At 45.6% G+C, this 144179-nt stretch overlaps 2 protein-coding genes and 1 long non-coding RNA gene across 9 annotated transcripts; 1 reads left to right on the forward strand and 2 right to left on the reverse strand.

Annotated features, from left to right (window-relative positions):
• Positions 1–346: 346 nt before the first annotated feature.
• GOLGA3 (golgin A3) lies at positions 347–47050 on the reverse strand. 6 transcript variants are annotated; one of them, XM_025267902.3, is made up of 25 exons: positions 46936–47050; positions 40506–40825; positions 37722–37961; positions 35439–35551; positions 30092–30750; positions 29953–29994; positions 29368–29479; positions 24379–24685; positions 21831–22033; positions 19644–19781; positions 17858–18019; positions 17250–17618; positions 16422–16499; positions 15392–15655; positions 14166–14260; positions 13180–13396; positions 11475–11618; positions 10646–10843; positions 9731–9847; positions 7264–7403; positions 6541–6673; positions 6205–6327; positions 5296–5460; positions 4269–4432; positions 347–3688 (listed from the first exon to the last, which is right to left on the reverse strand). In XM_025267902.3, the coding sequence occupies exons 2-25, from the start codon at positions 40636–40638 to the stop codon at positions 3472–3474; spliced, it is 4533 nt and encodes a 1510-aa protein (XP_025123687.3). In that variant the 5' UTR covers positions 40639–40825; positions 46936–47050; the 3' UTR covers positions 347–3471. The 6 variants fall into 6 exon arrangements, with proteins under 6 accessions (XP_025123687.3, XP_025123685.3, XP_025123686.3 ...); XM_025267900.3 differs by lacking the exon at positions 46936–47050 and adding an exon at positions 46712–46881; XM_025267901.3 differs by lacking the exon at positions 46936–47050 and adding an exon at positions 46631–46881.
• Positions 47051–47072: 22 nt separating this feature from the next.
• On the forward strand, positions 47073–47413 carry LOC123329954. The gene is made up of 2 exons (XR_006545595.2): positions 47073–47163; positions 47264–47413. It is a non-coding gene; the product is annotated as an uncharacterized LOC123329954 (long non-coding RNA).
• Positions 47414–59655: 12242 nt separating this feature from the next.
• Positions 59656–84511, reverse strand: CHFR (checkpoint with forkhead and ring finger domains). 2 transcript variants are annotated; one of them, XM_006078246.4, is made up of 17 exons: positions 84371–84511; positions 84073–84216; positions 79599–79698; positions 76632–76741; positions 75702–75761; positions 75337–75555; positions 74781–74948; positions 72288–72444; positions 71132–71449; positions 69187–69329; positions 68034–68150; positions 67440–67523; positions 66591–66661; positions 65197–65284; positions 62642–62749; positions 62134–62206; positions 59656–60720 (listed from the first exon to the last, which is right to left on the reverse strand). In XM_006078246.4, the coding sequence occupies exons 2-17, from the start codon at positions 84203–84205 to the stop codon at positions 60678–60680; spliced, it is 1992 nt and encodes a 663-aa protein (XP_006078308.1). In that variant the 5' UTR covers positions 84206–84216; positions 84371–84511; the 3' UTR covers positions 59656–60677. The 2 variants fall into 2 exon arrangements, with proteins under 2 accessions (XP_006078308.1, XP_025123690.1); XM_025267905.3 differs by lacking the exon at positions 84371–84511 and having other exon boundaries at positions 84073–84357.
• Between the last annotated feature and the right edge of the window lie 59668 nt (positions 84512–144179).

A 144179-nucleotide genomic window follows, 5' to 3' on the forward strand; every position in this document is an offset into this window, starting at 1 on the left:
AAGCACGTGTGTGGCGCATCCGCAGCCTCAGGAGCGGTTTACTCAGAAGTGTCTCCCCTGTGAAGGAGCGTTCCTCTGTGAACGCTTCCCACCTCTATCATCACTAGCACATGGCGATGAGTGAAGCTACAAAAAGAAGGAAGAGATATGGGCCAGGTGCTGCTCTTCTGCTTGGTCAAAAGCAGTCACAAGAAGCTAGATTTCACAGTCATCTGAAACTTTGGCAGAATAAAATTCTTTTAAGTGTTTGAACAGAGTTGGTTAACAACATGAGGTAAAAGTTACTCCCAGATATGACAAAATATATAGCTGAAAATGAAGCCACCCCCAATGAAATATAAAAATCTTTAACAAAAAATAGTTTATTGCACAAAATTCAAGGAATTCCCAAGCACACTTAAATTTATAAAAAAATCAACATGCTTTTTAAAGTTACAATTTCTTGTGCATGGTGACACCTTTCCCCTGAACAGCCCCAACCTGAGGACTCCCTTTTAATGAGGAAATTTTTAATAGACATGAATAACTTAACACCACCGAGTTTTCTAGATCCTCTAAAACATGACCCTCAAGGATCCTATCGTAACCTGAGACCACCATACGCTGAGAATCGCCTGGCATGGGAGTGAGTGACTTGTTTGAGTAAGGCTCAGAGCATCTCACACGCCCCCGCACTATGCATGTCATGGGCTCTTAGGGAGGCTCCGGGACATTTCTCTTTCAGATCTGCTGGTCCCTTTCACTACTAGCAGTCTTTACATGACATTTAATTTTTGTTAAAAAAATACTCATAGGAAATATATGTCCTGATGACTCTGCAGGCCCATGGCTTTAGCAGTATCCTTAAGACCAAGAAAGTCTTTAAACTGAGGAAGAGTTTAATGAGAATCTTCCTAACACAGCCTTCCACAAGCTGTCTTCTTCAAGGCCCATCTTGGTACCTGGACCCCAGGCCAGAGAATGAACCAGTTTCACATCCTATCAAAAACAATGCCTGTTACACCTCCTGAATAGTAGAACGAAGGCATGTAAATCCGTGGCATCTATGTGATGGGTACCGTGGAAAAATCAATGATAACCACCTCGCAGTACGTTATTTTTGGAACATAAGAAAATCAAGTCATAACATCGTGAAGTGTCCAAGCTGACACGCCCTCCAATGAGGACACGAGGTACAGGATTAATAACATACACAAATGCAACGTGACGACGGGCTTGTTTCTACAAGTACTCCAGAGTTGACTGTTGTTTTCCATGAGGAAATTCCTAATTCCCACTTCTGCCCACGGAAGAAGAATATTTCAAATGCTGGGAGGCAGGAGTGCCAATTAAGTCCCTCAGAGGAAAAAGAAAGCCTTAACAAACCAAGAGCAGATGACTTCAGTCCAACTTCCCCCTTCAGGATGATTTGTTAAGGAAGCCTGGACACGAGGGCCCCAGATTAGGAACTGCAGGCCAGACATGACGGCACAAGGGGCACACACAGGAAAGGGCAGGGGGCGGGGGGCAGCCAGAGCACTTGGGCCAGAGGCAGGCCAGGCTGGCACAGAACTACGGACAAGGCTGGCACAAGAGGTTGGCAGGAGCCCCAGGGAGGCGCTGCTGCTGAAACAGAGGGTGACTCCACAAAGGAAAAGGGGTGAAAAACAGAGATTGGCTTTCTCTTGATGGACACACTCAAGATTCGCTCATCATTTCCTAAGGAAGAAGATGCACGGTGATTTCCCAGAAGACCTTAGCAAGGAGCGAGAAAGCAGCTACAAAGTGAGGCTAAGTGACTTCTTGGCTCTAAAATTAAAGGATAATGCAGCCAAAATAAATAAGAATGTAAATTACCATTTTTCTTTTCCAATAGTACAAAAACAGTTTTGTCAAAAATGATTTCAAACTTAGAAGGAAAAGTGGAATATATTTATAATGAAGGTTCAAGTATAGTTTTCAAGAATAACCCTGTACAAATGATATACGTATTTTAGAAGTTCCAATATTTGCTGGAGAACTTTTAAAAACGCTAAACATCTTTCTGGTTAGTGCTATTTTAACCTTACTGGTTAACCTTCTAACAGCATATTGTGAGAGAATGCAAGCAGCTTAAAAACACCACGCTGTTTTCTCCGCAAGAGACCCAGGTGATGAGGTGACATGAGCGTGTCTGGCCTGATCAGTAACACCGCAGACTTCATCTTCAGACCAGCCGCCCTGCACGGGGGCACACAGACCCATTCTCTCTCTGTCTCAACTTGGAACAATAAACATTATTTGACATCATCTTAGCAAACTAGTGACAGACTTTCAAACCTCAAGTCTCAGTCATTCTAGGTGGGACCTCACACACTTGGGGTGTCTCGTTTCCAATAAGGCGTCCCACATGGGAGGCTCCAGAGACCGTCTTGTGCTGACCTGCCCCTTTCAGAAACCTTGCTGCTCTCCAGATGAGAGGGGAAGGCCCTTCTGAAGGCTGTCACACACAGAGGCCGGCAAATCTCGTGATGACCACACAAGTGCTGATGGACACTTCCACACAAAGGCAAAGTGGGAGGCCTGGGGAAGCCTTGCTCCCAGGTTGGGAGCCTGCAGGCAGCCCTCCTTATTCTCCTCACCGCCCCTCCTCTCTTCTCCTGAAGCCCCTCCCCACACCTCACGCGTCAGGTCAGCGCCTGCTGACCGTAGTGTCTGTGTGGCATCCTGGTGGTCATCAGGCCTGCCCAGGGGTTAGCTGGGGTGAGTGAGGCCATGCAGGACCAGGGCTTGAACAGGTGGGCGTTGTGCACTCATGACAAGGAAAGACCCTCAAAATAGAGTGAAACTAAAATAACAAAGAACTTCTGTCTAAGAATATTTGGCTTTGGGAGGTAAATAAATTTCTTAAAATATAATTTTTTGACATTCCTAAATTCTACATGTACATTATTTCCTAACAGCAGATTTTCAAAAGGCAATCAATAAAAAGACAATTCGGGTCATTCTTAAATAATATAAGGATATACTTTTTAAAGTTTAGATTATGATTTTCAGTATTTATATACATATCCTATGGAGAGATGGCTATTGAAATCAAAATAAAATAAAATAAAAACCAAAGGTGCAAATGAAGCCTCACTCCTGCAGGGTAGTAAAACTCTTACTGAATCAGGCAGGAAAGTGAGAAACCGGACTCAGCTGTGCAACATCTCTACCAGCAACCGTCCGAGAGCAGCGTCTATGGTCATGCCTAAGATACCTCCTCTACACATATGCTTCAGACACATCCAAAAATGTCTCACTGAGACCTAAATTAGGTTTTTAAGATTTGGTCACTTCATGGGAAAAGCTGGTTGTGATCTGCAAATGATTATTTCTCAATCCTTGGCTCCTGTTTTGTTATTTTACTCCTTGTAAAGGCAAACGCAAAACTTAAATTTCACCTCTTAGAAAAACATAGAGCACACAGTCAAATAAATAACATTGATGAGAGAACATTCCTCGGGGTAGTTACAAACACTCGGGGTGGGGATGCTCAGTGGTCACTGTTCCAAGCCCTTCTTGCGAGGCCCTGCCCTGACCATGCCGCTCTGTGTCTCCTCTAGGGTTGGCGTGATCTCCTGGTGGTGAGGGGCTGGCGGGGTCCCCCTGAGTCCATGAGGACAGCGACTCATGCACAGTGACTGCGTGTGCCTCCATCTGGCGCTGCAGGCTGTCCATCTCCTGCCTGCGGAGACAGGGGAGGGAGAGGAAGGGACGCAGTCAAAGGAGAGCCAGGGAGGGCGCTGCTGCTCCCCTAGAGACAGCCCATCACCTGGGACTTGGCCCTGACGAGCCTCAACTGGACGGCAGGTGCTCACACTCACAGGGCCCACTGAACTTCTCTACTGGGACCAGCAAACTAATTGGGTCACAGAACAAAAGGGACTCTGGGCATTTTCCTCCACCCACAGAGGCCCACAAGCCAGGCAGCTCTGCACACGCTGACCGCTGCTTGGGGAGAATGTGGGGAAGACAGAGCTGAATCTGTCCTGCCTGGCTTCTTCAGGGTCAAAAATGATACCTGCCCACACCCTCCAGACACAGGCCTCCTGTTGCTTGGCCACTGAGGGTCATTTAGCTCAGGACAGCTCCCACCTTAGAGACAGAGGGAGAGGCATGGGACCCCATGTTCCCCTCCCACCCCCCACCCCCAGAGCTGCTCAGCCTCTGCTGGACGTGGGGTGCTGTAACAGGAAAGATTCTTCCAAGTTAAACAAACAATTTATCTGTAAAGACTAAGCCGTGGAGCCCAGTGTGGTTCGTACTTGAGCTGCTGGAGGCAGCTGTTGAGGTTCTTGAGGGGTTCCTTGCTCACGGCGGGAGGGGGCCGCAGCAGCTCCTCCAGCAGCGAGGCCGGGACGGGGCAGTCAGGGATCTTCACTGGTGTCACGGGGCTGGAAGAGCTGGCTTCTCCTTTTGGCTCCTTTCTCTGTTTTTCAAAGCACACAGCTAGTTTCCCACTTGGAGGCCTACCCCTGACCCCTTCCCCAAGGGTCCCTGCCATCACACGTGCTTCTGGAGGTGCCTCCCCATCTCCCCAAGGGTTTCTGGGGAGGCAACTCCCACTCCGCAGAGCTGGAAGCCTCGGGGGTTCAGGAAATGTCTGCTAAATAGAAAATCTTCTTCCTAACCACGTAACAAATACTCTAGTCCTGGCTCTTCAGGGGCATGGACCTGACTGGAGGCCCCAAATGACAGCTCACAGGTGGGGCTTTCCAGAGAGACCAAGGCCTTGACTCTGAGTTTCCCTGAGAAATTAAGTCAATCTTCCAACTCGTAAGACTCCCCTTCCTTGGACTTCCAACTTTTTCCATAGATAACCAAACCATGCTAAATAAACCTCTGAATCTGAGTGAGTTATTTGCACCAGCAAAGTATTCACATAGGCCGAGGAGAGAAACAAACTGTGGGTAAACAGCTAATCTGAAAGAGCTCATGACAGCAGTTTCAGGGGTTCCTGGGCCCCCAAGCCTATTCTGGCAGCTGTGTGTCCCAGCTGGGCTCACCTAGAAGGCCAGGGACTCTTGTTAACACAAGTAAACCATGCCCTCACTTGGTTTGTAAAGCATATTCCAATAAAATGGCATCTGAATGCATAGAAAGAGGCCAACGTTCTGTTAGAAAAAGCACTAAATTAAAAAGATTTGGCCGGTGGTCCAAAAAGAATATGCCATCATCATCTCACATGGTTGTTGCCCAACATTGGTTAAATGTAACTTTATGGCTGAATGCCTGCCGACCATCCGCCAACACATCTACAATGGCCTGCTGATGGCCCGGGCGGCCTCATACCGTCTTGGCTGCTCCCCGCCGCAGGTCCAGCTTGAGCTGCTGGTTTTGCTGGAGCAGTGTCTTCATGTTGTTCTTCAGTTCTGACACTTTAGCTTGAAGCATAAATTTATCTTTCTGGGTCATGGACAGGTCTTCCCGCACCATCTCCAGCTCAGATTTAATATTCTAAAGAAAGTGGAGTCATAGATTTTCAAAAACTGAAAGATCTTAAGCACACTGCACAAATCTTAGTTTGTACGTCACAATTCTAAGGGGCTGGGGCTACTAGCCTGGCTTTGTACACTAAAGCTTTCATGTGACGCTCCCCTCTCACCAACATTCCTCTCTAGGAGTCTACACTGCAGAGAATCCAGTTACAATTCTGTCCTCAATGTTCCCATCCAAACTTCAGAGCTTCTGCTGAGGAACCAGTAACATTCCCATATCCACAGTTGACAATGAACCCAATCCTTGTTTAAAGTCCAAGGTCAGCTACTAGAATAAGCTTAACTGTTCCAGAGACAGAAGACAAAGCAGTTCTGATGATTACTCAAGCTGTCCATCCACATGTAGGAATCTCAGTCAGAGTCACCCCCGCCCCCCTACCCCGATCCCGTCCTCGAGCAGTCAAGACTATATGTACATAGACTTCTTTTCAGAAAAGCTCATCACACACTGGTGAATTGCACTCTCATATATTGGACTTAATGAGATCTCGTTCCTGGGACAATTGCACAGCTCGGCCCAGGGGCTCTGGTCTCTCTGCTCAGTGTCCCTCAGCTGCCTGACCTGGGCTGCTTTCTGAAACATGAACGATCTGGTGTGAGCACTCAATCCATCAAAAACTCTTGCTGTGCATGTAGTATACTGCTTGGCATGACACTGGAAAGAGCTGGGGGAGTGCTGCTGGGGCCCTGACATGACCTGTACCTGTAACGACTGCTGTATTCCATCCAACTCCTGTTTACTCTGGTGCTCGGTCAAGTCCAGCTGCTGTTTCAAGGACTGGATTTCTCTCTCTTTCTGATCCACCTCCCATTTGAGATTTTCCATCTAGAGATGGAAAAACATCACATGACTCAAAGAATTTTAAAATTGCTTTCTTGCATTATAAAATTGCTGTAACTCTATCTCTTCATATCATTTAATACACTTAGAAAAAAAAAATCCCTTTCCAAGAAGACAGGGAATGAAGTGAATGTGTCAAGCAGAGTCTTGTTCTATAAGCCCTGTTAACTGGGGAGGGAAAGCTGCCCAGTGAGTCACCTCTTGGTTTCCTATGGGTTCTTTGCTCAGCTGCTCATCCAGCTGCTTCTGCAGCAGCTGGAGCTGGGTCCGGGCCTCTGCCAGCTCCGCCTGGAATTCTGCTATTTCCTGCGAGTGCTTCCCCTCCTGGATCCTAGCACAAAAAACAAGAAGGAGTAAAATTACAGCATTCTTCCAATGACCTTCCCACTCAAAAACACTTTCAGTTGACTGTTAGATGTCCCGGGTAACATTCATAAGGACAAAACTCGCGTACCGCACCCCCTGGATGGGGACTGTTCTAGGAGTTGTGAATGCATTCGCTCAACTAACGCTCACAACCCCTGGGAGGGCTTCTCCATGAGTGCCCAATCATAGATTACAATGGGAGGGAAAGTGTCACGGAGTTCAGTGCATGTGCACTGCCCAACACATGTGCGCTTACACACGTTCGAGCCGAGACCCCCCAGTGGGAGTCCACAGTGAGCATCGGTGGTGGGTACAGCCCCCAGGGCTCTCTGTCCTCACAGAAGGACCAGCAAGGCATAAAGTGGGAGCATACAGCATCAAGGGCAAAGTTTCAGTGTTAAGCTGCAGGCATTCTGAGATAGCAATTGGATGCATTTCTCTTCCTTAGATCTGCCTCCAGAGATCTGGCCAGCAATTTGCTAGAACACAGGGGACCCTGGTGTGTCAAAGGTGCTAACTGGAGATGAGATGGTGGCAACACCCACTCCCACTTACTGGAGCCTGTCGGCCTCTGCCTGTAGCCTCTGCACCTCCTGCTCCTTGGCCTGCAGCTCCTTCTTCACCTCGCTCAGCTCTAAGGTGGCAGCCTTAAAGTGGCGGCGGTTGTGGCCTGCTTCTGCCTTGGCTGCAGCAACCTAAAACAAAAAACATTAGCATTGTCAAGGACAGAGGCAGAACCTCGCAGCACGTGTGGAGGCAGCTGCCCCAACCCCCGCCTCCTAGCTGCTCTTGCAGGCCTTCCTTCCACAGCTTTTCAAGGTGCCGGTCAAGGATGAAAGTACTGAACACACACTTGGCCTGAAAGCATGCGACACAGCAGCAGCACCTGCTGAGCGAACCATTATGTTCAACTTTCTTGGCCTCAGTGGTTCTTATAGTCTTTTTCAAGTTTATCTACATATTTCTTGTTACTTTTGTTCATAATTCATGTATTGAGGAAGAATCTACCTTTCCATCAGACCATCTAAGTATAATAACGCTACTGCTCATTTTCCTTTAAGGATGTAACTAGCTTTTTCATGGTTAACAACATTTTACCTCAAGGTTTCTGAGAAGATAAGCAAATTCTCAGAATATAACAACATTTTTCAATTGCCTTTCCAATATTTTAGTTTTCTTGTCTAACTACACTAGCAAGTACTTCATATAAAAGAAGTTTAATAAAAATACTTATAGTTATGACAAATGAATATAGAAAGAACTCATATATACTTGGAAAAAACTGCAATAGAGGGTATTAGCAGTGGTTGTCATTAGGTAGAGATTCCAGATACTTTAATCTCCACATGCACTAAAAATTTTTGCTGCTGCTGCTGCTGCTAAGCCGCTTCAGTCGTGTCCGACTCTGTGCGACCCCAGAGACGGCAGCCCACCAGGCTCCCCCATCCCTGGGATTCTCCAGGCAAGAACACTGGAGTGGGTTGCCATTTCCTTCTCCAATGCATGAAAGTGAAAAGTGAAAGTGAAGTCATGTCTGACTCTTAGCTACCCCATGGATTGCAGCCCACAAGTCTCCTCCGTCCACGGAATTTTCCAGGCAAGAGTACTGGTGTGGGGTGCCATTGGCTTCTCTGAAAATTTTTGCTAGTATGTACTCTTTTTACAATTAGGACTATCAGACCAAATGTACTTGGAAAAATAAATAGGCATCATTTACAATTACTGCCCTTAAAAAAAGAAATCAATTATACATCATCCCCCCAGCACTTCCAGTTAAAAATTGCCTAGTTACAACTTCTTTAAGGTGAGAATAAAACTATTAAGTGATACCTGAGTAGAAATCAAAAGACAGGAAGGTGGGGGACAGAAAGGCAGGGAGTGTTGCTGACTTAGTTTAGAACCATCAGATGTGCAGCAACTGCAAGCAAGGATTAAATATGGCAAACGAGGCACATGTGGGTCAAGAAGAAGCTAATAACTGATCACATAACAATATTCCTAATATATCTTAAAACTAGTACTACTTTAAAAGAATGTCTGGGGACTTCCTTGGCAGTCCAATGGTTAAGACCCTGTGCTTCCAATGCAGGGGGCACGGGTTCCGATTCCTAGTTGGGGAACTAGATTCCATATGCTGTGCAGTGCAGCCAAAAAACATTTTAAAAAATAATAAAAAATAAATAAAAGAATGTCCTACTGTCTCACTCACGAAATAAAAAAAACTGTTTCCTTCTATCTCTAGTACATTATCATGGAGAAATGTAAAAGTAAGTGGCAAAACCCAGGTGACATGCACCAACACACACAGGAGTGTGCCCACGACAAACGTATTCTGCCATCTGCTCTGAGAAGGCACTGGGGACACGAGGACAAACAAGCCACAGACCTTGTCCCAGGATGCTGATGTTCTCATGAGGAAAGAGCTACACAGAAACCACAGCTGATGCATCATGATGGTTAAAACTTTAAGTCTACAGCCTGACGTCCACTCCGTTTGTGGGGTGGCTGAGGCAGGCCTCTCTGTGGGATGAGCCACCTGATGCACTGGTGAACATCTGAGCGTGGAAGGCAGCAGCCAGGAAAACTGCTCTAGATGTCAAGAATGGCACGGGTCTCCAGAACCCAGAACCACTGCTCTTGGGTGCTTCTTTAACACAAATGGGGTCACCATATACTGTTCTTCAGTTTGCTTTTCAGCTCCACACTACATGCAGGGCATCTCTCTCCAGCAAAGACACAGCTATGGAGCTCTGTGCACATTATCTTAGATCTGCACGACTGTTCCTTAGTTTAATCTAAGCCCTTTCTTCCACTGATGAGTATGGAGACTCCCTCCAGGCTCTGTCACCAACCCCATGATGACACCCTATCCTTGGACCCATTAGCAAAGGTATTCACAGAGAAGTTCCTGGAAGGGAACTGAAGTGTCAAGGGTACTAACACTGAGTTTGTAGACATTTACAAGTTACATTCCAGAAGGCTCTGTGAGGTTGCAGTCTGATAACAGCTGGAAGCCACACACCTGCTCCTCGAGGCCGTGCACCATCACCTTTTCCTTCTGTAGTGCGGCCTGCAAGGCTTGGACAAGCTGCTTCATCTGGCGGTCCTCTTCTTCCTTGCGCTGCAAAACTGCCTGCACCTACAGCACGTTCCAAGAGGGGTAAGGAAGGAAGGACATCAAATTTCCAAGCCTGAAGAGCCCTTGGAGAAAGCACAGGCCACTCTGATCGGGGTCATGTGAGGGAATCAAGCATCACATGGGAACAAGACATCACGACATGTTATCAACAAAGGTACAAGCCAGGAAAGGAGTGAGATTTCTACTTCTGAAGAACATTGTTCTCAAAACTGAAATCTCAGATCACATGAGCACAATCATATGATCATATTCAAACATAGGGTTAGGAGCCCAAAGGATGCATATAAATCAGGGGTTATCAATGCAGTTGTCTTCATGGCGAGGCAGGTCACTCAGATGGTGGGAACTAGCACATAGGAAAATCTGGAAGCTCTTTAAAGTCTGGATTATTCAAGGCAGGAGCTGGGCTGGTAAAAAAAAACCCAAAGGGGCTGCAGAGCTGAGGAACTGACAGCAGGGTCTGTAGGGTGACATCCACCAGAGTTCGAACCCCAGTGCTGAATCACAGGAGGCCCTCAGGTCGGAGCTAGGAAAGGATCTCCTCTGCATCCCCAGAGTTGCCCACCCCCAGGGAAACTTAGGGACTGAGTCTAGTTCCTTTACAGCTCAGCTCCCCTGCTCCACCCCCACCTCAGGACAGGCAGAGGGGCTGAGGCTCCAGCAGATCCTCTGGGCCTCCGTCTCCATGCCTCTACTCTGCAGGCGTCTGTGATGAAGCAGACGATGCAGCCGAAGCCCTCAGAGTCTGCCTGGCCTGCAGCAGGTCTCCTCCTGCTCCTGGCAAATGAGTTCCAATACCTGAAGGTTCAGCTGAACTAGGTCTGCTTCCCTCTTGGCTAATGCTGTCTCTAAGATGCTGTTGTGTTCCCTCAAGGCCGCATTAGACTGCCCAAGGCCCGTGAGCTTCCCTCTCTCGTGCTCCAGTTCCAAAGCTAGCTTCTTATTTGACTCCTCAAGGCGCTTTATCTTCCTTCTGAAGCCTCTGGACTCTTGAAGCTGAAACAAATCCAAGTCGCCGGTTTGTGGAGCCACTGCACTCCAGGCACCGAATGATTAATACCACACGCAACAACACACAGCTGAGCACCAGATGCAGCAGACCCTCGCTCCACTGCTGGCAAGGCTGCCGTGGCCATGCCTGCTTCTCTCCTAGACCCACAGCTGACAGCCAGTCCTCTCCTTTGGGCTGTGGGCTTCTGGAGAAGCACATCCAGGTTGGAGCCCAGGTGGGCCCACAGCTGAGTGTGACAGAGATGACCATGAACTGTGCATGCAGCCTGCAGCTCCCGACAGCCACCTTGGGGCCCTGTGCAGAACCCAGGGGACATCACCATGCTGCAGCGTGTGGCACCGCCTGAAGCCACAGCTGACTCTGAGCCTGAGGGTTACGTGGAGATCTTCCGGGCTGCGTTTCTTATTTGCCACACTGGAGCAAGAGCAGGCACAGCAGGCCTAACTGAAGTGCATGTAGGGTGTCCAGCAGTGCAGGTGGTCAGACCCAGGGGAGTGGCTGGACAACCCCCAGAAGCACAGAGTGGAGGCCAAGCACTCAGGCTGGGCTGTGCCCTGACCCTGCACATGGGGCGGCACTCATCCCTGGGCAGTGCGACGGCAGGGCTTGGCCTACCTCGTCCTCCAGCTCCAGCACCTTCTCCCGCTGCTCCTCCAGCTCCTGGCCAGTCAGCGAGATGACCTCCTGCAGCTCCCTCTCCAGCATCATCTTGCTATGGCCGACAGCCTGCAGCTCCGCCTCCAGCACCTGGACCCGCTCCTGACGGCCGGGACAGAAGGTGCGTTTGGTCGGGGTCTCACCAAAGCCCCCCACATAGCCCATCTTCCCACTGACGGCGTGAGGCTGCCAACCACACGCGACAGCCTTCCCTCTCCTTCAAGAGATGCAATCAAGTACCAGGTGTCACACAGTAATGACTAACTTTTTCAGTTAATGCTTTGGAAATACAGAAAGGTAGGAGCTATAAATTATTGTCTTTGGCAAAAATGTGAGTAGATTAATTAAACAGACAGATACTTTAAAACAAAATGGAAACTGCAAGTAAGTTCTCCTCCTGATACTGTATAAAGTAAGTGTGTGAGAGGGAATACTGAATTTATGTATTTTGGCAAGAGAACACCACACTATGCTATAGTGTCCTCCAACTCATGAATTCTCAAATTGATAAAAGAGAAAAACAAATATGAGAAAAAATACAATCACTAAGCTTAAGTGAAATGACTCAAATCTGTGGGTAATAAATGAAATGCAAATTAACTGAGGCAGAGTTTCATGCCTACTAGCAGGTGTGAAGGGAGGTGGTAGGCTCTACACTGCCGGGATCTGGGGAACCAGGGCACTTGTGACTAACACAGAGTGACAGTGCAGCCCCAAGGGAAACCTGAGGGCCTTTACGTACGAACACACTCCCTACACACACACACACACACATAGAGGACAAGCACGCCTGCCTGCTGCCCTGCCCTCCTTCCCACAGGCTCTCCCTCAGGACGCCAGAGTAGGATGAGAGGCTCCAGAGGACGCAGCGCTCGACCCTTGCCATGTGCACATTCCCTCTTCCTTCTGACCCCAAGCGTTTCATAGCCACTTCCATCCACTATGCTGCACGTGTTGTCTGTCCCATGGGCTTGTCTCCAGCACCACCCCGACCCCCGTTCCCCTGGTGCTGGCCTCCATGGGGCACTGGGCTCCGCGAGGCCTCCCCATCAGCTCCTCCTGTTGCCATCCTGCCACCTCCACTCAGCTGCCAGCACCTCAGGTACCGTAACTACCCCTGGGGCTCCCCACCGCCTCCACCTGGGGCTTTCCAACATGACAGTGGTCAGGTCTCAGTCTGCTTTGTCTCACATAAGAGCCAGCCCAAACTTCCCCTACAGCCAGACACCCACCCAGCCCCGTGCCATCCAGACCCAGCGCATAGCACAGCCGGCACAGGAGCACCCCTCTGCTGAGATGCCCCCCTTTCACTGAAGATAAGTTCAGATGTCACCTTTCCCAAAAGCTTTTCTGGACTCTCCAATCCTCACCCTGAACCCTCACATGCCACACTCATGAGCTCACAGAACTTCACCTACTTACAGAGCCTCTTCCCCACAATGAGGCAGAGGAGGACTGGAGCGAGCAGGGGACACTCCACACACTTCATCAGGGTCCCTGGTCATTTCACGACCATGAGGTATTTGAGAAAAACAATCCCCACACGCTTACCCCACACCATTTTTCTAGACCCTCTTAAGAAGGTTTCGGAGAGGAGTTGCCTATAAATGTCATGCCCCTACACCAAGTCTCTGCAAGTGGCCGAAGCAAATGAGTTACCCACATGCAAGGTGAGGTCGCTGCCACCGGCGGCCACCTGGGCTCTCAGCTGGCTCAGCTCGGCCTCGGCCGCCTCCTTGGCTGCAAGGGCCTCCTGCAGGCGGCGGCTGAGGATGCCCACTGCATTCTCATAGGCTTTGTGCTTGGTCTTCATCTCCTTCTGTGCACTGGTCAGGTCCGAACCCAGACGCTTCATCTTCTGCTTCTGTTCGGTGATGGCCCTGGGCGTGGCAGAGACAGAAGGAAGTCTCAGCTCACCTCTGAATTCACGTGCCACACCAAGCACACGCAAAGTACATGTCCATCCGAGCCCCATTCCTCCAGGGCTCTAGACGGAGGCTATCCCGGCTCCACCCTGTCCAGCTCTGCCACTGCCCAGATCTGCCTCCTCAGGATGTGGTTGGTGGGTGCCCCTGAGGAGCCCAGCACTGCATTTCAACTGCCCCGCTCCCCTTTTGGAGCTGTTTAAATGATTTGGTGGAGGCAGAAAGAGTCCTTTCCTACCAAAAAGAAAGGCTTCCAGCGATCCTCCTGATCAGCAGCAAGAAACTCAACATTCAGGCTCACCGTAAAGCAGCGGCTGACCAGAGCAGAGGACTGTGGGACACGCCTTAGGAGTGGAAGGGCCTGGCATGGGTTGAGGGGGACCAACACAAGCGTCCACCCTGGGCAGGGAGCTGGGGCAGGAAGGGCATTGCAACAAGTTCTTGACATGAAAAAGCAACAAAAACAAAAACAGACAGGGGAGTGTTTGTGAAAGGACATGTTAGCACATCCACATGTAACCGTCAAGTCTGGACGGAATCACTTTTGCAGCTTTAAATCTGGACTCTGACATCTAAGCCTCCTGGGGTAGACCAGTGAGGGCTGGACATACTGTGCTGGGGTCCCCTGGTGTGAACCAGTGAGGGCTGGACAGACAGTACTGGGGTTCCCTGCCTGGTTCATAACCCCGCCTGACCTCCCCCAGCACACGCCCCACCCACATACTTTGTGGCTTCTTGCTGCAGCTCTTCTATCTGTTTCTTGAGTACCTCGTTGGCCTCCGTCAGAGCGACCATCTGCTCCTTATCAAACTGCAAAGACTTCAAAGAAAGACAGGAAAAGACAAAATGAAGAGCGTCAGGCCCTCCACCTGAAGCCCCAATGTTGGGATCGGCTTCCTCGAGGGTAAACGGCGCCCTCTCAGGGCTGCCTTACAGGACATGGGTTTTGAGGAAGATCCAGACAGAGGGGCCTGAGGTAAGTGACCACTTTAACAAAGGTTAGGAGCATCCTGAGTTGCTGGTGCCAAGGAATGTGGTAAGGAAACAAGTGAGAAGAACTGGCCAGTGGGGAAACCTCTGGCCTCCGGATCCCACCCGGGGGCCCCACTGTCCTCGTTGACAGAGTCCCCAGGCCCCTCCTTGGTTTCTCCCAGCCCCTCAGAGCAGCCTTGTGCCCCCTCCTGGCCTCACCCGCTGCCCTGTCTCCTCCTGTGCAGTGAGCACCAGCCCTCAGTCCCAGCTCGGCCCTCACAGACCGAGCCCCTCAGTGAGCCCTGTGCTCCCACAGCTCCCAGCCCTCTTGTCCCGCCTGTACCCTCACAGCCTCAGCTGTGGCCTCCAGCCCACCTGCCCTGCTTGTGGGATTTCTGACACATCACATGTAAGACAAGCCCTTGGTCTGACTCCCTGCCCACTGCTCTCCCCAGGTCTACCGTCTTCCTCAGTTTCTCACACTTGACATGCTCCTCAGCTGCAGGAATCTGGCCTGAGGTCTCCCTCTCCCCGTCCCATTCCAGAGACCCTCTCTGATACTGCCACCTCCATCTCTCACGGGCTCCTGCCTCCATGCTTGCCTCCCCTCGACCACAGGGGCCTTCGGGCATGCACAGCAAATCCAGCTGCACCACACTTAAAACCCAGAGCACAAACCAGCGTATTCCTCACGCACCCTGGAACCCGCACAGAACTCTGTGCCATCCCACACCCAGCAGCCCCCTGGCTTTCTGCTGACTTTCCAGCCCTCAGACGCTGGTTCCAGGCCTGTCTCAGTAGCTCCCTCACAGCTGTATCTCTGCCTGGACCACCCCTCCCAACCCCCCAGCATCCGAGCTCCAGGAGGGCCTTTTCCAGGCTACTTTTCTAAAAACCTCTCCACATGTCCCTGCCCACCCACCATACAGACCCAGGCACATTCAGCTGAACCCTCACACATCAAAGACACCCCCAAACCTGTAACTGCGTCTCCATTTCATCACGCTCCCTCTGTGCGGACTGCAGGTGCCCTTCGAGATCCACCACCTGCTGCTGGACCTGCGACATCTCCTTCTGCAGGCGTGAGTGCTCCACCTCCACAGACCTCTTCTCCCCTTGAAGTTTCATCAACTCCTGCCGCAACTCCTTCACCTCCGAGTCCAGCCTCTTCTTCGTGGCCTTCAGCTCACTGATGAGCTGGTCTTTGGAGGTGGCGTCGCGGCGGTAGGCCTCCACCATCACCTGCCCAACAAAGACAGAAGCTGCAGCCAGTGGGGTGGGGCTTCCAAGGGGTTGAATGTAAACAAAAACACTCACCGCTTACACCTACAACACTTTTGGGGAGCGAAAGATAATGTATTTCACCAAATGCAAGATACCGCCCACTGAGGTGTCACAATTTTACACTCCTCAACAGGTCTGGGTGAGACACACAGCAACTATGCCAGCTGCTGGGCTTCCTGACCACATCACCTTCTTGGGGGAATGTGGCCATTCCTTCTCCCTCTACTTGCCCTGTCTGACTTCTGAAGGCACCCCTGCTTGCATCTCAGTGATAAAATCCCCCACCACTTTTAACATTCTCAGTCACCCTTACTCAGACCTTTGGTGACACTCTGTGTTCATTCCTCCAGAGCAGAATTGGCTTCACTAACATGAAACACCTTATTTCAATGCTAGACTGTAGTGTGACCTAAGTTATCAAAGACACGTTGAACAGGACGCTTGGGGCTCTGTGGAAGCAACATGTGCTCATGCTACATGATGGCAGGGCACACGATCCATGAGATATAGATGCTAAGCCCACCCTGAAAATGCACCTGACTTCAGAGATGTAAAAATGGGAGGGGTGAGATGCGTGTTTTAGAATCAGTGAAGTGCCTTAAAAAACCTGGAACCAAGCTGTTACCTTCCTCTTGAACGATTTCTTTCCAGTGAAAAGATTAAACATATAGGATTTTCTTCATGCACTTGTTTCGTGGGAAGAAAACTAACCATACGTTCTTACCTTTTGTTGAAGAAACTGTTCCTTTATTTTCTGTGTCTGCTTTTTCAGAGCGCCAGCTTCCTGCTGCAGGTGTTCCACCTATGAGGGACATGAGTGCAGATGTTACACTGATGGCTCCAGGAGGGCCTGTGTCTCCGGGGGACACATGTGCACAGAGGCATCAACGACCTGCCCCTGAGCATCCTGTCCTAGAAGGTAACAGTCAGTCAGTGTCTGCAGAAAAAGTGCACCTACTCCCTGGAGAGAAAACATGTCACTGACTTCCTTTTGATGCTCATGGAACAGGATTTGAAGACAACATTGTTCCCGACACTAATTCTGCTTCCTCCACACCCTGCAGCTTTCTTGTTCTGTATTTGTTTACTGGTTGCTTGCATCACAGCATGGCAGCTCCCAGGTGTGGGAAAGTCAGGCCATCTCCCCACCCTCACCCACTCTGTCGATATGTCCTGGAGGTCACACTAAAGTCAGGCAGGAAAAAAAATCGAAGTTCTAAGTGGATTTTCCCAAGTCTGAGCTCCTCATCGTAGGCAGATTGAAACCAGCATTTCTTGGCAGATTACTTTCAAAGCCTCAAACAATTCAGTTTTCTAGTTCTCAGCCATCTCCACACCCAGCCGCTGACCCAGGACTGGAAGTACCACACTAGAGGCTATGGACCGTTTCCCCACTGAGCCCTGGGCCCTGCCCTGCAAGTGTTCCTCCATGTTTACAAAGCAAGGTGTTCCAAAATAGGACCAAACAAATAAAACGAATGGCCGGACAATGAGGATTACTTCTCGTATGCATGATTTCCATTCATAACAAAGTGACAGCAAATTGCGTTACCTGGCTGGACTTGATGGCTAATTCTTGTCTCAACTGCTCTAAAGTGTCCGACGTGTCCTGGGCCCCTTCTTCCAGGCGTTTCGCCCCTCTATCGAATTCCTCCCTGCTGCTCTGGGCTGCCTGCAGAGCCACCTCCAAGACGATCTTCTCATTCTGCAGGGCCTGGATGGCGTCTTCTCTGGAGGCAGCTTCCCCCTGCAGCTCATCCAGCCTGGCCTGCAGCTCATCGTAGCGCACCTGCAGGTCCCCGAGGGACTGCTCCCTAGTCTGTAGAGTCTCCTGCGTTGAGGTGAACTGCTTCAACAGGTCCAGGTGCTCCTGCTGCAAAGCCTCCAGCTGCTGGTCTCGCTGATGCAAAGTCAACTTCACCTGGAAAAGAAGGAACCAAAGTCAATGTGACTGCTCTTGAACAAAAACACCGTGTGCTCCAAGAGTTTACTTTTTCCGTGCTCAGGTTTTAAACAATCTGGATGGATGCTCTGGAGGCAGCCTTCGGTGTAAAGCTGTGGCACAGAACATGAGTAGAGGATGGACAGACCAGTACAAATGAGCACCGTCAGGCCGGCCGTGGCACCGGGGCAGTGACGAGAGCCCCAGCAGGTGCTTGCCTGCTCCAGTTGCTGCTCCAGCACCGCCGCTGAGGCCACCATCTTTTGCAGCTGCTCCTTCTCATCTTCAAACTCCTCCAGCCTCCTCTGCAGGTCCTCCTCCACCATCGTCTTCGCCTCTTGAATCTGCACAAAGGCAGCTTCCTGGTCCAACATGTCAGCCTGGGCCCAGAAGAAAGAGCATTTCTTAAAAAGCAGGACTTGGACTTCCCTGGTGGCCCAGTGGTAAAGAATCCGCCTGCGAGTGTAGGGGACATAGGTTTGATCTCTAGGCCGGGAAGATTCCAGGAAGATCTTCCGGGCCCAGAGAAGGTTCCAGGAAGACGCCTCAGAGCAGCTGAGCCCGTGTGCCACAACTACTGAGGCTGTGCTCCAAAGCCCAGGAATTGCAACCACTGAAGCCAGTGCACCCTAGGGCCCGTGCCTCACAACACGAGAGGCCACGGCAACGAGAAGCCAGTGCACTGCAACAGAGAGCAGCCCCCACTGCCCGCAACCAGAGAAAGCCTACGTGCACCAAGGAAAACCCAGCACAGTCAAAATAAAGAAATAGTTTTTAAAAAGCAGGATAACCTGATGGCTACAGATTCAGCAGACAAACCAACCACCCTGGAGAGAAGCCCTGGTCTCCATCACCAACCTGTCCACGACCCACAGAGAGCCCAAAAGTGACAAGAGGGCAGAAAGCTGGTGCCCTCCCGCTGCCCATGAGACAGGCTAGCTGCTTAGTCCTCTACCCACAACTCCCCTGCTGATTCCTGGACCCGGTTGAAGAGAGAAGCAAGCAGTCCACTCAGTTTTAAGAACTGGGATAAAGTGATGAATGAAACCGCCATGACGACCACTTGTGTGAAGACAGGCTGTACAGCACATCCCCACTTTGGGGTGTGATACACGGCACACTCTCTTCCACAAGATTATTTCCTGAAGCCACTTGGTAAAACTAGAGATCAGGGCCAATGGGGCAAATACGGCATTCATCATGACTATGTAGATAAGACTGAACACACCTGGGTGTTTTCTTAGGGAAAAAAACATGAGCTTATAACTTAAAATCTTCTCAGTTCTTTGACACTGAGCCCTTGAAACATATATTTGACAAAAACATGACTGTCTTTTAACATCCACATCATCTGTGAGGACAAAGGTGCATGTGGGGAGACAGGGACCACCCTTGTAACAGGATGCCAACCTTCCAAGTGCTTCTAAAAGACCACTGATGTTCTCGGCATAAAACTGCCCTGAATACACTGCCAGGATGCCGCAGACCCTTATTACTTTTCCAACAAGCCTGTCAAGCAGGTATTATTACCCACATTTAATACAAAGAGAACAAAACCCAGAGAGGTTAAGCTATGAAGTCCAGGACCTCAGAGCTGACAAAGAGCACAGTTCAAAGCCTCTGCATCTCCTTCCCCGGGGATAATCCACGGAGATGGCTGAACACGGTTCTAACTACTCCTCGTGGCTGCTGGAGGGTGAAATGTTAATGTAGGCTGAGGGCTGAACTAGGCTGGCCCACATGGCAGCTCAGAGAAGGGCCACAGGTTACCACTAACAACTCAAGAGACAAGAGACGGGATGGGCATAGAGTGAACATGAGGGACAGAATCCTGAAACCTTAGATCACTGCAGATGGTTCAAAAAGGACATTTTAAAAGATATACGGACATATGTACATATGTAGTACCAATGTTCACATGTATGTGTGTGTATTGTTTTATTTTCTTGATCAACGTAAAGGAAAAATACCCAAACCCCAAGACCCAGAAGCAGATTGGCCCACCTCAATGCCCTGGAGCTGGGCGGCGATGCGCTCCTTCTCCTTGATGGACCTCTGCTGGGTTTCCGTCAGCTGGTGGGACAGGGACACGTTCTCAAGCTTCAGGTGCTCCAGAAGACCCGCCTGGCTCATCTGTCCAACCTTCAAAGAAAAACAACATAAAGTTTCAGGTTGCTAGACTTCAAACACAAGCCCAGCCCAGTCCAGTCCCTCACTCTGGTGGCCTCAGGGTCTCTGCACAGTGCTGGCACCCAGGAGGGCTGTTCCCCAGGACCCCTCCATGCGGGGCCTCGCTGCTGGCAGCCACTGTGACACTTGGGCCATCCAGCTTCTGTGTGCTTAAGAGGGGTTAGCCGGCAGCCCAGAACTCAGTGCTCATCACCCCATGACGGTGCGAGACGGGCACAATAGTTTCCACTGAAGCTGCATCTCTGAGCCCCTGAGGTGAGGGGCCTCATCTGGGCGGCAGGGACAGCCAGGAATCTAACCATCAAATGAACGGACCTATGGGGAGACATATCTTGGGCCCTGCCCTCTCAATGTCCGACTATCCTGGACATATCAGGCTGACCCTGGCCATTCCCAGGAAGAGGCACTGGCTATCCACTCAGTGTCTGACCCAGACCTTCAAGGACATCCCTTCCAGAGCCAATGTGAATGTTCCAAGACTTGTAAGGTGCCAGGTGCGGCCAGACGTTGTGAGCTTCAGGGTTTAAAATAGAAGGTGCCCAGAGCAAGGGAAAGCATAATTTGCCCGGATTTTATTTAAAGGTAACAAAAGAATAAAGACCACCCTGCATTCTCCTCTCGCCTGAGAATTCCTGGGACATATCTATGCTACTGGAAAAAGAGGGCAAAAACTTATTACACACTCTAATTAAGGAATACTGAACTTGGGTGCCAAAGGTATTTGAATAAAGCAGTTATGGTTCTCAAACTGCCATTCCCTTGGAATCTTCCATTTTTGTCTTCCAAATGCCATTTCTGACTTATGTCAGGACACATAAATCTGGCTTCTTTAAATGTTTTTATGCATCAAAAAATCCACAATAGCTTCAAAATTGCATTGACTTGCAATGATTTATTTCCACCTACACTTTATGTAAGCAAATGCTTATCCATACGGTCCTCTTTTTAAACAGCACATGTTGAATCACATTCTGTGCTACTGTTTTATAATTGTTTTCATTTAGCAATATATTGTGATAACTTTTTCTGATTAAGAATTAATTTTTGTGTTAGAAACTTATGAATGAAAATAAAAATTACCAGAAATGGTACTGCCAAAAAAACACATAAATTTTTGTATGTTTGTAGATTACAGATTTTTTTAAAAAGGAGTTTTTGGTGAAGTAAGTACTTCATATTCTCCACTTGAGAAATAAAGTTTCAATGTTTTGAACATTTTAACAAGTTAAATTACAATATTTAATCTGGACCAAAAAAAAAAGGGAGGTGATAAAACCCACAGCAAAATTCAAAGAGAAGACAGGCTGACCAAGGCACCTTCACAATTGGTCCAATTAGTCCAAACCCTGAGATTTGGGGCAAAGTGTATTATAGCAATTTGCCTACCACTCCCGAGTGCCTCCAGAGCACCCTGCAGACCTGGACCCATACCTGCTCCCACTGACGCAGAATCAAGTGCCAACACGCTTGCACCCTAACAACATGGAAAGACAGAGTGGGAAGTGTTTCCTTCGGGGTCTGGGAAATGAGTGTTTTCTGGAAGGATCAGGTGATCACGCAGCTGGAGGAAGGGGCAGCTCCGCTGGGAAGCAGCGTGTACCGTGCTCTCTGCATGTCAGAAACATGAGACAGGAGGTGGTGAAAGGTGAGAGAGCCAGGGTATAAGAGGTTCAGGACCCCAGCAGGCATGCATTTGATAGCTGGGTTCAGACACCAGGCGCCCCTCAGTGAGGGGATGGGATGGATTAGTCAGAGCCAGGAACACAAGATGTCCCAGAGAGGGGGACTTTAGAATTTAAAATGCTCTAGCAGAAGCTGTGTCAGAAGATCACAGAAGGCAGTGACTACACGTCATGGGGTGTGAGCTAGGCGGGTGGTCAGCAGATTTTAACAAAACCTCTCTGTGAAATATAAACTCAGAAGTCTTTTCAATATGGAGGAAAAGCAAGTGTTCCACGCGAGTCACGCAGTGTGGCCCTCTGGCCATGGTGGGGGCCGTACCTGGATGTGGGCCATCTCGCCTTGCAGCCTGACCCGGGCCTCCTGGGCCAGGGCGAGCTGCTGCTGGTACCACTGCCGGACACTCTGCAGGGACGCGATCTCGGCCTGGGATGCCTTCAGCTTGCTGGTGAGTGTGGCGCGCTCCAGCTGCACCTGCTGTAGCTGGCTCTGCAAGGCTGTCATCTGCTGCCGCAGGTCGTGCACTGAAACAGGCAAGCACAGCGCTCAGGCTGCTGCATGGCCTGGGAAGCCCGGCCTCCACAGAGAGCGGGGACCCGCTGGTTCTCCTTCTCTGCAGCAGCGACGTCTGAAGTGCAAGCGAGGGCACTTAACCCTGGAGCAGGGCCATCTAAGTTGGGGTCTGGTCACTTCTCATCAACTAATTAACACAAAACCTTGTTTTATATGTGCTTCTGTTGAAAGACACCTGACTTCACTTTCTGTGAATTCATTAACACTGAACTGACAGCCAACAGCACCCAACCTCTGCCTGGATGAAGCTTGTCTAGCGTAAGGATTTTCTCTGAAAAGCGCACCAAAACCATCCTGCACTTAGCAACACCAGACAGTGTTGGGGTTTACTGTAAATAGCAAAACCATCCCCAAAAGCACAAAAATAAACAAACAAAAAAATGGCACTAAATCGACCATAAAAGGGCACTTGGGGAACAAGAAGTGAGCTGGGAAAACTGAGCCTCGTACATCAGGCAACCCCCATGGTTCTCTGCTCTGCACCTGTCTGTAAACAACCGGAAAGAGCTCTGAGTAGATTCAATTCAGTGAGTCAGTGAATTCATAACTAGGGAATCTGCAAACAGGGAGAGCGACTGTGTGTCTGGGAGCTTTCTGGCTTGAGACTTTGGCCTGATGAAGTCTGTGAGTCATCAACAAACTCAGGAATGGTATCCACAAGAAACTCCACTGGTTTGCTGATATGGTCAACTCTTAACATGGACGATGGCAGGGGGAGCAGACAAGAAATCACAGCACAAACCCAAGTCGTAGTCCAAACAAAACCAGTCAAATATTTAAAAAATAAATTTCACCAAACACTTAAGAAAACACGTACAATTTTAAATTCTAAAAATTTAAAATGAAACAAAAAAAAATAACAGGATTCATGACCCCTAATCTTGGGAAATCCAACCTCTGCTCTTAAAATCCTTGAGAACAGATGTGCCTCAAAGTTCAGCATGGTAGGGCTTTAGGAAGGCAACTGGAGCATCCCCTACACCCCGAATCCCCCACCCAGCTGGCGCTGTACTGGGTGTGGGTCACTGTTGACCTGCTCTGGTCAGGTCAGACCTTGCAACCCGAGCACTACAGAACTTTTTGAACATTATATTAATAATTTTCTTAAGGGACTGGGTATCATAAAATGCCCAGAGACTAAAAACAGTCAGCTGTTATATTTCTCAGCTGGTGCTCCCCACCACTCCCCCCCGTCTCCAGTATCAGGATAAAGCTCTTGTGATAGCAGCTTGTCACTCTTTCTTTTCTGTCATAAGATCTGAAACCTAGTCTCACAAGTCTTACGACCAAGACTCCATGTGGGCAGACCTGGTCCCTCACAGCCACCCCGCCGAACCACTCCCCATCTCTCAGGATCCCAGACTTCAAGGATGAGGGTGTCATCTATCCAGGCTTCTGGAGGACCAGGATCTGGGCTGACACTCCCCTGGGCTCTGAGTGCCCTTCTCCCCATCCCCAACCCCCCACCCTTCTCCTGCCCGCAGTGCACAGGGAGATGCTGAGCCCACAGACCAGGTTCTTGGTGCCTGGACGTGTGTGGCTCATGGATTCTGGGAATGGAGTGTGCATCCCCAGGATGAGCAGAGAGCACGAGGGAAGGACCCCTTCACTTACCACTAAGGCTCCCAGGCTCCACTGTTTCATTTGTCTATCATTCCGAAGGGGGCTCCCCTAGGGACCCAGCTAGACCCAAAATCTGAACTTATGGAGGAAAAAGAAATATTTACTAGTCACTGGTCTCAGTGTTGCTTTTAAATATTCCAAACAGCGTCTGCAATGCTGGAATAACCAGGCCGGTCTAGCCCCCCAAGCAACAAACGACTAGGGAGGCAGAATGAGTGGAAACAATTACATCTAACCATTAAGGGTCCAAAGTCCATTTCTAAGACCTAAGCCACCCTTTGACGCGCATGCAAAAACATGCAGAATTCCACAAGTTCAACCAAAGATAACACTCCATTAGGCAAGTGGACACTTCATGTACAAATTAGAAGGGACAATAACCCCTCAGCACATTGATGGGACAGTAGGTCAGTCCCCAGAGAAGACAGGGAGAAGGGGATGACAGAGGATGAGACAGTTGGATGGTATCACCAACTCAATGGACATGAGTGTGAGCAAGCTCTGGGAGATGGTGAAGGACAGGGCAGCCTGGCGTGCTGCAGTCCATGCGGTCACAAAGAGTCAGACACAACTGAGCAACTGAACAACAACTGGAGCAGATGAGACGAAACCTCCAGGGGCACAGCCCCTGGGCACCTGCATACAACTAAGGGGCAGACGCAGGACTGCTCACCTGTGTTGTCCTTACTGAGGATGCTTCTCTGCATCTCCTCCACTTTGGCCATTAGTCTCTGATATTGCTCCTCTGCCACCTGCAGGTCACTGTTGGAGGATGCCAGGCTGGCATTCTTGGCTTCCAGCATGTTCTGCAGGTCAGTCATTGCCTGCTCGAGGTCCCAGCAGGACTGCTTCAAGGTGTCCACCTCTGAACTGAGTGAGTCTTGCCTCTGCTGGCTGCTGTGGCTGTGCTCCAGCTGCGCCTGCAGCCTCGTGTGCAGAGCGGCCAGCTGCGCCTGCAGCTCGGCCTTTTCTTTAAGTGCCTGGAGAGACCCACAGACAGCCATGCTGACTCTTGGAAAAGTAAGTCACTTCCGCCCTGCCTAATAAGAGGGCTGCCAAAACTCAGCCAGTGAGACAAAGAAAGGTGTCCAACAGGTGGCCTTTACAGGAAAGCACCACATTGTACAAAATATTCAGGAACTCCAGCATTACAGCTATCCCCAAAGAAGGGGTTTCTCCAACCAGGCCCTGCAGGCAGGTAGGTGGGGTGAAGACAGAATGTGCTTGTTTTCTGCATGGCGGCACCTGAGCGGGCCAGCATGGGGGGAAGGCTCTGCGATCACCTTCTCACCCACAAGGATGTTGGAAAACATGTTTGTTCAAAAAAGAAAAAAGCTCACAAGCGTGTACACACACACACACACACACACACACACACACACACACACAGAATACCTGAGAGCTCAGGGATCTCTAATAGATGAAGAGAGCAGCCAGATACAAGTTTGGGAAAAACCAAACCCACAGAACACATCAGCTGGGAAAGGGCACCATTCCATGAGGCCTTGAGGGCTGCAGCCAGGGGCACAGAGCAGCCTGAGGCACCATCTGTGCTAGGTGGCAGGACCACAGGGACCCCTGTCTGATGGACACAGCAGGAAGTGACAGGAAAGGTGGTGCCAGCAGAAGGCCCAGGCACCTGGAGCACCAGAGAAGAGACAGGGAGCAAAGGGCACAGTTCCAGCCCTTCAGCATCTCTCACACACCCTAAAGTCAGCCTATTAGGACGTGGATGTACAGCAATTTCAAAATGCAAAAAGGAGCAGACAGCTGTACATCAACATACAATAGGAGAAAAACAACCTTGCGAAGACAAACAGATACAACAAACAGAAGAACAAATACCCAAAGAAAAGAAGCTAACTGAGCAGATGCAATAAAATTTTATAGGAAGTATAATCAGTGTCTTCACAGAAATGCCAGCAAGTTTTGCACCTGTAACAATCCACAAAGATCTTGGCTTGGACACAGCTGAAGAGCAAATCAAATTCCAGGAGGATCAGTTCAGTTCAATCACTCAGTTGTGTCCAACTCTTTGTGATCTGATGGACTATGGCACATCAGGCTTCCCTGTCCATCACCAACCTCCAGAGATTGCTCAAACTCATGTCTATTGAGTCAATGATGCCATCCAACCATCTCATCCATCCTCTGTCGTCCCCTTCTCCTCCTGCCATCAATCTTTCCTAGCATCAGGGTCTTTTCCAGTGAGTCAGTTATTCACATCAGGTGGCCAAAATACTGGGGCTTCAGCTTCTGCATCAGTCCTTCCAATGAATACTCAGGACTGATTTCCTTTAGGATGGACTGATTTGATCTCCTTACAGTCCAAGGGCCTCTCAAGAGTCTTCAACACAACAGTTCAAAAGCATCAGTTCTTCGGCACTCAGCTTTCTTTATAGTCTAACTCTCACCTCCATACATGACTACTAGAAAAACCATAGCTTTGACTAGATGGACCTTTGTTGGTAAAGTAATGTCTCTGCTTTTTAATATGCTGTCTAGGTGGGGTCATAGCTTTTCTTCCAAGGAGCAAGTGTCTTTTAATTTCAAGGCTGCAGTCACCATCTGCAGTGATTTGGGAGTCCAAGAAAACAAAGTCTATCACTGTTACCATTGTTTTCCCATCTATTTGCTGTGAAGCGATGGGACCAGATGCCATGATCTTAGTTTTCTGAATGTTGAGGTTTAAGGCAGCTTTTCCACTCTCCTCTTTCACTTTCATCAAGAGGCTCTTTAGTTCCTCTTTGCTTTCTGCCATAAGGGTGGTGTCATTTGCATATTTGAGGTTATTGATATTTCTCCTGGCAATCTTGATTCCAGCTTGTGCTTCATCCAGCCCGGCATTTTGCACGATGTACTCTGCATATAAGTTAAATAAGCAGGGTGACAATATACAGCCTTGATGTACTCCTTTCTCAATTTGGAACCAGTCAATTGTTCCATGTCTGATTCTAACTGCTGCTTCTTAACCTGAGTACAGATTTCTCAGGAGGCAGGTAAGGTGGTCTGGTATTCATTCCCATCTCCTGAAGAATTTTCCACAGTTTGTTGTGATCCACAGTTAAAGGTTTTGGTGTAGTCAATAAAGCAGAAGTAGATGTTTTTCTGGAACTCTCTTGCTTTTTCGATGATCCAACAGATGTTGGCAATTTGATCTCTGGCTCCTCTGCCTTTTCTAAATCCAGCTTGAACATATGGAAGATCTCAATTCATGTACTGGCGAAGACTTGCTTGGAGTATTTTGAGCATTACTTTGCTAGCGGGGGAGATAAGTGCCATGAAATTAAAAGACGCTTACTCCTTGGAAGGAAAGTTATGACCAACTTAGACAGCATATTCAAAAGCAGAGACATTACCTTGCCAGCAAAGGTATGTCTAGTCAAGGCTATGGTTTTCCCAGTAGTCATGTATAGATGTGAGAGCTGGACTGTGAAGAAAGCTGAGTGCTGAAGAATTGATGCTTTTGAACTATGGTGTTGGAGAAGACTCTTGAGAGTCCCTTGGACTGCAAGGAGATCCAACCAGTCCATTCTGAAGGAGATCAGCCCTGGGACTTCTTTGGAGGGAATGATGCTGAAAGCTAAAACTCCAGTACTTTGGCCACCTCGTGCAAAGAGTTGACTCATTGGAAAAGACTCTGATGCTGGGAAGGATTGGGGGCAGGAGGAGAAGGGGACGACAGAGGATGAGGTGGCTGGATGGCATCACTGACTCGATGGATGTGAGTCTGAGTGAACTCCGGGAGTTGGTGATGGACAGGGAGGCCTGGCGTGCTGCAATTCATGGGGTCGCAAAGAGTCAGACATGACTGAACAACTGAACCGAACTGAGATGAGTGCAATTGTGTGGTCATTTGAACATTCTTTGGCATTGCTTTTCTTTGGGATTGGAATGAAAATTGATCTTTTCCAGTCCTGTGGCCACTGCTGAGTTCCCCATATTTGCTGGCATATCGAGTGCAGCACTTTCACACCATCATCTTTTAGGATTTGAAATAGCTCAGCTGGAATTCCATAACCTCCACTAGCTTTGTTTGTAGTGATGCTTCCGAAGGCCCACTTGACGTCACATTCCAGGATGTCTGGCTCTAGGTGAGTGATCATACCATCATGGTTATCTGGGTCATAAAGATCTTTTTTGTATAGTTCTTCTGTGTAATCTTGCCACCTCTTCTTAGTATCTTCTGCTTCTGTTAGGTCCATACTGTTTCTGTCCTTTATTGTGCCCATCTTTACATGAAATGTTCCCTTGGTATCTCTAATTTTCTTGAAGAGATCTCTAGTCTTTCCCATTCTATTGTTTTCCTCTATTTCTTTGCACTGATCACTTAGGAAGGCTTTCTTTTCTCTCCTTGCTATTCTTTGGAACTCTGCATTCAAATGGGTGTATCTTTCCTTTTCTCCTTTGCCTTTAGCTTCTCTTTTCTCAGCTTTGTGTAAGGCCTCCTCAGACAACCATTTTGCCTTCTTGCATTTCTTTTTCTTGGCGATGGCCTTGATCACTGCTTCCTGTACAATGTCTCGAATCTCCATCCCTAGTTCTTCAGGCACTCTGTCTACTTGTCACTTGAATCTATTTGTCACTTCCACTGTATAATTGTGAGGGATTTGATTTAGGTCATACCTGAATGGTCTAGTGGTTTTCCCTACTTTCTTCAATTTAAGACTAAATTTTGCAATAAGGAGTTCATGATCTGAGCCACAGTCAGCTCCTAGTCTTCTTTTTGCTGACTGTATAGAGTTTCTCCATCCTTGGCTGCAAAGAACATAGTCAATCTGATTTTGGTATTGACCATGTGGTGATGTCCATGTGTAGAGTCTTCTCTTACGTTGTTGGAAGACGGTGTTTGCTATGACCAGTGCATTGTCTTGGCAAAACTCTGTTAGCCTTTGCCCTGCTTAATTTTGTACTCCAAGGCCAAACTTGCCTGTTACTCCAGGTATCTCTCATGTTCCATAGGAGGACAAAGTGAAAACAGTGTACAACCAAAAGGAACCTTGAAACCTCAGTAATCAGCTCTTCAGTCTGGAGTTTATACAGCAGAGCAAGCGTTCTAGCGTGGGTGCCCTCCCCACATCCCCACAGCACAGGTTACTGAGGGGACAGCCCCCACCCCCTACCCCACTGCCTTGACCAGACACCTCCCCAGGGTCTTGCCGTCTTCCTGCCAAGTGCAGAGGGTCAAAGGCAGCTGAACTGATTTACTCTGATAATTGATAGGAATGCTAAGAATTAAGGGATGGAAAATGATTTTTCAGGCATATGCTAACCAGATAAAGCAAAATTCGTATCAGAAAAACCAAAAACTACTAAAGGGACAAAGATGACAATTTCACTGAGCCAGAAAGAGGTGAAATCCACTCCAAAGATTGAACTGTTATGGACTGTTGGGTCTCTAATAGCAGAGCTAGGAGGTATCCAAGGCAGATCCTGACAGAGATACAGGGAGAAGCCCCACAGTCAGTGGGAAACGAGCATACCTGTTTCCAAGGCTGACAAATAGAACAGAGAAAAATAAATGGTTACAGAGGAAAAGGCTGCTAATGATGATAAAGCTTCTTCTTAAAGACATGTGTAAAACTTGGTGTGTAGTGAATAGGAAATTGCACATTCTTTCCAAAGACATGGCACATTAACACATCCATCAAATTTCAATTACCTGACTAGCTTCTAATGATAAAGCTTCCAGCTGTCCTTCGAGTCTCATTTTTTCTTTAAGAACCTGTAACATTTCATCATGAGTTTCAGCAACAGAGCTTTCCAGGGACACACTAGAGGATAAAGACAAAAGGATCAGGTGGTGGGCAAATAATTGATCGTTATCTTCCTTTATGCTGTCCATACTCTCCAGATTTCACACCCCTCTGGCTACTCTCCCCTAATTAAAAAAAATTTTTTTTCATTGTGGTATAGGCTTCTCTCTAGTTGTAGCACTTGGGCTTAGTTGGCCTGAGGCACATGTGACCTTAGTTCCCTGCCAGGGATCAAACCTGTATCCCCTGCTTTGGAAGATGAATTCTTAACCATCTTTTCTAATTTTTAAAATTAGGTCAAGTCCTTAGGTTTAAGCCCTTTCCCTAATTTTTTTTAAAAAAAACAGGTAAGTAAAAAGATTTAAGTAGACAGTTAAAGCTCAAACTCTCGCCCACAGTAGGGCCTTTACAGCCAGCACAGGGCCAGAACACCTTTATGGAGACGTGAGTCCATGTCACATCAATGCAACAAATCCTGGAAAGCAGAATACCTTAACGTTGCAGGTGAGCACTCATCAGACACAGTTTCTTTTCTAACAAAGGAACAGAGAGTGTATAAATCAAATGTTAAGGAGTGAGTGTGGAACTCTGAGGGGAAGGTGGTGTCTCGTGGGCTCCAGCGTCACCCACCTGCTGCAGATGCTATTGGTCCGGCTTCGTGTCTCCCCGTTGACCTCCTGCCTCTGCTCTTGGTGCTCGGCTGCTGCAGCCTGCAGGACATCTGAGATGGAGGGGAACTGGCCCAGGGCTCCAACTGCGATCTCCCTGCCACTGACCACATAGGGGGCCTCACGCGTGCCCCCCATGTTCGCTGGGATGCCTGGTGTCCCGCGAGCGGAGACGCTGCTGTAGGAGGAGCTATCGCTCTCCGTCCCGTCAGCCTCGGACACGTTGTCTCCAGTCAGGGATGCATTCTCCAGGCGGTCGTCGGCCTCGGGGCACAGGCTGACCTCAGACACCACTGATGTCCCGCTGCCTCGGTTCTGCTTCAGGGAGCCCCTGGTAGAGTCCGGAGCTGGAACATTTCCACCAGAATTCCGAGCGTCTGAATCTTCAGTTCTGTAATCAGCCAGAGACCGAATTTTGCTTGATTTGGAACTTTTTTTCTCCTTAGGATGTGCCAGGAGCCCTAAGCTGCCCACCTTCGGCCCCCGAGGGACACTGGTGCGCAGGAAGGAATATTCTTTTGTCATAGCCACGGCACTGGCCCTCGGTAAGGTTTCTGGGTTCAACATGAGTTCAGGATCAAGTGTGCTAAAAAGTCTCGTTTTAGTTACAGGTTGACTGGACTGAGGAGGAAAAAAAAGTACAAAAATTATGTTTAAAATTGACAAGCAGCATTCAAAAATCGCCACCCAGAAAGGCCATACCGATTACATAAACAGAGCACCCTCCCGCCATGCTCCCACGTCACGGGCCTTCCATTCTTAACCTCACTCCTCCATGTCCATCCCAGGGAAAGTCCAAGCACAGGCCTGTCATGACTGTGACTTGATGACATTTTAAAACACCTACTAGAACAAGTCCTTCCTCATCACACCTCCTTCACAAAATTTCCCTGCCTATTCTCTCATGTTTATCTTTTAGATAAACCTTTAAATTTTTCAAGTTAAAGTATTAGTCCTGTTGAATTAGAATTACCATACATTTATAATTACTTACGGGATAATGAGCATTTTCCCTCTATTTATTCACATCTATTTGCATGATCCTCGACAGAGAAACTTATGTAGTGTTTTATCTAGATTCTAAACCATTTTTGTTGCCATTTGATACTTAGAAGTTATTTTGTTGATACTGTAAATATTACTTTTTTCCCTCTAATTTTATAACTGGTCATACGAGGATAACTACTTTTCGTATCTGTATTTCAAACTGACAATTTCTGAACCCCAGTTATTTTATAATATTTTTATAAATTTATAATAATAGCAATTCTCAGTTAATTCATCAGCATTTTTCTAAGGTGTTACCAACACCTGCGAATAACAATGTCATTTCTCTTTTTCTTTTTAAAATAATTTTGTTTCTATTTTTTGCTGCACTGGGTCTTTGTTGCTGCACAGGCTTTTCTCTAGTTGAGGCAAGCAGAGACTACTCACTGGTTGCGGTACATGGGTTTCTCATTGTGATGGCTTCCCTTGCTGCTGAACACAGGCTCTAGGGCACGTGGGCTTCAGCAGGTGCAGCATGTGGGCTCAGGAGTTGCAGCTCCTGGGCTCTAGGGCATGAGCTCAATAGTTGTGGCACATGGGCTTAGTTGCTCCACGGCACGTAGGATCTTCCTAGACCAGGGATCGAACCCATGTCTCCCACACTGGCAGGCAGATTCTTCACCACTGAGCACCAGGGAAGCCCTTTCCTATTTTTTAATACTTATATGTCTAATTTCTTTTTCTTATATCATTGTGTTAGCTAGAACTTCCCAACTTGCCTTGAATGAAGCTGAGGATGTGAGAAGATGACATTCCTTGATGCTAAATCAACATGACTTTCTTTTACAAATTAATGTTCAGTTCATGTTATTCTATAAAGTCAGTGCAGTCCCAAAGTGGTGAGGGACAAGGTGGGTGAGGAGCATCTCAGAACGATGCTACGACACAGCAGCAAGGATAAGTGAGTCGGAGCAGTGAGGAAGAGTAAGGGATGTGGGGCGACAGACTGACCGGGCCTCCCAGACAGATACACACACTATAAAGCTGCCATAATTAGAGCCACAGAGACCAAGAAAAGCAGCAGACGGACTGATGACACAGAACACAGCCCAAGAACTGGCCCAAGTATTGGTGGCGTCTATAGATATTAAGGGAGAACGCCAGAAAGGGAACAGACAGACTACAAAATAAGCAGCCTTGAGATAATTGACCAGCAGTCCACAAAGAGGCTCATTCCTACCTCTCGCCTCCATCCAAGCAAGTGGATTATATCTACATAATAAAATAAAAAACACAACTTATGAAAAATTTTTACATTATCTCTTACTTTTAGTATAAAAAGAAAAGAGATGAATTTATATCCTTCAAATGGGAAGATCTTAAATATGATATAAACCCTAAAAGAAGTAACAGTGAAGACTGAAAGTTCTGAATGTAAACATTCAAATCCAACATGCAGGGTCTTCCCTGGTGGTCCAGAGGTTAGGACTCTGAGCTTCCACTGAAGGGGGCTCAGGTTCAATCCCTTAAGATCCTGTCAGCCGAGTAGCAAAGCCAAAATGAACAAAAACAAAAAGCTGATGTGCAGCAAAAAATATACCAGAAAAGTAGTCACGGAAAATTAAGAAAAAATCATTTGCAAAAATACTAAAAGGGAATAATTTCCTCATATATAGTACCAACACAGCAAAAAGACAAACTGAAAAACAGACAAAAGCTGACAAAGACACTCAGACACTCAATATGTAAAAAGGTGCTTATTGTTCAGTTCAGTTGCTCAGTTGTGTCTGACTCTTTGTGACCCTATGAACTGCAGCACGCCAGGCCTCCCTGTCCATCACCAACTCCCGGAGTTCACTCAGACTCACGTCCATCGAGTCAGTGATGCCATCCAGACACCTCATCCTCTGTCGTCCCCTTCTCCTACTGCCCCCAATCCCTCCCAGCATCAGAGTCTTTTCCAATGAGTCAGCTCTTCGCATGAGGTGGCCAAAGTACTGGAGTTTCAGCTTTAGCATCATTCCTTCCAAAGAAATCCCAGGGCTGATCTCCTTATTGTTAGGAAGTACTTTTTTTCTCAGCTATCTGAGAACAAAGATTCAATTTTTATTATTTCTAATGCTCCCAAATATGAGAAGTCTAGCAGTCTTACAGACTGCTAAATGGAATGTAAACCAGTCCTTATCAACTAACAAATACATAAAACCTTTTACCCAATACTTTAAGTTAAGGATTTACCCACAAAAGTATACCAAGACACAAAACATTCACTGCAGCATTGTTTTCAATTTCAAAAAATTAGAAACAACCTAAAATGTTGATCACTTCGGGCTGGTTAATGCAATGCTGGTATGTGCGCACAGTTACAAAGGGTGAGGAGGGTCTCTACTGCGCCGAGGCAGGACAGGTGCGTGAGAAAGGTCGCGTGAAGAGCAAAGAGCAGCACAGAGAAGGTGCTCCCCCTGTGCACAATCTTCGCCTCTACATGAAAGACCTGTGCGGTGATGCTCTCAAAGTTTTTACCGGACTACAAAACAGGGGGACTTTCACTCATCCTCTCTAGCCTTTAGACATAAGTATGAACTACATTCCTAAAGAAGTATCTTTTTATTCTTAGTTTGGGCTTCCCTGGTGGCTCAGATGGTAAAGAATCCTCCTGCAATGCGGGAGACCTGGATTTGATCCCTGGGTTGGGAAGATCCCCTGGAGGAGGACATGGCAACCCACACCAGTATTCTTGCCTGGGGAATCCCCATGAACATGGGGTAGGAAGAGTCAGAAATGACTGATCGACTAAGCACTAAGCACATTCTTGGTTTAACTGTTTTTGCTTGCTTGTTTTGTTTTTTAATTTGCTGCATTGGGTCTTTCTTAGTGGCACGAGATCTTTGGTCACATCCTGTGGGAGTTTTGTTGCAGTCCACAGACTCTCTAGCTGTGATACGTGGGCTCCAGAGCATGTGGGCTCTGTAGTTGCAGCTTGCGGGCTTAGTTGCCTGAAAGAACGTGGGATCTTAGTTGCCTGAACAGGGATCAAACCTACGTCCTCTGCATTGCAAGGTGGATTCTTAACCATTGGACCACCAGGGAAGTCCCATGTACATATAATTTTTAAAGATGAGAACTGATGTTAAATTTCACCCTGAACTCCTGACACATTAATTGCCTAATGCTGGATGACCCAGACAGAGCTTGGACTTGCGGTGCAAACCTGAGAGGCAGGCTGTGGACAGGACGGGGCATATGTACACTGGCTGGTCTGTATCTTGGTTCCACCACTTTACTGCTTAGTGACCTTTGGCAAGTTCTCTACCTGACTGAGTCTCATCTGTGGGGAAATTAACATTGCCTGGTGCACATAACTCCTGACTACTGACTGTCACTGTAAGGTTTTCTGACAGGCCATCTGGATAGATGCCTGAATGCCCCTGACCGGGTGGGAGCCTCAGTCAGTTCAGAGCCTGGTGCTGGCTCTTCCAGTCTGTTTACATTGGCTTCGGAGCAGTGACACTCGAAAAGCCAAGATCCTTTCTTGGGAAAACAAACGGCCAACCCTGATAAGGACTCGTCACAACTAAATCATTCACTGAAAGTGTTTTATTTTTTTAAAGCATGTTTTTTTTAGTTCATTTAGTTTCAAATTCCTTTAATTTGAAATTTCTCAAGTTCACGATAAACTTGGATTAAGACTGAAGTGAACCTTCACACACTCCTTTCCTAGAGTCACTTGACTGATTAAAAATACTATTTTCATTAGTATTCTAATGAGGGTTTCATACCTGAATAAAACTGATTTTAGCAAAGCTTATGCACATACTTTGGAGAAGGAAATGGTAATCCACTCCAGTATTTTTGCCTTGAGAATCCTATGGACAGAGGAGTCCATGTGATCGTGAAGAGTTGGACATGACTGAGTGACTAACATACGTGCACACACTTATCACGTGTGTGACATGCCACACAGTCTAATACTGTACAGCAAAGTTCAGTAGAAACTCTATCACTTACATAATAAACAAGTCAAACCCAGGACTGGCTGCTCAAGTACAGAGAGCAGTTACACCCACATGTTCGCTGCCTCTGCTTTTCTAATGGCAGATTTAGACATAAAACATGCCTGTTTGGAGGGAAGAAGGACCAGAGGGGTAGGAACCAGAGCCCCGTGGAATCTCCTCAAAGGGTGGGAGCTACATGAGAAAGATGATCTTCGTAGAGACACACACAAGCCCATCCCAGCAAAGAGAAATAAACAGCAGATCCTAGAACTATGACTGACTGACTGCTGTTTTTTCTATTAGCTGGTTCGAGAGAGGGAGACTCACTCTTTCCTGCTGGCGTTTCACCCTGTACTGTTTGAGCTGTTCTTCCAGCCGCTTCCGAGCCTGCAGTCGGACCTGCTCCTCCTTCTCCAGGGGCAGCGAAGCCTCTGTTGAGCCTGAGGTGGGGAAACGGCCATTTAGAAACTAACAACACAACAGGACACAGAAGATAAATCAGAAGAGCAGCTTGGCTGTCTTGCGTTTTATTACCAGTATGATTTAGCTTTAAATAACACAGGGCTGTCTAGTTTGAAAGAACTGTTTGCAAATGGAGAGAGAACTGTAAGCCTTGGACACTGACCACAGAGAGGACCCACCTGGTGGCAGACACAGTGGCCCAGCACAGCCGTGGTGCCTCCGTCAGCAGCGCACTGCCCCTGTGGGCATCCCGCCAATAAAACAGGACGCGGGCAACTTGCGCCTTTTAGTAATTAAAGAACTGAACTTGAGGTTGGTGCCAGTGTGAGTGTTCTGAGGCTCCCACCAAGCTCTAACTCTGCTTCCTTACATTACAGAGGAACATGAACAGCAATCCTGATGGAATGACAGACAGCAGCGGCAAACAGGAACATGCTACCAAACTCGCCTTCTTTACCCAGGAACATCCCAGATTACCTCAGTTTCCTACCCGAGGAGACTGCAGTCCAAGGGCCATGCTCAGGGACAAGAGGGGAACTACGCTGACAACTTTCGGGCAGCTAACAAAATTTAAAATATCTAAAACCCGAACTTTCACTTTGGGTAAAAAAAAGAGCTGAACAGTGAGTGAAAGGTAGGCAAGACCCAGGCCTCCCAGCTCAGGGCCAAGGGGCTGGTGAGAGCAGAGGAATGCCGTAACTGAGCCCCTTCCTGGGTGGCACCATCCTCAAATATGAATTCTGGGAGGGAAGCTGCTGTTGTTTTAAATAATCCCTAAAACCTGAGCAGTCGCCAAGATTTCACTAGGAATTCACCAGTGTTGTTACTGATTGTGCACTCATACTCTTCAAGTAAGTTTCATATGAAAGAGCTTACATACTTTTCACATCACTAAGTGGTCCAGATGGCAGAGACCACCAGAGGCATGGCCTCAGGGCTGGGCACATTCCTGGGAGGGGCAGCCAGGGGAAAAGCAGGAGAACCTGGGGCCAGAGCTCACAAACCCCTCAGGTCAGGACCCAGGATTTCACACAGCATCCTGGCTGACATGCTAACAGTTTGTTTACAGAAATGTTTAACGTATGCTGTGACCCTAACAGCATGATGAAATAATTCCTGTGAACACTCTCTAGTAAGCATGGGAGTGCAAGTTGCAAATGAAACATCAAGGCGGCATTGCTGCACACCCAGCAGACTGGTGAAGACCGAAAGCAAACAGCATCTTTGTCCTCTCACAGGGCATCAGCACCCTTGCAATGTGACCACCCATTATGGAGATAAACACAACCACTGCTTCTGACCAAGAGCTCTGCTCCTGGGATGGAGTGCATAGAAATGAAAGCAGCAGTGCTGCAACATGTACAGGGAGATGCTCACTGCAGCACTGGTCCCCTGGCCCTGACCCGGCCACACCCGGGGCTCCTCCAGCCTTAAAAGAGTGGATGTGGAGCTGCATCAACTGACGTGGGGCAATCTCCAGGTGACAGCGCTAGGTAAGAAGAGCATGCAATGATGAGAAGGACACAGGCCCATTTTAAGAACAATGATCCTCCAAACCTGGCTGTTTTCAGAGGCCTGTAAGGCACTATGTGAGAAGGTGGCTGACCTGGAGGGGAGGGAAGGAAGTACTGAAGCAGGGATGAGGTGTAACAACTGCAGCCGTGAAATGACCCCATTAGGTAAGATTATACAAGTCTGTGTGAAAACTTGCATGTTAGAAAAGCCTCGAGGCTTCAGGGCTCTCAGGCTGACAGTTAGCAACTTGTTCGCCCCTGAATCCCCAGGGATTAGGACAAAATAAAGGCTGATTAAAGTAACTCATAAAAGAAAGCCTTCAAGCTGTAACTGGCAAGATCAAATCCCCACTGCTGCTTGCTCACCACCCCGGGTGATGGAAGACATGCACGCAAAGGCCCTTCAAACTGGGGCCTCCAGTGCCGTTGTCACCTTCAGGCTGTGACAAAGCCTATCTTCCCTCTGGAATGGAGCTATTTGTTAAACGCACAACCCACCACGGTGATAAAACAGCAACGGCGGAGGGGCGAGCCCTTTGGGGCCTGTGCCTGTCAAGGATGGTGAGTGACAGGGGCCCAGGGGGTGGGATGGGGGATGAGGGGGTGGGGGAGAGCCCGGCAGGAAGATGCTTACACAGTTGCGTTTCTTGCATAGGAAGACTGAGTCTGAGGGACTGCAAAGCTTCTTTTCTAACAATGCCCTCAGCACTAGTCCCCTGAGACTTCCTTAGGTTGTCATGGAAACCAGCCACACCTGGAGACGCATCAGGACCCGCTGGCGAGGGAGGCTCTGGGAACTGTGGTGTCGGCCCATTCAGACAGGTGTCCCCCTGGCGTCCTTCATCTGAAGTTCTGTTTACCTTGGCACTGGCACCTGGAAAAGAGGGTGTGCTGGGCCATCATGTTTTAACAACTAAAATAGGACAAGAGGGAATCTAGACACGGGAGTACTCTCCACATCCCAGGAACCTGTTCACTCTGCGAGGACAGCAAGCCTGTCCTTCCGAAGGGCAGGTGATGTGGGACAAGTGACTCAACCTCGCAGAGTAATACCCTCACCTGCAGGACGCCCTCCTCACCTTCCTCACTACAGCTGTAGAATTTCAGTAGTCATGTTTCCTTTTCATTTAAACAAGACCAGTAAGAAATCTTATGAAAGTCTGTTTTTAAAAAAAATAGCAAAAAAACCCTCCACAAATCCTTAAAACGTGGCCAACAATGTTTCTAATGAGCACTGTTAACAGCAGGACTAACCAGTGTCACAGCCTCACATTTACAAAGGGCTGATTCCCAAGTTATTTCAAGGCATAAGTTTATCATCCAAAATGAGACCTCAAAGGTGAAGAGTTAGAACAGCTGATGAAAATGATTACCCCAAAGCTGAGGACAGAACCCAGAGTCTATGCTTCTGACTGACAAACACCTAATGGGTAAAAACCCGTTAACCAGTGATGACTATTTACCTGCATACCAAGCTCAGTCTCCTCTACTAACATTACTACAAGTTGCTGCTGCTGCTGCTAAGTCGCTTCAGTCGTGTCTGACTCTGTGCGACCCCATAGACGGCATCTCACCAGGCTCCCCCGTCCCTGGGATTCTCCAGGCAAGAACACTGGAGTGGGTTGCCATTTCCTTCTCCAATGCAGGAAAGTGAAAAGCGAGAGTGAAGTCGCTCGGTCATGTCAGACTCTTAGTGACCCCATGGACTGCAGCCCACCAGGCTCCTCCATCCATGGGATTTTCCAGGCAAGAGTACTGGAGTGGGGTGCCATTGCCTTCTCTGACAAGTTACTTACACACTAACTGAAACCTACTTTTGTATCAAAAGGAAAGTGCTCTCCCCATGATGGGCAGCCAGTTGGCAGCCAATGAGTCGAGGAGATATTTGGAGGGGCTTCTAGACACGTTCCGGGGGGCCCCCAAGCACTGCAGTGCCCCAGGTCCCCATAAGGTTAGCACCACTTGGATCTCATGATGTACCCAGTATGCAACTAGGAAATTCCCTCTGAATTTCAATTTCCCCAAGCAAATTGAAAATGGGTTTCTGTCACTTGAAATGTGAGTCCCAACTAACATAGCCGCTTATTGTCACGCCTCCCTGAAAGGAAAACTAGAATATAAAGTTGGGGGGAGGGGTAAGACACAAAACAGAGTGGGAGGACCCCACCACAGCTCTGACACAACCGTCTGTTCTTTTACACAAACAGCTGAGGTGAGGGGTGGGGTGGGAGTGGGGAGGAAATCATGCATTTCAGATGCAAGTTAATCAGGTCAATACCACTTCCTAATGGGCTTATCAAATCTGGGAGAGTCTCTAAAGCATCCTGCTTACATATGAGGGTAATTATTTGAGTGTCACACTGCACTTTAAAAAAATCTAAAAGAAGGCCTAATAAATAAGATTTGATTGTTTCCAAACAGAAGTCTAATTATGGATAAACAAATAATGATGATACAAAAACTGGCCAGCCCCACCTCCTGGGTGCTTCCCAAGTGCTCACATTTCACTTCGGCGTTCACCACCACCCTAAGATGCAGGGTGGAGAAGGAAATGGCAACCTACTCCAATACTCTTGCCTGGAGAATCCCTTGGACAGAGGAGCCTGGAGGGCTACAGTCTATGGGGTCGCAGAGTTGGACATGACTGAGTGACTGACACACACACACACACACACACACACACACACACACACAAGATGCAGGGGCCATTCATCTTTCCATTTTCTCAGTAAAAGAGTGAGGTGGAAATAAATTAAGGATCTTGGTTGAGGGCTCATTCCTATTAGCGGCAGACCTAGGAGTTGTTCCAATTGCAGAACCCTTGATCCTGGGCCAAGATGCATTGACCTCACCTGGCACTTAAGAAGCAGGAAGCAGCAAAGCCATTTCAGGTGCCTGAGCACTGTTTTACCAGAAGAGAAACGCAGTTTCTGCTAGTAAATCAGTGCATACACGTTATGATGTTCAAGCACACACTGCCCAGGAAGGGGCATGAGGAAGCAGTCCTTTATTCTGTGCTTCCAACACACGAATAACCCACTAGCTAACGTGGAAATGTGATCCAGTAATCCTCAGATCACTAGCGGCACACTTTCCAGTTAGTAAAAATCTGACAACCAACCAACCAAAAAGGTAGAATGTTAGGCAGGGGACAGTGATGTGTCAGTGAAGATCTGCACAAGCCTTATGGGTAAACCATGCTGCTCCGTCCCTCTAGAGCAGAAAGCTCCAGAAACTTCCCATTTCTTTTAACACACATGGTGTTTGAGTCAAAGTTGGCCTCAACTAAAAAAATACATAAAAACACACTCTGAGTGAAGCTCTTAGACACCACTGTCTTCTTCCAAAAGGCAAGACGACCTCTGTTCTCCTGTTTAAAGGTAAGATGTGAGCAGAACACAGCGTACTGGCAACTTACACTGGGCTTCATCCCACTGATCCAGCGGTGCCAGTGAGCCAGGGGGCTTTGGGGGGCCCTCGGGTTGAGCTGAAGTGCCACTGCTGGATCTGTCCTCCACCAGGCCCTCCTGCACAGCCGCCGCACTGTCCATGGTCAGGGTGACACGGGCTGGGCTGACGCTCAGAGGCTACAAGTGAACTGGGAGCAAGTTCAGTTTCTGCCATTAGCAACGGCCAAAAGCTCCTGGGACGGACCACACTAGGTTTGCCATTTTGGGGAAGAGATTTACAGTCTCACAGATGGCCTGAAATCAAACCAGGTAATATCATGCATGATACCTGTCAGGAATAAAAAGAGAAAGAAGGTATTATGAAACTCCATTTGTCAGATTTGAAGTAACAAGTCCAAGACTAACATTTGGTTCCCAACATGCATCTGTATAATAAATATATTCATACAACAAATAATCCTTGAGCACCTACAGCATCCTATTTTTTGCGGATAAAAAACTGACCCAAACCCATTTGGCTCATCCCTGAGGCCATCTGCACTGATGACTGCTGAAAACCATCCCCCACCAGGTGAGAAGCTCCTCCACGGACAATGTAATCAGCAGAGCTGGTGGTGGGGCTTGGATGACTGAGGAGCCGAGTCTTTATTTATTTAAACTTAACTGACTTGTATGTAAACAGCACATGTGGCCAGTGGCTTAGTATCGGATATAGAGGCCCAAGTGCTCACAGGGGTCAAAGGGTGAGCTCCTCTCCCAGGAGACCTGGCATGTTAGTGCCCAGGCCATGCCTTAGAACCAGAGGTCAACAAGGAAGACGTAACAGCATGGAGCATGGTAAACTGGACACTAACTGAGGAGGCATGGGGGGATGAGGACACGTGGAAACTAGCCACTGGGGTCTGGGGGGCAGAGAAAGGACCTCACAGCAGGTGACCAGATGCATTCTTCATTTCTCACAAGATCTGCTATCTTTCAGCTTGTTCTGCCAAGCTGAATTTAAGGGAGCAAAACTGCCCAAAGCCTGGCAACTGGTTATTGCTTTTGAAGTGTAATGAGGATATTATCACCTCGTTTCCTCAACAGATAAGGTGCTGCTATTATTCTGCAGAAATGGTGGCATTTACTTCCTTGAAGATAAGATTTCATATTATCCTATGTACTGTTTGGTGTTTCACGGGTTCCAGGACAAAAATTTACGGGACATTCCTCCGCGGCTTCCAAATGCCACATAGATGTTTTTGAGACGAGCCTAAGCAACAGCTGACTCTCACTAGATGATCCTGTTTCTCCACAGTTCTCTGTCACCCTGTCACCCATGAACAGGCAGCCTTTAGTGGCTGGCACAACCTGTGAACACCTAGTGATGGGAACCCAGCAGTGTTTGGCCTGCAGTGTCAATCATCCACACATTTCCCTCTGCTATCTGGCACCTGACAGGCCAGCGACATCATGGATTAATAAGTGTTGTTATGAATATAAAAAGGCTATGCCGACTTTTTTTTGGTGGCCTCATGGCTTGCAGGATCTTAGTTCCCCAACCGGGGATTGAACCCAGGCCCTCAGCATTGAAAGTATGCAGTCCTAACCAGTGGACTGCTGGCAGATGTCCTATGTCTACTATTAAGTGCAGAGCTAGTACTAAGACTCTGTACTTGAGAGGATCACAGAATTGTGTGAAAACATGAGTAGCTACAATCCAATGTAGTTAATCAATAAGCACCGGGTGCGGCTGGCTCATGGTGCCTGGCGCGAGGAAATATTTGAGGACTGAAACGATGTCTGAAGGGAGGTACCAAGGTCAACCAAACATGATCCTATGTGCAATGAGGTCTCAACTTAGTTTGTCTCTACAATATTTGGTAACCTCTTTCATCCACGGAGACACTTTCCAGGTTGGAGGGTGGGTAGACAAATAGGCCAGTCCACAGGTCCCTCTGAAAACCACCATCTCACAGGGACCTGGGTGCACAGGACACCATTGTGACACCTGCTGAGCCTGCCCTCACTCCGTGGGCACAGCTGGTGGTAAGCTGGCCAGAGTGACACCATAGAGGAGGTGATGCCAGCAAGGCCAGGTAAGGGCACACCCAGGCTGTCCCTTCACCACAGGCTTCACTTCACAGACAGGTGACTACAGATGGTTGGGCTGGGACACACACAGTGGGCTGTGGAAGCAACTGTCCCTGCCTATGGTGTATGGTGCTCCTTAACAAAGGAAGACATTTGCATTTTGCTTTGAAATGTCTTTCTTTCTGTCTTGTGGGGGTGGGGTGAAGCTGCCTACATCATCACATGCTCCCTAAGATGCCTGCCTAGGAGGGTAACAACAACAGGTAAGTGCTTTTCAGAGCTGGTCCCTCTGTTGCCAATGCCCTTTTCCCTTTGACCACCAGGCAAATCCCCCTGGATCCTTTCACGTCTGCCATTAGGCACTGCTCTCGTCTCCCGAATCTCAGGTAAAGCACCCCTCCCTGCCACCATGATAGCCCTGCGTGCATCAGTTCAGTTCAGTTGCACAGTCATGTCCGACTCTTTGCGACCCCACGAACCGCAGCACGCCAGGCCTCCCTGTCCATCACCAACTCCCGGAGTTTACCCAAACTCATGTCCATTGAGTCGGTGAATATCACAGGGCAATTGTGTGTGTGCCCATCTCTTCCATCACCCTGTAAGATCCTACACAGAAATCACCACTCCAGGTCTGCCCCTACCCCCTCAAACATCCCCTACACAGAGTAGTGCTCAGTGCAGGCTGCTGACAAATACATCTCTGCCTCCACCAAGTCCTACCCCTTAGCAACCAACCTAGTAGTTCAAAACCAAAATGATACAGTATTTGCATCCTTGAATATTCACAACGCTTTGTCAAACACAGGATAACTCTACTACTCAATGCAGTTGGGAGTCACAGTTCTGGGAGAGCAAAGAACACCTGGGAGGTACAAACTGGGAGAGCAGCATGTAAGTGGCCACAGGTCAGAGAAGCATCTAAGGAGCCACAGGGAATGTGTTACTGAGGCAAGCAGTGACAACACCTGACCCTGACACTATGCAGGAAAGAGCATTGGCCGAGATGTTTTGTGTGCACTGAGGAAGGCACACCAAAGACAGAAAGAAATGTGTCAGGCTGTTTGAGTCTAATACCAGTACACAGTCCATGCATTTGCTTGCCTTTATTTGGATTTCTTGCTAAACAAGAAGTCTTCTGATTCCCAAGGAGTCCTAACTGCCCCACAACCCCCACCCCTTGAGATGAATGGTGAAGCCCTGGAGACCCTGTGACTGTGACTTGTTCTGGTAACTTATGAAGGTGGCTCCTGTTCACATGCAGCTCTGCCTGAAGCCAGACAAGAGACGGGATTCACAGAACACCAGAAGCAGCCTCTGGGGAAGGGACATGTCTCCTATCCATAATACACTGGCATTCTCCATGTATCCTCAGCCTCATGTGAATTTTACTTAGCATGACTCAGTCATCCAGGCCTCATTATTTCAGACTGCTGACAAAAACAGGACAAGGAGGGTTAGACAGCTGGGAGTACATCACAAGGAAGCTGTTATTAGTAACATGCACTCCATTTTGTGATTTAAAAAAACAGAGATCAGCCTAATCACAGTACCATTTCTGACCACCTGCATTCTGTGTTTCCTGGAGGGAAGAGATGAAGCAAAGGTATCACTTAAAACTTCAAAAAGTATGTAACTCTAGGTTCACTGCTGTCTGACATTAAAAGACTTCAGATTGAGAAACTACCATCTCAGGCAACTATGTGATCTCCAGCTTCCCCGAGACAGCAGGTCACTTAGATCTGGTAATATGCATATCAACAGCTCCATCTACTCCACCTTCTTTATGATGGTCCTACTGGCAATTTAGAAACAACAGAGCATGGGAATTCCATGGTGGTCCAGTGGTTAGGACTTTGCTCTTTCATTGCCGAGGTCACAGGTTTGATCCCTGGCTGGGGAACTAAAATCCTGCAAGCCATGCAGCATGTCCCAAACAAAAAGAGAAACAATAGAGCATAGCCAAAGTGAAAGCCCAGAAAGCCTCATGTCACCGCAGAGCAGTGTAATGTAAAGAATAGACTCAGGCATCAGACATCTTGGCTTTAGGTCCTGAGTCCTCCACACTCAGCTGTGAGATCATGGGCAGATTTCTTAACCACTCTTAGATGGTGATCCCATCAGTAAGACGAGGAGAAAAAGACCAAAAAATGTGTGCCAGGATTAAATGCAACAAGGGACATGCCCCATGACTTCAATAAATGACAGCTATTATTATTAGTGTTACTTTTTCCTTCAATTATTTCTTGTCAAAATCAACAGGTAAAAGCCAACTGAAGATATTCTCATTCAAGAAAGCATACTGCTTGGATAAAGAAGATACGGTGTACACACACGTACACACACTCTGTAGTATTACTCAGCCATAAAAAAGAACAGAATTTTGCCACTTGTGACAACATGGATAGACCTGAAGAGCATTATGCTCAGTGAAAGAAGTCAGACAGAAAAAGTCAAATACTGTATGTTATCACTTGAGGAATCTAAAAAACAGGACAAATAAAACAAAAAAGAAACAGACTCTGAGATACAAACTACTGGTCACCAGAGAGGAGAAGGGAAGGGGGATGGGCAAAGTAGATAAAGGGGATTAAGAGATACAAACTAGTAGGTATAGATAAGTTACAAGGATGCAATGTACAGCACAGAGAATACAGCCAGTATTTTATAATAACCTTGCATGGAATGCAAAGTACAGAGTGTAATATACAAAAACATCAGGACGCTGGTTGTCCAGTGGTTATGACTCATGCTTCCACTGCAGGAGGCATGGATTCAATCCCTGGTTGGGAATCTCACATGCCTCAGGGTGCAACCCAAAAACAAGAAAAAAAAAAAAAAAACAACAACCATCAAATTACTATGTTATACACCTGAAACTAACATAAGATTGTAAGTTAACTATACTTAAAAGTTAAAAAATTATACTGCTGCTTAAGGCAACTGGCCAAAAAAAAAAAAAAAGGCTACTTTATCAGATGATTTTTATTTCCTTTTCTTGCCATTCAAGGTCCACTGTAACTGAAGGCCATCACTCCAATAAAAAGTTATGTTCGCAATATCTAAGGGACAATTTAAAAAGTAAAAAAACAAACCCATAAGTCACCTGTAAATGTCCCAGTGGTTTCCAATCACACTGACAATAAAATCTAAGCCTCCTACCCTGAACTAGGAAACTGCATACCATCTGGCCCGTCCCCACACTGCATCCTTGTCCCTTATCACTTTCTTCCTTTTTCATTACACACTTGCCATACTTCTCTAAGAACATCAGACTTACTCCTCCCTCGGGATCATCACACTTGCTGTTCATTCTGCTTGAAACACTCTTATCCCATCGTTTTTCATGGCTAATTTCTTGTCATAGAAGCCTTAGGTCAAAAGTCACCTTCGCGGACAGGCTTTCCTACAGACCCACCCCAAGCACCGCCTAATACTCTCTCAACAATGTCTCATTTATCCTCCACTACTACGTAAGCTCAGTGACAGCAGGGATCCTGACACGATTTCAGCTCTGGATTCCAGGACCTACAATATATGTTGCCATCATACGACGAACAGTTGTTGAATGAAGGCGGAGCTGTTCACGCAACACCTGCACACTATTGACAACGCCTGGCCTCACTACCTCTGGAAAGTATTACTGCACCGGTGAAACGCCTCTAAGTACCCAGGATCGAGACGGAATCGAAGTGGACTGAGAGACTGAGATCACACGCGTTCTTTAAACCAGGCTTCACACTAACCACCCGACACGAAATCACGCATGTCATCTTGACATAACTTCTGCAAAAGGACAAGAGCTGTTTCTCAGCAGCTCCAACAGCAGCTGCGGGTACCCCTGAACAAATCTCTCCCTGGCACGGGTAGACAGAGCTCGGAAGGGCTCGAATGTATGTTTATTTATGAACCCAGTTCCCTAACAGCTGCACAAGCCAGCTTCCAGGCCCGGAGGCTACCAACGGTGAGGAGCCAGACTAGCGCGGGGCGTTGCCGCTCAAGACAGAGTTGCGGTCGGCCTCCCCGTCCGCTCGGGCCCCGCCGCCCTTCTCCCAGCCCATACCCCGACTGTGCTGCGGTTCCCTGGATTCTCGCGCCCTCCGCGACCAGCGTTCCTGCCCAGGCACCACCCCGCGACCCTCACCCCGGCGGTGCGGAAGCCGCGGCGAACGCCCGGCCCGGCCGCTCCGGTGGAGACGTGGCCCCTCGAGGGGCGGAGCGCGGAGCAACGACGTAATCTGGCCCCCCCGGAAACAGCCTGTACGCAGTGCCTCCGTTCCTCAAGACAGAAGGTCCCTTTCAGCTAGCCCGCAGCCGCCCTCAGGCGGAGACTGCTTCAACCTCAAGGTCTGGATAGAGCCCACTCACAACTGGTCCGAAGAGGGTTTCATAAAGTAAATCTGGGGCGCCTTTCCCTTTCAGAAACGCAGCTCCCAGACTTGCCGGACCAACTCCAACAGGAAGCCGGGCAGTTAAGCTTCCGGCGGAAGTGGCGTGGCCAAGCTCCGGTCCCGCCCCCGCCCCGCCCCGCTCCAGCTGTCAGTGTATGGGCATGGTCGTTCTGGCCACGCCTCTACCTTATTGGCTGCATTGCTCGTAAGCACCCTGGGGGGCTTGGGTCAGTGTGGGTGGAGGTGGTGGTGCTGGCCGCTGTCCCTCTTCTAAACCCTCTACAACGCTAGTCCTTATCTTTCAGGTACAAATGCAAGAGACTCGTGGACTTTCCCAGAGGTCCAGTGGTTAAGACTCTTCCCTTCCAGTGTAGGGGGCAGCAGTTCCCATCCCTGGTTGGAGGACTAAGATCCCACCTGTGCAGTGAAACAACTCCCTCCCCGCCCCCAACAACTACTGAGCCCTCCCTCAGCGACAAGAGAAGTCTGAAAGCCACTACTAGAGAGTGGCTCTGCTTGCCGCAACTAGAGAAAGCCTGTGCACCACAAAGAAGAGGCCACCTGCTGCAACAAAGACCCATTGACTGACATTCGCTCAGTTATGTCCAACTCTTTGGTACCCTATGGACTGTAGCCTGCCAGGCTCCTCCGTCCATGGAATTCTCCAGTCAAGAATACTAGAGTAGGTAACCATTCTCTTTGCCAGGAGATCTTCCTGACCCAGGGATTGAACCTGGGTCTCCTGCATGACAGACAGATTCTTAACTGTCTGAGCCACAGGGAAGCCTAACAAAGACCCAATGCAGTCAAAATAAAAAGGAAGAAAGAAAGAAAGAATTGTTAGCATAGGGCATGAGGTGAAGGTTTTTTCCTTTCTTTTTTTGTCCATAGATATCAAATTGCTGCACTCAATATGTCAGCAAATATGGAAAATTCAGCAATGGGCACAGAACTGCAATAGGTCAGTTTTCATTCCAATCCCAAAGAATGTTCAAACTATTGTACAATTACACTCATTTCTCATGCTGGTAAGGTTATGCTGAAAATCTTTCAAGTTAAAACAACAACAACAAAATCTTTCAAGTTAGGCTTCAGGAGTATGTGAACTGAGAGCTTCTAGATGTACAAGCTGGGTTAGGAAAGGCAGAGGAACCAGAGATCAAATTGTCAATGTTTATTGAGTCATAGGGAAAACAAGGGAATTCTAGTAAAACATCTATTTCTGCTTCAATGACTATGTGAAAACCTTTGACTGTGTGGATCATAGAAAACGTGAAAAATTCGTAAAGAGATGGGAATACCAGACAACCTTACCTGTCTCCTAGGAAGCCTGTATGCAGGTCAAGAAGCAACAGTTAGAACAGGACATGGAACAATGAACTGTTTAAAACTGGGGAAGGAATATGAGAAGGCCTCATACTGCCACCTTCTTTATTTAACTTATACGCAAAGTACATCATGTGAAATGCCAGGCTGGATGAATCACAAGCCGGAATCAAGATTGATGAGAGAAATATCAACAACCTCAGATATGCAGATGATACAACTCTAATGGCAGAAAGGGAAGAGGAAATAAAGAGCCTCTTGATGAGAATGAACGAGGAGAGTAAAAAAGTTGGTTTAAAACTCAACATTCAGAAAACAAGGATCATAGCATCTACTCCCATCAGTTCAGTTCAGTTCAGTCGCTCAGTCATGTCTGACTCTTCGCGACCCCGTGAATCGCAGCACACCAGGCCTCCCTGTCCATCACCAACTCCTGGAGTTCACTCAGACTCACATCCATCGAGTCAGTGATGCCATCCAGCCATCTCATCCTCTGTCGTCCCTTTCTTCTCCTGCCCCCAATCCCTCCCAGCATCAGAGTCTTTTCCAATGAGTCAACTCTTTGCATGAGGTGGCCAAAGTACTGGAGTTTCAGCTTTCAGCATCATTCCCTCCAAAGAAGTCCCAGGGCTGATCTCCTTCAGAATGGACTGGTTGGATCTCCTTGCAGTCCAAGGGACTCTCAAGAGTCTTCTCCAACACCACAGTTCAAAAGCATCAATTCTTCGGTGCTCAGCCTTCTTCACAGCCCAACTCTCACATCCATACATGACCACAGGAAAAACCATAGCCTTGACTAGACGGACCTTAGTTGGCAAAGTAATGTCTCTGCTTTTGAATATGCTATCTAGGTTGGTCATAACTTTCCTTCCAAGGAGTAAGCGTCTTTTAGTCTACTCCCATCACTTTATGGCAAAAAACAAAAGGGGGGGAAAGTGGAAACAGTGACAGATTTTTTTGGGGGGGGCTCCAAAATCACTGGGGACGGTGACTATAATCATGAAATTAAAAGACTCCTGTTCCTTGGAAGGAAAGCTATGACAAACCTAGATAGTGTATTAAAAAGCAGAACCATCAGTTTGCTGACAAAGGTCCGTGTAGTCAAAGCTATGGCTTTCCAGTAGTCATGTATGGATGTGAGAGTTGGACCATATAGAAGGCTCAGCACCAAAGAATTGATACTTTCAAATTGTATTGCTAAAGAAGACTCTTGAGAGTCCCTTGGACTGCAAGGAGAGAAAATCAGTAAATCCTAAAGGAAATCAACCCTGAATATTATAAGAAGGACTGATGCTGTTGCTAAAGCTCCAATGCTTTGGCCACCTACTATGAAGAGCCAACTGATTGGAAAAGACCCTAATTCTGGGAAAGATTGAAGACAAAAGGGGAAGAGGGCAACAGAGAATGAGACAGTTAGAGAGTATCACTGCCTCAGTGGACATGAATTTGAGCAAACTCCAGGAGATAGTGAAGAACAAGGAAGCCTGACATGCTGCAATATTGCAAAGAGTCAGATATGACTTAGTGATTGAACAACAAACAACAAAAACAACAGTCAAATTGTTTCAGACTGTGTATTGAAAAGTCTATCCTTTCTCCATTAACTTGCTTTTGCACATTGTCAAAAGTTATTTGGATGCTTGTTGGCTCTATCTGGGTTCTCTGCCCTGTTCCATTGGTTAACATGCTTCTCTCTCCAACAACACCACAGTCTCCACCATGGTAGCTTTACAACAGGCCATAATGTGGGGGAGATGATTCCTCCCACTTTACTTTTCTGTGACTGTTCTAGCTATTCTGGGGCCCATGTTCTTTCATATAAATTTTAGAAGAAACTCTATCTCTACAAAAATTGTTTATCTGTACAAAAATCGTCTATTTCTACAAAAATCCTTTTTGCGATTTTAATAGGAATTGCATTTAAACTATAATTTAACTATTTAAACTATGATAAATCAATTTGTGGAGAATTGGAATCTTTACTATGTTGAGTCTTTCATGGACATACCATGGACATGGTATGTCTCTCCTTTTATTTAGATCTTTGATTTCTTTCATCAGTATTTTATAATTTTCAGCATATAGATCCTAAACATGTTTTGTTAAAGTTTATACTTTGTTGTGCTTAGTCGCTCAGTCATGTCCAACTCTTTGTGACCCCGTGGACTGTAGCCCAACAGGCTCCTCTGTCCATGGGGATTCTCCAGGCAGGAATACTGGAGTGGGTAGCCATGCCCTCCTCCAGGGGATCTTCCCAACCCAGGGATCGAACCCAGGTCTCCCAAATTACAGGCAGATTCTTTACTATCTTAGCCACCAGGGAAGCCCAAAGTTTGTACTTAAGTATTTAATTTTCTTTGGAGTGGTTATAAATGATATTTTGTTTAATTTTGCTTTCCACACGTTCATTGTCAGTATAGCATAAGTCCCCTACAGACAACAAGTTTTGATTGTAAGTTCAATTTATTTGTGAGTTTAACAGAGTTAGGCTAGGTACCTAATTAACACAATCAGCCATATAGTACTGTCCTGTAATTGGTTTATAATACTGATTACACAAATAATAATCTTTCCCTTGTGGCTCAGCGGTAAAGAGTCTGCCTGCAATTTGGGAGACCTGGGTTCCATCCCTGGGTCAGGAAGATCCCCTGGAGAAGGAAATGGCAACCCGCTCTAGTACTCTTGCCTGGAAAATCCAATGGATGGAGGAGCCTGGCAGGCTACAGTCCATGGGGTCTCAAAGAGTCAGACATGACTGAGCAACTTCACTTTCTTTCACTTTCATTTCTTTACACAAATAATACAGAAAAAAGCAAACACAAAAAAATAAGAAAATATTTTAAATTTACAATAAAATACCTTTAAAAGTACAATAGTACAGTACAACGGCTGACATACAGGGGCTGGCATCAAGTGAACAGACAAGAAGAGCTACTGATTAGAGGAGGATGAGGAGGTAGAGCTGAAGGACAAGCTGCAATTTCAGTGACACCTGATGCTGAAGCATAGGTTCTGGTTCTTTGCAGGATTCATTCAATTCTGTCTACCCTCCTGAAAAATCAATGATGCAGTGATGTCTGGGTAGTAGTTCTTTTTTTCTTGTCATAGATGGCAAGTAGCACTAGATTGCATTCTGAACGGTGGCTGCAACCTTCATGCACTGTTCTACGTTTGAGTCCAGTGCCTCAACAACTTACGGTGCCTCCTCAAATAAAGAAAACCCTCTTGCCATTTCCTGCTCACTGAGAAGTTTCTCCATCTCCTCCATTATTTTTCCATGCCTCTTTGATATTATTTTCAATGTCTTTGACACAGCAGACTTTACCTGTTCTGTGATCTTGTCCTTGTTCTTTAGAATCGTGCCAGTGGTTGAATGATTAATGTTATAAGAATGAGTGAAGTCTGCCATCATGTTGCCTAGCTCCACTCTCCCAATTGTTTTCACCTCTTGTCTCCATCGTTGTTGCTTGGTGCTTCTTAGCAGTACCAACTGCATTACCACAGCTTTCATGCTTGCTTCTGGACATCCTGGGCTTGAAATAAAGGTAATGCACTACTGTACTCTATACAGTGCTGTACGGTAAAGTACACAAAGCACAGCCACTTGTAGAGGATGCACACACGTGACAATATATGGGACTAACTTCTATGGTTAGCCAGACATGCGACTAACTTCTGTGGTTGGATATGTGAACACACGTTTGCATATTTGGAAGTTTGCAACTTGAAGATTCATATGTAAGAGACTTACTTTTTTGATACACGCAACAACTTGGATGAATCTCATAGGCATCTTATTAGCATTAAGCTGAGGAAGGAAACAAATATCCAAAGGAGATACTGTATGATAGGATCTCACACAGAAAACATTCTTGAAGTGACAAAAGTATAGAGATGGAAAAGAGATTAGTGGTTGCCAAGGAATAGTGGGGGTGAGTGTGGCTAGAGGGATAGGATGAAGGGGGTCCTCATGGTGATGAAGTGGTTCAGCACCTTCCTTAATGTAGAAGTGGGTTCATGAAACTGCACATGGGATAAAATGACAGAGGGCTGTGCCTGCACTCTGGACCAATGTCAGTTTCTTATTTTTTTTTAAATTTATTTTTATTTTTGGCTGTGTTGGATCTTCATAGCTGTATGGGCTTTTCTCTGGTTGTGGCAAGTGGGGGCCACTCTCTAGTTGTGATTCTTGGGCTTCTCATTGTGGTGACTTTTCCTGTTGCAGAGTATGGGTTCTAGGGCACTCAGGCTTCAGTAGTTGTAGCCCATGGTCTTAGCTGCTCTGTGGCACATGGGATCCTCCCAGATCAGGGACTGAACCCATTGGCAGACGGATTGTTTACCACTGAGACACCAGGAAAGTCCCAGTTTCCTGGTTTTGATGTAGTACCACAGCCACGTACGACACAACCAGTGGGGGAAACTGAGGAAATAATTAAATTAGCAATTAGAGTATGACGAACACTAAACTTAAAAACAAACAGAAACAAATGAGCCTAATTATATATTAAATTGATGGAATATCCACACATAAGAAAAAAAACCTAATCTCATACATTTAGAAAGTTTTATTAAAGTATTATTTACATACCATACACATTCTTTATAGTATGTATGTGCTTCAGTGATTTTTGAGTATTGATAAATTCAGTTATACTCACTAAATTTTAGTACATAAACCTAGGTGCATCACATTTAGTAAGTACACTGGATTTACTACAGATTGTTTCAGGACATTCTGATAAACCCCAAAGGATCCCTCTAATCCATGAACATGCAGTCACTGCCCATTCCTTCTTCTCCCAGCCCCTGACAACCAATAACCTACTTTATTTCTCTATGGATTGGCCTATTCTGGACATTTCATATAAAAAGTTTCACACACTATGCAGTCTTTTGTGACTGCCTTCTCTTTTAATTAGCATAATGTTTTAAGATTCATCCATGCTTGATGTGTATCAGAACTTTGGTCCTTTTATGGCTGTGTAATTCCACTGTCTGGATATACACCATTTTATGATGCATTAATCCATGGATGGACCCATTCAAGTGCCTCAAATGTGCTGGTCAGTGTTCTCAGGTGGGGTTTACATGAGGGGTACAGGAGACACAAGATCCCTGCTCTGATCCAGCTTCCTTTGTGTGGAGAAGAGCAGACCTTTAGAGTGATAACTCACAAAACTGGTAGTGTGTTAGGGTGGGACAGACACTGATTTCACTGCGTCATCCTTCCTTCCTTCTTTCATTGTGGTCTACTATATGCCAAGTACCATTCTAGATGCCATACACAATCCTTGCTGTCATGGGGCTTGTATCCTATCGCAGGGCCAGACAATAAGCACAGAAATATAGGACAGGAAGAAATGAGTTGAGAAGAGAAAAGGGCAGGGTGAAGAGAAGGGTGGAGCTGCATGCTGCTATTTTAGATAGCAGTTTAGGGAGGCCCCCTAAGCTGAGTTGCTCAAAAAACATGCAGAAAGTAAGAAAAAAGTTCGTGAGGGTAATCGTGGGACAGCAAAGAGAACCATGTGCTTGGGATTTTTGTTTTTTAATTTAATTTTTAATTAAAAAAAATAGAAATGTACCTAATTTACAATGTGTTAGTTTTAGGTATATACCAAAGTGATTCAGTTATACATATATATATTAATATATTCTTTTCAGATTCTTTTCCATTATAGCTTATTACAAGATATTCAATATAGTTCCCTTTGCTATGCATAGGTCCTTGTTGTTTATCTATTTTATATATATTCACTGGTGTGTATATGGTTTTCTTTTCTTTTGGTGCTCAGTTGTGTCTGACTCTTTGCAACTCCCTGGACTATAGCCCCCCAGGCTCCTCTGTCCAGGGAATTTTCCAGGCAAGAATACTAGAGTGGGTTGCCATTTCCTTCTCTAGTGTGTATGTTTTTTTGTGTTATATATTTATTTGGTTGCACCAGATCTTAGTTACGACATGCGGAATCTTTGATCTTTCACGAGGCTTGTGGAATGTAGTTCCTTGACCAGGGATCGAACCCAGCCCCCTGCATTGGGAGCATGTAGTCTTAGCCCCTGGGCCACCAGGGAAGTCCCTGGTGTGTATATGTTGATCCCAAACTTCAAAAGTTTCCCTGAGGAAGTCACACTTGAGTTGACCTTGCGTAATAAGGAGGCATGCGTGTGCAGGTCTATGGAGGAGTTCCACAAGGAAAGGAGTGGGAGGGGTCTGAGATGATGCAGAAAGGGCACACCACACAGGGTCTGTTGGTGTGGTGGGGCCACTGGCAGGTTTCAAGCAAGGGGTGACATCATCTGCCTGGTGTTGGAAGAAATGGCTCAAGTGCCATGTGGACTTGGGTTGTGGGCAGCTTGAGACTGGCAGCCCTTATGACCAGGACAGAGGCTCAGCCACACCCTGCCAATGGATCAACTAGCTAAGGCATCCACTGGGGCTCAAGGCAGAGAGAATTCTTCACCTCTACCTACAGTGCTTCAGAAAACACTGGCCTCTTCCTAAAGACTAAAAACCAAAGGAGAAGAGGGTGGGGGTGTGTCTTAGCTTCCTGTGGCCACTGTAACAAGCTGCACAAATTTAGTGGCTTAAATCAACACAGATTCATTCTCTCACGCTTCTGGAGGTCAGATGTCCAAAATCCAGGTGTCACCAGGCCATGTTTCTTCTCTAGGCTCTCGGAGGAGCTGTTTCCTTTGCCTTTTCCAGTTTCTAGTGCATCTCTTGGAGAAGGAAATGGCAACCCACTCCAGTGTTATAGCCTGGAGAATCCCAGGGACGGGGGAGCCTGGTGGGCTGTCGTCTCTGGGGTCGCACAGAGTCGGACACGACTGAAGCGACTTAGCAGTGCATCTCTTGGCTCGTGGCTCCTTCCTCCAGCTTCTAAGGCATCATTTCAGCCTCTAGTACTCTCACATCTTTTTTTCTGCCTAATCTTCTTGTCCCCCATTTATTAGGACCCTTGCAATTTCACTGAGGACCCACTGAACCGTCCAGGATGGTTTTACCTCCTACAAATCCCTTTTGCTAGATAAGGTGACATTCACAGGTTCCAGGGGTCAGGACATGGACTTCTTTGGGGACAAGGGCAGACAGCATTATTCAACCTGCCACAGGCTGTTAATAGTATATAAAATGTTGTTGTTTAATTGCTAAGTTATGTCTGGGCTTCTCTGTCCATGGGCTTTCCTAGGCAAGAATACTGCAGTGGGTTGCCATTTCCTTCTCCCGGGGATCTTCCAGACCCAGGGATAGAACCCGCATCTCCTGCATTGGCAGGTGGATTTTTTTTTTTTTTTTTTTAACCACTGAGCCACTAAGGAAACCTTATATAAATGTTAATCACTCAGTCGTGTCTGACTCTTTGCCACCCCATGGACAGTAGCCTGTGAGTCTTCTCTGTCTATGTAATTCTCCAGGCAAGAATACTGGAGTGGGTTGCCACTTCCTTTTCCAAGTTATCTTCCAGACCCGAGGACTGAACCCAGGTCTCCCGCATTGTATGCAGATTTGTCAAAACAAAACAAAACAAAACAAAACAACCAACCCATCTGATTTTATAAAACCCTGTGGTGCTTGATGTCTGGGGACAAAGTGTTGTGACCTGAACTGTGTCCCTTCCCAAATTCACATGTTGAAGCCCTGACCCAGAGGACCTCAGAATGCGACTGTGTATGGAAATAGGGCCTTTAAGTGGTGATTGAAGTAAAACGAGGCTGTATGCATGGACCCCAACCCAGTGGACTGGTGTCCTCCTAAGAGGAGGAGATAAGGACACAGGCACACAGGGACGACCATGTGAGGGCATGGGGAGGAGACAGCTGTCTGCATGCCAAGGAGAGAGGCCTCAGCGGGAACCAGCCCTGTGATACATTATCTCCAGAACTGCAGGACTGTAAATGTCTGTAGCTTCAGCCTCCTCATCTGTGGTGAGTGTTACACAGGCCCCAGGACCAGCACACAGAACCGCTACTGAGAGCAACCCCCCTCACAGCACAGCATACGGCCATGTAAACCCTGGTCCCGTCAGCACAAAACCGGCTTCCCACACCCCTCATGCCAGTCTGCTCCATGTGGGCACGGAAGCACCAAAGATAAGGGTGTGTTCCAGGCTCACCGTCTTCAGAAGGAAACACACAGAAAGCAAAACAAGAGGATGCATTAGACTCGACAAAGATAAGGGAAAAGAGCCATCACCCGTGCCTCGGGGAAGAGCCCCAGCAGAGGGATGTCTCAGCAGGGTCTTTGTGAGGACCTGTCAGCCAGCGATTATCAGACATTTCTGCCAGTGAGCAAGCCGGGTGGGGCCTTGTTCTGGAATTCTGAAGGAGAGATAAATAGTAAGGAAATGCTTCCTTTCAAATGATTGGTCAGCACCAGGAAGAAAGCAAACAGGCTGGTGCTAGAACGCTGGTTGGGAGGCTGCCTCCAGGAGCGGGTCTGAGGTGAGCCCAGAGTGGGGCAGAGGCCTGGCCACCACTGCAGAAGTGGGCGAGGGCCCAGCTTTGAGTGGAGCTTTGGAAGGTCCTGGGGTGGGGTGGGTGGAAAGGGAGGATTGCTTAGGGAGGGGTGGGGGCCATCCAGTGCTGGGCCTTCATCGGCCATGGCAGTGCCATTTGTTCCTATGTAACAAGCTGGCCCAAAATGCAGTGGCTTCAAACAGCTGTTTATTCATGATTATACTGGTTGGGGTAAATGGTATGCTGGTAAGTGTTTAACAACCTCCTCTCCAGAAAAAGAAAAAAACAATGACCCTAGTTGCAGTATTTACCAGTTCCCATGTTGTGAATACTCATAGTGCGGCAAGTGTCAAGCTGCCAAAAGTGAGGGCCACAGACCAAACCAAAGGCAGCACTGCAGAGAACCTATAGGTCCAGACAGGTAGACGCCCGTGAGAGCAAGCTTCATCAAGAAGGGCTGAGTTCTGAGTGCTCATTACCTTTGTTTGATTATAATTTCAGAGTTCCAAGTTTATACGATTTTTGCGACAGTTGTATTTAAGTTACTGGTTGGAGTCATTCCTGAGACGGTGATATTTGTTCCCTGGTTGCTGGCTGGGTGGCTCATCTGCAGGTCAGGACTTTCAGCCGGTGGATCCGTGGGGCTGGGCCTCCTTCCAGGTTCTCCGGGGCCTGGGGTGGCAGCTGAGAGTGGGAGGGAACGCGCACAGCTCGTCTCTGTTGCATTCGCTTTGCTCACGTCCCGAGGGACAGGATGGAAAGGATATCCACTTGAGACAGAGAAATGAACCAGCAGGTGGCACAGCTGAGCGAGTGCTGGGCAGCTTGGCTGGGAGGCTGGACAATCACCAGCACGGCCTTGGCCTTGCGCCTCAATACCCCTCACAGTGAGTTCTGCATGGCTTCATCTCACAGCGGAGCCAGGAAGGGGTGGGAATAAGGAGACACAGCCAGAGAGGCCAGACTGGGTGGCACTCCAGTGACCCAAGGACCTTCGACTTACTTCTGCTGGAACTACAAACGGCATCTCAGGCTGGCACTTTCAGGGAGAGTAGCTGAGACCCAGTGGCACATTCCCGTTAGGGTCAGGTCTGGGAGAGCAGGCCTGAAATGAGGATGTGCTCAGCTCTGGCGGGCTGTGTGGCCCACAGTGGCCAGTCTGCTTTCTTGAGGGTGACACTGGAGCCTGCCTTCCCCAGCCCCACCTGCTTACCGGGTGCTAGTAGCCAGAAGGTGGTGGAAAGCTCAGGTCTGCCAGGTCGTCAGCTTTGGGGTCAGGGATAGCCTTCTAATTGAACTGTTGGAGAAACCACCAGTTCACCTGTATCTGCTAGGAGGGAACCTGAGGTCTGGGAAGCTGCCACCATACACAGGAAGAGAAGGAACCCGCATCCAGCCACCCTGGGCTTTCTAAACCCAATCCATCCCCCCTTTCTCTTCCTTCCTCCAGAGCACAGGTCAGTTGTCTGGTGCTCTCTGCAGCAGCAATCCTGATTCAGAACCTGAGCTTCGTTGGGTCTTTTCTCTGCCTGCTGCGTGAGAGCTGGTTTGCTGCAGGGTCTCCACTGGTAGAGGTCTGGGTACTCCACTCTCTCCGTGGGGTACTTCCCCTGGGGCAAGATCCACCAATGTCACGCTGGGACTCTCAGACCTGGGCCCGTGATCCCAATCCTGTTGTTATTTAGCTGAAAAGTCATGTCCAACTCTTTGTGACCCCATGGACTGTAGCCCATCAGGGTCCTCTGTACATAGATTTCTCCAGGCAAGAATACTGGAGTCAGTTGCTAGTTCCCTCTCGAAGGGATCTTCCTGAGACATTGAACCCATGTCTCATGCATCGGCAGGTGAATTCTTCACCACTGAGCCACCAGGGAAGCCCCCAATCCTGTTAGCTATGTGGTATTAAGATGACCTGCTGGGTTCCTGGTTGCTGGCCCAAAGAGGAATGCATTTGGTCATCTGGGAGCCAGGACCCAGGCCAGAAAGGGCTGGTGTGCAGCCCTAGGAGGCCCAGCAGATGGGTGGTGTGGGCAGGGCCAGCCCCTCTGACATGGGCACCAGGAGCCCAAGAGGGACTTGGGTCTTGGGTAGCGAGGCTATGAGAGGACACGAGCTGGGCCCAGGGACTCAGGAGTCGCTCAGTGGCAGCCAAACCACCAGGATAGGAGCACACAGCAGGCTCCAACCCACTGTGGGCTGGATGCTGGGGGGTGGTGGTGGTGGTCAGGGAGGGTGTCAAGGAACAGAAAGTACAGAAAGTCATAAAAAACACTGCATGGTGCCCACCCTATAAAAGAGCTGGTCAGCAAGCCTGGGTCCTGCGGCTCCTCTTCAGGTTAGGGCTGACAAGCTCTGTTCTGACCCCATGTGCTCATCAGAAACAGGGAATCTGAGTTCCACTGGAGTTGGCCTGCACCGTGGACCAGCTGTCTGAGGTGGTGTGGGCCCTTCCCTTCACCTACGGATCCAGTGTAGTCCAGGGAAGGCTGCATGTTTAGGCCTCAGCCAAAAAAGCTGCTACATCTGCTAAGGGTCCTGCATCTCTGTTCTTACTTTGGGAGAAGGGGTTGGGGTCCGAAGTGAAGGGGGTGATGTACTAAGGTCCTAAGCTTGGAGGGCAGCCTCATGCCTGCATGAGCTGAGCCAGAGCTTAGACACAAAGCTGTGGCTTTAACCAGGGACCAGTAGGCTAAGGCTTGAACTGATGGATCCCAGGGAAGCCATGCCTTTTCCCAATTGTTCAGACCCAGCCCCAGCCCCAGGTCACCCACACCTGCAGGGCTGGCGAAGCTAATGAGTGCAGCGGCCCCCCGCCCCCCACCAGGGGCACACTCTGTTAGTTAAGGAGGTAACCAGTGACCTCCGCAGGCAGTCCTACCAAAGGAACGTATCACAATCAACACGGACGAAGGTGCCGGGGAGAGAAACAGACACAGCGTGTTTATTAGAATGCGGGAAGGAGGCCTTCTTCCCCAGAGCACTGCTTCTCAGAGTCTGTATCAAGAGCAAGACAAAGTTGAAAATCGTATTCCTGAGAAGAAGCAAAAAAGGTACAATTTTGCAAACAAACGGGTGGCTTTAACAAATGATAAAAAAATTTTTTTTTTAAACAACAAAATTTCAAGTATTATTCCAGATGACACGGCAAACCCAACGCAGGAGGAAAGGCTAAGGACTCGCAGAACCTATTGGCAGGAAGGGGCTGCTCCAGGCGGGCTGGGGCATCACCAGGGACAACCTGCAGCCTGGCCCCAGGCCACCCCAGCCCCGAGGCTGGGAGCAGTGACAAAGGCGGACAGCTCGGTGGGCTGCAGTTGTCCTGAGGAGGAGCCCTGTGTGTTAGTGACCCAAACATGCCCTTGGCGCTGGGGAGTCCTGGATGTCTGATGATTTTTTTTCATAAACAGGAACATATGCTTATTCTTTCAAATATCAGTGTCTCCAATTTTAGTCAATTTGTAAATATAAATTATATCATTTGTGCTACAGTTTGTGATATTTAAATCTCATTAGGAGATGAGCACCGAAGCTATGAAAACACACACGTGAGCCGCTGTGCGTCCTGCGGCTGGAAAATTGTGCTCCCTTTCGTCACAGCACAGTGTTTCTGACAAACTCCCCTTCCTCTCCCAGGACACTCTTCTTGAACAGAGATTTCTGCTTTGTCTGTGGTTGTGGGACAGATACACAGGGGACGGCTGATGGCTCTTGTTCCGGCCCCAGGGCTCTGGGTGCCACAGGTGGGGGTTCTCGCCAAGAGGGTCTCGCTCCACAAAAGAAAGGTCACACCAGAGTGCCCTATGCCAAGACCCCAGTCCCCCCTGCAGGGGGCGGGGGACTGTGAAATGTCCTTAAAATGTCTGTTTTCAGTATTTTCTGAGATGCGTGTCACTGACTGCCAACACTCCTGAGCCATCACGGTGCCTCCCTGGACGCTCAGTTCTTGAACCTCGTCTGTTCACAGATGTGATTGAATTTCCTGTGGGGAAAAAACAGTCAAATCATACGAGAGGGCATCACAGATGCATTCAGTAAAGGAATTTTGTACTTGTACCCAAAGGAACTACAGGAGACAGTGATCCTGTGCTTGAGGTTTGCAAGAGCATGTTTCTCATACAGCAAAGACACTAACCCCAAACGCAACCTTCTTTGTTGCTGTTTAGTCTCTATGTCATGTCTGACTCCTTTGTGACCCCTCCTTTCTAAATGTAAAATACAAGTGGAACATTTGGGCAATTTCCAGAAACTCAGACCTGTGCCTCGTGAGCATCCCCAAGGTACTGTGGGTGACCTCCTCTCTGAGAAGACGAGGGTTCCTTTGCTGCCCCCCTTGCCCACATTTTAATAGAGACAGGTTAGCCTGTTACTACTGAAATCTCTTTTTTAGAATAAAATTATCTCTTCCACACAGTTTACGCTCAAATACAAACCAAGATTTTTATTTTACAGAATCACTCCCTCAGGGGCGGCTGCCTTTACCTGAGTCCTCATGATGACTCTTTTAACCAATTTCTTTAATTTGAACCTCAAATGGCTGTTTGGGATAACAGTCACCGCAAACAGCGTCAATCCATGAAACTGACTTATGCGATCACTTTCCTCATGGTTTCAAAGCAGAGGCCGATCTACTCCTATGGGCGACCGCGCGGGGTGACATGAATGTCAACATGAACAGCCTCTAAAGACCCCGTGGGAAACTCCCAGGGAGAGCTCTAGCCATCGCATCACCATAGGTAGATCCAGGTGCATGGCGACGTGCACACGGCTGTGACTTGGGAAATGGTTCTCAGGGACCACAACCAGGGATTCACAAAGCGCTCAGCCCTGAACATGTAGGCTGGGGACATGGAGGTGGAGAAGGAGATGAATGTGTATGGGCAAACATTTCATGAAATGACATAACAGAAGAGCAGAATTTCTAAGTGATAATGACTTTTACGCGGGCTTCCCTTGTGGCTCAGATGGTAAAGTGTCTGCCTACAATGCGGGAGACCCGGGTTCGATCCCTGGGTCGGGAAGTTCCCCTGGAGAAGGAAATGGCAACCCATTCCAGTTTTCTTGCCTGGAAAATCCCACTGACGGAGGAGCCGGGTAGGCTAAAGTCCATGGGGTCACAAAGAGTCGGACATGACTGAGTGACTTCACTTAATCACTTCACTTAATGACTTTTTTATATACTACATGACTTTATAAAAGCATGACAATTATTAATGAATTAGTATATTTTTAAGTAGAGAACTGACTACTTCATGAACATCCCTAAAAGCTTCAAAATCAACATGGCCAAAAGATTTTAAAAAAAGCAGTTCCTGTTAGGAAACCGCGGGTTTGTTTGCCTGTCTGCACTCACTCCTCCAGCCCTGCCCAGCCCCCGCCCTGCCTGCACACTCACATTGCGTGGTGGGCCTTCACCTGAGTACGGCAGTTGCGGCCCCAATAGCAATCAGGACGGGATGTGACGGCCGCTGGGAAGAGAAAAAAACAAACACATGTCATGTACATGTCTACAGACTTGGCCTAGTGAATTTAAGCTGAGACCCAAAGAGACACTGTAGCTGAGACACACAACGCTTTGTCCCACTTCATAGCTCGCTTCCTTGTTCTCCAGGAAAGGAAAAAAAATCTTTAATCGAAAATCCAGTTTAGAAATGAGATGACTCCAGTTGCCATCTTGTTTCAGGAACCCACCTCACCTGATCCAGAGCCTGGGCAGGCACCAGGCAAGGGGTGCTTAAGACAAGTATGGCCTTTGTGCCCCCACCTACCAGGCTGTGTCCCTGGCCCTGCTGTGAACTCAGAGTAAAGGCCCACACAGGGTGTTGAGCTATTGCAAAAGAGTGTGGGAGCCCACGCAAGCAGAACTGAACTGTGGGCCAGGAAGGAGCCAGGTGGTTCCTCACCTGGTAGCTCAGAAGCAGGAATGTTCTGCCGATACTGGTAGGTGAGCTCGCGGAAGCTCCGCAGGCCGCAGCAGTAGCACAGCACGGTGTTCCCGGTGATTCTGTAATCTGGAAGGAACACAGCCTCTTACAGGCACAGCCCGCCAGTGGGTAGCATCATGTTTCCAGCACAGCAGAACAGACGTGGCTTGCACGCTGCTGGGGAACTAATGCACTGATCCATAGACAGGGTCAGACAGAGGGCTGGACATTTGGAAAACAAGAGCAAAACCAACCTAGACACCAACTTATTTCCTTATAGCACAATCATTCCATCTAGATTAAAAATTTAAATATTTAGAATAATCTAAAAAAGTACTAAGAGGAATAATATTCTTCTCTTGAGCTATTTCTATGACATGAAAACCAAATGGCACAAAGGAAGGGATTTGTAAATGTGACTGCCTCTAGTTTACACATCACAATGGGAACACGTATAACAAAGGAGAAATACTAATGAAATAGTAGAGGATGTGTTTTTAACACAAATGACAATGTGTTGCACCATTAACAAAGATGTCACACAGATAATCTCCCAAGTCCAAAAATGAACCAAGGACACAGACAAGCATATGTATGTCCCATAGAAGAAAAAGATTTTCCATTTCATTTATCATCAAACATGGCAGATAAAATATCCCACCATTTGCCTCTTTCATATTTACAAGACCTAGAGATCATGGCACCTGGTCCTGACATTTCATGGGAAATAGATGGGGAAACAGTGGAAACAGTGTCAGACTTTATTTTTTTGGGCTCCAAAATCACTGCAGATGGTGATCGCGGCCATGAAATTAAAAGACGCTTACTCCTTGGAAGGAAAGTTATGACCAACTTAGATAGCATATTAAAAAGCAGAGACGTTACTTTGCCAACAAAGGTCTGTCTAGTCAAGGCTATGGTTTTTTCCAGTGGTCATGTGTGAATGTGAGAGTTGGACTGTGAAGAAAGCTGAGCGTCGAAGAATTGATGCTTTTGAACTGTGGTGTTGGAGAAGACTCTTGAGAGTCCCTTGGACTGCAAGGAGATCCAACCAGTCCATCCTAAAGGAGATCAGTCCTGGGTGTTCATTAGAAGGACTGATGCTAAAGCTGAAACTCCAGTACTTTGGCCACCTCATGCAAAGAGTTGACTTGCTGGAAAAGACTCTGATGCTGGGAGGGATTGGGGGCAGGAGGAGAAGGGGATGACAGAGGATGAGATGGCTGGATGGCATCACTTACTCGATGGACGTGAGTCTCAGTGAACTCTGGGAGTTGGTGACGGACAGGGAGGCCTGGCGTGCTGCAATTCATGGGGTCGCAAAGAGTCGGACACGACTGAGCGACTGAACTGAACTGAGAGGGCAAACATTCAGCTGACAGGCTTAGGGGATGCTGGCACTCAGGCCCCAGGACATGCCTCAACCATGCAAGCCAGTGACAGTAGTCCTGTTTACTATCCTAAGGGGATAACTGTGTTTTTTGGGGGAGGGGTGGCGCGGGGACGGGGACTGACTGTGAAACCTACAGGACTGCATATGCTCGACAGCTTCAGTGGTGGTTCGAACAGTGAAAAGCTGGGAAGAACCTAAATATCCTTTAGTAACAAACTGGCTAAATGAACGATGGTATCAGAATGCTAAGTAATAACTAAAAAAAAATCAAGGCATAGATCTTTGTTGACGTAGGAAGAGTTCGAGATATACTGTTGGGTGAATAGGTTATTAAAAGCATGTCTGGCAGGATCTCATTTATGAAAATGATGCACACACATGGGTACATGCATTTAGAAGGTGGCTGTCAAAGTATTATGACTGGGTATATTTTAGGTGGTGGGATTTCCAATGATTTTCACTTTATCCTTCAGACTTTCTTGTACCACTTAACGTTTTCTTTGTGAACCACATCATTCTTATAAAAATAGCCATTAAAAAGCAAAAGAAGTTAAGACCCAACCACATAGAACTGTCCCAACAGAGGAAACTCAAGATACTCACTATAATGTGTCTGTGAGACAAAATAACTTAGTACCTTTCAAGTCTTTGATAATAATTTATGTGTTAGGGAAAAAAAAATCATGCACTGATTTTTCTGCACCCTCCATTAGTGACAAAAGTGCACACTTCACAAAGCACCAGGTGTCCCTGGGAGAGGGGGTAAGCCTTCGCTGAGTCACCTGATGCACTGAGGGACAGGCCAGCAAAGACCCTGACAACCAGCCCTAGAAGGTCAATGCTGACCAGTGGTGGGGCCAGCACCTCGCCAACTGTGTTCCTTCCCTCCCCTGTGTGAGAAAAGATTCTGGAACATGTCATGTCGACTCAAACCCAACAAGAAAAAAGAAATCTCAAAGTATCAGGACCTTTCTGTCTGTCTCTGCCAGGGAGGGCAGAGGTTGCAGGAGTGAACATGGGAAAGCCAACAAGCAATGCTGCCAGTGTGTGGACAGGCAGGAGGGACCACTTGACCAGAGGCAGAGGTGCCCCTGGAAAACACCACCATCAGTGGGGGGCAAGTAGGCACAACAAGGCTTACCAGACAGCAGGAATACTCCCCTCTGCAGAGCCCCGAGGCTCTCAGTCAACATGTTTTTCCATGTCAAACCTCTGGTGGCCAGGTAATTCTGTAACAGGGAAATGGGCAAGAGAAGAAACATGAGCTTGGAGAAGGAAACACTAAAATGGCAAAGAGGGAGCTTCTCTGGTGGTCCAGTGACTGAGAGTTCACCTTGCAATGTGGGGGGACACTGGTCCGGGAAGGTCCTGCATGCTGCGTGGCAGCTGAGCCCATAGGGCTGTAACTACGGAGCCCATGTGCTGCAACTCCAGAAGCCCCCACGCTCTACAGCCTGTGCTCTGCAACAAGAGAAGCCACGGCAACAGGAAGCCCATGCAGTGCAACTAGAGAGTAACCCCTGGTCTCTGCAACCAGAGAAAAGTCTGTGTAGCAATGAAGACCCAGCATGGCCAATAAATAAATATTAAAAAAAAAAAAAAAAGAAAAAGAACATATAACAAATGGCAAAGAGGGCTGACATTTCATAAAAGGCCCTGGAAGGTGCGTAGAGCCAAAACACGTAAGTGTGGTGGGCACTTGCAGAGGGTGAGTGTTGCATAAAGTTAGGGGACCTGCTTCCAGGAGTTTAGCTGGGAGGCCTGGATGGCCTGTTGGAACAGGAGGCCTGGGGCAGACATGGTATCACACCCACACAGTGCAGCACAAAATTTTCGACCAAGGAGCTTCTTCTCAGTCTCTAAGGGCAGACTAGCTTTAGAACCTCAAGTGTAAGAGTTGGCATTCTCTGAAATTCTGCAAAGACATTCCTGTAGTATAGGAGCAGTGAGACCTAATTGCAGCCTGATCGGCCACAGTATGGTGACAGGCCCACGACCACGTGACAAGGAAGCCAGGGTCTACATCTGGGTGGGCTCTGCCCTCAAGATGCATGGAGCTGCTTGGTTCTGTGTAAACCTACAAGAGCGTGCCTGTGAATATCTAGCCAGAGAGCAGTGAGGTAGAGGAGGTGCTGTTCAGATGAGAAGGGCCTTGCCCTGGGGGTGTCATACCACATATATTGGGGTGAAGGAAAGACCCCTGGCAAGCGACACATGTGCATGTTAAACCCTGAAGTTCTAAGAGCCAGCTGCCTCCTGAAATGCATGAAGAGGGCCAGTGGGCAGTCCTGGTTCCACCCAAGGGCCAGCCGCTCCCCTTGCCTGCCCCGGGCAGGCTGAGCAGGACCTGGAACTGTGTAACACAATTCCTGTGGCTTCTCAGTGTGAAGGGCAGGGAGGAATACCTATCTGGGGGGATACAGGGATAAACAGACATGCAGAGTCACAACATGCAGACACGCACAAACAGACATGCAAAGTCACAACACTGGACAGTCCTAGGAGGCCTCCCACTGGCCTCCACCTGGCCTGTACCTTCAGGACGTCCGATTCATAGTTGTTGTTGCTCAGCACCCCATCCAGACAGCGGTCACCCAGGTTGAGCTCTGTTGGGATGGAGGGAAGCAGCATTACCCATTTCATATGCACTTTATGAAAGCACTGTTCACCTGACAGGATAACCAAATTTTGTTCATTATGGATTCTATGAAGAATGAAAAGTTATGTGACATTATGGTCATGGGCGTTGGGCGGGGGAAGGATGGGGGAGGTGATAGTTAAGGAGTTTGGGATGGACATGTACACACTGCTGTATTTAAATTGGATAACCAACAAGGACCTACAGTATACCACAGGGAACTCTGCTTAATGTTACATGGCAGCCTGGATGAAAGAGGAGTTTGGGGGAGAAAGGATACATGTATATGTATGGCTGAGTTCCTTTGCTGTTCACTTGAAACTATCACATTGTTTGTTAATCAGCTATATCCCATAATGAAATAGAAAGTTTAATTGAAAAAAAAAGTTGTGTGATGAAATGTAATTTCAAACAGAGAAAAAGTAAAAGGCATTTCATTCCACTCCCCACAGAAATGCTGCAGTCTGCATAGTCCCTGGTCTGGGGTTGTGAAGTCCAGACATGTGTTTTTAGTGGGGGTGGTCCTTGTGCACGACTCAGAGTTCCCCTGTTGTTGTTATTGCTGTCCTGGAGCCAACACTCACTGACACTTGCAAATCTATGCAGACCTCCAGGAAAAGGTAGCTAATTCATGGCGACCAATGTGGCCTTTCCCTGCTCAGGCACACAGCCAGCCCACCACTGGCCTCAAGTACACCAAGTGAACAAGGAAAGGTGGTGGCGATCGGTGGTGGGGCCAGCGTTACCACAGAACGGGGCCAGGCAGCCGAGGCAGCCAGTCCGGGCACAGCCCCAGTATAGGTGGCAGAAGGGCTGAAGGCAGATGGCACCTGTGGACAGAGCACACGCACCAGTCACACCACATGGCGAGGAGGAAGTTCATGTAACCATTAAATAAGTGACAAGCTCGATTTTCACCATCATCTAGAAACTGTTAATGTGCCGTACAGTTCAGCTGTTAGATTTTAAAATGACACCTTGGACAGGGTTCAATCCTTGCTTGGGGAGCTGAGAGCCAACAAACTATGCAGCCAACAGAACAGAATAAAATGAGACACTGGAGAACTACTGGGGTGACGTGTCAGATACAGGATCTAGAAAGAGAGCCCCCTGTGTGTATGACAGGGGTGGGTTTCAACTGGTGACCAAAGACATTATCAAACAGTCCTGCAGGGACACCTGATGACACAGGTGGAAACACAGAACTGTATCTTTCTCAAACCACACACAGAAGTCCATGACACTTTGAAAACCAGGCTGGAAGGACACATAGGAGTGGCTCTGAGGTGGGGAGGGGCCCCGGGCAGACGGTGTACACACACACCCACACCCTCACTCACACTGCTGGGGGGCGATGCGGGGGTCCCGCTCACGCTCCGCTCTCCGGTCGGGCATGGGCTGGAAGCAGCAGGTGCATATGGCGTGGCTTCCTTGCAGGGCGCACACGTAGTCCTGGGCTGTGGGACAGACAGGCTGCTCAGGCTGGTGCTGCCAGCACTGGAGCAGCAGCACGAGCGGCTCAGCCCACACCTGGAGGGGCAGCTACAAGATACGCACGAGGACACAGACCTACAAGAAAACCTGGGCAGATCTCAGGCCAATTTTGCTAACAGCCAAGTGACAGTCTACCACTCAAACTAAAAGGTTTAATAGATGGAAAAGTGACCGAAGCTATCTTTTGGTTCAGTAGTTGGAGCTAGATTTCAAAGGCCACTTGAAGGTTTTCTAGTATTTCCTGTAAATACAGGAAAAAAGGACAGATCATAAAACAGTAAAGTGATTTCTCTAGTCTCTGCTGGCTAACTCCGCACCAAGAGCTGTGTCAATGTGGCCTGGCCCCTGGTCACTCACGTACCACATGAGGCTCTGTGCACTCACCATGGTCACAACGGGACCTTCCATGCACCACCATGGTCATCCCCACATGTAGGGGCCTACAAGGACACCACCGAGAGTCGTGGCACAGCACATACGGCAGAAGGTTAAGAATGTGGCTCTGGGTCACAATTCTGAGGTCAGTGGCCTCTAGACAGGCTCAGGCTGACAGTGGCAAGGAGGCCAGGCCCTACAATGTAGGGCCACAAACCACAGTCCACATTTCATTTTTCCTTTCTTAATGGCGCCTAGGAACTCATCCACTGAAATGGGCAGTGAACAGACAGTTCAGGGCGGCTCTGGTAACATGATATCCTGTTGCTGGAAAGAGGCCAGTCCCTCACTGGAGGGGCCCATGTGTGATGGTCACTTCATCTTTGGCAAGCATCCCGGGGCATGCTGACTGTCCCAAGGTAGTAGCGGGGAGGGGTGGGGAAGGGTGTCAGAATCAGGACTGTGTGTTCAAGAGCGGAGATCCACAAATAAAGCTGATTATTTGGTTTCTTAGCTCAAAACAGGTCACGAAAAGCAACGAGCTATCTGAGCAGAGAAGAGCCAGCAGAAGCGCCACCCACACCCAGAGCGGTCAGGACAGCAAGGAGGGAGTGGCCATCTCACCTGCCGTGACACTGGCGGACGTGGACGGTGCATCCCCGGGAACCTGCGGTGCCCCTGGCTCGCTGCCGGGCCCTGGGTAGGGAAGGGGCTGCCCCGCCTGCCTGCGGTACTCAGGGCACTGTCTGCACACGATGGACGGCTGGCTGCAAGGAAAGCACAGAGCTCGGGGGGATGAGATGACACCCGCTCTGGTTGGTGTGTGAGGCTGAGGGTAGCGACAACGGCCCCAGACCAAATGACAAGCCAAGACCCAGACCCCAGCTCATGGGCCTCGTCCCACCTCCATGTCTCAGCTCTGCATCAGCCACTGGACCTGGTGTGTGTGAAGGGGAAGGACAGCTGCCCTCCAGCACCCCCTAGCCCCCTACACTCACCCTGCACAGCAGCAGTCGGCAGGCTCTGCTCCCTGCCACCTCCCAGCCCCCCTTTTCCCACACTTCTCCAGCGCTCTCTCCCTCAGACACTCCTGGGATCTGGAGACATCTCCTGCCTGCCCCTCGACCCCCTGAGGCATCCCCTGGAGTGGAGCCTTCCTGTCCCCACACTGGGCAGGGTGCGCTCTTGCAGGTCTGATGCCACTCATGCACACCCTTCCCCTCATTAAAATCTGAAAATGCACAGGGCTGGATGCTGCTGTCCACAGCGCCTTTCAGCTGTATGCTCCTCAGCTGAGCCTTCAAACCTGCAGATGGTAAAACATAATCCACAAGAAAGGCATATGTGGACTCTCCTCTGGTCTCAGTCAGAGGATGCCTGCCTGAGCCTGCCACCCATGGGAAGGACAGGCAAGACATGACTAGAAAAGGCAGAAACATTGAAAAGACACTCAGCCATGTTTGTAAGAAAAAGATGTAAATGGAACTAAGTTACCTGCCTGTCCCAATACCCCGAGTGTCTCGGGGATCACTGCTGTCCCTCCACACACCCCGGGGAGTGCCGCCACCTGCACTCAACAGCGGGCATTTGTCGAGCGCCAATCTTGAGCTCAAGCAGACGTCAGAAGTACAGCAAGGTATCCTCTCACTGAGACTCCTGACATGAACATCCTACTTCCACATGCTTGTCTCCAAGAAATAACGACATGTGGACTAAACTGTAAACACAGAATGTGCACTGCGGTTTTGTCCTAGGTTTCAAAATATTACAAAAAATGTCTTAAGTAATAAAAAAATAATTAAGCATGTATGACTACACATGTGTATGAATGGATGAATATATAATAAAAACCTCACACAAAAGTGATTTTTGGTTTTCTTTTTGCTTGAACATTATGTGCTAAATTTTGTGAAAAGAGACAAACTGGGGGTGGGGGTTTGTCTTTTTAAATATTATGGCCTCAACACAAAAATTCACACCCTGGACTTCTAAGTCAGGAGACATCAGCCAATAAAATAAGGTCTCCTAGGACTGCACCCTGTCTACCAGGTGGCTGTGGCTTTTCTGTAATAATACCCTGACAGATGGTAAGTACCTCAAGTGATATTCTAGGACGTATGTTCACTAGGTAAGCTGTGGAGAGTGAGTGTGCTTATGTGGTACTTGTATCAGCTGGTGAATCAAGGCACTTGATGAGGACTCAGCAAATAAAAAAGTATCATTTCCTGTGGCCAGTCTGTCACAATAATTAAGCCCAAGCATTATGCTACACACCCTGAACTTCTATAAGGCTGTATGTCAGTTATATCTTAATAAACTGGAAAACAATACAGATAAGCAACAAAAAAATAGAATAAATGTTCCACTGCATAACCAAAGAGAAAAAAGGCTATCACAGGAGGCAGGGCCGTGAGCAAGCCTCATCACGGTCACCTGAATGAGTGGCGTGCTTGGCACAAGGCAGGCAACACGGCTGCCGGGTTGCACCTCAGCAGTGGCCTGGACCAGCAGGTCCTGGGGGGTGGTCAGACTTGGGCCGCCCACCCCGCTCCAGGCCCAAGGGGCTCACCTAACGTCCGAGGACTCACTGTCCACGTCCGACAGCTCCAGCAGGTCCTCGGAGCTGCCCTCCTCATCGGAGAAGGCCCTCCTGACCTTGGGCTGCAGCATGTCCTGTGTGATCTTGTTCCTGGCGGCCATGCTGCGCAGATCCTCCTCACTGCGCCTCTTGTCCGGGTGCTGCAGCAGGTACGCCTCCACCAGGTTGTTGAGGATGTGGTTTTTACAGATGCGCTCGACCGGACAGCGGCAGGTGGGGCACAGGGCAGACCGCTCCATCCAGCCTGAGTAGCAGGCAGCGCAGAAGGTGTGCATACAGGGCTGCAGGCTGAGGGCACAGGATGGGCTTCAGAGGCCTGGGGGCACTCGTGGGTGGAGCGTCTCCCCAGCAAGTGCAGCAGCCCCTTGGATGCAGGGCTCCAGGGGCATGGCTGGCCTGGGGCGTGAGGATCAAGGACCCAGGGTCATGCTGCCTCTTTCCTCGGAGGAGGAAATGGCCCTGCTCAGACTGAGGTTCGGGTACAAAACAGAAAAATGAGCCAACTGCCCATCCCCAGCCCTTATGCTCTTTTGCCTCAGCAGGGCCTTGAGCCTGTGCTTCCTGGGCATTCCACCCACACCATGCGTGAGGTCAGCTGCTGGCGGGGTCTGCATCCTCAACTAATGCCAGGGGAAGCCACCTGCCTTCCAAAACCCGCCAGAGAAACAGTCCCTGTGCAAAAACATGGCACCTCAACTGCTCTAACTCTGTGCCTGTCAACTACAAGAAAGTAGAAAAAAAAAGAAACTAGAGGTCACATGGCACCCTAGGGAGGGCCAGGGAGGAAGAGCAGAGACACGGGGAGTGGGTGGAAAGGACACGCATTTCAGCTGAACTTCAGACAGATTAATTCCAAGTTCCCACAGAGAAGCAACGAGAGATCATTCTAGGAGGCTCGCCCATGCTAACTGCCAAGCTTCCTTTGCTCCGCCCGAGGCCAACCCGAGGTCAGAGCCATAGCACCTCAGTCTCTCGGGCTCCTCTGTAGCTTCAGTCACCAGCCTGGTTTCTGGCTTGTCGGCCATACAAGGAAAACGGCTATGGCACTTTCAGCGGGTGCAGCCTCTGACCTGACCCAAAGGCCCACCCCACCCTTGGCCTCCCACAGGACCCCATGTGGGCGCACCTCACACAGTCGTGCAGCAGGTCCTGGCAGATGATGCATGTGAGCGTCTCCTCCATCTTGTCTGGCTTCATGGCCTCGGCTCTGACGTCAAGGGCAGCGGGAGGGTCTCTGCCTGGGTCTGTGACCAGTATGGGCAGGTTAAGGTCTGGCTCCCCATCTGCAAGGGAAGGGACACATTCTGACCATCATGACCATGGAGGCAACACATCTCTTGTATTTACAGATGTCTTAAACTGTGGACAGAAGACCTCTTCCTTTGTGTATTTCAAAGGGCATTTTTAAGAAGGTTCAAAATAAGTTTCATAATCTGGTATATTTAAGTAGTGTTTTAGAACAGTTAATAGTATAAAAAGACACTCAGGATACATAGGTACGAGAAAAGGCCAGTTGTCAAATAGCATTTGTGTATGAAGTCATTTTTGTTTAAGTAAAAAAATGTGACTCATATGCATACAGGAAAGTGCTAGAAAATACAGACCATCAGATGTTACCAGGAGCACTGATGAACCTATTTGCAGGGCAGGAACAGAGACAGAGACCTAGAGAGACTTGTGGACACAGTTGGGGAAGGAGAGGTAGGGCAAACTGGGAAAGCAGCATTGACATATTTCACATACTATCATATATAAAATAAATAGCCAGTGGGAAGCTGCTGTGCAGCACAGGAAGCTCAGCTGGGTGCTTCTGTGGTGACCCAGATGGGTGGGATGGGGTGGGGGGTGGGTGAGAAGGAGGCTCAAGAAGGATGGCATATATGTATATGTATAGCCGATTCTTATTGCTGCACAGCAGAAACTACTATAATGCTGTAAAGCAACTATACTCCAATTAAAAAATAATTAAATTTAAAAATGTTACCAGGAGCTTAAAATATTTTCTTTTTTTTTTGGCCGACATGTTTAATTTTCCTTATCACAGATTAATTTTTACTTTTAATTTATTAGAGAAACATGATTTAAAAAGTCAAATATTTAAAAGAAAACAAAAGCAGCAGCCCTCTGCCCCAGCCTCTGCTCACCTTCACCATCCCCCCCTCCTCTGAGGAAAGGACTTTCTTGCTGCCTAACAATGTCTTTTAGCTGTTTCTTCTGGTCCCAGCCTCTGTGTTTCTGGATTGTCACGCTACGTTTACGCTGAAGATTTTAGGTATCATCTCCTGATATCCATTAAAACAGAGAAGGATTTTGCCCTTTGAGTAGCCTTCCCAATATTATTCTAACACAATTATTGGGTCAGTATATTGTAGGTATATTACTATGCTTAAATAGTCTGTTCAGTCAAACAGCATATTAGAATTTCCTTTCTTATATACTTTTTCATTTCTGATAATTAAAAATGGCTTCATTTTTATACTTGTTTATGTATCTGCTGCCAATTCATTCCATACCTTCCCAGGTCAATCAACTCATTTTCCACTCAATACACTAGACAATACAGTTTCTTTCTAAGGCCCACTTCCTTCCCATCACACTGCTCCAATCCACGGGCAGCCCTCAGGTCTGCCTTACAGCTACTGTCTTACCAACTACATTCCCTAACATTTTTTACAGTCTTTTTAACTTTCGCTTTTAAAGCATAGATTTTTCTCTAAATTGTCTTTAATGTGAAGTTTCAAACTATCACTTAAAGATAACATACTCTTAAAAATTGGCTGTTGTATCAGGACAGAGTCACAACTCGAGAATATGGTTTCCAGGGGCTTCCCTGGTAGCTCAGTGGTAAAAAAAACCCGCCTGCTAATGCAGGACGGAGAAGGCAATGGCACCCCACTCCAGTACTCTTGCCTGGAAAATCCCATGGATGGAGGAGCCCTGTAGGCTGCAGTCCATGGGGTCGCTCAGAGTCGGACACGACTGAGCGACTTCACTTTCACTTTTCATCTTTATGCATTGGAGAAGGAAATGGCAACCCACTCCAGTATTCTTGCCTGGAGAATCCCAGGGACAGGGGAGCCTGGTGGGCTGCTGTCTATGGGGTCGCACAGAGTCGGACACGACTGAATTGACTTAGCAGCAGCAGCTAATGCAGGAGACGTGGGTTTAGTCCCTGATCTGGGAAGACCCCTCATACCACAACTAAGCCCAAGCACCACAACTACTGAGCCTGTGCTCTGGAGCCTCAGAGCCACAACGATTGAAGCCTGCAAGCCCCAGAGCCTGAGCTCTGCAACGAGAAACCACCACAGTGAGAAGCGCACACATGTCACTAGAGAGTAGCCCTGTTTGCTGTAACTAGAGAAAAGCTTGTGCAGCAATGAAGACCCGGCACAGCCAAAAAAAAAAAAAGAATGCAGTTTGCAGACTGATAGCATACCCTGGCAGTAAACACAGTTCAATCCCAATGGTACGAACAGTAAAGAAAGGGCCCAGGCTGCCATCTGCTGTCAGCCTAAGACAGCATCCTCAGGCTTTGGCAGATGGTGGGGCCCCAACAGGTACAGGTTGGATGGTCCTGCTGGGGCCCTGAGGTTACATGAAACCTTGAGATTCTGACCTGCTTTTACTCTCTTCTTAACAGGCTCCAAATCCTCCTGATCCTGGGGTTCCGACAGAGAAAAGGAAGCCCCCTCTCTGTCTGGGAGAATTAAAGGGAAGCTGGAGATTTCATCACTTGTCACAGATGGACCACACTCCTTTGGAGATATGTCTGTACCTCTGGAGCCTGTGAGAGGGACAAACAAGAAAGTCTGATTCACCCACCTCAGAAGAAGAGACAGCAGATCGAAGTGTCACTAATTCAAACTAGGCGCAGGTGATGCAAGATGCCGTTAAAAAACCCAGAAAACTGGAAGGGTTCATTCTATGTGATTTTTACAGTATATGAATTATATAGCCTGTAAAAAAATACCACACTGCTATAGTCCCCTATCCCCAGGCTTTCTCTTGAGGATGGAACAAGACAGCAACTGCTACAGAAACCTTACTACTGACAGCCTGATGCCTGACGCCACCACTGAACTCCTCAGTGCTTGTCTGTCTCCGTAACAACAGAGGGCAGGAAGAGTGAATAGAAAGCACTGTAGCTACTGCCCTGAGACCCCCATTCTCACTGGAGCTGGAGGGAGGCCCTCGGCCTGCGGAGGTGGGCTCCATGGAAGAGGTAGAGGCCGTGGGGAAGAGGTCCGACGTGGACGTCGATGGCTGTGGTTCCTCAAAGCACACCTGAGTGGCGGGCGACGACAGCAGGACCTGGGGATCCTGAGGATCGTCACCTCGCCCTGCACCTGAGGTATCTTTGGTCACGTGGAACACATTTTCTTTATTAGCTTCTGTGAACACAGAAGGAGCAGGAGGAAAATACAGTCAGGGCACAGATGGGCACCACCGCCTCAGGCAAGCTATTCCTGTTGACAGAGACAGTCAACACACAGACCCACTTTACACACACCCACTCCTCTCGGAAAATCCCACTTACCAAAGGAGTCTTGTGTTACACCTTGCTTTTCATTTAGAGATTCGTAGAGGTATGCCACGTCTGAAAGGAATTAACCAAATCAGAGCACTGTCAGTCACGTGCCAGGTGAGAACTCACATTTCTCTTCTGTTTCCTCCCATTACCTCACAGCCACTATTTTGACTTATCAGCTAGTAACCACAGCTGCCAGTTTAAGGGAATTTAAAGCAAGTGATCCAAAACAACTGAACCAAAGCCAAAATAAATAAGCCTCAGGAAACTCATCTGGCATGAAGAGGCTAAGGGAAGCAGAGCAACAAGGAGGGATGAGTCTCTATGCCTTGCATATTTCAAACCACCAGAAGCGGACACGAGATCCTTCTGTGTGGCCAGGGGTGGCTTTGACTATGCTGAGGACAACCTAGGGAACATCCGCCCCCTTCTTCCTATTTTGGGGGCACCATTTGAAGGACTCCCCTAACTCTGTCCTGCATCATTCTTCTTCCACAAACACAAATGTGGATGCTCAGATTGGGACAAGCTCCAGTCTGACCTCTGCTGTCTACTGTCAAGTGTCCCAGAGCAGAGCCATCTGTGGCCTCCAGCCCCCATTCTAAGTCTTGTTCTCAATTTAGGAGTCTTTTTCTGTCAGCTTACCCCTCCCCATACACTCACTTCTCCTTGGCTACCATTTTGAGACCCGTGGGTCATGACCACGGTGGCATTTCTGAAGAATGGCTGGGGCTCAGACTGCGAGGCCAACACTCCCATTCTTCAACAGACACTACCCACACCAAGAATCTACATAAACACAAAAGGGATGCAGGTAAGCTAACATTCCTTCAGGAAATACTGGCTTCAATAAGCCTCTTCCCACAATGCTTTCCAGCTGTTTCAGGGCCCCCTGCCACACCTCACCTGTGGGTCCAGCCCAGGAAACCCCCCTCTTACTGTGTTCTGGCTCATTCTTCCTGTACACCAAGTAGATGACATCCCCAGTCTGTAAAGGGCAAGTTTGCTTCTTAACAACCTTCAGCTTGTTAATGACAGTTCCATTGGCGCTGTAGGGGCAACAAAATGGAATTTATCTTACTTAAAATAACTTGGAGTTAAAAGTTTCCTCTTCTACAATCAGCAGAAAAGCAGTTCAATTTTTTTTAATTGAAAAAAGTTTTTGGCGGTGGCGCACAGAACATGGGATCTCATTCCCCAACCAGGGACTGAACTGACACCCCCAGCACTGGAAGTGTGGAGTCTTAATCACTGGACCACCAGGGAAGCCCCTATCACCTTGAAAATGATAAATACTCATAGGAATGATATAAACACTTGTGCCGCCTTACAATTCTCTCAAGGAAATCCTTGCCTGTTGTGCTTCACTCACAGCCAAATGATGTTGTCAAGTGTTTGAACATCTTCAGTGTTCCAAACTCATGTTCTCCTCCTGGTGAAGCCCTGGAATCCACCAGCAGCATGTGCTTTGACTTCCAGCTTCTCTTCTGCACCAGACTCTGTCCACAGACCTACCCCTCCCTCCAGCAGCCTTAGCCCCTCTCAGTTCATTCGTCACATGAGCACCAACGGCCCCCATGAGACAAGCTCTGCGTGCTAAGTTGCTTCAGTTGCGTCTGACTCTGTACAAACCCATGGACTGAAGCCTGCCAGGCTCCTCTGTCCATGGGATTTCCCAGGCAAGAATACTGGAGTTGCCATGCCTTCCTCCAGGGGATCTTCATGACCCAGGAATCACTCACATCTCTTACGTCTCTTGCATTGGCAGGCAGGTTCTTTACCACTAGTGCCACCTGGGAAGCCCTGAGACAGGCTCTGGGCAGAAGCAAATCAACACACAACTACCGATGACAGGAAGACAGTGTGATTCCTGTGCTTGGGATGCCACTCCAGTTAATCAGGGACCAGTTAATCAGGTGCTTAAACCCCTTAGTGACTCCTTACTGTTCTCAGTCTAAAGTCTGGTCTCTCCAGCGTGGACATCGGGGTCTTCCTGCTGGCGCTTCTGGACCTCTGCAGCTGCTGTTCCTTCTGCATGGAACATCCCTGCCCCTCCAGCCACCTCAGCCAAGGGAGGCAGTGGCTTCTGAAAGCTGGGACAGAAGACAGCTGCTTCTCCTCTAGAGCCTCCAGAAAGAGCTGACGCCAATGAGACCTGAGTTGGACTTTGGCCCCCTTTTGGCCTTCCCTGGTGGTCTAGTGGGTGAGAGTCTGCCTGCGAATGCAGGGGACACAGGCTGTATCCCTGGTCCGGGAAGATTCTGCATGCCATGGGGCAACTAAGCCTGTGCAGCACAACTGCTGAGCCTGGTCTCTAGAGTGTGTGTGCTGCAACTATAGAAGTGCAGAAGCCCCATGCTCCACAACAAAAGAGGCCACTGCAATGAGAGGGCCATGCACAGTAAGGAAGAGTAGCCCGCGCTTGCCACAACTAGAGGAAGCCTGGTACAGCAACGAAGACCCAGCAGAGCCTAAAATAAGCGAATAAATATTAAAAAAGAAAATCAGGGACCACACTGCTGGATGGGAGGGCAGTGGATACTACTGGGAGAGACAGAAGCCTGAGTCAGACGGGACAGGAGGCGCCTCCCTGAGGAGATCCTCCTGAGTGGACAGAGACTAGACTGCAACCAAGGGGAAGAGCGCACCTGAGCAACCTCCTCCCCCTTAGCCAATTTTGGGCACTCGGTCTGCCCCGGCCCTAACTCCATGGCTGCACTCTTACGACTCCCAGTGAGGAAGAGGCTCTAGCCCGGCCTCTGAGCAGGCTTCCACTACTCTAGGTTTCTGTGTAAGGCCAGACAGTAAATAGTGCAGGCGGTGTTGTCACACCATCTCTTGTTTCGAGTCCTCAGCAGCTGGCAGCAGGTCCCTGGAAGGCTGGGCTGCCTTCCCAGTAAAAGCCCACTTACAGAGACCAGCAAAGCTGTCTCACACAGCCACGGCTCTGCTGCCAGGCTCAAGATCCATCCTCAAGCTCTTTCTAACCCAAAAGTCTGATTTCACGTTTCTGCTTAAAAAGTGAAAGTGAAGTCACTCAGTCGTGTCCGACTCTGCGACCCCATGGACTGTAGCTTACAGGCTCCTCCATCCATGGGATTTTCCAGGCAAGAATACTGGAGTGGGTTGCCATTTCCTTCTCCAAGGGGTGCTTAAACCCCTTGGTGACTCCCTACTGTTCTCAGACTAAAGTCTGGTCTCTCTAGTGTGGACATCAGGGTCTTCCTGCTGGCATTTCTGGACCTCTGCAGCTGCTGTTTCTTCTGCGTGGAACATCCCTGCCCCTTCAGCCACCTCGGCCAAGGGAGGCAGTGGCTTCTGGAAGCTGGGACAGAAGACAGCTGCTTCTCCTCTAGAGCCTCCAGAAAGAGCTGACACCAATGAGACCTGAGTTGGACTTTGGGCCCCCATGCCTATCATATCCCAGATTGCTGTTGTTTTCAGCCACTGAGCCTTTGGTTATTACAACAACAGTATAATAGTATAATCCTATTAATACAAAATAAATATGTATATATTTTTAGTGGGTGAGTGCAATTTGGAAAGCTTTTGACTTTCACACACTACTTATGTGGTGTAATAGTAAAAAAGAAAGGCAAACTTCTTGATTTGGGGAAGCCTAACTTGCATATGTTTGTAAAAACCCAAAATGTACCACTGCCTTTTAAGTCTTACTTCTGAGACATTTTTGCTTTAATCTGAAAACATTCAAGAATTGTCACTAGCACCAGTGTCACTCAGTAGCCCATCCTAGAAGCCAGAAAATATATCTCCCAATACCCAGAGACCCTAGCAGACTTCTGAGCTATACAAAGTGGGCCTTTGTCCCTTCTCTGCAATCACTGGCTAAAGTCGGCTTCCTGAAGCTGTAAGAGGAAACAGGAACGAAGTTCAGAAAGAGCTTACCTGGTATCTTCCAGTGATACCTGACCAGATTTTTCATCCACTGTAATTTTACAGTGATCTCCAGAGACCAATTTATTGCCAGGGAATGAAAGGTCACAACCTAAAACAGAGAGGAGGGTGTGCAGAGAAGGGGAATACAACTGTGGGTACTGGGCACAACACTATGCTTCGTTTAATGATATCATACGACCAGAAGTCAAGACTCACTAAGTCAAGACCCAAAAAGCATTTGAGTGTTAATCCAAAAGGAAAAGGGACTATGTCTTGAACCTTTCTGCTTCCTCATTACCCAGAGGATATACCCCATCAACACCTCTAGCTATACATCAACAGCTTCATGGTGATGTTTTTACAATATGCACATGTATGCAGACAACCTGGTAAGTATTATAGAACTTTGAGAAAAACCTAAGGGGCTTATTAAATATCTTCAGTATCGTAGTCCTGAATTTCTTCTGTGTAATCTAAGGTTTCATAAATGGTCACAAAATTGAAGCAATGACAGTCACAAAAATATGAGTGAGTTATCACAGGCACACGTACATGTTTAAGAAAATTTAAAACAAAACAGGAATGTATCTATAACTGAATACAATCACTGCATTCTCATTAAGTCCAAGGGGAAATGTTCAAATACTTTGTTCTCTCCTAAAATCAAAAGAATAAATGCTTTCAGGAGTGTTTTAATACCAAGTCACTAATCTGGCTATGATAGGTTTGCACCATAGCTACTAAGGTTAATAGTAGCTTTATTTTATTGTTTTGGGGGCCATGACCTGCGACTTGTAGGATCCTAGTTCCTCAACCAGGGATTGAGTCTGCACCTTTGGCAGTGAAAGCACACAGTCCTAACCACTGGACAGCTAGGGAATTCCCTACAGTAGCTTTATTTTTAATAACCAAATGTGGGAAGCAGTACAGTACAAGTACCCATCAACTGGTGGCAAATTCATACACACACTGCAGACCACCACCCAGCAACAAAAAGGAACACACTTGATACACATAACTGCCAAGGGTGAACCTCAAAAGCACCAGCCAAGAGAAAGAAGCCGGACCCAAAGACAGTGCTGCGATAATGTGTGATTTCCCTTAGATGGCTTTAGACGGTGTTCTGGAAAAGGCAGAACTACAGGGAGAGAAATCATATAGGTGAGTGTCAGGATTTAAGGTTGAAAGGGCAGGGACAGACTCCAAAAGACCACCAGGAACTTTCTGAAGTGATAGAAATGTTCTGTATCTTGATGGTAGTGGTGCCTCCATTTCTCAAAACTCATTGAACACCTAAAAGGGGCAAATTTTACTAAGTGTGAACTATGCTTCCATAACCCTTAAACCTTATTTGCCCAAACACTCTACATTATGGGAAGTATTTTGTTACATTTATCTGAAGTGAATTTCACCTGTGTTCAAGACTGTCCCATTACACTTAACAAAACCACCAGGATGGTCTCACAGCCCCAGAGCCAGGCTGGTCACTGTGGCACCGGAGTGGGGCTTTAATAGGCTTCTCCATGCCAGAACATCAGCATTCCAATTGAGAACTAGAATATTGTGTGCTTGTCTTTCAGTTCATTAATCTCTCCATGGCTGGTATGCATTTCTGCCACTCTCCAAGAATGGGGAGCTCTTTGGGAAGGCGAGGACTCCCTCTTCCCCCCAACACACATCAACTCAGCTCCCCCTTTTTCTCAAAATAATGCCTAGTACATAGCAGGTGTGTAACGGTTTTAAAATAATCAAGTTCTATAACCTGTGTGCCCCCCAAAATTATACACTGAAACCTTATCCCCTAAAGTGACTGTATTTAGAGAGAGTGACTGTCGATGATAAAGTTAAATAAGATCATCAGGGTAGGGCCTTAATTTGAGAGGGTTGAAATACTTGTAAGAGGGAGACACCACAGGTCTCTTGGTCCAGTATGAGAGGACAGAAAGAGAAGGCAGCTCTCTGTGATCCAGGAAGAAGAGTTCTTATCAGGAAACAAATCAACTGACACCTTGATCTTGGACTTCCTAGAAATAAATTTCTGTTGTTTAAGCTTCCTGATCTGTGGTATTTTGTTATGGAGGCCTGGGCAGACTTTTAAACTCTACATTTTGCTGGAAAGGTTAATACATTCAAGGAAAGGACTTTCATTGAATCAGCTCAACTACATATTTATGTTCCTTGCTTTGTTGTTCAGTCACTAAGTCATGTCCAACTCTTTGCAACTCCATGGACTGCAGCACACCAGGCCGCCTTGTCCCTCATTATCTCCTGGAGTTTGCCCAAGTTCATGTCCGTTGAATCAGTGATGCTATCCAACCACCTCATCCTCCGTTGCCCTCTTCTCCTTCTGCCTTCAATCTTTCCCATCATCAAGGTCTTTACCAATGAGTCAACTGTTCGCATCAGGTGGCCAAAGTATTGGAGCTTCCTTGTATTAACGTGTAAAGTGATACTATAGTGTTGTGTTATAATAACAATGGCTAACGTTAAGTGCTAACTCTTAGCCAGGCTTCTTTTAATCTTCACAGTGACCCTATGAAGTAGGTACAAAGGCATTGAAATGTAAATTTTTAACCCAAAGTAAGTTGTGCTGTGGTGGTGCTGCTGCTGCTTCTGCTGGTGTCATGGTGGCCCTGGAGGTGGCGGTCTCCAGGGCTTTTGCTCTTCCTCAAACATCCATTTACACGAATTAATGCATCTTGAAAAGTTTCTAATAATCCATAAATATTTTTAAAGTTGTAAAAAAATAATAACTTGATGCTGGGGTTTAATACTGTCTCCCAAAAGATCCCAACAGAAAAACAGGTACAGGTACATCGTACTGGGTAAAATGAAGCCAAAAAATACTTGCTTTTAAATAGTAATCTTTCTCATTCTCTCTTGTTTAAAGTATAAAGTCAGAATAACAATGTATTATTTTAATTTTTAAAAATATTTATTTATTTGGTTGCATCAGGTCTAAGTTGCATCATGTGAACTTAATTGGGGCATGTGGGATCTAGTTCCCTGACCTGGGATGGAACTCCAGTTCCCCTGCATTGGGAGTGCGGAGTCTCAGACACTGCACCACCAAGGAATTCCCAGAGTCACAATTTATTAATTTGCATAAAACCAAAATATTTTTGTTGGCCTCATTAGCGCACTGCACTCTCAGTATAAAAGCTACAAGGGAGGTTAAATTATCAGAGGTCTAGAGGCAGTACACGACGGAGCAACTTCACTTTCAGTTTTCACTTTCATGCACTGGAGAAGGAAATGGCAACCCACTCCAGCGTTCTTGCCTGGAGAATCCCAGGGATGGGGGAGCCTGGTGGGCTGCCGTCTATGGGGTCGTACAGAGTCAGACACGACTGAAGTGACTTAGCAGCAGCAGAGGCAGTAAGCATGGAGGGTGAGGGCTCTTCCTCTCACTACTTGTGTGACTTTCTTCAAGTCCTTAGCTTCCCCTTTCATGAAATCAACAAATATTTGAGCAACTCTATTCTAAGAGCTGGGACTTGAGATCTTTTTAATGTAGTTGTTTACAGCTATAAATTTCCCTCTAAGCACTGCTTATCTGCATCCCCTAAGTTTTGGTACATTATAGTTTGGGGCTTCCCTGATAGCTCAGCTGGTAAAGAATCCTCCTGCAATGCGGGAGATCTGGGTTCAATCCCTGGGTTGGGAAGATCCCCTGGAGAAGGGAAAGGCTACCCACTCCAGTATTCTGGCCTGGAGGTCCATGGACTATATAGTCCACGAGGAGAAGGAAATGGCAACCCACTCCAGTATTCTTGCCTGGAGAATCCTGGTGGGCTGCTGTCCATAGGGTCGCACAGAGTCGGACACAACTGAGGCGACTTAGCATGCATGCATGCATGCATGCATATAGTCCATGGGGTCGCAAAGAGTTGGACATGACTGAGCGATTTTCACATTTTCATATTTTTACTTATGTCAAGATATTTTCTAATTTCCCTTTGGATTTCTTCTTAGACCCACTGCTTCTTTAAGAATGTTATTTAATTTCCACATATCTGGATTTTCCAGTGTTCCTTCTGCTTTGCTTTCTAATTTCATTTCTATTAAGGTTAGAGAAGATGCCTTGGGTAGTAATAAACTTGAGAAGACTGCATTCCCGGGGAAAAATTATTATAACTACTTCATAAAGTTGTGGTGAGGATTAAATAACCTGAATGAAGCACTCAGAAGTGACTGGGCAGACCATTAAGTGAATACATGGCAGCTGTTACACGAAAGCCCATTCCACCGGAAAAACTGGACGGCAGAATGCGCCCCGCCCAGGGTCCTCCCATAGCCCGGTGGGCCCGGTCTCGCCCTGCTCCTATCACCAGGCTTCCGCCCTCAGCCCCCGGCTTCTGTCCTTCGGTCCCCGTCCCCCACCCCATCCCGGGTCCCTGGTCCCCGCCCCCGTGCCCTGACCCATCCCCAGGCTTGTCCCCCGCCGGTCCCACGTTTCCCATGCCCGCTCTCCGCCCCGCACCTCTTCTTCGCCCGATGGTCCACTCCCGTTTCCTCAGGAGGACGTGCGGCTCGCCCTCCTCGGCGCCCAGGCGAAGAAGCCTCCCCCACGGCTGCTGCTGGGGCGGCTGCTCGCCTTCCCCCGGCCGCTCCATCGGATTCACATCTGACGAGACCCGGAAACGTCGGGTGAGACCCGGACCGCAAGGGCAGAGGCTGCGGCCTGCCGCTCCTCCTCGGCGCCCGCGCCCCACCGCTGCGGCCCGCGCCGCGAGCCTCCCCAGCGTCCCGCCGGACGCCCGCGCCCGTCGCCAGCTTACCCCCCTCCCCGCGCCGAACCCGGAACCGGCCGCGCAGCCACCGCTGCTGTCAACAGACATCGCAGATCCCTCAGCTGATCCGCTGGGCGGGGCCCACAGCGTCCTGGCCCTGCGATTGGCGGGCGGTGGCAACCACTGAACGCGGCGGCTAGAGTGGAACCTGGGGGACGGGCATCGAGAGTGGACACGTGGAGGCTAGCGGAGCGTGCGCAGAGGATAGGTTGCGGGCTTGGACGCCATCTTTGATGTTGGCCGGGACGACTTGGTGTTCGCGGATCTCGGAAGTAGCTGAGGTCAGCCACATGTTAAGTCCGCGCAAAGGGGACAGAGTAACGAGCTTTGGGCACCGAAGCAAATTCCCAAAGCTGCGTTGGAAGTGCATATGGCGTTTAGAAGTGCGAAGCGACGGTCTGCCTTACATCTGACGAGGTAAATGCAAGTTGAAATTTTCCAAGGCCAGTTTTCTGGCGATCGGAAAGTTGATAGTACCCTGGGAGAGCTCTGGAAAGCACGAGCATCTCCGCATTGGTCGGCACCTCTTGGAGGCGGTGATACAGTCTCCGTTTTAAACGCACATTTCCTGGACTCAAACGATGCTGCCTTTTGGGATCTGGCGGCGCAGCGGTGAGTGTTCCAAAGGAGACTGATCTGGGATCGTCCGTGCTGAGCGCGTGAGAGTGAAAGTGCCGAGTCCCGGGAGGCGGCCGTGCGGTTCAGAGTAGCGAGGCCACGTCTGACCTACCAGGACGTCGACAAGGAAGTAGCCACCCGTTTGTGTAAGAATAAATGGGTCCATAGGCTCACAAAAATAATGTGAAAGGACAGGAAATGCCTTGTGAAGAAAGAGTAGCAGTCACGGGAGTGATGGAGACATCTTACATCATTTGTGGTTTTTACCGTTTTCGTTCGTTACATTTTTCCCTTCAAATAAGAAAATGTAAATTTTTTTTCTCTGAGACTGTTTCTCGGTATTATTTTGTGGGGGACTTAGGCTACTGCACTCGTTCTCTGAACCAGGCCTTAGCCTGGCATCGGGAGTTCTTTGAGGGCTTTTTTCACTCTACACAAGGCAGATCTTTCATAGAAGCAGGATGAAGCTGAGCCAAAGGAACAACCCACTCTTAATGGGTGACAGTTTTCTGAACCTCGGGGACAGTGAGCCAACTCAGGCCAAAGTCAGCTAGTGGTAAAAAAAAAAAGTGCATCTCTCCTGTTAGTCTCAGATTCAGGACATAGGAAAGGCCAGAATTGAAAATTGCTCTTTTAGATGGAAGAGAATAAAATCACAGCACCCTATTGGACATTTTGGGTATTGGAGACACTCAGTTCAATCAGTTCAGTCGCTTAGTCGTGTCCGACTCTTTGCGACCCCATGAATTGCAGCACACCAGGCCTCCCTGTCCATCACCACTCCCGGAGTTCACCCAAACTCATGTCCATCGAGTAGGTGATGCCATCCAGCCATCTCATCCTCTGTAGTCCACTTCTCCTCCTGCCCCCAATTGAGAGGCTAATCAGGCCTTTTTGTTCAAGTGAAAATACCATACTCCATAACATGGCTGGTCTAGCTCCAGTAGCAACTTGGCTTTACAAGAACTGGCAGCTACTGTCAGGTTGAAACGTTATCCTCTGTGGCCCTGCCCCCTCCAACCCCTTTCACCTCAAGCAAATTCACTGGGTCAATAGGGTCCTTGATTCACAGACATTCTCTTAAAGTCTGGGCTTAATTCACTCATGGTTTGGTTTTGGTGTCCAAAACCATGAGCGGGCCCCAGTGGCTCACCAGCTGTGTTGATATGAAAGCAGACATACTTTACTTAATGGCCAGAACCGAAGACTATTCTCAGAGCTCTGGCCAATACTCACCTTGACTTTTTGACCCTTGAATTGTTGCCAGTGGTGTCGTTGTCTGATCTGTCACTTTGAAGAGTAGACCAACAGATTAAAGACATTACTCTTTGGGGCTGCAGTCTTAGCTCAGCTGGTAAAGAATCTGCCTGCAATGCAGGAGACCCAGTTTCAATTCTTGGGTTGGGAAGATCCCCTGGAGAAGGGATAGGCTTCCCACTTAGGTTTTCCTGGTGGCTCAGATGGTAAAGAATCCACCTGCAATGCAGGAGACCTGGGCTCGATCCCTGAGTTGGGAAGATTCTCTGGAGGAGGGCATGGCAACCCACTCCAGTATTCTTGCCTGGAGAATCCTTATGGACAGAGGAGCCTGATGGGCTACAGTCCATGGGGTTGCAAAGAGTCAGAGACAACTGAGCGACTAAGCACAGCACAGCTTCAGGCTGTCTAGATCAGTTGTAGATGTATTGGGGCTTCCCTGGTAGCTCAGTTGGTAAAGAATCTGTTTGCAGCACAGGAGACCTGGGCTCAATCCCTGGGTCTGGAAGATCCTCTGGAGAAGGGCATGGCAACACACTCCAGTATTCTTGCCTGGAAAATCCTAGGGACAGAGGAGCCTGGCAGGGCATAGTCCTTGGGGTCCCAAGAGTCAGATATGACTTAGTGGCTAAACCACCATTTTTGATGAAGACAAACAGAATTAAGCTCTCAAGCCTGCCCCTTCCTGATCACTGACTACCACTTGCAATAGAAATCACCCTGGAAATTCCTACCCCTCATCGTAGGCTGGCAGAAGTAAAGGATTTTATGTTCCTGATGTAGAAGCCAGCAGTTAACTTGGGAGGTAGCAAAGCTTATGCTTTGTTCTGTTGAGGGGGACTTGTACCTCCTGGCAAAAGTTGCCCCATTGATTTTGTGTTAGAAGAGGACACATGGGGCTCTGACCTCCCTATTTGTGGGAAACTATCTGCCCTTTGACCCCGTCTCAGGGCTGCCAGGGATGTCTCACCACTGTTGAGACATTTTTTCAGAAGAAGATGGTTTTTCATCTGACAAGCCAATTCTGGACACACTGACTTGGCCCTTGAAATGAAATGAAACTGAACACGTGGTTTTTTTTTTTTGTTAAAAGGCTTAAAATGTATTTTAATAAGTTCATGTTGCATTATTTCATTTCTCAGAAAAACTTCAAAGGTATTAGGGACAAATCAAACATGGTACACCAATAAAAAATGCACAGCATAACTACCTAAGATAGGCAAAGCTAAGAGCTACCGTCTGACATTCAGCATACAGCAACCCTGTTCTCAAGATTGTACTAGGCCTATCAAGAAAGCTGTGAATGGCAACATCACAGACACAAAAGGGCCATTTCTGGGTTGTCCTTACCCAAGAAAAAGATGGAGGCAAGTTTAACACAAGATTTTTTAAAGATACACTAAATGAAAATCTCTAAGAGAAAATGTCTTCCTTGGGACATGAAAGGGTAATATATGGGACATAACAGAACCGTATGTATGTTGTCTGTGACCTCTGTGGACATGTGCCTGAATTCCTACTTAGGAGTGATTGGAACAGTGGGGCCAAGGTCACTGGGGGATGTTTGGTTTTTGTGGTATATGTGGCAGGATCTCTGGGGTGAGACAGTGCACTAAGTCGTGTCCGACTCTTGTGACCCCATGGACTGTAGCCTGCCAGGCTCCTCTGTCTATGAGATTCTCCAGGCAAGAATACTGGAGTGGGTTGCCATTTCCTTCTCCAGGTGAACACGTGTTTTTGATTGGCCCATTTGCCATCTAACAATGATCCATCTTTTGTAATAAAGTTTATACAACCATGACTGATAGTCAAGGTATTCAAGGGACCTGCCAAACTCCTTCATCATTTCCTCTTCTACTCACCTAAGTTGGGTTGTTTGGTTACTATATTAATTTCCCATCACTGCTGCTGCTAAGTCACTTCAGTCGTGTCCGACTCTGTACGACCCCATAGACGGCAGCCCACCAGGCTCCCCCGTCCCTGGGACTCTCCAGGCAAGAACGCTGGAGTGGGTTGCCATTTCCTTCTCCAGTGCATGAAAGTGAAAAGTGAAAGTGAAGTCGCTCAGTCACGTCTGACTCTTAGCGACCCCATGGACTGCACCCCACCAGGCTCCTCTGTCCATGGCACTCTCCAGGCAAGAGTACTGGAGTGGGGTGCCATTGCCCTCTCCATGGTACTGTAACTAATTATTGCAAATTAGTGGCTTAAAATAATACAAATTTAACAGTTTTTGAGGTTAGAAGTCCAAAATGGGTCTTGTTGGGCTAAAATCAAGGTATTGGCAGAATGTATTCCTTCTAAAGTTTCTAGGGGAGAATATGTTTCCTTGTCTTTTCCAACATTCCTTGGCCCATGGCTTCTTCCTCTGTCTTCAAAGTCAGCAGTGCCCAGCTAAGTGTTTTTCAACCTGCTATGTCTCTGACAAGTACCTCCATCTTTCACCTATAAGGACCCTTGTGATTAAATTGTATCCACCTGGATATCCAGAGTACTCTCCCTATCTAAAGGTTCATAATTTCATCACATATAAAGAGTTACTTTTGCTGTATAAGGGAACCTATTCACAGAGAATAGGAAGTGGACATAGTGGGAGGCCACTATTCTGCCTACCCCAGTTTCTAAACTCTGCTGTTCTTAAATCTCTACTTGCCTGATTCCTGAATAATACTTAAGAAAAAATGGTAGGGAACTTCCCTTGTGGACCAGTGGTTAAGAATCTGCCTGCCAGTGCAGGGGACATGGGTTCAGTCCCTGGTCTTGGAAGATTCCACATGCTGCAGGGACAACTGAGCCCATGCTCTAGAGTTTACAAGCCACAACTAATAAAGCCTTCATGCCCTGGAGCCTGTGCTCTGCAATAAGAGAGGCCACCAAAATGAGAAGCCCTCACACCACAACAAAGAATATCCGTTGCTTGCTGCAACTAGAGAAAGCCCGAGTGCAGCTGCGAAGACCCAGCACAGACAAAAATAAGTAAATAAAGTTAAAAAAAAAAAAGAAAAAAGGTAAATATGTGAGATTATACAGGCTATTTTTTAGGTTTCCACCCTCAGCATTCCCTGGAATGGTGCTTCCTTGTTTCACTGATGAGCAACAACAAGCAGGCCTGAGTGTTATCCCTTCCAGGTGGCTATCCAGAAAGAATCCTAAGGGATGAAAATAAAGTTTAATTCTGCTTTGTTCAGCTGAATTTTCTTGTTGGAGTAAGACAGTCTTGAATCATGAGAATAATTATCACTTGATTAAGTGCACTGCTTTCTGACTCCCCCTTCAATGGCCCACATAGGCCAAAGTAGGAGATACAGTGAGTCTCTGAAATTTTTGTAAAAATGCCTTTGTCTCAGTCCACGACTTCATATCCTGGGTGTGAAATTGAGTTAATTGTTGGAAAGATAAAGATATAACTTCTGAATTGGAATACACTGAAGAGAGAACAACAGTGTTGGTAATCTGGAGCAGGGTGACTCTTATGTCCTGGGAGATGCAGGGAGTTAATGGAGGTAGCCAGTGTTCTCTTCCCCCCCCCTGTACAGCACTGATTCAACAGCTGTAGCTGGCAATGTGACCTGCAGGCAAATTTCTCATATTCACCTATATCCTTTAAAAACAGAAAAACTGATTTACAGATTCCAGGCAATGTGTAATGAGTTTCAAGTTGTCTCTCCCAGCCTCACAACAAGAAAAAAGCTGAACAAGCTGGGAATCAACCGTTCTTCTCAGATCTAATAGATAATTGATCCTAAAATTGTAGAGACAGCCAAATAAAGGGAATCAAAACTTACTGGTGCAGAAGCCACTACTGGAGGCGGTGCCTGCTAGGTTGCTTCAGTTGTGTCCTATTTTTTGCGACCCTCTGGACTGTAGCCTGCCAGGCTCCTCTGTCCAAGGGATTCTCCAGGCAAGAATACTGAAATGGGTTGCTGTGCCCTCCTCCAGGGAATCTTCCTGACCAAGAGACTGGAGGCAGTATGAGGATATTAAAACTTAAAACTTGAATTGGAAAATTTCTGGAGGCTCAGTGTAGACAAGCTTGAAAGTTAACAACTCCAGAGAGTGCCAGTTTTAGAGGGGTCTTCACACTCGAGAATTTTACCCCCAGTGACCAAAGCACTCCATTTGCTCCTTGTAGGGGTAGGAGAAAAGTAACCATTTTGAATACACCCTGAGTATTCTGTTCTCCTTAACAAAAGTCTGCCCTCCAAGGGAAACTGTTCTACTAGAATTTAACCTACTGTGGTTTACTGATACCTACATGACATAGAGGAAGGAAAAACCCCAATTTCAACCTCCTCCTGCCTGGCACACGTGGGAAGGGAAACACCCAATTCCAGTTTTCTCTAGCCTGCCTATCTCACCTGAGGTAGGGGAGCAAGGAACAGAGCAAAACCTGAGAAACACTTGTAAGGTCATAGCCCAGGAATACAGACTCAATTAAATACCTAGACCTAATCATAAGTTATATAGAGTGCTTCCCCGGCTCCACACATTAACTACACTCCATTAGGGACCCTGTATCATAAGAGGGGATTATAGCTGCAAGAACTGCAGAACTCAGACCTTAAGTAGTCTCTAGGAAATCCAAGGACAAAAGGGGAGACAGTAACGAATACACCAGAGAGGAAATTTTAGCCTCTATTACCTTCACCTATAGCAAACAATAAGTAAGTACCTTCTAACCAGATAAACATAAAACCTCACACTAAAAGCCTATTTACCTCAATTTCTTTTACCCAATATGTCATGTTTCACTTTCAACCAAAAATCTACAAGGAAGACTAAAAGACAAAAGCGGGTTGAAGAGACAGGGTAAGCATCAGGATCATACTCGGACATGGCATAGATTTTGGAAGTACGAGGGTTCTAATGGAAAAAGTGGACAACGTGTGTGCTAAGTTGCTTCAGTCATACCTGATTTTTTGCGACCCTATGAACTGTAGCCATCAGGCTCCTCTGTCCATGGGATTCTTCAGGTAAGAATACTGGAATGGGTTGTCATACCCTCCTCCAGGGGATCTTCCTGACCCAGGGATTGATCTTCTGTCTCTTACATCTCCTGCATTGGCAGGCAAATTCTTAAATGTGTAATATAAACATAGAAGTGCACGTTCTAAGGAAGAATCAAAATGAAGTGCTAAATGTAAAAACAAAACAAAAACCAGAAATCAAGGATGCCTTTGATGGGCTCATCAATAGACTATACATTGAAGGAGAGAATCAATGCACTTGTAAAAATATGCCAATAGAAATTTCCAAAGCAGAAATGAAAAGAGATAAATGTTTTAAATGAAAGAGACTATCAAAGAACCTTGATGAAATAACAGGTGTAGCATACATGTAAAGGAAATACCAACAGGAGGGAAAGAGAAAAGAACAAAAAATATTTGAAATAATGATGGCTGAGACTTTCCAAAATAACACACCAAACCACAGGAATCTCAAAAAACACCAAGCAGAATAAATAACCCCCAAATTACAATGAGACATACATAAAGAAAATGGAAATTAGAGAAAACACCGAGGCAAGTAAGAAAAAAAAAAACTCACCTATTGAGACTCAGCACAAGAATTGCTTCAGATTTCTCTTCAAAAACCACGGAAGGAAGAAGAGAATGGAGTGAAATATTTAAAGCATTGAAAGGAAAAAAAAAAAAAAAAAAACACCCACTAAACTAGAATCCTGTACCCTGAAAAGTTATCCTTCAAAAGGGAAGGAGATACAAGGTTCACTACATTAACAGCTCCATGGAGATTCCTGAATTCCCAATTGCACCTGGAATTGCACTGTAACTGCTGATGGCTGTGAGCTTTCTAGATTGTTAAATAAAATAAATTATACTAAACTGTTAAAAAAAGCAAAAAGTGAAGGAGAGGGACTTCCCTGATGGTCAGGTGGCTAAGACCATGCTCCCAATGCAGAGGACTAGGGTTCAATCCTTGGTCAGGGAGCTAGATCCTATATGCGACAACTAAGACCCAGTGTAGCCAAGGCAAAGCAAAGGAGAAATAAATACTTTTTCAGGCAAAAATTAAGAGGATTTGTTGCCAGTCATCCTGCCTTGTGAGAAATATCAAAAGTTTTTTAGAGAGAAAGAAAATGATAAAGGTTAGAAACTCAGATCTAAATGAAGAAAGGAAGATTATTAGAGAAGAAATAAGTGAAGGTAAAATGAAAACCATTTTCCCCCCTATTCTTCAAAGAGATAACAGTTTGTTCAAAATAATAGCAACAATGTAGTTAGTAATCATAGCTGTAATAGAAGCTAGGAAGAAGGAATTGGGAATATTCTAAGATTCTTGTGTTACCATAAGGCAGTACAGTATTATTTGAAAATGAACTTGGATTAGTTACAAGTACATGTAGCAAACTCTAGGGTAACCAGTATAAAAAGATTTAAGCATAATATGCTGAGAGGAGAATAATCTTATAGAATCCTCTATTAAAATAAAAATGGTAGAAAAAGAATATGATAAAAAAGGAAAAAACAGGACAGTGCATAGAAAACAAATGGTATATATTAACCCAGCTATATAAATAATTATTAATTATCTAATTTATTAATCAACATCAATTAAAAGAGACTGTCCTTGTGAATTAAATCAAGACATAACTGATGACTACAAGAAAACTTTTATTATTAAGACACAGATACATTAATGGTAAATGAATGGAGAAAGATATACTACATTAACAGGAGGGATAAACAGGAGAAATAAACACTTTTTCAGGCAAAAAATTGAGAGGATTTGTTGCCAGTCATCCTGCCTTGTGAGAAATATCAAAAGTTTTTTAGAGAGAAAGAAAATGATAAAGGTTAGAAACTCAGATCTAAATGAAGAGAAGAAGTGTGAGTAGTTATATTAATTTCAGACAGGCTTCAGAGCGAAGTAAATTAGTAGGGATATTAAGGTATATATACTAACAACAACATCAAAATATGTGAGGGAACAACTGATAGAGTTGCAAGGAGAAGTAGATTAATCCACTATTATATTTGGAGATTTCAACACTATCAGTAATGGGCAAATCCAGGAAAGCGTAGTTGAACTGAACAGCACCGTCAATCAGCTGGACTTAATAGACGTTTACAGACTACATCATTCAACAAGGGCAGAAATCACATTCTTCTCAAGTTTGTATGGAACATTCACCAAGGAACATTCACCACATTCTGGGCAAAAAAACACACTTGAACATTTTTAAAAGAAAGTAAATCTTGCAAAATATGTTCTCAGACTACAATGTAATAGAAATCAGCAGATAGTTGGAAAATCCCCCAATACTTGGAAATATGGGTTAAAGAAGAACTCTCTCCAGAGATGTTTTTTAAATATTTCAAACTAAATGAAAATGAAAATACAGCTTATCAAAATTCATGAGATGCAGTGAAAGCAGTGTTTAGAAAGAAATTCATAATATTGAATGAATATATTAGAAAAGATAAAAGAACTCAAATCATTAATATACAACCTTGTAAGTAAAAGTGTGAAAGTGTTATCATCAGTTGTGTCCAACTCTTTGGGACCCCAGGGACTGTAGCCTGCCAGGCTCCTCTGTCCATAGGATTCTCCAGGCAAGAATATTGGTGTGGGTTGCCATTCCCTTCTCCAGGAAGTCTTCTCAACCCAGGGATCGAACCTGGCTCTCCTGTATTGCAGGCAGATTCTTTACCGTCTGAGCTACAAGGGAATCCCTAATATAGGTAACTAGAAAATTAAACACAAAGTAAACACAAACGCAAACACAGAGTAAGATGACGGAAAGAAAGAATTAAAGTTAGATTTGAAGTGAGTGAAATTGAGAACAGGAAAACAATAGACAAAAGCAATGAAACCAACAGTTGTTCTTTGGAAAGATAAAATCTCTAAATAGGCTGATTAAGGGGAAAAAAAAGCTAGAAATTACTAACAATCAGGAAAGAAGAGGAGCCATCACTACTCATCTCATGGACAGTAAAAGAATTAGGAATATTATGAACAACTCTATGCCTACAGAATTGAAGACCTAGATGAAATAGACCAGTTCCTTCAAAGAAAGAATCTACCAGAACTCAACAGAAGGAGAAACAGATCTATTAAAGACTGAATCAGGAGAGCCCCTCAGGAGGGAAAGGCTCTGCTGCTGTGTTGTTTGTTCTGTTGTACAGGGAAGATTTCCAATCACACAGGTGATTACTAGCAGACAATACTCCTTCAAATATCCTTCCTCCTATTAACCTAGTGGGATATAAAGGTGCCAAGACAGGTGTCTATGGCCATAGGAAGAATTAGATTACCTTGATAAATCATTATAACCAATGATATTATTCACCAATGAGTCCTTTTAAATGGTATTTTGATTCAGTGCCAGTGTCTACTACACAAACAATGAAATTTGGCCATCATATGCCATGACACATCCACACCATATGCTTTCACTACAGGAGCCCATCTTTAACTATCATAATAGTCTAACACAGTCTCATATGTAATGCATATAACAATGATATACTTAGTGCATATAAAGTACATTTTGTGAGGGTTTTTGCAGCCAAACTTGTATAATCTTGAGTGTGTGTCATCACACATTCTGTAGATTTTTCCTTTTCCAACATCTGCATGTAGGGTGGAAACAATACATGTTTTAGGATTTCACTAAGAACACTGTGCTTGGAGGAGGCAATGGAAACCCACTCCAGTACTCGTGCCTGGCGAATGAGTCAGACACAACTGAAGCGACCTAGCAGCAGCAGCAGCAGGACTTAGAGGAAAAAATGGGGGAAAGAGGTCTTTTTAAACTTACTTCAGCTGTTAGTTATAAACTAGTGAGTTTTATATTATAATATCTTATTCATGACTAAGTTTTAAAATACAGCTATGAGGGCTTCCCTGGTGGCTCAGTGGTAAAGAATCTGCCTGCTAATGCAGGAGACAAGACTTCCATCCCTGGTCTGGGAAGATTCCACATACTATGGAGCAACTAAGCCCGTGCACCGCAACTATTGAGCCTGTGCTCTAGAGCCTGGGAATTGCAACTACTGAGTCCTCGCATCTCAAGTACTGAGGCTCATGTGCCCTAGAGCTTGTGCTCTGCAACATAAGAAGTCACCGCAATGAGAAGCCCATCCACTGCAACTACAGAGTAGCCCCTGCTCTCTACAACTAGAGAAAAACCCATGCAGCAACAAAGAACCAGTACAGCCAAAAAAAAAAAATGAATAAACAAACAACCAAAAAGATAAAATGCAGGCATGAGATCAATGTCTGGATGTATGTATGCCTTAAGTGATGAGATTTCCATCTTGATTCTTGACCATCTGATTTCTTTCTGATTCCAACAGAGCACACGTACTTTGAGTTCTGACACCAGGACTTTAATTTCAGCTGTTTTGATGTTATCTTACACAAAGCATACTGAGGTCAGTAATGATTACTCATTACATTTACTTCTGTTTTTGAGAATATAACCCAGGAAAATGAAGGATTTTTTTTTTATCTTTAATTCACTTGCTTTACCAGAGAAAATTGTATTGATTTATTTAACATGTTCCTTTGCTTCATTGGTATATATATTGTTAAAAAACAAAATTCAACTGAGTAAATTTGAAGATCTAAAGCGTCTGCCTGCAATGTGGGAGACCCGGGTTCGATCCCTGGATCGGGAAGATCCCCTGGAGAAGGAAATGGCAATCCACTCCAGCACTCTTGCCTGGAAAATCCCATGGACGGAGGAGCCTGATAGGCTACAGTCCATGGGGTCACAAAGAGTCGGACACGCTGAGCGACTTCACTTTCACTTTTTCAGTTGACTTTATACAACAATTCACAAATGGGACAGCATCCCATCTAGCAACTAGGATGGAGCTCCGAGGCACAGTACAAAATGGAAAGGTTTTAAAGGCAGAAAGGGAGTGGGACAAGAAAGTCATAAACAAAAGGAAGGGTTATTTCAGGCAAGATCACCTTCCTTTGAGGGAAGGCAGGGTCTGTCAGGCAGATTACTTCCCTGTTGCTTGCCAGGAAATTTCATTCCTGGGAGTAGCTGAACTGCAATTGGTCTAGGTATTAAGTCTTGCTTTGCTGACTTGGGGCTTAGCACAAGTGACTCCATTTCAGGCTTGTTCTTTCTTTCTTTAATAATACAAATATGTTAAAAGAGGGATTTAGAGTTCAAAAATAAAAATTACAGTGGTATCAAAACCTGCTCACAAGTGGATGGGCCCTTTCCAAACTGAAGAGTGCAGTACTGCTACTCAGAATAGAAGCAGCAACAGAAGAGTCAGCTAATATCTTTTGGAGAGGGCAAAATACACTTCCTGAACCCCTACCATTCCTAGGAAAGATCTCTAATTATATAAGAGTATCATCCAGTAAGGACCATCTTTAAACACCACATAAAATAAAAGTTTCTCATCATCTGGGACATATTTCTTTCAAATGTTATAAGTGGTGCCATAAGTATTGTTGAGGCCAACCTGAAAAACTTGTATACAAGTTTTTTACATATTTTATATATACTTTTATATATTTTATGTATTATAAAAACATAAAAGGAGTATATTGCAGTAAGGAAACACATCTTTTAATGTTGTAGGAAAGTGCATACAGGAAGGTCCAACCTGGAAAATCATGGCTGTTCCTCAAACCTTCCATTCTTGTTCTTGAGACAGCTGGCTTCCTCTATTCCATAGCATCCAACCCCCAAAGCAGGGACCATTGGGGTGGCGTGACCAGCAGGCAACTGAAAGTGAACATGGCTCCCAAGAGCAGTGCACCACAGCTGAGGGCATGCTCAGGACACACAGCCACTGGCCCCTTGAAAGTCAGAGCTGGGGCTGGATGTTCCAGCAGGAGAAATGAGATGGAAAATGGGCAGTGCTTGCTCTCTACCAGCTACTCTGTTTGCCTTGGTGTTCTGTGTTGACCCTGCACCAGAAGGAGCACCTGGCGGGGAGTGGGAAATGTGGGTTTGTGCAGAGCTCATGAACAAAAGACGCTGCTTTTGCCTGGAGTCAGAAATCATTTCACTGTCTAAGAGTGAGTTCAGTTCAGTTGCTCAGTTGTATCCGACTCTGAGACCCCATGGACTGCAGCACGCCAGGCTTCTCTGTCCATCACCAACTCCCAGAGCTTACTCAAACTCTTGTCCATAGAATTGGTGATGCCATCCAACCATCTCATCCTCTGTCATCCCCTTCTCCTCCCTCCAATCTTTCCCAGCATCAGGGTCTTTTCAGATAAGTCAGTTCTTTGCATCAGGTGGCCAAAGTATTGAGTTTCAACTTCAGCATCAGTCCTCCCAATGAATATTCAGGACTGATTTACTTTAGGATGGACTGGTTGGATCTCTTTGCAGTTCAATAACCTCTCGAGAGTCTTCTCCAACACCACAGTTCAAAAGCATCAGTTCTTCGGTGCTCAGCTTTCTTTATAGTCCAACTCTCACATCCAAACATGACTACTGGAAAAACCATAGGTTTGACTAGATGGACCTTTGTTGGCCAAGTGATGTCTCTGCTGTTTAATATGCTGTCTAGGTTGGTCATAGCTTTTCTTCCAAGGAGCAAGCGTCTTTTAATTTCATGGCTGCAGTCACCATCTGCAGTGATTTTGGAGCCCAGAAAAATAAAGTCTCTCACTGTTTGCGTTGTTTCCCCATCTACTTTCCACCTTCTGTGGATAAAAATTTTCCTGCAGCAATTTTTCTTTCTCCATAGTTTCAAGGATGCTGTAGAGAAACTCCTGGATTTCACTCTTTTTCTACTTAACCTTAGTTCATGAGCCTTTTCCATATCCTTAAATGTTTTTGAAACATACATTTTAGGAGCAATCTAATATTCCATTGTAAAGATATATAATGATTGAATAGTTTCCTTACTATAGATTAAATGCCACATTTCCAGTCTCATAAATACTGTTCCATTACAAGTCTTATATAAAGTCTCTGAATGCACTCCTGCTTAAATCTTTAGGATAGATTTCTGGAAGTGGGATTTTATGTAATAAAACAATATGAATATTTTAAGGCCCTAGATACACGTTATGAAACTGCCTTTCAGGATGGCTGTAAGAATTCACAATTCCGCTACACAGTTTAGAAAAGCACCTGCCTAACAAAATAGTTCATTTTTGTTAGAAAATATTTTTTTTTTTTAGAAAATATTTTTAAATTGATGTTTTCTCTTTGAGATTACAGTAATTGACATTGTCTTGTGCACTGAGTTCTTTGCTTAAAAAGATTAAACTAGATTATTTTATATGGTTAACTTCATTTTCAAGGATTAATTCATAATCATGTTAGTAATAAAGTAAAAGGTCATGACTGTAAAACTTCCCTTCTTCTGTATGACTCAATCTGTGTACATTAATTTAATACACTCACATCTGAAATAACTGAGAAAAATGACAACAGAAATAAACCCCAGGGAGGCCGCCATATGGATGTGTTCCTTGACTGTTCTTAAAAGTCAGGTCCAGGTCGAAAATTGACAGGAAGAATATTAACTAGCTGAAATAGCAATATGTGAAATAACAGGAGGTCTGGAGATGTTCAATACAGCAGACACAAAATATCATCTATAGAAATCTTAAATTAGCCACCATGCCCTTGAAAAATCTCCAATGGATTTTACTGCTTCTAGAAAGATCTGGGGAATTCCCTGGCAGTCCAGTGATTAGGACTTTGCCCTTTCACTGCCAAAGGCCTGGGTTCAATTCCTGGTTGGGGAACTAAGCTCCCACAAGCAACTTGGAACAGCAAAAAAAAAAAAAAAAAATGAAGTTGGCAACTTTGTGTTTTGTAGTTGTTTGGCAGTGTTAGAAATTGTGGATTTGGGCACCTCTAATTGGAACACTCATTTTCCATGTCTGTTTTCCAAGATAATGAATTAACAAGTGGCACATGTCCAGGTAATAGATTAACAAACAGAATACAACCCAGCAATAATGGAATAAATTAATACAACATCGTGGATAAATCCCAAAATGATTATTTTGAGTGACAGTCCAGAAAAGAAAAAGAGAAGTTATCTAGTGTATGATTCCATGTATATAAAAATCTGTATGATGAATATTAAATGTTATTGGTAGAAAGCAGATTGCCAGTTGCCTAGGGATGTGGTGGGACTGTGTGGTGGGGGGCAAGGAAGACAAGAGAAGAATATATTACAGAGGTGCTTGATGTTTACTGTCTTGAGTCAAAAATATTTTAATGTAAATATACATATGTAAAATTTAACAAATTGTAGGTTTAACTCCAGTATTCTTGCCTGGAGAATCCCAGGGACGGTGGAACCTGGTGGGCTGCCGTCTATGGGGTCGCACAGAGTCAGACACGACTGAGGCAACTTAGAAGCAGCGGCAGCAGGTTTAACATAAATTCAATATTTGTGTATCACTTATAGATCACAAAGCAGTAGAGGACTTCCCTGGTGGTCCTGTGGTTAAGAATACACCTGCCAATACAGGGGACAGGGGTTCAGTCCCTGGTCCAGGAAGATTCCACATGCTGCAGGGCAGCTAAGCCCTTGCCCCACAGCTACTGAGCCCACATGCCTGAAGCCCATGCTTCACAAGAGAAGCCACCGCCAGTAGAAGCTGGCACACTGTAACTAGAGAGTAGCCACCACTTGGTGCACCTAGAGAAAGCCTGTGCACAGTGAGGAAGACCCAGAGCAGCCAAAAATAAAATTAATTTTTTAAAAAATGCAGTTGAAAAAAATCTGAAAAAAGCTGTAAGAGCTTTTAACTTTCTTGACAAAAATAATTAATAGCTTTCAAAAATGGAGTTAAGCTTATGAATTTATAAACCAGTTTATAATAGGGCATAAAAATGAACACATAATTTACATACTAATTAATCCGGTGTTTCATTAGTAAATTCTCAGGCTGCTTAAGACCATTGGAAAATATCTGAATGCATTCAGCATGGATGGGAAACACACACTGTCTTGAAAGGAAACAGTGACTCTTGGAGACGTGGGCCAAACACACAAAAAGGCAGACTCATTCTGTCACTGACTGGTCATTTCTAGAATATCTGGCAGCCGTCCAGATGCCAGTCTCTAGATTAGGTTAGACTGGGCCTATGAAACCATGCTTCTGGTGACTAATATCTGACAGTCTAAGAAACTTAAAAAATACTGAAGGATGAAAATGAAGATACAGAAACAAGAATTATTTTAAAGGTAAAAAAGAGAGACATTAAAAGTCGCTCAGGTATAAGGCTTGCAAAGTGAGAGAGGTGACTGAGGGAAAATACTTTTTCCTCTGAGGAAAAATTTAATGAGACTTACTGCCAATGGCGACCGTGAACCTCCCGTTGCTAGGCAGTATGCTGTCTCCGGGCAACGCAGCGGCCGGGAATTGGCCCACGGACTTGCAACGATTTTAGCCAATGGAGTCTTGAGCCAGTGGGGCTTGGGCACCCTGGTCAATGGAAAACGTGAGCAATAAGTTACTAAGCAGAAAGTGATCTCTGTATAACGTACTTGTGAAAGATGGATCCCAGAAGGCACTAGCTGAACATTTATAAAGGGAAAGAAAATACTCTGAGCCAGATTGAAAAGTTTTGCTTGCCTTTTTAAGCCCGCTAGGCTTGTCAATGGTGTTAAGCCACGCTCATGTACTGCTGTCAATTTGGTGGCCTTTGTGCCCCAGACCACCCTCATCTTGACCTGGGCATATACAGGAAGAGCCACCAGGGCTGGGATGCCAAAGGATCCCTGCACAGAGAAGGCAGCAACAGCGACTTCAGAGGAACACTGAAATCAGTGCTTTTATTTATGCTTTAATTTGACTTTTATGTTCTTGGTACACTAAAGGACAGAAACAGTATGAACCTAACAGGAGCAGAAGAGATTACGAAGAGGTGGCAAGAATACATAGAAGAGCTATACAAAAGAGATCTTAATGAACCAGATAGCCACGATGGTATGATCATTCACCCAGAGCCAGGCATCCTGGAATGCAAAGTCAAGTGGGCCTTAGGAAGCATCACTATGAACAAAGCTAGTGGAGTTGATGGAGTTCCAGTTGAGCTGTTTCAAATCTAAAAGATGATGCTGTGAAAGTGCTGCACTCAATATGCCAGCAAATTTGGAAAACTCAGCAGTGACCACAGGACTGGAAAAGGTCAGTTTTCATTCCAGTCCCAAAGAAAGGCAATGCCAAAGAATGTTCAAATACCACACAATTGCACTCATCTCACACACTAGCAAAGTAGTGCTCAAAATTCTCCAAGCAAGGCTGTCACAGTATGTGAACTGTGAGCTTCCAGATGTTCAAGCTGGATTTAGAAAAGCTGAAGGAACCAGAGCTAAATTGCCAGCATCCGTTGGATCATAGAAAAAGTAAGAGTTCCAGAAAAACATCTACTTCTACTTTATTGACTATGCCAAAACATTTGACTGTGTGGATCACAACAAACTGGAAAATTCTTCAAGAGATGGGAGTACCAGACCACCTGACCTGCCTCCTGAGAAATCTGTACGCAGGTCAAGAAGCAACATTTAGAACCGGACATGGAACAACGGACTGGTTCCAAATTGGGAAAGGAGTATGTCAAGGCTATATACTGTCACTCTGCTTATTTAACTTATATGCAGAGTACATCATGTGAAATGCTGGGCTGGATGAAGCACAAGCTGGGATCAAGATTGCTGAGAGAAGTATCAATAACCTGATATGCAGATGACACCACCCTTATGGCAGAAAGTGAAGAGGAACTAAAGAGCCTCTTGATGAAAGTGAAAGAGGAAAATGAAAAAGCTGGCTTAAAACTCAACATTCAGAAAACGAAGATCATGGCATCTGGTCCCATCACTTCATGGCAGATAGATGGGGAAACAATGGAAACAGTGACAGACTTTATTTTTTGGGGCTCCAAAATCACTGCAGATGGTGACTGCAGCTGTGAAATTAAAAAACGCTTGCTCCTTGGAAGAAAAGCTATGACCAACCTAGACAGCATATTAAAAACAGAGACATCACTTTGCCAACAAAGGTCTGTCTAGTCAAAGCTATGGTTTTTCCAGTAGTCATGCATGGATGTGAGAGTTGGACCATAAAGAAAGCTGAGTGCTGAAGAATTGATGCTTTTGAACTGTGGTGTTGGAGAAGACTCTTGAGAGGTTGTTGGACTGCAAGGATATCAAACCAGTCCATTCTAAAGGAAATCAGTCCTGAATATTCATTGGAAGGACTGATGCTGAAGTTGAAACTCCACTACTTTGGCCACCTGATGCAAAGAACCGACTCATTTGAAAAGACCCCCATGCTGGGAAAGATTGAAGGAGGGAGGAGAAGGGGATGACAGAGGATGAGATGGTTGGATGGCATCACCAACTTTATGGACATGAGTTTGAGTAAGCTCCAGGAGTTGGTGCTGGACAGGGAAGCCTGGCGTGCTACAGTCCATGGGGTCGTAGTCAGTCAAACATGACTGAGTGACTGAACTGAACTGATGTTCTTGGGAAGGAAGTGCATTCCCACAGGTTATAATTTAAATGGGCCTAAGCTTAGTGATAGAAACCTGGCTTCCTGTGATGAGATGCCTTAGGCTTGCAGGATGGGGACTGGGGTGTCAGAGAAGTGAGCTCTATTGGCCAGTTATGGGTCTCGTTTGCAAATAGTAGAAAAGTAAGAGAAAAAGTAACTCATCTTGTCACAGACCAGGGTTTGTGGCCTTCCCCAATCAATAGAAATTGACTAGCAGCCAGATAGGAAATTGAGGCAAGGCTTTATTTGGACTCCTGCTGTAGCAAGATGGAGCAAAAACAAACAACATGTTCCCTTGCTTGTTCCTTGAGTAGAGGGTGAATTTGTTCCTTTTATGGCAGTGGTCCCCAACCTTTTTGGCAGCAGGGGATTGATTTTGTGGAGGACAGTTTTTCCACGGACAAAGGCAGGATGGGGCTGGAGAATGGTTTTAACTGGTTCTCATAAGAAGCCCACAACCTAGATCTCTCCCAGCCCCAGTTCACAGCAGCGTTTGCATTCCTATGAGAATCTAATGCCCTCGCTGATCTGATGGGAGGTGGAGGTCAGGTGGTAATGGGACTGATGGGAAACAGCTTGAAATACAGATGAAGCTTTGCTGGCTCACTTGCTGCTCACCTGCTGTATGGCTCAGTTTCCTAACAGGCCACGGAGTGATCTGTGGCCCCAGGGTCGGGGATCCCTGTTACATAAGGTGAGGGTAGGGGTGTGCCTAGGGGTGGAGGAGTGGCTTAGGTGTTTTGTCTACCCCGAGGTGGTGGTGTGTGCAGGAAGCCTGCACAGTACCCTGTTTTTGGTCCAGGATCTTCAAAAATGGCAGTTTTGTTTTTTTGGTCTATTTGTATCTTTTTGTCCAGAATTTGCCCCAGCTGTTCATGCATGCAATTATTTTTAGCCCCATACAGTTTCTTTATTCTGTTGCTTGAGGAGAGGTGTGTCCATGTGCAAGCATTGCACTAAAAGTTCCCCAGGTCCCAGCATGTCTCATTCCCCACTGACTCCACACCCTTATTCATAAGGGGTAAGGAACTGAAGGTCTCTTCTGCTGAAACTTCTTCCTTTTGGGCAGGAGCTACAGACCCTAGCCTATCCTAGAGATAGACATCCCTTGCTGACTGTTCCAAGGACTGTAGGCACCTGGCCCACTTTGCACTGGAATAAGCTGAATTCCTTGAGCCATCATGCGCCTTACTTCAAACTGTTGGAGCCTAAAAGACACAAACTTAATCAAAAGGTCAGACAAACAAAGGCTAAAAAGGAGAAGAGCAATAGCCATTAAAGGGCCTAGAAAAGGAAGGAACTAGGGTTAATTTGGGCTGCCTTAACTGTTGACCAGACAAGGGAGGGGATATTGCTCCTGCCAAAATTATGAAGCCACTCTGCTTTGTTCTGCCAGAAGGCAATCAAGGGCCAGATGATCATTAAGAACCGCATTAGCCAAGGAAAGGAGAGGTCCCAAGTCCCATTAAGGCTTCAAATAGGGGCCAATCCACTACATCATTTTACTTATCATGACACCTGTCTTATGAAAAGGTATCTCAGATCTTCCACTGACTCACAGATGTATTCTTCTGTTGTGACCTGTGGGGTTTCTGGAGGTAAAAGCTTTAGTCTGTAGAAAGGGAACTGGATATCCCTTGCAGTTGGACAGCACTAGGAGTGGTTAAAAGTACTTTAGAGAGGCCCTTTCATTTTGGCAATACTTGGTCTTTGGGGCACCCCTCTTTCCAGGTTTTGAGAGGAACTTGGTCCCAGGGTTTATTTGTGAAGGAATTGCTCCTTTCTCTGCAGTTTTAGTGGGAGTAGTGTCTTGTGGGCATAGTCCTGGATTGCCTTCTGAACTCGTCCTGGATTAATACTCTACCTCAGGGTCTGGCTCAGGTCCTCATCCAGTAGAGTGTCAGTAGTAAGAAAAGGCCTCCCATAGGTCATTTCAAATGGGCTAAGCCTCAGACCACTCCTGGGGGCTACACAGACCCTGAGTAGTGCAGTAGGAAGCAAATTGGTTCAGGGTTCATGAGTTTCTTCACAGAGCTTTGCTAAAGTTTTCTTTTAAAGTATGGTTCATTTTTCTCTGCCTTCCCTGAAGACTGGAGGTGCCTAGAGGTGTGTTGCTTGTAGTCTAGGGCCATTGTGAACCCTTGTGTGATTCTGGCTATAAAAGAGGGTCCTTGGTTGCTCTGGAGGAATTTTGGAAGTCCAAACCAAGGAATACCTATGGTTAATCCATGTTGGTGTATGACAGAAATCAAACCAATATTGTAAACCAATCATCAGTCAATTAAAAATAACAATATTTTTCTAAAAAAGAAAAAAAAGGGTGCTTACAGATGTCCATAGCCTTTCAGATTGGGTGGGGGTGGCTGCAACCCATCCTGTGAAAGATCAACAAACACTAGAAGATATCTGATAGTCAGGGCATTCAGGTGAAATCTAGCTTCCAGTCTCCCCCTGGATATGTTCCTCAGCATTGGATTGACCTGAGTAACTAAGTGGGCGAAGACACGACTGAAGTGACTTAGCACATGGGTTATTATGGGCACATAAATCATAGGCAGGTGTTACTTGTTTTGCTGTTATTTTAAGTCCCTTCCCTGAAAGAGCCTTTTGCATCAAGTCTCATAGTGCATCCCTCCCATGGTGGGTGGCATCATGTAGCTCTTAGTGAGTTTCCATTGTTGGGCCTCAGGGATTAGAAGCTTATCCTCCTTTTTATACCAGCCTGTGTTTCCTTTCACATAGCCCCATTTCTCAGCATTTTCTTATTCCTATGGGGAACACTGCCTCCTGAGAAATCTGTACGCAGATCAAGAAGCAAGAGTTAGAACTGGACATGGAACAACAGACTGGTTCCAAATCGGGACAGGAGTACATCAAGGCTGTACATTGTCACCCTGCTTATTTAACTTATATGCAGAGTACATCATGAGAAACGCTGGGCTGGATAAAGCACAATCTGGAATCAAGATTGCCAGGAGAAATACCAATAACCTCAGATGCAGATGACACCACCCTTATGGCAGAAAGTGAAGAAGAGCTAAAGAGCCTCTTGATGAAAGTGAAAGAGAAGAGTGAAAAAGTTGGCTTAAAGCTCAACAATCAGAAAACTAAGATCATGGCATCTGGTCCCATCACTTCATGGCAAATAGATGGTGAAACAGTGGAAACAGTGAGAGACTTTATTTTCTTCGGCTCCAAAATCACTGCAGATGGGGACTGCAGCCATGAAATTAAAAGATGCTTACTCCTTGGAAGAAAAGTTATGACCAACCTAGACAGCATATTAAAAAGGAGAGACATTACTTTGTCAACAAAGGTCCATCTAGTCAAGGCTATGGTTTTTCCAGTAGTCATGTATGGATGTGAGAGTTGGACTATAAAGAAAGCTGAGTGCTGAAGAACTGATGATTTTGAACTGTGGTGTTGGAGAAGACTCTTGAGAGTCCCTTGGACTGCAAGGAGATCCAACTAGTCCATCCTAAAGGAGATCAGTCCTGGGTGTTCATTGGAAGGACTGATGCTAAAGCTGAAACTCCAGTACTTTGGCCACCTCATGCAAAGAGTTGACTCATTGGAAAAGACCCTGATGCTGGGAGGGATTGGGGGCAGGAGGAAAAGGGGATGACAGAGGATGAGATGGCTGGATGGCATCACCGACTCAATGGACATGAGTCTGGGTAAAGTCTGGGAGTTGGTGATGGACAGAGAGGACTGGTGTGCTGCAGTCCATGGAGTCACAAAGAGTCGGACACGATTGAGCCACTGAACTGAGCTGATGGGGAACACTGAAGAAAGCTGAGGGCCAGAGAATTGATACTTTTCAATGTGGTGTTGGAGAAGACTCTTGGGAGTCCCTTGGACTACAAGGAGATCCAACCAGTCCATCCTAAAGGAAATCAGTCCTGAATATTCATTGGAAGGACTGATGGTGAAGCTGAAGCTGCAATACTTTGGCTACCTGATGGGAAGAACTGACTCACTGGAAAAGGTTGAAGGCAGGAGGAAAAGGGGACGACAGAGGATGAGATGGCTGGCATCACCAACTCAATGGACATGAGTTTGAGCAAGCTCTGGGAATTGGTGATGGACAGGGAAGCCTGGTGTGCTGCAGTCCATGGGGTAACAAAGAGTTGGACATGACTGAGCAACTGAACTGACTGATGGGGAACACTGGGAAGGCTAGAATAGAAAGTTCAGGGGGACCAGTCACTAGAGCCATACCTTGTTCAGCTGCCTGTTTGTGATTTGATCAGTTTTGCTGTTCCCTTGGCTCACAAAAGATCCATCCCTCTGATGGCCCCTACAGTGCATGCTACCTGGGTCGGAAGCTGCGCTGCTTCTAGAAGAGCCAGAATCTAACCTCTAGGTTTCATGGCAGAATTTCTAGTGGTTAGCATTCCTCTTTCTTCCAAATGGCAGCATGAGCATGTAGCACATGGAATCCATATTTAGAGTCAGCAAAAATATTTAATTTCTTATTTTTCCCTAATTGCAAAACTGTCATTAATACAGTTTGTTCAGCCTTCTGGGCTGATGTCTGGGCTGGCAGGACCTTGGCTTCTATGAATTCATCTATACTAACTAGGAATACCCTGCCTTTTGGGTTCCCATATCTAGTTTTACTGCTCTCATCAGTAAACCATTTGACCTCAGAGCTGTCAAGAGGCTCATCTAGAAGATCAGAGCTGCTGGAGTTAGTTTGTTCTATGGTCTCTATACATTGATACACTAAGCCTTCACTCTAAACCACTGGGCAGAGTTTTCAGGGTTCAGCACACCTGTAAGTTAATATTTTGTTAACCTTCCTCCCGTTAACCAGTGATGTCCTTTGATCTCCAGCACAGATTGTACCCGATGATGAGAGAGCTGATTCTTAGGTAGGTTGATAAGGTGTCCAGGACCCTCAAGGAGGAAGAAGTCCAGGGCCCTTGAGGTGGAGAAAGGGGTCTGGGGCTCTCGAGGAGGAGAAAGGAACAAACGTTTTTTTCTGCATCGCGTTGTCTTAGTCATGTAAGATGTTTTTTTCTTAAACTGGGTTTTTATGACAACAGTCTTTAAGACTAAATTTCTTTAAGCCCAGAGCTAATGATTACACAACAAAACAACTCATCTTGCTCAAAGGTATGTTCTTCCTTAAGCTCTATACTAATGATTATATAACAACAATGTATCTTGCTCAAGGACATGTTTCTCCTTCTTAACAAGAACCTTCTGCTTACTCTTGTTAATTTAAGATTTATGTTGTGGGAATGAGTCTGGTAAAAGTGTATAAGTCCTTGATAAGACTAGAAGTGGGGCACTCTCCGTCCCCCTTTTGATGTGTATGTTCAAAGCTTTCTCTGTCCTTTTTCACTGCAATAAAACTTCTACCACACAAAAACTCTGAGTGATCAGCCTGGTCCTTGATCCTGAGCTAAATCATCTTTGGAGATCACGAATCCGACATCATTCACCATAAGCTGTCAGTGAAGGGTTAATACATAGAAGTGTTGTCCCAGGGTGAGCTTGGAAGCATCATTACCAACAGGGCTCTGGTTGCTACGGCCTGCAGGCTGCTTGGCCAACCCAGGGCCACTGGGTCCAATTACTTTGAAAAGTAAGCCACTGGTCTCTAACTCGGTCCCAGCTTTTGGGTAAAGACTCCTAGTGCTACCTCTGACGTCTGGTGAACGTCCAGGGTAAAGAGCTTGGCCAAATTTGGAAGCCCCAGTGCTGGTGTTTTACTCAACTCAGTCTCAGGAATTTCAGAGGCCTGTTGGTGGTCCCTATTCCATTGAAAGGGCTCCCTTTCTTCTCCCCTTAGAGCCTCACATAGGGGTTTTGCTATAAGGCCATAATTTGGAATCCAGATACAATAGAACCCAGCCATCCCAAGAAAGCCTCAGAGTTGCCTCTTTGTGGCTGGAGATGGTAATGTGCTAATTGCTGCTTTTCAATCTACGGCCAGGGCTAGTGCCCTTGGGGAAAAATTTCTAAATATTCAAACCACTGCTGTGAGATCTGAGTCTTGGTTTGAGAGACGTATCAATAAATCATCAACATATTGTAGCAGAGTTCCCTTCTCCAGGCTCAGTTCCCTCAGCTCCCTTGTTAACACATTCCAAAACAATGGGGGCTGTCCTGAATACCCTGCAGGAGTGTCCATGTGTATTGGGTAATCTACAGGGTGTCAGTTCAGTCACTCAGTTGTGTCCGACTCTTTGCGACTCCCATGGACTGCAGCATGCCAGGCTTCCCTGTCCATCACCAACTCCTGGAGCTTACTCATTCCATCAAGTTGGTGATGCCATCCAACCATCTCATCCTCTGTTGTCCCCTTCTCCTCTCACCTTCAATCTTTCCCAGCATCAGGGTCTTTTCAAATGAGTCACTTCTTTGCATCAGGCAGCCAAAGTATTGGGGTTACAGGTGTCAGGGCCCCTCCATTCAAATGCAAAAGGTGTTGAGAGTCTGGATGCAAGGGAATACAGAAAAATGCATCTCTGAGGTTCAAAACAAATACTGCTCCCTGGCACTTGTGTGAGGAGTGTGTTTGGGTTTGACACCAGTGGGTGAATAGGGATGACTGCCTCATTCATTGCTCATAAGTCTTACACCAATGGATACTCCCTGTTAGGATTCTGAACAGGGAGGATTGGGATTCTGCAAGGGGATTGGCAAGGCCTAATAGGTCTGTGTTTTAGAAATTTGCTGAGCAGTGGTTGGGTTCCCTTCAGGGCCTCAGGCTTCAAAGGATACTGTCTCTTCCAGGGGTATTTTCCCCCAGGCCTTAATCTTAATTTTATTTGGGGAACACATTTTCCCTTCCTGGCACTGAGGTATCCCAAACTGCAGGATTTATTTGTTCTCTAATTTCTTAGGGGATGTCTTGGGGAATATTTTGATGATCTGCAGGTGGGTGATCCAGGGCTACTAACAGATGTATCCTCTGTTTAGATTTTTTACTTCCTTGGACTTGACCCTGTCCTAAGAATATGCTTTTTGTCATTGTTGTTCGGTTGCTAAGTCATACCCAACTTTGTGACCCCATGGACTGCAGCATGCCGGACTCCCCCGTCCTCTACAATCTTCTGGAGTTTGCTCAAACTCATGTCCATTGAGTCTGTGATGCCATCCAACCATCTCATCCTCTGTTGCCCCCTTCTCCTCCTGCCCTCAATCTTTCCCAGCATTAGGGTCTTTTCCACTGAGTTGGCTCTTTGCATCAGGTGGCCAAAGTATTGGAGCTTCAGCTTCAGTAACAGTCCTTCCAATGAATATTCAGGACTGATTTCCTTTAGGATTGATTGGTTGGATCTCCTTGCAGTCCAGCAGCCTCTCAAGAGTCTTCTCCAGCAGCACAAGTCGAAAGCATCAATTCTTCAGTGCTCATCTTTCTTTACTGTCCAACTATCACATCTGGTACATGACTACTAGAATAACCATAGCTTTGACTATACAGACTTTGTCAGCAAAGTGATGTCTCTGCTTTTTAATTGGCTGTCTAGGTTTGTCATAGTTTTCCTTCCAAAGAGCACGTGTCTTTTAATTTCATGGCTGCAGTTACCGTCCACAGTGATTTTGGAGTCCAAGGAAAGAAAATCTGTCACTGCTTCCACGTTTTCCCCTTGTATTTGCCATGAAGTGATGGGACTGGTTACCATAGTCTTAGTTCTTTGAATGTTGAGTTTAATGCCAGTTTTTTCACTCTCCTCTTTCACCTTCATCAAGAAGCTCTTTAGTTCCTCGTCACTTTCTGCCATTAGAGTGGTATCATCTGCATATCTGAGGTAATTATGCTAATCTCTCCTGAGAAGGGGAACAGAGCATTGTGGCATATACAAAAAGGAATGAAGAGTAATTATGGAGCAAATTCCACAGACAAGGGGAGACATAAATCGCCATACTTTTGACTGTCAACTCCCATCACAGTACAGTCGTGGGTGGAGAGGGGGCCAGCCGGGCAAGACAGAACAGGGCAGATGGCTCCAGTGTCTATAGGAAATTTAGTTCCCTGCCTGCTACATCAAGGGTGACCCGAAGTTCTGCTGGAGTGATGAGAATGGATTGAATGGGATCTGGAGCCAGGCAGGTGATCGGGTCTCATCAGCTGGTGTGCAGCAATCTCTCATTTGCAAAGAGATTTGCAAGGAACTGGGGCTGGTTGGGGGTTGCCCCTCAGGTGTCCCACAAGAGAGTGCTCAGGGTATCCCCTGGCCAGCAACCTGCTTTCCAACAAAAGGCCTACTGGTTCATGCCCAGGTAACTTCTTGGTGGTCTGTACAGCCTTCTTGGCCCTCCAGGTTATCCCTGAGGTGGTGGGTGGATCAGCAGCCAAAAGCTGGATTTTATTTATTAGCCTCTTATCCTTATTGGCTTCCTCCACTAAGTCTTGGTTGTTATAGACCTTGAAAGCTTCCTCTACCAAGGTTGACAACTGGGTTTGTGATCCAGCCTCAAGCTTTTGTAATTTTCTCCAGGTATCAGGAGTTGCCTTGGTGGTAAAATTCATGGCCACTAGTGTCCTCCTTTTTGCAGACTCCAGGGCTGTATTGGTGCCCTTCCTGAATGCCTCTGTCACCTGACTTAGAAAAACTGCCAGATTTTCATCTTTTCCTATATAACCTTTCAGACCTTATCATAATTTACAGGCTTCACCATACAGCCTTTCCTTCTGATAAAAGTAAATGTAGATCACTTAAATGTACAAGAACTCATGACCTGTTATCTAGAGCAGCATTCCAGGAAAACTTGTTCTTTGATGAGAGAGAGAAACCAATTACAGTCTTGAATAAATCTATGCTTAATAAAATTCATTTACCTAATTAAATTTAATCCAACTTTAGAAAGCTCTAACCACATACAAAATTCTTTTCTCAATGTTCCTTTTTCACAAACCTGCAACTTTCTGTGGCCATATTATGTCCCTTATTCTTTACATTCAGAAATAGCTAGCTCCGGGAGCAGCTTAGGTGTTTTGCTTAGGTGGTGTTGTGTACAGGGGGCATGTATAGTACCCTGCTTTTGCTCTTGGCTCTTTAAAAGTGGCATTGATTTCTCTCTGTATCTCTTGTCCAGAATTTGCCACAACTGCGCATGCATGTAGTTATTTTTAATCTTGTATACTTTTTTTTGTAGCTTGTTGCTCGAGCAGAGGTGTGTCCAAGTGCAAGCATTGCGGCATTGCAGTGAAGAATCTCAGGTCCCAGCCTATCTTACTGCCAACACCTTGATTTAGCCCAGGAAGACCTCTGTCAGACCTCTGACCTTCAGAAGTGTAAGATAATAAATGTGTGTGGTTTTAAGCCACCAAGTTTGTAGTGATTTGTTATAGCAGCACAAAAAACTACCACAACATGAGAACTTAGTAGGTAACAGATCGGTTAACAAACCAATGGGCAAAGGATGCTAACCCTACACTTCAATGTAAAACTTCTAGAGTCTTCCTTTCTATGTTTAATAATCAATTTAGAATTTATTTTAAATATACCGTGTGGCAGCAATCTTTTTTTCTCTTCTTGTATAGCTATCTGACTGTTACTACACAATTTATTGAAAAGTTTCTCTTCCACAGTATTTTCCTTCAATATTTTATTATGAAAATTTTCAAACATACAGAAAAGTTGAGAGAATTTTATAGTGAGCACTGACATTCCAAACTTAAGATTTTACCCTGTGTGTTGAACTTGTGCTGATGGTGCAAAAGAAATAGGGATACAATTGTGGAGCCAGATACAATATGTGAAGCCAGATTTGTTTATATACTTCCAGAAGCACATATGAGAATCCAGCTGTTTTACATTAAGCCAGACATTTAAAAGATTCCCCCATTCCCATCCCCAAAGGAAAAATGGCCACTCCCAATTTTCTGGAAAATTAATTTTCATAAAAATTTCACTCAGGGAGGGAACATGGGTTAACTTATGGCTGACACATGTTGATGTTTGGTAGAAACCAACACAATACTGTAAAGCAATTATCCTTCAATTAAAGATTAATTTTTAAAATTCTCTTACACAACAGAAGGACTCTTTTCGTTATTAAAGTATAAATTAGGACTCTTACCATTCAGAAAAGCAGGAACCTTAGAACACTTTTAACTCAAATTAGACCCTTCCCGCCTTTGTGCTACTGATGTCAACTGTTTTAATACTCCGTATTCTTGAAAGCCCGCGTACCCACCCCCGCCCGAGGTCGCTGCTTCACTGGCCTGCGCCTCTTGGCTGCCGCGCCCAGTTCGGGGTCGTCTGTCAGAAACGCAGGCACAGGAGGAACGATCGCGGAGGCTTCTAGGAGTTGTAGTTTGTCCTGCCCCTGGTTGCACTGACGCATTTCCTGTGCATCCCTAGCGGCAGCCGTCTGCTCGGCACCTGCCGGGAGAGCTCTGTCGGCCTGCTGCGTCCCTCATCGGGGCGATGACCTGAGCTTGAGCGGGCCCACCTCGTCTGCCAGAAGGCCGTCTCCGAAGCACCCCGGAGGGGGAGACGCAAAGTCGAGAGCGAGGACCGACCGGATCTGCGTGCAGATCCGGGAGGTCCACTCCGAGCCGATCTCCCTCCAAATCCCCGCGTTAGCTCCTAATCCCTCGGAGGAGCCCCGTGCGCCAATTCCCTCCCGCGTCCAGGCGGCAGGACCGTGCAGACCAGTCTGGCCTCCTTCGCGCTTGCCCTGACCCGGTCGCGTTTGTGTAGGTCGGGGACAGAGTTGGGGAACCCCGCGGCTGCCTGAGAGAAGGAGGCCCAGCCATAGGAAGGGAGGTGCGGGTTCTCTGGGTGGTAGAGGGGTCCCACGTGGGCGTGGACGCGGCTGGAGACTGGTTCCCTCAAGGTTCTCTCCTCCTGCTGCCGTCCGGTCCTGTAACCCCTCTGCAGGAAGCTCAAAACTGGCCGTGGGGATGGTCATAAGGGTCTGGACAGCTGCTGTCTGGGTGAGTCTCGTTTCTGAAAAGCTCCTGAACGCTAACCTGTGCTCATCCGTCTTTGCCAGGATCGGAGTGTGAATGGCTTTCCCTCTCCACACCCCGCTCGCTGCCAAGCAACTGGGCCTTCTTTGAGTTGTTAGGCTGTTAGCACAGAAGTGCTTCCTGTCATGAAACTATTAATTTACTCCTTTCAGTTTCTTTTCTGCCATTTCTGTACCTTGAGCCTTGAGTTAAACAAGGTGTAAATGTTCATCTTCCAGTTTTTTTCAACACACATTTTCTTAGTTTTTTCGTGCTGTGTCTAAAATTTTGAGGTCTCATTTGGGAAATTATGCATTTATGTCTTTGCTTATTAAACAATTTTGTTTATTGTCTTTTGTTTTTATTTGCTGGACTCTAGGACAGGTGCTGAGGGTCGTTCCTGCTTTGGAAAAGCCATGGTCTGGTGGGGATGGTGGGCAAGAAAATGTACAAGAACAATGACACGTTTGGGGTCCTCTAGAGCACACTGTGGAACTGTGTGGGGACACACAGTACAGGGTCGGTTTTGGAAGTAAGGACACCCCAAAATGTTTCAGGAATTAGTAGATCAGATCAGATCAGATCAGTCACTCAGTCGTGTCCGACTCTTTGCGACCCCATGAATCACAGCACGCCAGGCCTCCCTGTCCATCACCAACTCCCAGAGTTCACTGAGACTCACGTCCATCGAGTCAGTGATGCCATCCAGCCATCTCATCCTCTGTCATCCCCTTCTCCTCCTGCCCCCAATCCCTCCCAGCATCAGAGTCTTTTCCAATGAGTCAACTCTTCGCATGAGGTGGCCAAAATACTGGAGTTTCAGCTTTAGCATCATTCCTTCCAAAGAAATCCCAGGGCTGATCTCCTTCAGAATGGACTGGTTGGATCTCCTTGCAGTCCAAGGGACTCTCAAGAGTCTTCTCCAACACCACAGTTCAAAAGCATCAATTCTTCGGCACTTAGGCTTCTTCACAGTCCAACTCTCACATCTGTACATGACCACAGGAAAAACCATAGCCTTGACTAGACGAACCTTTGTTGGCAAAGTAATGTCTCTGCTTTTGCATATGCTATCTAGGTTGGTCATAACTTTCCTTCCAAGGAGTAAGTGTCTTTTAATTTCATGGCTGCAGTCACCATCTGCAGTGATTTTGGAGCCCAGAAAAATAAAGTCTGACACTGTTTCCACTGTTTCCCCATCTATTTCCCATGAAGTGATGGGACCGGATGCCATAATCTTTGTTTTCTGAATGTTGAGCTTTAAGCCAACTTTTACACTCTCCACTTTCACTTTCATCAAGAGGCTTTTGAGTTCCTCTTCACTTTCTGCCATAAGGGTGGTGTCATCTGCATATCTGAGGTTATTGATATTTCTCCTGGCAATCTTGATTCCAGCTTGTGTTTCTTCCAGTCCAGCGTTTCTCATGATGTACTCTGCATATAAGTTAAATAAACAGGGTGACAATATACAGCCTTGACGAACTCCTTTTCCTATTTGGAACCAGTCTGTTGTTCCATGTCCAGTTCTAACTGTTGCTTCCTGACCTGCATACAAATTTCTCAAGAGGCAGATCAGGTGGTCTGGTATTCCCATCTCTTTCAGAATTTTCTACAGTTTATTGTGATCCACACAGTCAAAGGCTTTGGCATAGTCAATAAAGCAGAAGTAGATGTTTTTCTGGAACTCTCTTGCTTTTTCCATGATCCAGCGGATGTTGGCAATTTGATCTCTGGTTCCTCTGCCTTTTCTAAAACCAGCTTGAACGTCAGGAAGTTCACAGTTCACATATTGCTGAAGCCTGGCTTGGAGAATTTTGAGCATTACTTTGCTAGCATGTGAGATGAGTGCAATTGTGCAGTAGTTTGAGCATTCTTTGGCATTGCCTTTCTTTGGGATTGGAATGAAAACTGACCTTTTCCAGTCCTGTGGCCACTGCTGAGTTTTCCAAGTTGGCTGGCATGTTGAGTGCAGCACTTTCACAGCATCATCTTTCAGGATTTGGAATAGCTCAACGGGAATTCTATCACCTCCACCAGCTTTGTTCATAGTGATGCTTTCTAAGGCCCACTTGACTTCACATGCCAGGATGTCTGGCTCTAGGTCAGTGATCACACCATCGTGATTATCTGGGTCGTGAAGATCTTTTTTGTACAGTTCTTCTGTGTATTCTTGCCACCTCTTCTTAATATCTTCTGCTTCTGTTAGGTCCATACCATTTCTGTCCTTTATCGAGTCCATCTTTGCATGAAATGTTCCTTTGGTATCTCTGATTTTCTTGAAGAGATCTCTAGTCTTTCCCATTCTGTTGTTTTCCTCTATTTCTTTGCATTGATCACTGAGGAAGGCTTTCTTATCTCTTCTTGCTATTCTTTGGAACTCTGCATTCAGATGTTTATATCTTTCCTTTTCTCCTTTGCTTTTCGCTTCTCTTCTTTTCACAGCTATTTGTACGGCCTCCCCAGACAGCCATTTTGCTTTTTTGCATTTCTTTTGCATGGAGATGGTCTTGATCCCTGTCTCCTGTACAATGTCACGAACCTCATTCCATAGTTCATCAGGCACTCTATCTATCAGATCTAGGCCCTTAAATCTATTTCTCACTTCCACCGTATAATCATCAGGGATTTGATTTAGGTCATACCTGAATGGTCTAGTGGTTTTCCCTACTTTCTTCAATTTAAGTCTGAATTTGACAATAAGGAGTTCATGGTCTGAGCCACAGTCAGCTCCTGGTCTTGTTTTTGCTGACTGTATAGAGCTTCTCCATCTTGGGCTGCAAAGAATATAATCAATCTGATTTCGGTGTTGACCATCTGGTGATGTCCATGTATAGAGTCTTCTCTTGTGTTGTTGGAAGAGGGTGTTTGCTATGACCAGTGCATTTTCTGGGCAAAACTCTATTAGTCTTTGCCCTGCTTCATTCCGTATTCCAAGGCCAAATTTGCCTGTTACTCCAGGTGTTTCTTGACTTCCTACTTTTGCAGTCCAGTCCCCTATAATGAAAAGGACATCTTTTTTGGGTGTTAGTTCTAAAAGGTCTTGTAGGTCTTCATAGAACCATTCAACTTCAGCTTCTTCAGCATTACTGGTTGGGGCATAGACTTGGATTACTGTGATATTGAATGGTTTGCCTTGGAAACGAACAGAGATCATTCTGTTGTTTTTGAGATTGCATCCAAGTACTGCATTTCAGACTCTTTTGTTGACCATGATGGCTACTCCATTTCTTCTGAGGGATTCCTGCCTGCAGTAGTAGATATAATGGTCATCTGAGTTAAATTCACCCATTCCAGTCCATTTCAGTTCGCTGATTCCTAGAATGTCGACATTCGCTCTTGCCATCTCTTGTTTGACCACTTCCAATTTGCCTTGATTCATGGACCTGACATTCCAGGTTCCTAAGCAGTATTGCTCTTTACAGCATCAGACCTTGCTTCTATCACCAGTCACATCCACAGCTGGGTATTGGGCACCTACTCATCTGGGGAGTTTCTCTTTCAGTATCCTATCATTTTGCCTTTTCATACTGTTCATGGGGTTCTCAAGGCAAGAATACTGAAGTGGTTTGCCATTCCCTTCTCCAGTGGACCACATTCTGTCAGATCTCTCCACCATGACTCCCCCATCTTGGGTTGCCCCATGGGCATGGCTTAGTTTCATTGAGTTAGACAAGGCTGTGGTCCTAGTGTGATTAGATTGACTAGTTTTCTGTGAGTATGGTTTCAGTGTGTCTGCCCTCTGATGCCCTCTTGCAACACCTACCATCTTACTTGGGTTTCTCTTACCTTGGGCGTGGGGTATCTCTTCACGGCTGCTCCAGCAAAGTGCAGCCATTGCTCCTTACTTTGGACGAGGGTTATCTCCTCACCGCCACCTTTCCTGACCTTCAACGTGGGATAGCTCCTCTAGGCCCTCCTGCGCCCACGCAGCCACAGCTCCTTGGATGTGCGGTTGGTCTTCCCGGTCACCGCAGGAATTAGTAAGGGAGTCATAAAGTGATATTTGAAAGGTGAACAAGAGATTGAAGGTCAGCCTAGGGAAAGGAAGAAACATGCAGATTTGAGAGTCTTGAAGCGATCTAATGTTGGTGAACTTTGAACTCTACAGTTGCTGAAATGGAGAAGGCAATGGCACCCCACTCCAGTACTCTTGCCTGGAAAATCCCATGGACGGAAGAGCTTGGTGTGCTGCTGTCCATGGGGTCACTAAGAGTCGGACACGACTGAGCGACTTCACTTTCACTCTTCACTTTCATGCATTGGAGAAGGAAATGGCAACCCACTCCAGTGTTCTTGCCTGGAGAATCCCAGGGACGGGGGAGCCTGGTGGGCTGCTGTCTATGGGGTCGCACAGAGTAGGACACGACTGAAGCGACTTAGCAGTAGCAGCAGTCACTAAAATGTGGTGGTCGTGGGGTGTATATTAAGAAATGAGGCCAGAGCCATAGGCAGGGATCCGATCATCATCGAGGGCTTTGAGGATCACATTAAAGTCTTGGGTTTGAGGACTTCCTTGGTGGTCAAGTACTTGGGACTGGGTACTTCCACTGCCCTGGCCCTGGGTTCAGTCCCTGTCTGGGGAACTAAAATGTGACCAATAATAATAATAATAAACTTGGATTTTATCCTCTAAGGGAGAAAGACTCATTGAAGTGTTTTCCAAAGAATTTTTGGATGGAACAGTCTACATCAGGCAAGTGAAGACAAGGTTTAAGTATAGTAGTGGCTTTGAGAAAAGAGAGACAGTAAAATCAGAAGCACGTGGACTTGGTAACTAGTTGGGTGCTGGTGGTGAGGAAATGGGAAGAGCTAGGTATAACTGCTGGAGGTCTATTCTGTGGGCCTGGGTTGGGAGTGATACAATTTCCTGAGTCAGCGAAGACTCAGAGTTGTTGCAGAAAGCTGGATGGATATTTCCATTGCAAATAGTGGGATCCCGCAGGTGCTGATGGACAGGTGGGTAGGCATGTGTCTCAAGAGAAATTTCTGGACAGGTTACACTGAGTAGGTTACAAACCAATTCTCATACCAACCTTATGAGGAAGGTAATAATGTCAGCCCCATTTAAAAGATAAAGATGATAGGTAGGTACATGGTCTGCCAAGATCACTCAGCAGAAGACAGAAGTCAGATCCAGGAGGTCAGGCTCCCTGTTCTGAGTTCTTATTGGGACAGTGTACACCCTCTCAGGAGGAAGAGCTATTGACACATGCAAATCACAGGCTTTGGGTTTTTGAAATCTTTGTTTGTATTTTCATTCTCCAGGTATTTATTCAGCATCCCTATGTGCCAGGCTCCCTTCAAGGCCCCAGGCATGTACTGGTGAACAAGACTGCTTTGGGGAGTTTGCATTCTGGTGGAGGAAGACAGATGACACATAAAAGATGAAGAAACTACCTAACAGGAAATGTCATTTCGTGTTATACATAGAATTAAAATTGGTTGATGTGAAAGATTGGATACTTGGGGAAGGCCCCCTGTAGGAGGTGATGTTTGCCAGTTACCAGAGCAGGCCAGCCTTGGGAAAAGCAGGTGAATGAACATGCAGGGTGGGAATAGCCATTTCAAGGCTGTGATGTGGGGGAGGTTTGGTGCCTTTGTAACAGGGAAGAAAGTCCTATGTGGCTAGGGTTGTGGGAGAGGGGAGGGTAGCAGACAGATAGAGATGCCAGAGGCCTGATCAGGCTGGGAAGCTGACATATTAAGAAAAGGGGCAACATGACCTGCTTGGGGTTTTTAAAGCCCCTCTGGCTGCTGAGTAAAGTGAGGATGAGTATGGCAGGGGTGGCCACATGGATGATTGCAGGGTTCCAGACAAAAGACAGAGGATATGTTGTTTAGGGCAGTAAAAATGGAGAACCTAGACAGAATTGAGGGGATGTTTTAGGTGTTTAGATTTTAGAATTTTAGATGTTTGAAAGTCAAATCCTCTTTTATGAGAACCAGCTGATGCTTTTTCACCTAGTCCATCGTCACTTTTTAGAGTGGTTTGTTTTCTGCAAGTTGTCCTGTATTTCTTACCATTCCAACCCAGTGTGAGTGCTCACTGTATACTGTGTGCGAGGCTCTGTGCTGAATCTAGTGTAGGTCTTCATCAGTGCCTCTTCTTGGGAGCCAGGCTACACTACTAGTTGGTGTAGAGACAGGATTTGAACCTGAGTGGTTTGCCCCTCAGCCATTTCCCTGGTTAGAGTACTCTACTGCCTCAGGGTGTAGGATGAGAATTTCTTAAGAGATACTAGACTTGTGGGCCCTAATGGTAGTTACTATTTACCCACAAAGGGTCACTTATCAGCTGCTCCTTGGACTCAGGACCAGGTGAGTGAAAGTAACCAAAGCAGGGCCAGTTAAATCCCTTGTGGGACTCTGGGCAGAGTGGTTGTGTGTGGTCCAGTCCCTGGCGAATGTATATGACTCCATTCGGGGTGGGCTGAAAGCAGAAAGGATATAATAAGCAGGACATTTAAAAAATGTGTGACTGAGGAGTCCCTTTCCCATGGCAGGTGACATATTCGACCCATATTCTGCGTGTTCCCTCCTGGGTGTCCAGTGTGACAGCTAGTAATCAGACAGCTGTTGATGAGTGAATTCAGAGAAGAGGGAGGTGGTCCTTGGAGGTGACATTGCACTGAGGCCTGTGAGCCCTTAAATCTTTTGTTTTTTTTTTTCCTCAGAGGATGCTGGCACTTACTGACAGGTTTTGTTCTTTTCACTTGTTTGGCTATTTTCTGCTGTTGACAAGTCCCTCCTGTAATTGTGTTATTACAATTCAGTTCCAAGGAGTCTCCATTCCTCAGTTCAGTTCAGTTCCTCAGTCGTGTCTGACTCTTTGCGACCCCATGGACTGCAGCACACCAGGCTTCCCTGTCCATCACCAACTGCCAGAGCTTTCTCAAACTCATGTCCATTGAGTCGGTGATGCCATCCAACCATCTTATCCTCTATCATCCTCTTCTCCTGCCTTCAATCTTTCCCAGCATCAGGGTCTTTTCAAATGAGTGAGTTTTTCACATCAGGTGGCAAAGTATTGAAGTTTCAGCTTCAACATCCTTCCAATGAATATTCAGGACTGATTTCCTTTAGAATGGACTGGTTGGATCTCCTCACAGTCCAAGGGACTCTCAACAGTCTTCTCCAACACCACAGTTCAAAAGCATCAATCTTCAGCACTCAGCTTTCTTTATAGTTCAACTCTCACATCCATAGATGACTACTGGAAAAGCCATAGCTTTGACTAAATGGACCTTTGTTGGCAAAGTAATGTCTCTCCTTTTTAATATGCTGTCTAGGTTGGTCATAACTTTTCTTCCAAGGAGTAAGGGTCTTTTAATTTCTTGGCTGCAGTCCCCATCTGCAGTGATTTTGGAGCCCAAGAAAATAAAGTCTCTCACTGTTTCCATTGATTCCCCATCTATTTGCCATGAAGTGATGGGACCAGATGCCATGATCTTAGTTTTCTGAATGTTGAGTTTTAAGCCAGCTTTTTCATTCTCCTTTTTCACTTTCATCAAAAGGCTCTTGAGTTCCTCTTTGCTTTCTGCCATAAGGGTGGTGTCATCTGCATATCAGAGGTTATTGCTATTTCTCTTGGCAATCTTGATTCCAGCTTGTGCTTCATCCAGCTCAGCATTTCTCATGATGTACTCTGCATATAAGTTCAATAAGCATGGTGACAATGTACAGCCTTGACGTACTCCTTTCCTGATTTGGAACCAGTCTGTTGTTCCATGTTCGGTTCTAACTGTTGCTTCTTGACCTGCATACGGATTTCTCAGGAGGCAGTTTAGGTGGTCTGGTATTCCCATCTCTTGAAGAATTTTCCAGTTTGTTGTGATCCACACAGTGAAAGGCTTTGGTTTAGTCCATAAAGCAGAAGTAGATGTTTTTCTGGAACTCTCTTGCTTTCTTGATGATCCATGAATGTTGGCAGTTTGATCTCTGTTTCCTCTGCCTTTTCTAAATCAAACTTGAACATCTGGAAGTTCATGGTTAACATACTATTGAAGCCTGGCTTGGAGAATTTTGAGCATTACTTTGCTAGCATGTGAGATGAGTGCAGTAGCTTGAACATTCTTTTGCATTGCCTTTCTTTGGGATTGGAATGAAAACTGACCTTTTCCAGTCCTGTGGCCACTGCTGAATTTTCCAAATTTGCTGGCATATTGAGTCAGCACTTTAACAGCATCATCTCTTAAGATTTGAAATAGCTCAAGTGGAATTCCATCACCTCCACTAGCTTTGTTTGTAGTGATGCTTCCTAAGGCCCACTTGACTTTGCATTCCAGGATGTCTGGCTCTAGGTGAGTGATCACACCATCGTGGTTATCTGGGTCATGAAGATCTTTTCTGTATAGTTCTTCTATGTATTCTTGCCATCTCTTAATATCTTCTGCTTCTGTTAGATCCATACCATTTCTGTCCTCTATTGTGCCCATCTTTGCATGAAATGTTCCCTTGGTATCTCTAATTTTCCTGAAGAGATCTAGTCTTTCCCATTCTATTGTTTTCCTCTGTCTTTGCATTGATCACTGAAGAAGAATTTCTTATCTCTTCTTGCTATTCTTTGGAACTGTGCATTCAAATGGGTATATCTTTCCTTTTCTTCTTTGTCTTTACTTTCTCTTTTCACAGCTATTTGTAAGGCCTCCTCAGACAACTGTTTTGCTTTTTTACATTTCTTTTTCTTGGGGATGGTCTTGATCCCTGTCTTCTGTACAATGTCACCAACCTCTGTCCATAGTTCTTCAGGCACTCTGTCTATCAAATCTAATCCCTTGAATCTATTTGTCACTTCCACTGTATACTTGTAAAGGATTTGATTTAGGTCATAACTGAATGGTCATAGGTTTTCCCCACTTTCTTCAATTTAAGTCTGAATTTGGCAATAAGGAGTTCATGATCTGAGCCACAGTGAGCTCCCAGTCTTGTTTTTTGCTGACTGTATAGAGCTTCTTTATCTTTGGCTACAAGGAATATAATCAATCTGATTTCAGTATTGACTGTCTGGTGATGTCCATGTGTAGTCTTCTCCTGTGTTGTTGGAAGAGGGTGTTTGATATGACCAGTATGTTCTCTTGGCAAAACTCTGTTAGCCTTTGACCTGCTTCCTTTTGTACTCCAAGGCCAAATTTGCCTGTTACTCCAGGTAAGCTCTTGACTTCCTACTTTTGCATTCCAGTCCCCTATAATGAAAAGGACATCTCTTTTGGGTGTTAGTTCTAGAAGGTCTTGTAGGTCTTCATAGAACCATTCCTAGGAGCTTGGAAAGATTTTCTGTCTCCTCCTCTCACATAGGAGTTGACTTATTTAAATCAGGGAGCCTTGTTTCCCATTTTCTCCAGCTTTGGGCATGCCCTGTACATGACCATCACCACATGCTAAGAGCAAGTTGGGCAAGTACAGCAAGTTAGGCTTCAAGATTGATGTGAGGGAGTGTGGGGAGGGAAGTGAGTTCAGCTTGATAGGGCCTTTCTGAGGAAGGTTGGCCAGGGTTTCCATGCCAGGCTGGATATATTCAGACTGACCCTTTTGGCATATTCAAAGTTAAAATGATAATTTCCTGTTTAAAATGTGTCTGTGTTCATGAATTACTCATTTAGAACAAATAATCCTCAGCACTCTTGTGTATGTCCAGATACCGGCCCTTGTTTGTATATCCTTGTTTGTATATCAGTGTCCTGATTAGGCACTGAGCACACATGGGTCAGAGGTAACCATGGGGTGGGAGGGTGCAGAGGAGAGACAGATGGCAGGGCAGGCAGCCATGGGATTCGAACCAGGGCAGAGGGAATCCCAGGAGATGACCTGGCAGCACCACTCTCAAAGGACCTATGGAAGTAGGTAGGAAGGGGAAGGAGAAGGCGGCTCCGGACAGATGGAGCCCCTGTGCCTGGGGAGTGGCCGGGCCCGTAGTCAGGCCTCTGGAACTGGCTCAGTGCGCACCTGTAGGGGGAAGGGCTGGGGTGATGTAACATGGTGGCCAATAACTCCTTTGGTTGACTTGAGCAAGCTACTTATCCTTTCCAAACACACTGAAAACAATGTTTTCCTCCTGATTTTTGCCTTTGAAAATTGTGGAGTCATCTTTATTTCTAGGAATCCTTTTTTTTGTTGCCTTAAAGTCTGTGTTCTATTCTTCACGCCATAGGAGCACTCTTTTGGTTAAGTGCTTGCTATGTACTTTTCTTTAGCTTTTGACCTTTTTGTATCTTCATATTTTACATGTATCTTTTAAAAATAGCATCACTGTTTTTTTTTAAAATCAGTCTGTCAATCTTTGTACTTAACTGGAATGCTTTCTTCATGATAATTAACATAGTTATTGATATGTTTGAGTTTAAATCCACCATCTTACTGTGTTTTTTTCTATTCGCTTTATCTGATCTATCTTTTGTGTTTCTTCTTCTCTTGCCTTTTTTCACTAATAATTTTTTATTCTTCTTCTCTCTCAAAAGAGGTTTGGGAATTACACACAGTATTTATTACTTTAAAGTTTATTTTCAGTGAAACAAGCCTGTCACCAAAGGACAAATACTGTAAGATTCTGCTTACGTGAGTGTCTGTTACTGAACTAGGTTTATTTGCCTGACACAGTGAGTCAAATGCTGAGATGTTGAGGTTTGTAGCAGAGAAAGAGTTTATTCATGATACAACCAAGTGAGGGGGTGGGAGAACAAATCTCCAGTCTGCCTTCTTGAAGGCAAAGAACTTGAGATATTTATGGGATAAAGAAGCAGGGAGGTCTTAGGTGTAAGGAAATGTGATTGGAGGTAGGGAAAGGTGAAGTTATCAGTGTTTTGTGCAGATATATCTGGGTTCCACGCTTCTATGTGGGATACATGTTTGAAAATGGAACTGTAGCATGATATAAGGGTAGAGTTTTTGGTCCTCTGACATCAAAATATTGTTCATTGGACACATGTACAGACCCAGTTTTTTAGGGTCAGTGGCCCCAACTGGACAAGAGCTGACTCCAGTTTTCTAAAAACAGCTTGCTGCTGCTGCTGCTAAGTCGCTTCAGTCGTGTCCAACTCTGTGTGACCCCATAGACGGCAGCCCACCAGGCTCCCCCATCCCTGGGATTCTCCAGGCAAGAACCCTGGAGTGGGCTGCCATTTCCTTCTCCAATGCATGAAAGTGAAAAGTGAAAGTGAAGTCGCTTCAGTCGTGTCCGACCCTTAGCGACCCCATGGACTGCAGCCTACCAGGCTCCTGCGTCCACGGGATTTTCCAGGCAAGAGTACTGGAGTGGGTTGCCATTTCCTTCAGCACCTCTTAATATAGTGACCCATACATTACAGGTATTACCTGTAGGGGACAGTTAGGGAATCAAAAAATAATTAAGGCAAACTTGGTCGGTGAGGGCAGGTTATAAGTAGAAGGATTTTTAATAAATTGTTCTCTTAACTGCTGTTCTGTAAGACAAGCTTTAGAATTTCTGTTGGTCACTGCTTTCTATTAATCCAATGGGGCATGATTTCAATTCCTAGAGTAGTGAAGATCATAGAAAGGAGGATGCATGATGGTTGTCAGGGAGCCATGGTAGGAGGAGAATGGGGAGTTGTTGCAGAGGATGTAGAGTTTCAGTTTTGCAAGATGAAGAATTCTGGACATAAATATGAATGTGGGTAATTGTTACACAACACTGTGAATGTACGTAATTCCAGTTAAGTGTACACTTAAAAATGGTTAAGATCATAAGATTTACATTATGTATTTTATGTTATCACAAGATGATCTATGACTCTTATGTCACCCAATACCAAAACATTTACTCAAAATAGAACATAGACTTAAAGAGGAAAAGCTATAAAATCTCTTAAAAGAAATCACAGAAGAAAATATTCATGACCTCCGAGTCTAAAGTTCTTAGAAAGCTCTTTTATAGATTGTGCTTTTGGAGTTAGAAATTGGACTGCATTAAGATAAAACTTTTGAACTTCAAAATCACCATTCAGAAATGAAAAGACAAGTCACAGACTGGGAGACAGTATTCACAAATCATGTACCTAATAATGGATATATCCAGAGTTTATGAAGAAAACTTACAACTCAGTAAAAAGACAACCCAATTTTAAAAACGGGAAAAGGATTTGAACAGACAGTCCATAAAAGAAGATAGATAGGTGGCAAGTAAGCAAAAATATGATTAACATCATGAGTCATTGCTGCTGCTGCTGCTGCTAAGTCACATCAGTCGTGTCCGACTCTGTGCGACCCCATAGATGGCAGCCCAACAGGCTCCCCTGTCCCTGGGATTCTCCAGGCAAGAACACTGGAGTGGGTTGCCATTTCCTTCTCCAAATCATGAGTCATTAGGGAAATACAAATTAATGTCATAACAAAGACCTACTTTATACCCACTAGAATAGCTATAACCAAAAAGAAAGTGTTGACAAGGGTGTAGAGAAATTGGAACCACTATAGATTGCTGGTGGGAATATAAAATGGTGCAGTCATTTTGTAAAGGTTTTGGCAGTTTCTTTGAAAGTTAAATATAAAGTTAAATAAAAACTTACTGCACAGTGCGGCAATTTTACTTCTAGGAATTTACCCATGATAAAGCAAAACATGTTCACACAAAGACTTGTATGATAACTCAAAAATATAAGTTATCTAAATGTGTATTAAAAGCAAGAAGAACTACAACCCTACAACCTGAAGAGTGAAAACCACAATCACAGAAAGTTAGACAAAATGTTCCAAAGGCAGAGGCTTATGTCCCAGCTTAAGAAATAAGATAAAACCCCAGAAAAACTACTAAATGAAGGCAACTGTCCAGAAAAAGAATTCAGAATAACGATACTGAAGATGATTCAGGATCTCAGAAAGATAGTGGAGGCCAAGATTGAGAAGAAGCAAGAAATGTTTAACAAAGACAGAAGAACTAAAGAACAAACAAACAAAGATGAACAATGTAAGAAATGAAATGAAAATAGAAGGAATCTTTAGCATAACTGAGGCAAAAGAATGGATTAGTGACCTGGAAGCAGAATGGAAATCACTACCATGGAACAAAATAAAAAAGAATGAAAATAAATGAAGACAGCCTAGGAAACCTCTGAGACAACATTAAACACACCAACATTCACATTATAGGGGTTCCAGAAGGAGACTAGAGAAAGAAAGGACCTGAGAAAATATTTGAAGACATAATAACTAAAAAGTTCTCTAACACAGGAAAGGAAACAGTCAAGTCCAGGAAGTGTAGAGGATACCAGGCAGGACAAACACAAGGAGGAACGCTCTGAGACACATAGTAATCAAATTGACAAAACTTAAAGGCAAAGAAAAAAATCAAAAGTAACAAGGGAAAAATGACAAATAATATACAAGGGAACTGCCATAAAGATATCAGCTGATTTCTCAACAGAAACTCTGCAAGCCAGAAAGGAGTGACACAATATATTTAATTTGATGAACAGGAAGAACCTACCACCAAAAGTACTCTACCCAGCAAGACTCTCATTCAGATTTGATAGGAAAAAAGTGACAAGCTTTACAGACAAGTGAAAGCTAAGAGAATTCAGCAACACCAGACCAACTTTGCAACAAATGCTAAAGGAAGTCCTCTAGGTGGGAGAGAGACTAGCAACTGAAACAAAAGAAAACATTGTGCATATATGAAATGAAAACCTCATGGGAAAAGCAAGCCCCAAAACTACAATAGATACAAACACACACAAAAAGAGATAGCAACCCAAACACAACACTAAAGAGGGTCATTTAACTGCAAGAGAAGAGAATAAGAGAGGAAGGGAAGAAAATAGACCTACAAAAGCAAATGGAAAACATTTAAGAAAATGGTAGTAGGAACGCATGTATTGATAATTACCTTAAATGTAAATAGATTAAACAGGCCTACCAAAAGACATAGACTAACTGAGTGTATGCGAAAACAAGACCTGTATATATCCTGGCCTTGCCAGGTAACTCAGTGGTAAAGAATCCTGCCAATGCAGGAGCTTCAGGAGATGCGGGTTTTATCCCTGGGTTGGGAAGATCCCCTGGAGGAGGAAATGGCAACCTGCTCCAGTATTCTTGCTGGAATAATCCTATGGACAAAGGAGCCTGGCAAACTAGAGTCCATGGGATTGCAGAGAGTCAAATGTGACTGAGCAACTGAGCACACACACACACACACACACACACACACACCCTGTCTACAAGAGACCCACCAAAGACCAAGGTACACATACAGACTGAAAGTGAGGGCACGGAAGAAGGTATTCAACCCAAATGGAAATCAAAAGAAAGCTGGAATAGCAATACTTATATCAGACAAAATAGAATTTAAAAGACAATTATAAGAGACAAAAAAGGACACTACATAATGATCAAGGGATCAATCCAAGGAGAAGATATAACAATTGTAAATATATATGCCCTGACTGAACTGAACTGAGCATAGGAGCATGAAAGTATATAAGGCAAATACTAACAGCCATAAAAGGAGAAATTGACAGTAACACAATAATAGTGGACGATTTTAACACTCACCTTTCAATGGACAGATCCTCCAGACAAAACAGTAAGGAAATACAGGCCTTCAATGACACATTGGACCAGATGGTGGACCAGATGGACTTAATTGATCTTTATAAGACATTCCATCCAAAAAGCAGCAGAATACACATTCTCAAGTGCACACAGAACATCCTCCAGGATTGACCCCATGCTGAGCCATAATGTGATTCTTGGTAAATTTTAGAAAATTCAAGGCATACCAAGCATCTTTTCTGACCATAACATTATGAGATTAGAAATAAATTACAAGAAAAAAAACTATAAAACACAAACACATGGAGGCTAAAAAACATGCTACTAAACAGCCAGTGGATCACTGAAGAAATCAAAGAAGAAATAAAAATACCTAGAGACAAATGAAAATGAAACAATCCAAAATGTATAGGATGCAGCAAAAGCAGTTCTAATAGGGAAGATTAGCAATATGTTCTTACCTCAGCAAACAAAAATCTCAAATAAACAACTAGCCTTACACATAAAACAACTAGAGAAGGAAGAACAAACAAAGCCTGAAGTTAGAAGGAGAGAGATCATAGCAGAAATCAATGAAATAGAGACAAAGAAAGCAATAGCAAAAATAACAAAACTAAAATCTGGTTCTTTGAAAAGATAAACAAAATTGATAAAGCTTTAGCCAGACTCATCAAGAACAAAAAGGAGAGAACCCAAATCCATAAAATTAGAAAGAAAAAAGAAGTTACAACTGACACCACAGAAGTACAAAAGATCATAAGAGACTACTATGAGCAAATGTATGCCAATAAGATGGACAACCTGGAAGAAATGGACAAATTCTTAGAAAGGTACAGATTGCCAAGACTCAACCAGGAAGAAGTAGAAAATATGAATAGACCAATCAAACACTGAAGTTGAAACTGTGATGAAAAAATTTCAAACAAAAGTTCAGGACCTGGTGAGTTCACAGGCAAATTCTATAAAACATTTAGAGAAGAACTAACACCTATACTTCTCAAACTACAATGAGATATCACCTCACGTCAGTCAAAATAGCTATCATCAAAAAACCACAAGCAAATGCTGGAGAGGGTGTGGAGAGAAGGGAATCCTCCTACACTGTTGGAACCCGGGTCTTCCGCATTGCAGGCTGATTCTTTACAACTGAGCCACCAGGGAAGCCCAGGAGAACAGTATGGAGGTTCCTTAAAAAGTTAAATGTAGAGCTACCATGTGATCCTGAAATCCTAATCATGGGCATATATATGGAGAAAGACATGACCTCAAATGATACATGCACCCCAATGTTCATTGCAGCACTGTTTACAATAGCCCAGACATGGAAGCAATCTAAATGTTCATTGGCAGAGGAATGGATAAAGAAGCTGTGGTAAACATATACAGTGGAATATTTTCCAGCCATTAAAAACATGAAATAATGCCATTTGCAGTGACATGGATGGGCCTAGAGATTGTCATACTGAGTGAAGTAAGTCAGACAGAGAAGGAGAAATATTACATTATAGCTCTTACATGTGGAACCTAAAAAGAAATGATATAAATGAACTTACTTACAAAACAGAAATAGACTCACAGGCTTAGAAAACAAACTTATGGTTGCTAGGGGAAAGGGGTAGTTAGGGAGTTTGCAATGGGCATGTACACACTGCTATACTTAAAATGGATAACCAACAAGGACCTACTGTATAGCACATGGAAATCTGCTCAGGGTTATGTGGCAGCCTGGATGGGAGGGGAGTTTGGGAGAGAATGTATGTGTGTGTGTGTGTGTGTGTGTGTGTGTGCATGCCCAGTCGCTTCAGTTGTGCCCAACTCTTTGTGACCCTATGGACTGTAGCCTGCCAGGCTTCTCTGTCCATGGGATTCTTCAGGCAAGAATACTGGAGTGGGTTGCCATGCCCTCCTCCAGGGGATTTTCCCAACCCAGGGATCGAAACAGAGTCTCATGCATTGCCTGCATTTCAGGCAGATTCCTTACCACTAAGCCACCGAGGGAGCCTGTGTGTGTGTGTGTGTGCACGCACGCGTGTGTGTGTATGTATGTATGACTGAGTCCCTTCACTGTTCACCTGAAATTGTCACAATACTGTTAATTGGCTATACACCAATACAAAATAAAAAGTTAAAAAAAACAAACTCCCAACAAACAAAAGTCCAGGACCTGAAGACTTCACAGGTAAATTCTATTAAATATTTAGAGAAGAGCTAACACGTATCCTTCTGAAACAACTCCAAAAAATTGCAGAGGAAGGAAAACTCCCAAACTCATTCTATGAGGCCACCATCATACTGATACCAAAACCAGACAAAGATACTGAAGAAAAAAAGGAAATTATCGGCCAAAATCACTGATGGTCAATATTGAAGTCAGATTGATTATATTCTTTGTAGCCAAAGATGGAGAAGCTCTAAACAGTCAGAAAAAACAAGACTGGGAGCTGACTGTGGCTCAGTTCATGAACTCCTTATTGCCAAATTCAGACTTAAATTGAAGAAAGTAGAGAAAACCACTAGGCCATTCAGGTATGACCTAAATCAAATCCCTAATGAGTATACAGTGGAACTGACAATCAGATTCAAGGGATTAGATCTGATAGAGTGTCAGAAGAACTATGGACAGAGGTTCATAACATTGTATAGGAGGTGGTGATCAAAACCATCCGTGAGAAAAATAAATGCAAAAAGGTTATCTGAGGAATCCTTACAAATAGCTGAGAAAAAAAGAAAAGTAAAAGGCAAAGGAGATAAGGAAAGATATACCCATCTGAATGCATAGTTCCAAAGAACAGCAAAGAGAGATAAGAAAGCCTTCCTAAGTGATTAATGCAAAGAAATAAAGGAAAACAACAGAATGGGAAAGACTAGAGATCTCTTCAAGAAAATAAGATCTGTCAAGGGAACATTTCATGCAAAGATGGGCACAATAAAGGACAGAAATGGTATGGACCTAACAGAAGCAGAAGATATTAAGAAGAGGTGGCAAGAATACACAGAAGAACTATGCAAAAAAGATCTTCATGACCCAGATAAGCACGATGGTGTAATCACTCACCTAGAGCCAGACATCCTGGAATGTTGAAGTCAAGTGGGCCTTAGGAAGCATCACTATGAACAAAGCTAGTGGAGGTGATGGAATTCCAGCTGAGCTATTTCAAATCCTACAGGATGATGCTGTGAAAGTGCTGCACTCAGTATGCCAGCAAATTTGGAAAACTCAGCAGTGGCCACAGGACTGGAAAAGGTCAGTTTTCATTCTAATCCCAAAGAAGGACAATGCCAGAGAATGTTCAAACTACTACACAATTGCACTAATTTCACATGCTAGCAAGGTAATGCTCAAAATTCTTCAAGCTAGGCTTCAGCAGTACATGAACCAAGAACTTCCAGATGTTCAAGCTGGATTTAGAAAAGGCAGACGAACCAGAGATAAATTGCCAACATCCATTGGATCATAGAAAAAACAAGGGAATTCCAGAGAAACATCTACTTCTGTTTCATTGACTACGCTAAAGCCTTTGTCTGTGTGGATCACAACAAACTATGGAAAATTCTGAAAGAGATGGGAATACCAGACCACCTTACCTGCCTCCTGAGAAATCTGTGTGCAGGTCAAGAAGCAACAGTTAGAACCGGACATGGAACAATGGGTGGTGGTGGTTTAGTCGCTAAGTCATGTCTGACTCTTATGACCCCATGGACTGTAGCCTGCTAGGCTCCTCTGTCCATGGGATTCTCCAGGCAAGAATATTGGAGTGGGTTGACATTTCTTTCTCCATGGAACAATGGACTGGTTCCAAATAGGGAAAAGGAGTACATCGAGGCTGTATATTGTCACACTGCTTATTTAACTTACATGCAGAGTACATCATGAGAAAAGCCAGGGTGAGTGAAACTCTAGTTGGAATTAAGGTGTCCAGGAGAAATATCAATAACCTCTGATATGCAGATGACACCTCCTTTATGGCAGAGAACAAAGAGGAACTAAAGAGACTCTTGATGAAAAAGTGAAAGAGGAGAGTGGAAAATCAGGCTTAAAATTCAACATTCAAAAAACTATGATCATGGCATCTGGTTCCATCACTTCATGGCAAATATATGGGGAAACAATTGAAATAGTGACAGACTATTTTCTTGAGCTCCAAAATCACTGCAGACAGTAACTGCATTCATGAAATTAAAAGACGTTTGCTCCTTGGAAGAAAAGCTGTGACAAACCTATACAGCATATTAAAAAGCAGAGACATTACTTTGCTGACAAATGTCCATATAGTCAAAGCTATGGTTTTTCCACTAGTCGTGTATGGATATGAGAGTTGGACCATGAAGAAGGCTGAGTGCTGAAGAATTGATGCTTTTAAACTGTGATGCTGGAGAGGAGTCTTGAGAGTCCTTTGGACAGCAAGGAGATCAAGCTAGTCAATCTTAAAGGAAATCAACACTGAATATTCATTGGAAGGACTGTTACTGAAGCTGAATCTCCAATACTTTGGCCACCTGACATGAAAAGTCAACTCAATGGAAAAGACCCTGATGCTGGGAAAGATTGAAAGCAAGAGGGGAAGGGGACAACAGAAGATTAGATGGTTGGATGGCATCACTGATTCAGTGGACATGAATTTGAGCATACTCCAGGAGATAGTGAAGGACAGGATATCCTGGTGTGCTTCAGTCTATGGTGTCACAAAAAGTTGGACACAACTGAGTGACTGAGCAGCAATCATTGATGAATATAGACCCAAAATTCCTTATCAAAATACTAGCAATCTGAATCCAACAATATATTAAGAAGGTCATACACTCTGATCAAATGGGATTTATCCCAAGGATGCATGGAGTTTTCAATATCTGCAAATCAATTGCTGAGTTATATCACATCAACAAATTGAAGAATAAAAGACATATGAGCATCTCAATGGACTGGCATGCTGCAGTCCATGGGGTTGCAAAGAGTCAGGCATGGCTGAGTGACTGAACAACATTTCAATAGATGCAGGAAAAACTTTTGACAAAATTCACTTATTTATGATAAAAAAAACTCTCAAGAAAAAGGAGGTAGAGGGAACATACCTCAACATAGTTAAAGCCATATATGAAAAAGCTATAGCTAACATCTCAATTGTGAAAAGCTGAAAGCATTCCCTCTAATTTCAGGACCAAGACAAGGATATCCACTCTTATTCAACATAGTTTTGAATGTTCCATGGGAATTCCTACCCATGGAAATGAGAGAAGAAAAGAAGTAAAGGAAACCCAAAATGCAAAAGATGTTAAACTCACTATTTGCAGTTGACATGATACTCTACAGAGAAGATCCTTAAGACGCTACCAGAAAACTACTAGAACTCATCAATGAATTTGGAAAAGTTACAGGTTACAAAATTAATCCATAGAAAACTATTGTTTCTATACACTAACAATGAAAGATCAAAAATAGGTATTCAAGAAACAATCCCATCTACCATCCTATAAGAATAAAATAACTAGGAATAAACCTACCCAAGGAGACAAAAGACCTGTATTACAAAAAGGACAGATGCTGATGAACTTGAATAAGACAAACAGATGGAAAGACACACCATGTTCAAAGATTGGAAGAATCAATATTGTCAGAATGACTATATTACTCAAGGCAATCTGCAGACTCAGTGCAATCCCTTTCAAATTACTAAGGGCATTTTTCACAGAAATGAAACAAAAGTCTTAAAATTTGTATGGAGACACAAAGCACCCTGAATAGAAAAAGCAATCATGAGGAAGAAAAGCAGAACTGGAAGAATCAGGCTTCATGACTTCAGACTATAGTACAAAGCTATAGTCACCAAAAGAGGATGGTACTGGCATGAAGAATAGAAGCATGTATCAATGGAACAGGATAGAAAGCCCAGAAATAAACTCATGCACCTGTGGTCAATTAATCTGTGACAAGGGTGGCATGACTACACAATGATAGAAAGACAGTCTCTTCAACAAATGGTCCTGAGAAAACTGGAAAACATGTGAAAAACAAGATGAAATTAGATCGTTCTGTAACAGCATATACGAAAATAAGCTCAAAATGAATTAAAGACCTAAATGTGAGACTGAACACTGTAAAATTCCTACAGAAAACTTAGGCAGAACACTCTTGACATAAATTGCAGCAATATTTTTTTCTGATGTATCTCCCAGAATAATGGAAATAAAATGAAAAATAAGGGCCTAATTAAACTCAAAAGACAGGACCTAATTAAACTCAAAAGCTTTTGCACAATAAAGGAAACAAGAAACAAAATGAAAAGACAGCTCAGAGATTGGAGAAAATATTTGCAAATGATATAACCAACAAGGGATTAATCTTGAAAATCTATAAACAGCTCATGAGGCTTAATATCATCAAAATAATCCAATCAAAAAATGGTAGGAGACCTAAAGAGACATTTCTCCAAAGGAGACATACAGATTGCCAAGAGGCACATGAAAAGATGTTCAAAAATGCAAATTTTTAGAGAAATGCAAATCAAAATGACAATGAAGTATCACTTCACACCAGTCAAAATGGCTATCATTAAAAAATTCACTAACAGTAATGGAGAAGGCATGGAGAGAACGGAACCCTCATGCATTGTTGGTGAGAGTATAAACTGGTACAGCCACTATGGAGTAGAGTATGGAGGTTCCTTAAAAAACTAAAATTAGAGCTACCATATGACTCTACAATCCCACTCCTGGGCATATATCTGGAGAAAAACATGATCTGAAGTGATACATGAACCCCAGTGTTCATTGCAGCACTGTTTACAGTAGCCAAGGCATGGAAGCAACCTAAATACCCATCAACAGAGGAATGGATAAGGAAGATGTGGTACATACATACAATGGAATGTTACCCAGCTCTTAAAAAAGAATAAAATGATGCCCTTTGCAGCAACATGGATGGACCTAGAGACCGTCATATTGAGTGAAGTCATACAGAGAAAAAGAAATATCATATGACATCCCTTCTATGTGGAATCTAAAAAGAAATGATATAAATGAACTTTTAAAAATGTATTTATTTTTGGTTGCACTGGGTCTTTGTTGCTGTTCACGGGCTTTTTCTAGTTGTGGTGAGGAGGGGCTACTCTCTAGTTGTGGTGCATGGGTTTCTCTTTGAGGTGGTGTCTCTTGTTGCAGAGCACAGGCTCTGGAGCGCTTGGGCTTCAGTATTTGCACCTCCTAGGCTCTAGGATATGAGCTTAGTAGTTGTGGTGCCCCAAGGCATATGGGACCTACTGGAAGTGAAGTGAAGTTGCTCAGTTGTGTCCGACTCTTTGCGACCTCATGGACTGCAGCCATGGGATTTTCCAGGCAAGAATACTGGAGTGGGTTGCCATTTCCTTCTCCAGGGGAACTTCCTGACCCGGGGATCAAACCCAGGTCTCCCTCATTGTAGGCAGACGCTTTACCATCTGAGCCACTACTGGACCAGGGATCAAATTCGTGTCTGCTGCATGGGCATGCAGACGGTCAACCACTGGACCACCATGGAAGTCCCCAGATGAGCTTATTTACACAAGAGAAACAGACTCACAGACTTGGAGAATAAACTTATGGTTGTGGGGAAAGATGAGGGGAAGGGATAGTTAGGGAGTTTGAGATCAACATGTACACACTGCTGTATGCAAATTGGATAACGAATAAGCATCTACTGTATAGCACAAGGAACGCTACTCAATGTTATGTGGCAGCCTGCATGTTTGGAGGAGAATGGATGCATGTATATATAGGCTGAGACACTCAACTGTGCTCCTGAAACGGTCACAATATTGTTAACTGGCTATACTCCAATATAAAATAAAAAGTTAAATATATAATAAATGTGGGTTTAGTGGTGAATGTATAGACAAAATGGAACACTATTCAGCAATAAAGGAGCAAACCAGTGTTGTGTCTGTAACATGAATAAACCTCCAGAGCATTGTGCTGAGCAAAAGAAGCCAGGCAGAGTATCTAGTGTGGTCCCTGTCATATGAAATGTCCAGAAAATGCAAGTCTATGGAGAGAATCAGAGTAAAGGTTGTCTGGGGGTCAGAGGTGAGAGTGGATCTTGGCTTTAGAGGGTCTTTGAGGCAGTAGGAGTGCTGCAAACCTGGATGAGACAACTGTTGCAAAACTTCCTTTATTAAAAATAATTGAATTAAAAAATTACTTTTGATAGAAGCTTTATTGGGGTATGATTTATATACCATAAAACTCACCCTTTTACAGTGTACCTTCAGTCATTTTTAGTATTCTCAGACTTTTCTAAATATTACCATGTCCAGTTCTAGAACATTATCATTACTTCCAAAAGAAACCCTGTCCCCATTCACAAGCCACTGTCCATCCCCTCATTCTCCTGTCCCCTTGACTGCCATTTAATCTACTGTGTGTTTTCATGAATTTCCCCATTCTAGACATTTATATGTGCTTTACTCAGCCATGTCTGAATCTTTGCAGCCCTAAGGACTGTAGCCCACCAGGCTCCTCTGTTTGCGGAATTTTCCAGGCAGGAAAGGCTCCTCTGTCCGTAGAATTTTTCCAACAAGAATACTGGAGTGGGTTGCCATTTCCTATTCTAGGAAATCTTCCTAACCCAGGGATCGAAACTGTGTCTTTTGCATCTCTTGCATTGGTAGATGGTTCTTTACCACTAGCACCACCTGGGAAGACATTTATATACATAGAATCGTATCACCTGTGGACATGTATATCTGGCTTCTTTCATTTAGCACAGTGTTTTCAAAGTGGCTTTGTGTTGGTCTCAGCCTGTCAGTAATGATGCTGTGACTAGGAATGCCTGGGGCACTAGTCACAGCCCCCACAGATGTTTCACCAATGAGCCATTGCCGCGGTTCTTACTGTGACTGCAAGATGCATCTCAGCAACAACCATCAGGGATCTTTGAAAACATAAGGTTTGTTACTGAGGACCCTGGGGAGTAGGTGGCCTACGAGGGCCACACAGCAGAGAGAGAATGAGAATATGGTCTGGGGGTTCTGCCTATATTTGGATCATGGGGGCTTACAGGTTCATTGGTGAATTTAAGATATAAAGGTGAGAATTAAGGCACAGGAAGGGAAGAGTGGGGTTCAAGTGAGCAGTCATTCAAGTCAGCCAGGGCTTTTTAGCAGGAGACCATTGAGGCGGGTATTGTTTACATCCTGGCTCTTTAACTAGTTGTGTGACTGGAAATGAACTTACCCAAGATTGATGTTTAGTGGTGCCTCAGAAATCAGAAGCTTTCAGTACAATTGGGAATTTGTATTATGGTCAAAAAAAGGTAATTGTCAGGTACCCATACAGTGTAGTACAGAAGTTCATCATATAGTAGCATTCTTCAGTGCTTCCTTCCTTTTTATGGCTAAATAATGTGCCTTTGCATGTATAGATCATATTTGGTTTACCTGTTCATCCACTGATGCTTATTTGGCTGTTAGGAGTCAAGCCATTAAAAACATTTGTGTGCAATCATTTCTATGGACATAGGGTTTTAATTCTCTTGAATGTATACCTCGGAATGGGATTGCCAGGTAATACAGTGATTCTGGGTTTGACACCTTGAGGAACTGCCAAGCTAGGTCCAAAGTGGTTGCTCCATTTTACATCCCCACCAGCTGTGCAGGAAGGTGAAAAACTTTACTCTTGCATCTTTTTGTTGCATGCTAGATATCTTGGTTCTTAATAACAGTGATATAACTGTCATGTCCTACAGTGAACACAAGATGGTTTTAAAATAATAACAATTTGTTACTATTAACTAGGATACTAAATGAAGTTCAGTTAGTCTTTATACCTCATTTTATCTGAAGAATACATAGTTAAATACCACATGTTAAGATCAGGTAGAAAACTGATTGTCTCTTGTAGTTTTGTTTCCAATTGCATAAACAAAAATGTATTTGTTGACATTTATTTTCAACTTTAGGGATTGCCCTCCCAACTCCTTTTGATCATGTAACATATTTACATGATTCAAATGTAGAAAGTGTATAATGGTGCATTCAGGCAAGCCTCTCTCTCTCTTGCTCTCCTCCTTCCCTCCCCCCAAGGTAACCTGTTTCTAGTTCATCTTCTCAGTGATTCTTTTGGAAGTAAAGATACACACACAGACATACCTGACCAGACTCAACGCTAAGCCTTGTCAAGAAGCCTTTTTTCTGCCTCTCACCCTGGGTTTCCCAGAGCTCAGTAAGCCCTGTACTCTAACATGTTTCACTCATTTTTACACCATGTATTTTGTTGTTAAAATAACTCCTGGAATGAATTCCTCTGGACCCTTCCCTCTGACTGCCAAATGCCTTTCTCTCCTCCCTTTTCTCCCCTTTCCCCCTAACCCTCTGAATCTCTTTTCTCTTGTCCCTCTCTATGCCTAAACCTTGTTTTCTCACTTCTTGTGCTGATCAATTTGGCCTTCATTTCCAGCAGCTTTCCCTTTCAGGGAAGACCCAACCTCCTGTGAGGGACTGTTTGCCCATCATTTCTCAGACCGTTGTGTTCCTAGGTGGCCACAGCACTGTTAGATCACTTCTCAACTTTGAGAACATCTATTTAGTCACCTGCGGCCCTGAGCCTAAGAGGCTCAGATTCCACTTGGGACATGCTCTCCCCTTGTGGGTTCTCATTTTCTGGTAACTTTGGAGGTTGGCAACCTGTGGCCCCCACTCCCCCTCGTTGTTCTGTTAGGTTGCATCTGCCTAGATTCCGAGGTTTGTGGGGAGCCTTGTCACCTCGGTCTGTTTTTCTGTCTGTGGACATCTCTGACTTCTTCTTTTACTATTCCTGTAGGCCTCTTTTGTTTTTATTGGGACATTAAAAGACTACACTGCCTCCCTGATTTGATCCTACTCTCAATGTTTCACAACAAAAAGTAAGACTCAGTGAGAGAGATTAAATGAGTTGTTCATAGACATCCAGAATTGAGAGAAGAAACTCTACTGAAACATAGATTGTTTCATCCAAGATCTGTTTCTGGTGTTCACCCACCTAAAGCAGGGTCATTTACTCCTTAGCACCTGGCATCATGTTCTTCGTAACTGTCTGCCTGGAGTTCTTTAAATCTCAGTGTGGTTGCTGCTCATTCAGGGTTCCTGGGGGCCTGTGCAGAGTCTGTGTGGGGGGCTGTAGTCAATGTGCTGGGCTCCCTAACTCCATTTCCTCTCACTTCTCCCCCCACCCTACCAGCAGCACTGATCACAGTCTGTAGAACCCCTGGTGCAGCTAGGGTGAGTGCATTCGCCAGCAAAAGAGACCAAGGTTGAGGCCCAGAGGAAATGTGCTCTCAAATGTGTGCTTGCTCTTGGGTCTACAGGTGCCACCTCTCCAGGAGCGAGACAGTTCACGCAATGCGAGCAGAAAGTATCAAGGTGAAAAATCCATCCTGGGTGAAGGGACCCCTGACCAGAGGCCTCTCCCTGGAGGACCCTAGCAGAGGCCCAGGAGTCCTGGGACAGCGCAGGTCCTGGAATGGCTGCTTATTTCCCAGGAGCAGCTGAAAGCCAAGAAATTCTGGGTGAGTCCTTGTTTGTTTATTTCCACTTCTTTTCCTTATTCCTTTTTAATTTTTTTTGATGGGGGGAGGGGTGGAGGTCCTTAGATGGGAGCATTTAATTAACTTCTCCTTAGATTGTGGAAGGTCCCTGAGGTTCCTGTTTCCTGGTTTCCCCAGACTCGATTTTCAGCTCCTTCTCCACCCTCACAATTTTAAAATGCATATTGTTCTTTTTATATGTGTTTAAAAAATGTATATTGTTATTGGTGTATATTGTATGCATAAATGTATATTGAATGCATTTTTAATATATGTTCATGGCATGTACTCATGTGTCTCCTCTACTGCTTGTATTTTTCATTAAATATTTTGTTTCATTAAGCACCATCCTCTTATATGTCCATCAGCAGTGTCTGGGTGTCCACTTGCCTCACATTCTCCACCAACTACTGTTATTCTTTTTCTTTTTTTAATTTTATTTTGAATTGGAGGGTAATTACTTTATAATATTGTGATGGCTTCTGCCATACATCAACGTGAATCAGCCATAGGTATACATATGTCCCTTTCCTCTTAAACCTCCCTCCCACCTCCCTTTGCCTCCCATCTCTCTAGGTTATCACAGAGCACTGGCTTTGGGTTCCTTATGTCATATAGCAAAGGACTCCCTATTACACTTTATGTATTTAATCTTTGCTTTTCTCTGCAATGCTGAACACTTCTTTCAGGCAAGACTGTCTTTCATCCATTTTATATTACTTACACCTAGTTGAATACCTGGCACATGGTATTATATGTTTAATGAAAAGTTAACTGATATAATGCATATTGATGGTATATTTTCAATGAATATTTGCTTTTCTCCAAAGCAGAAGGTAAATCATTGGCCCTCTTGGCAGCCTTTTGTTTACTCCAAATTCAGTAAGATGATTTGAGATTGAATGGAGATATGCTTTTTCAGGGACCATTGTCATTCGTGGATGTGTTTATGGACTTTACTTGGGAAGAGTAGCAGCTGCTGGTCCCAGCTCAGAAGCACCTCTACAGGAGTGTGATGTTGGAGAACTACAGCAACCTGGTGTTCCCGGGTGGGTAATGCCTCCCTGAAAGGAGTGTGTGTAATCTCCAGGCTTTCCCTTCTTTGTAGCTGAAAGCTGGGGCACTTTTGTAAAATACTTGATGATTTGGAGCTTATATTTGGAGGTCAGATTTTCTTATTCTCCCTTTGGCATCAGAATACGCTGGTTGAATGGTGTTTACTTTGCCAAATGCAAAAGGGCAGCTTCATCATGCTGCCTTTAAACGACTCAGTCCCTGTTCTTCTGAATCCCTGGGTCCCAGGCAACCTTGGTCCAGGTTGTCTGTGATTTTCCATTCACAGGGTATCAACACACCAAACCCAGTATCATTTTCTAGTTGGAACAAGAAGAGCTATGGATGATGCAAATCCTGAATCAGGGCCATCCAGGTGAGTGACCAGGACATTTAGATCTTTTCCTCCTTCCTCAGAATTGCTGTGAGTTCTGATGTGATGTTTCCTTTGTGTTTGTGTTTTTGTGTTATTTGTAACCATTTTCTCTTCATGCTCTCTTTGCTGGCATTCTCAGCTTCCTTCTTACTTGCCTGTGGTGGTAGACTCATTTCATTCTGCATTTAAGCAGCTTTTCCTCTTTACTTGGCTGGATGTGACTTTCACACATCTTCGACTTTCTTTCTCTTTTTTAAAATTACTTACATTCATATTTAACAGCCACAGGTCCAGTTTCCTTCTCCTTGAAACCTGTTTGTTAGGAGATTCTGCCCCTCTGTTTCTCCTTGCTTGTCACTCTGTCATCAGTGTTCTTTCTGAGGTTATTCCTGCCTCATTTGATGATACTAGTTATCTTACCTGAAGCCTTTCCCCCTCTCCATACTCAGGTGACACTCCACTGAACACCCTCTCACACTGCATGACAGAGTGCTTATTCTCCTTACGCTTTACTGACCTCACTTGCTCTTCTCTCTGAGTCCAGAGGTGTCTTTTCTATATTCCCTACTTTTGTCATATGCTTGAAGTTTTAGAAGACTCCCACCCTGAAGATTTGAGCTCTTTCTTTCCCTGTTTGTGACTGACAGTCCTTGTCAGTCTTCATCTGCCCTTTGGTACTGGGTTTAATTGGTTCACAGGGTGTCTTCCCTGCATGGGCCACTCCATTGTCTAATTTTTCAGAAACTGGAATTGAAATGTCTCTTCCCTGCCCCGTAGCTGTATGATAATGTCTTCTTTCCTTCCTAATTGCTAGTTCTACTGTGCTCTGAATTCTTTTTCCTGACACTGAGGAATGAGCTTAAAACTCTTTTATATGCAGTTGTCTTCACTAGTCTTGTTATAATCTGCCATATTTTGCTCCTTTAAAAATAAACCTTTTAAAACACCATCTTCTCAATTCTTACCCCCAACAAGGCTAGTATTATTTCATGTCTCGCTTGTTCTACTTACCAGCCAAATTTATAGCTTTTACTCTTTTTATACTGTTAGTTTGTCCTGATGTGACTGTCAGATATGTTTCCCTAAGCACCTATGTATTTGTTAATAAATGTGGCAGGGTAAATCAACAGTAAATCTTTTCATTATTAGGATTGTTTCACCTGCAATTTTTTATTAATCCTGAATGAACCTATTTAAGTGGAAGTGATTTATTACTACACATCACAAAATGTCCTGAAGTGGAGCAGCTCTAAGGATGACTAAATCCTTAGTCATTGTCTCACTAAATCCCCGAAGGTCTGTCTCTTCCTTGCCATTATAACTATGTCAGTATTTTCCTCAGATTAACTCCCTCATGGTCATCAGATCATTACAGTTCCACCTGACACCTGCAGATATACCAGTGGGGCCAGTGGGGTAAGAAAGACTGTTCCTTCCCATGTGGCCCTTTTTATCAGGCATTAAAATCTATTTCAGGAAGCCCCAGCAGACTTACCATGTTTGCTGCTGCTGCTGCTGCTAAGTTGCTTCAGTCGTGTCCGACTCTGTGCGACCCCATAGACGGCAGCCCACCAGGCTCCCCCGTCCCTGGGATTCTCCAGGCAAGAACACTGGAGTGGGTTGCCATTTCCTTCTCCAATGCATGAAAGTGAAAAGTGAAAGTGAAGTCGCTCAGTCGTGTCCGACCCTTAGCGACCCCATGGACTGCAGCCTACTGGGCTCCTCCGTCCATGGGATTTGCCAGGCAAGAGTACTGGAGTGGGGTGCCATTGCCTCCTCCATACCATGTTTAATAGGCTATATTTTTTTTTATCACCTACCTTGTCTAAAGAAGACTCAGGCAAGGGAAATGAAACCATCACTGTTGGCTCAGATAAATCATGCTTCCGCTTCGGCAGGGGGTATGGAGATGGGTCTCCAGTTTCCTAACTGAAGCACACAGCCTTACGGATGGAGGTAGGACATAAAATCAGATTTCTGCCAACCAGGAGAAGGACAGCACTGTACACCTTCATCTTCCTCTTTGGTGAGGGAGCATCCAATCACATCCTTCTTTCCCTCCATCCACCTTCAAAAATATTCTATTACACCTCTTTTCATTTTTAACCATATTAGTACAAGTCTAGGATTATTGTTTCTAATTAGACCTGGTGATACATCTTCATGGTCTGGTGATCTATAATTAAAGATAAGTTATCCACATACAACTAGCCAGACAGGTTGAGTGGCAGAGAGACGTACAGAATGGTTATAACAGGAACCTTGTTCTGGGAGAGCAGCAGCAGCGGCACCACAGGGAAGCCACTGGTTACGGTGCATTGGTACTGGGCTGGGCAGGCTGTTCCAGGGCTTCTGCCATAGCCGTGGCCTGGTGAGCCCTGAGTTCTTCTCTTTTAGCCTGAGTTCCTCTTCCATTGTCTTCTGTAGCTAAACTCAAGATGAGCCACAGCCAGTAATCATGTTTAATATAGTCTTGAATCATGTTTAAACAATCTTCAGTCTTGTGAATTCCTGTTTTCTACTCACTGGCTCTGGTATTCTGTAAACACAGAATTCTTTAATTCTTTTGAATTCAAAAAAATTCAAAAAATTTCTTCTTGAATTCTTTTGAATTTCTTGAATTCTTTGTGCTGTCCCTTCAGATAGCAGCAATGATCTGATTTTCTGAAATTACTGTTGCAAAAAAAAAAATGCTCAATAGCAAGTTCATTAGATTTTCTAGGAGATAAAATGAAGGAAACCAGAGATGTGAGAACCAAGGAAAAACAAGGAGTGTGGCGCCAGCAACAGAAAGATTGGAAGGGTAAAGTATAGAAATGGACAGATTCAGTATCCATGAACTCTGAAGTCTACAGTAACAACACTGAGAGCCAAACATGAGCAAGTCTGATTCAAGGGCAAAGATTAATTACTCACTGGCCTGCTTTTTCCTGATGGAAACATTTATGACTTTAAGACTGTTTAATTGCCAGTAATACTCACTTCAAAGCCATTGTAATAGTCAAACATGCTCATATTCATTTCTCAGTGCATGGGAATGGATATTGTCCCAGTTGGGAATTGGTGT

Source organism: Bubalus bubalis, chromosome 17, assembly GCF_019923935.1.
Source record: "Bubalus bubalis isolate 160015118507 breed Murrah chromosome 17, NDDB_SH_1, whole genome shotgun sequence".
Taxonomy (NCBI): domain Eukaryota; kingdom Metazoa; phylum Chordata; class Mammalia; order Artiodactyla; family Bovidae; genus Bubalus; species Bubalus bubalis.

Coding starts and splice junctions, on each gene's coding strand:
- GOLGA3 (XM_025267902.3), bottom strand. CDS start 40,638: ATGGACAGTGCGGCGGCTGTGCAGGAGGGCCTGGTGGAGGACAGATCC. Junction 6,328..6,540: donor AACCCATAGGAAACCAAGAG/GTGACTCACTGG, acceptor TTCCATCTCTAG/ATGGAAAATCTCAAATGGGA. Junction 5,461..6,204: donor GAATACAGCAGTCGTTACAG/GTACAGGTCATG, acceptor CACTTTCTTTAG/AATATTAAATCTGAGCTGGA.
- CHFR (XM_006078246.4), bottom strand. CDS start 84,205: ATGGAGCGGCCGGGGGAAGGCGAGCAGCCGCCCCAGCAGCAGCCGTGG. Junction 72,445..74,780: donor TAAGAAGAGAGTAAAAGCAG/GTCAGAATCTCA, acceptor CTTCCCTTGCAG/ATGGGGAGCCAGACCTTAAC. Junction 68,151..69,186: donor GTCCGCCAGTGTCACGGCAG/GTGAGATGGCCA, acceptor TCTGTCCCACAG/CCCAGGACTACGTGTGCGCC.